The sequence below is a fragment of the Homo sapiens genome, chromosome 5 (assembly GCF_000001405.40).
Source record: "Homo sapiens chromosome 5, GRCh38.p14 Primary Assembly".
In the NCBI taxonomy this organism is placed as follows: Eukaryota; Metazoa; Chordata; class Mammalia; order Primates; family Hominidae; genus Homo; species Homo sapiens.
Genome location: NC_000005.10, coordinates 67872354 through 68016532, shown reverse-complemented (window position 1 = coordinate 68016532; position 144179 = coordinate 67872354). Strand labels below are relative to the sequence as shown.

The 144179-nt window shown below is 38.9% G+C and overlaps 2 long non-coding RNA genes across 3 annotated transcripts, besides 2 other annotated features; one reads left to right on the top strand and one right to left on the bottom strand.

Annotated features, from left to right (window-relative positions):
* Positions 1-34749: 34749 nt before the first annotated feature.
* Positions 34750-73815, top strand: LOC107986420 (uncharacterized). Its single transcript, XR_001742692.1, has 3 exons — positions 34750-34895; positions 72398-72449; positions 73690-73815. It is a non-coding gene; the product is annotated as an uncharacterized LOC107986420 (long non-coding RNA).
* On the bottom strand, positions 66722-105662 carry LOC105379007 (uncharacterized). 2 transcript variants are annotated; one of them, XR_948392.3, is made up of 4 exons: positions 105465-105662; positions 92551-92745; positions 90852-91178; positions 66722-67372 (listed from the first exon to the last, which is right to left on the bottom strand). It is a non-coding gene; the product is annotated as an uncharacterized LOC105379007 (long non-coding RNA). The 2 variants fall into 2 exon arrangements; XR_002956213.2 differs by lacking the exon at positions 92551-92745.
* Positions 126075-126645: an enhancer, noted in NCBI's record as "H3K27ac-H3K4me1 hESC enhancer chr5:67185716-67186286 (GRCh37/hg19 assembly coordinates)". NCBI's record gives its function as "activates a minimal SCP1, AML or CMV promoter by ChIP-STARR-seq in naive and primed H9 embryonic stem cells {active_cell/tissue: H9 hESC(naive and primed)}" and the evidence as "EXISTENCE:reporter gene assay evidence [ECO:0000049][PMID:30033119]".
* Positions 126646-127217: an enhancer, noted in NCBI's record as "H3K27ac-H3K4me1 hESC enhancer chr5:67185144-67185715 (GRCh37/hg19 assembly coordinates)". NCBI's record gives its function as "activates a minimal SCP1, AML or CMV promoter by ChIP-STARR-seq in naive H9 embryonic stem cells {active_cell/tissue: H9 hESC(naive)}" and the evidence as "EXISTENCE:reporter gene assay evidence [ECO:0000049][PMID:30033119]".

Sequence of the window (144179 nt, the reverse complement as noted above, 5' to 3'; positions counted from 1 at the left end):
CCAGTTTCCTGCATATACTTCTTGAAGTATTTTATGCATGTACAGGCATATATAGATATATATGTATCTGTATATGTATAAATTTAGCTAGTTTTCTATTTATGGACATTTAGTTTGCTTGTAATCTTTTGCTTTAATAGACAATGCAATGAACATCTGTATAATCGCAAGCAATTTGCTCCTACAGGATGTTTCTAAGATAAAATTGCTGGCTCGTGGGTTATGTGAATTTAAAATTTTAGGAAAAATTGCCAATTGTCTGCCTTGATTTACAGTTCCACTACCCATGTCCCTTATTACTTTTCATATCAATGAAAATTGATCAGTTGTTTCAGGGCCACTAGCTGGCATGCTGAGCATGCTCTGGGGTGAGAAGTGACTAGGGGAAGGGCAAACAATGATGCAGCTGCCTGGGCATGAGATAACAGCACCTGGGGCCAGAGTGGATGCAGACAGGGTACAGAGAAAGTAATGCATCTGAAACAAATGAGTCTACGGGACTAGGACTGGCTGTTTAATTTACAAAGCCCAGTGCAAAATGAAAACCTGGGTCTATTATTTAAAAATTAGTAACAATTTCACTGAGATGAGAGCGGGGTTTTAAACCAAATTTATGGCTGTTCTTAGCATGCGGCCCCATACAACTGCTCAGAGTGCATGCCCACAGAGCTGGCCCTGTTGAAGACTGGGTAACAGATTTATTGCAGGACACAAAGAAGAATGAAAATCCCAGGAATGTAAGGATGTAAAGTGAAGCAAATGTATCACATCACTATCTTCATCATCACCAATAACTCTATTGTAATCATATGCTGTGTCTTTGTCCTGCATGGACTTCTAATTCAATGAAGGACCCAGGCCATAGTCAGAAAATAATAACAAATAATGGGAGACAGCTAGCCTCAAATTTTTGTGTGAACCAGAAGCCTGTGGGGAAACTTGGTAAAATACAAAGACCTTATTCATGAAGCCTGGCCTCAATAGTTTCTATTAGCTCTGCACAGCATTCTGATACACGCTACTGTTTGAGAACCACTGAGAAGAAACCACTGCTATACGAGATCGTCAGGATATTGACTGACAGTATCTGCTACAAGGATACACAATGAGGCTGTGGGAGAGGTTCTCAAACTTTAGTGAGCATTGGCATCACCTGGGGAGCTTGTTAAAATGCAGGTCCTTGGCTCTTATAACAACAGAGTCTTACTCTGTGGGTCTAGGGTGGGAGCTCAGAAACTGGCATTTCATTCTGAACCAGATAGTTTGAGGAACATAGTTTTAAAAATATTGGTCTATGATTTACAGGGAAATTGTTTTGGAATGAAATGACACTGTAACTTGGATTGAGGGAGAACAAAACTTAAATGAGACGGTGGGAGAAGAGAGGCAGTTGGAGGGGAGAGAGAGAAAGATGAAAGAAAAAAAGGAAGGAAGCTTGTAGGGAGGAAGGGAGAGAAAACAGGAAGGAAGGAAGGAAAGAAGGAAGGAAGGAAGTGAGGGAGGGAGGGAAGGAAGGAGAGGTAGTAGGGCCTTCACTGTGAGAGAAAAAGGATAGATGTAGGAATGTAGATGACTGCTTTAGAGTAAAAAGAGTCATCATGTTGGCTGGTGTGCAGGGTAGTAGAGGGAGAAAAGATTGGAGAGGCAGGTCAGGACTGGACTAGGTAAGGCAAGTGCCAGTCCTCTCTCCCCAAGCAAGGCCCCTGGCATATTAACTTCTCCATACAGATCACAGTTGGGGTGACTTATGATGATGTTAGATGTAAATTCTGATGCATCCTGACTCTTAACAGACATAAAAGTCTTTGTATGTGCTTGCTCAGGAAAGCCCTGTGTCCCTTATCAACACCAGCCATTGAGAGGGATTTTAGAACCTTTGTTCCCGATCTGAGTTGGTTCAAACCTCCTTCAGTTCACCATGTGGCTACAACTTCATTGTTCCTTTTTAAAACATTTCAAGGCACAAAAAAACAAGGCCTCCATTACTGCTCACTGCTGCGTTCCTGTGCATTCAGCATGCAGATTCCCAGGCTGCTCAGCATGGTGGCCTTTTGCTGTTGTTCTTATATGGAGCCTCGTCAAAGCAGACTGAAGCCCAGAAGACACTCGGCTTGAATTCCGGGCCAAGGAGTGGTAGCTGGAAAGGGGTTATTTATATATTCCTCAGCTTGGAATAGGAAAACATTTTTAAAGATATGATGTTTAATCATGTCTGAGCCCAAGGAATGTGAAGCCCCTGTGAGGAATTCTACTCCAAGAGGATAAAAATAAGAAATGGGTGGCTTCTCCTGTCAAGCTTTCCAAGGTGGGCTTCTTGAGTCTCTTGCCCTCTCTTGTCACACTTTATTTTCCTACTGTCTAATTTGTGTCTGAAATAATGTACTTAAGACTAATGTACATTTCACCAATACTTTGAGTGATCTACCTCTGAATGGTCTTACCTTTCTTTACACGCAGTCCTCTTGCGCATTCATCCTATGCAAAGAGAATAAATGCACATTTACACTTTGAAATGAGTTATCAATAGTATTTATGTATCAGCTAATTACCATTGTCAAATATTTTAGATTTCCTTTTCATTAACTATGCTCAGTCTTTGGGATGTAGGCAGCTTTTTCGATTCTCATATTAAGGGGGTCTTATGAACAAAAGGTGCTGAAAATTAAAAAGTGCAGATCTCTTTCCAAGAGACCGAGCTTATCATTTCTGTAACATTCTTAGCCTCTCCTTAACCGGTGTCTGAGAATTTAAGACTTGAACCTTATCCTCTTCAACTTTCAGTGCAATATATGGCAATTACATCATCTGAAGATCTTTCTAATAGAGAACTACTATTATTAAACAAAAACAATCTGTACCTCAAAAAATATTATTTAGTATGCAAAGTTTTGTAATCAAATTTCAAGGCACCATAGGTCCACGTACCAACACAAACAGATTTAACCTCAGAAATGCAGGAACGTACAAGTCTTCTGAAAGGTTACACTCTAAATGACAGGCTTCCCTACTTGAGCTGGGTCTGACACTCAGAGTCAATGGAAGAAAATATTAGGATCGCTGTCATACATCATAATTTACACAATGTTTCATTTCTTTCTCAAATGCAGCAAAGTATCTAATTCCTTCTAAACAAAACATTGCCCTTTCATAGAAAACAAGGGAAAGGGATATTGTCAATTATTCAATTAATCTGCTTTGTGTAAAAATGAATATTTCTAGTTTTGGATTCATTGCAAACATTATTGGGTCCTCCACTGGTCTCTTCACGCTTTTATGTTGTATCATATTCAACCTTATTTTTGGTAACAAAATTCTCAGCCAGATTTCCATTGTGGGAAAAGAGAGACATGATACTGAGAAGTTATAAAAGAAGAATTATATCCAAGGCCAGGAATAATTGTTTTTTGCTATATTCAGCATTAGTTGAAGATTTATTAGAATGCAGTTTCCAGTTTTAGTCCCTGCACTTTATAGTAAAATGAAACACAAAAGTAATTGAAGTATTGGGCAATAGAGCCTGTAAGACTGTGTCAGGGAGGTTTAAAAAAATATTAAATAGACAATTGTGGATTATTAGAAATGCTTAAAGAATTGAAAGATATTTAGAGATTTTTTTAGTTCAACAGTCACCTACCACCATTTTACATACAAGGAAATGCAGATACAAAAAGGGTCGAATTCATCATGTCTATATCACTAAGTGATGGTCAACCTGGGACCAGAGCCCAGGTCTCCTGACTTCCAATCTGATGCAGTTTCCACTAAGACAAAAGAGGTGATTTGATGACAGATGTTTCTGGATGAATCAATCCATATGACTATTCTTATTCCCTCAATGATTGCCTTGGTTTCTTTAGGATAGGAAACATGGCTTTTCGTTCTGTATTATTTTCTACTGTGAGAATTAAGTGATGTGAATTCCTGTTGTGTGCATGATGTGTGAATCATTCTTGATGATTGTGGGGGATGAGAAGAGGAAAGATTTTTATTAGCATGAGGAAGTCCTGTACTTTAGAAAGGCCATCCACACTCAGGGATATTGAAAAGAGAATAGACAATCATCTCCTCTAGGTTTCCTGACCACTTACTTTCTGAAGCCAAATGATAAGAGATGACTTCTTGAAGTTCTCTCTAGGTTCAGGAGGTTATGATTCCAGTTCTACTTCTGGCCCATCCTTTATCTCTCTGTATACCTAAGCAAAGCTTTTAAATACACCCTTTGGGTCCTGATAAGGACTGGATTGTGTCCCTATGAAATCAATATGTTGAAGCCAACGTCTATTTTGACTATATTGCAAATAGGGCCTTTAAGGAGGGAATGAGGGAATTAATGTTAAATCAGCTGAAAGGATGGATCCTAATCCAACAGGACTGGTTTCCTTCTAAGAAGAGGAAGAGACACCAAAGATCCCTCTTCTTTCACACATGCACAGAGGAAAGGCCATGTAAGGACACAGTGAGAAGCCAACTGTCTGCAAGCCAGGAATAGAGGTCTCTCCAGAATCCAACTCTGGTGGCACCTTGGACTTACAGCCTCTAGATATCAGGAGAACACAAATTTTTGTTGTTTAAGTCACACAGTCTGTGGTATTTTGTTATGGCAACCCTAGCAAATTAATACAGATTTTGGTACTGTTAAATGAGATGTTGCTGCTGTAACAATTACTTACAAATGTGGGAATGGCTTTGGAACTGGGTAATAGGTAGAGTTGGAAGAGTTTTGAGGTGCATGGTAGAAAAAGCCTAGATTTCCTTGAAGGGACTGTTGGTAGAAAGAAATATGGAAATTAAAGGCAATTCTGGTGAGGGCTCAGAAGACAAAAAAAGGAGAGCTGTAGGGAAAGTTTCTATCATCTTAGAGAATACATACATCATCATGAACAGAGTGTTGGTAGAAATGTGAACATGAAAGGTGATTCTGATTAGATCTCAGACAGAAATTAGAAATGCGTCATTGGAAACTGGAGGAAAGACAATCCTTGTTATAAATTGGCAAAGAGTTTGGCGGAATTGTCATCTAGTGTTTTGTGGAAGGTTGAACTTGTGAGTGATGAAACTGAATATTTACCTGAGTGGATTTCTGAGCAGCTTCCAAGGTGTGGCCTGGTTTCTTTTTATTGCCTATAGTAAAATGCAAGAGAAGAGAGAGAAATTGAAGGAACTATTTTGCAAAAAGGAACCAGAACTTGAAGATTTGGAAAATTCTCAGCCTATCCATATTGCAAAAAGTGAGAAAGCATGTTCTAGAGAGAACACCAAGGATGGGCTGGACAATCACTCCATAAAGAGATTATTTTTTACTTTAATCAGTTATTTCAGCAGAAGCCAGGAAGAGAAATGAGATTATATCAGCAAAAACACTGTCAAATATGAACAAAAGGAGACAGAGACAGAAGGAAGGCTTCAGTTTTCTGATGTTCCAATAGAGCTACTTGGCTGCAAATATGCTTTATCCTTAAAGAAAATGGAAGACTGACTCTGAAGATGATTCCGAAATCATCAGGGCTGCAACTCTCACCCAGAGGGTACTGACCCTGGGGGCAAGGCTGTTTCCTCCTTGATTTCAGAAGGTGAGGCCACCTCCCTACTTCCTCAATTTCAGTGGGTGAGGCTGCTCAATGTGGTGGTGGTAGGGGGGTGCTGCACAGAGCTGAGGGGGTGCGGCTACCACCTTGTGCCATGGGAATGGCCACTGCCACCTCAGTGGACAGAAGGCAGAACATCTGCCCAAAGATTATTCCTGAGCCTTAAAGCCTAACAGAATTTATCTGGCCAGGTTTTGGTTTTATTTGGGACCCAGAGCCCTTATTTCTTTTCCATTTCTCCCTTTTGGAATGGGAATGTCTATCTTATATCTGTCCCACCATCGTATTTTGGAAGCATGTACCTTATCTGGTTTCACAGATGGACAGCTGGAGAGGAATTTTGTCTCAGGAGGAATAATACCCAAAGTTTCACCCATACCTCATGTCGATGACTTTTAGTGAGACTTTGGACTTGGAATTAATGCTGGATTGGAGTAAGAATTTGTGGGTGAAATGAGGTGAAAATTTTTTGCGTACAAGAAAGATGAGTTTTGGAAGCCTATAAGGCAGAATTTTATTGACTGAATCCTGTTCTTCAAAAATGCATATGTTGAAGTTCCAACCCCCAACGTGACTGTATTTGGAGAAAGGTCCTCTAAGGAGGTAACAAGTGTTAAATGAGGTTATAAGGGTAGGGCATTAATCTGAAAGGACTTCCTTATAAGAATAAATAGGGAGCCGGGTGTGGTGGCTCAGGCCTGTAATCCCAGCACCTTGGGAGGCTGAGGGGGGTGGATCATGAGGTCAGGAGTTTGAGAACAGCCTGGCCAGTATGGAGAAACCCCATCTCTACTAAAAAATACAAAAATTAGCCAGGCGTGGTGGTGGGTGCCTGTAGTCTCAGCTACTCAGGAGGCTGAGGCAGGAGAATTGCTTGAACCCAGGAGGCGGAGGTTGCAGTGAGCCGAGATCACGCCACTGCACTCCAACCTGGGTGACAGAGTGAGACTCCGTCTCAAAAAAACAACAACAAAAAAAGAATAAAAAGGGATACCAGAGATCTCTCTCTGCACACACACAGAAGCAAGGCCTTGTGAGGACATAATAAGAAGTTAGATGAAAACTGGCACAAGACAGGGATGCCCTCTCTCACCACTCCTATTCAACATAGTGTTGGAAGTTCTGGCCAGGGCAATTAGGCAGGAGAAGGAAATAAAGGGTATTCAATTAGGAAAAGAGGAAGTCAAATTGTCCCTGTTTGCAGACGACATGATTGTATATCTAGAAAACCCCATTGTGTCAGCCCAAAATCTCCTTAAGCTGATAAGCAACTTCAGCAAAGTCTCAGGATACAAAATCAATGTACAAAAATCACAAGCATTCTTATACACCACCCACAGACAAACAGAGAGCCAAATCATGAGTGAACTCCCATTCACAATTGCTTCAAAGAGAATAAAATACCTAGGAATGCAACTTACAAGGGATGTGAAGGACCTCTTCAAGGAGAACTACAAACCACTGCTCAAGGAAATAAAAGAGGATACAAACAAATGGAAGAACATTCCATGCTCATGGGTAGGAAGAATCAATATCGTGAAAATGGCCATACTGCCCAAGGTAATTTACAGATTCAATGCCATCCCCGTCAAGCTACCAATGCCTTTCTTCACAGAATTTGAAAAAACTACTTTAAAGTTCATATGGAACCAAAAAAGAGCCCGCATCACCAAGTCAATCCTAAGCCAAAAGAACAAAGCTGGAGGCATCACACTACCTGACTTCAAACTATACTACAAGGCTACAGTAACCAAAACAGCATGGTACTGGTACCAAAACAGAGATATAGACCAATGGAACAGAACAGAGCCCTCAGAAGTAACGCCGCATATGTACAACTACCTGATTTTTGACAAACCTGAGAAAAACAAGCAATGGGGAAAGGATTCCCTATTTAATAAATGGTGCTGGGAAAACTGGCTAGCCATATGTAGAAAGCTGAAACTGGATCCCTTCCTTACACCTTATACAAAAATCAATTCAAGATGGATTAAAGACTTAAACGTTAGACCTAAAACCATAAAAACCCTAGAAGAAAACCTAGGCATTACCATTCAGGACATAGGCATGGGCAAGGACTTCATGTCTAAAACACCAAAAGCAATGGCAACAAAAGCCAAAATTGACAAATGGGATCTAATTCAACTAAAGAGCTTCTGCACAGCAAAAGAAACTACCATCAGAGTGAACAGGCAACCTACAAAATGGGAGAAAATTTTCGCAACCTACTCATCTGACAAAGGGCTAATATCCAGAATCTACAATGAACTCAAACAAATTTACAAGAAAAAAACAAACAACCCCATCAAAAAGTGGGCGAAGGACATGAACAGACACTTCTCAAAAGAAGACATTTATGCAGCCAAAAAACACATGAAAAAATGCTCATCATCACTGGCCATCAGAGAAATGCAAATCAAAACCACAATGAGATACCATCTCACACCAGTTAGAATGGCAATCATTAAAAAGTCAGGAAACAACAGGTGCTGGAGAGGATGTGGAGAAATAGGAACACTTTTACACTGTTGGTGGGACTGTAAACTAGTTCAACCATTGTGGAAGTCAGTGTGGCGATTCCTCAGGGATCTAGAACTAGAAATACCATTTGACCCAGCCATCCCATTACTGGGTATATACCCAAAGGACTATAAATCATGCTGCTATAAAGACACATGCACACGTATGTTTATTGCGGCATTATTCACAATAGCAAAGACTTGGAACCAACCCAAATGTCCACCAATGATAGACTGGATTAAGAAAATGTGGCACATATACACCATGGAATACTATGCAGCCATAAAAAATGATGAGTTCATGTCCTTTGTAGGGACATGGATGAAATTGGAAATCATCATTCTCAGTAAACTATGGCAAGAACAAAAAACCAAACACCGCATATTCTCACTCATAGGTGGGAATTGAACAATGAGATCACATGGACACAGGAAGGGGAATATCACACTCTGGGGACTGTTGTGGGGTGGGGGTAGGGGGGAGGGATAGCATTGGGAGATATACCCAATGCTAGATGACGAGTTAGTGGGTGCAGCACACCAGCATGGCACATGTATACATATGTAACTAACCTGCACAATGTGCACATGTACCCTAAAACTTAAAGTATAATAAAAAAAAAAGAAGAAAAAAAAAATAAATAAAGAGAGTTAAAAAAAAAAAAAGAAGTTAGAAGACAGGCCTCATCAGAAACTAACCCTGACAGCACCTTGGTCTTGGACTTCTAGCTTTCAGAGCTGTGAGAAAACATCTGTTGCTCAAGCCAGCCAGTCTGTGGTATTTCGCAATGGCAGCTGCAGCCGACTAAGACCTATCCATTCTGACTTCTGCCTGCTCCCCTTTGCTCACTGCTACCTTTTATTCTGGAGGTTGATGACCCTCTCTTATGCCTTTCCAAACCACTTTACATGCTTTCTTTTTTGTGACAAAATCTACATATATTTATTTGGTTGTTCTCAAACACTAGTGACGAATTGCGTGTGTGTGTGTGTATTTTAAAATGCAAAATATTTATATATATAATATATATATTTTGCCCTTTTGACTCATTCTTTGTTATATATTGTCAGTATTGTGTACTTTGAAAAATTTTAAAATTGACATATTGTAAAATTGTGTTGGTGTATCAAATTTAAAATCCAAAGAGCTCCAAATACACAGATTTGAATACAATAAACAAACAAATAAGAACTCAAGAGTTCACGTCATTCACAACTTTAAGTATGTATATGGCATTTTTATAAGGTCACAATTCCCATTGTCTGTAACATACAAGACACACAAAAATAATTTAGACAAATTAAATGAAAAGCTAGAGTTAATCACCAAAAAGTCTACATTCAATTGTCATTATTTTGAAGTTTAAAAATAAGGTAAGAGCTAATAATCTTTTAAGTTAGAGTTGCTTTTCAAAATAAAAAGATATAAATTACCTATAATTAGAATTTTAAACATACATATTTGTAGAGAAACAAAACATTTAACAACAATTTGTTGTCAGTGGTAGGATGCTAATGTTCCAACTTTTATGGAGTTTTACAGTTTAGTTGGTTTTACAGTTTAGTAGGTTTTAGTTAGTTTTACAGTTTAGTATTAGTTTGCCAGGACTGCCATAATAAAGTACCACAGACTACGTGACTTAAACAACACAGATTCATTTCCTAACAATTCTGGATGCTAGAAGTCCAAGAACAAGGCATTGTCGGGGTTGGTTTCTTCTGGAGGCCTCTCTTCATAGCATGTAGATGGTTGCATTTTTTTATGCCTTCACATGGTCTCTTGTCATGTGTACGTGTCCTAATCGCCTCTTCATAAAATAATGTTAGATATATTGAATTAGGGTCTACCTATATGCCCTCATATTACCTTAATTACCTCTTCAAAGGCCCTATCTCTAAATACTCATACAGTTACATTCTGAGGTACTTGGAGTTAGGGCCGCAACACATGAATTTTGCATGTGTGGCGGGGGAACAGGGAGACACAATTCAGCTCATAACAATAGTCATTTCTTCATCATCTCCCGTCACCCTCAGCGCCACTCTTGGAAGTGAGATAGACAGTCCTCCCCATCTACAACAAACAGCAGAGGTGGGATTCAAACCAAGCCTGGTGACTATAAACCCTGTCTCTATTACAATACTACATTTTAATTGATATTATTAGTTGATTAAACATGTCCTTGTTTAGGTAGAAACATGCAAAAGTAAACTATGGCTCAGCCCACTAATCACAAATCCCAAAGGAACTTTTTTAAAACTTTGGGGGAAACTGAGTATATGCATTTGGTTTTTCCATCTTGTACATGCATGCAGGAGAGTGAATATGATGCTTGGAAATGCACACTCTTTTAAGTCACTAGGGTCACATTTAGTTTATCACTTCCTGAGAAGGTAATGTAACTGAGTTCCTAATTTGCTCTTAAGGAGGCCCTTAAGCACGGGAAAAGAGGATCAAAGATTTTCCCCTCAGTCAGCTTTGGAGAGGAGTCAGTGAGGTACTTTGATGAAGAGCAATAGGACAACTGTTGAAAGGGATAGTGTGTGTGCCATGGAGAATTGTATATACACACATATATGTACATGAATCTGTAAATACACAGATATTGTGTGAGCATGTGTGTGTGTGTGTGTGTGTGTGTATCCTCCAGGCAGCATCTCAGCCTTCAACTTACGTTTAAAAGTCTTAATAATTTATTTTACTCTTTTAGGCAGTTTGGCAGAGAGGAACTTATGCCATATATGCACACAACTCTCTCTCTCTTTCTTTCTCTCTCTCTCTCTCTCTCTCACACACACACACACATACACACACACCATTCTCAGTTCAAAAATTTTCTGCTTTATAACAGCAACTATTCTAAAAGATATATTTTCAACACTCCTAGCTAGGAAGTAGAGTCATTACAGATGTGGGAAACTAAAGAGGATTCTCCAAGAAGATGAAAATTGCCCACAAAGTCTCTACCACTTAGGATTTGTAAGAAATGAGTTTGCAAGACACTCAGAAATTGTAAGACACTTGTAATCTTGTTTAAAAATATCAGGTTGAACTTTGCTATTTCCCATTATTTTTGCAGATGATGTCAATGGGAAAACCAAGTACTGAATAACCTGAACAAACATTTAGAGAAAGACTACATAATGCAGATAGTAGGTATAAAGAAGGTATGACCATAAAGTTACTTTCTAAACCAAACCAGTGTTTCTCTCCTCATCGTACCCTCTGCCAAAAGTCTCGCCAAAAGTGCCAAAAGTGGTCATCAATAACAAACACAAATAAAATTCCTGCCTGTGATGGACAAGAGTCTACAAGAGACTACATGTGGAATGGTTAGTAAAAAACCCTTTAGTTTATTTTCCATCCTGGATTTTTGTGCAAGTACACTTCCCTCCGGTGCATAGATTTCTCACAAAAAAACAGAGAAAAGGGAGGTGTGAATGTATCACCTTGCTCATGAACATGTTGGACGGGATCGCCGTTTGCACTGCGACTCTTCTCCCCTCCACATGGAAACCGAAGACTGCTCTGTGGCTCTGACTCAATTAGCAGCATGTTTTTTCACAAGTGGGTGGGCCATCTCCATTAGAGTGACCTAATTCTATGGGGCTGCTTCTGTATTGATCTGGGTGCATTACCACAAGGTTACACATTCGTTAGTGTAACTGGGTAAAGAACACTTTCAGGGAAAGCGTGGAAAGAGATGGAAGGAACAATATATGCGCTCTCCTTGGAGCAGAAATTAGAATCCTTAGATTATTCTTGTCCAGATTAGTGAAAAGTTATGCCTTGATATTCTTCCCAAAGCTCCTTTCCAAACACCTCACTGCTTTTGTCTGTCTCTCATGATCTACCATGATGAAGATCATAAAAGGGAGACCTGATAAACTGGGCCACAACTAACTCTGCCAGCTGACTAGAACTCACTGAAAGAACTCAACACCACAATTAGATGACCATTTCCCACTGAAGATGGTGTATCTGTATGAAAAACAGTGAGAACAAAGATGAAGTAACGTCCTGACAAAGCAGATGAGGTTAACAGCACCCATGACCAGATCTTTCTCTCTCTTTCTTTCCTTCCTTTCTTTCTTTTCTTCATTTATTTATGTCTCCTTCCTTCCTTCCTTCCTTCCTCCCTCCCTCCCTCCTTTCCTTCCATCCTTCCTTCCTTCCTCCCTCCCTCCTTTCCTTCCTTCCTTCTTCTTTCTTTCTTTCTTTCTTTCTTTCTTTCTTTCTTTCTTTCTTTCTTTCTTTCTTTCTTTCTTTCTCTCTCTCTCTCTCTTTCTCTCTCTCTCTCTCTCTCTTTCTTTCTTTCTTCTTTCTTTGTTCCTTCCTTCCTTCCTTCCTTCTCTTTATTTCCTTTCTTTCTCTCACTCTTTCTCCCTTTATTTCAAGACAAGGTATCTCTTTGTCACTCAGGCTGGAGTATAGTGGTACAATCGTAGCTCACCACAACCTCCAACTCCTGGGCTCAGGTGATCCTCCTGCCTCAGCCTCCCAAGTAGCTGAGATTACAGGTGTGTGCCACCATACCCAGCTAATTTTTCAATCTATTTTTTTTTTATAGAGACAGGGATCTTGCTATGTTGCCCAGGATGGTTTTGAACTCCTGGTCTCAAGCCATCCTCCTGCCTTGGCTTCCCAAAGTACTGGGATTACAGGCGTGAGTCACCATGCATGGCCAGATGTTTTTTTCTCTGAGGAAGATGATATATCCCATTATAAACATGGAAGAAAAAAACCCAAAGAGTGGTGATAACTATTCTGTTCACTACACCTGACCCCCAGTTATTCAGCTGTCTGCTATGTTACTAAACAGGATTATCTTCCTTGGCAAAATTAAAATTAAATTTCTGCAATTACCTGAATCTTAACCACTAGCTACTAGCAGATATCAGTGGCTAGTCAGAATGATGATCCTATTTTGAAACTAGAATTAGGAGCTTTGTATATAAGGTAAAATCATGCTCCAGAATATGCTCATAAATTGTAAATCTTGAAAGTCTGTTGAAGTGATGGTCCCTTCTACTGAAAAACACACACATGCTTCATTGCTTCAGTGTCAGAGGACTCATGGATTCTCAGAAGCCATTGCGTGGGCCTTTACAGCCTAGATTAATATCCTAATGTCAAATATATTCCGACTCAACTCTCTCCTCTCCAGCCTTACCAAAGCTGTTCTGTTATAGCCTTTCTCATCTCCTAACTGACTCTTATCACCGCCTCCACACCCACCAAACCCTAGGTGGGCCTGAGCCCTCCCAGCCACACTGCAACCACAGTGAACCATCAAAAACCAAAACTGGGCACATTGTGCCTCTGCTTCCATCCCTTCCATGGTTCTCCACTCACAAGATAAAGCCCCGACACCCCCATGGCCTGGTCCTTAGCTTTACTTCCCCATCCTCACTTTTAATCAGGTCCTGACTGATACCCAGTGCCTCAGAAGTTCCAGACTTCTGCAATTTCCTGTATGTATTTTTTGAGTACATGCCTTTGTTTTTTTTTTTTTTTTTTTTTTTTTTTTTTTGAGATGGTGTCTCACTCTGTCGCCAGGCTGGAGTGCAGTGGCACAATCTCAGCTCACTGCATTCTCTGCGATTCTCCTGCCTCAGCCTCCCGAGTAGCTGGGACTACAGGCGTGCACCACCATGCCCAGCTAATTTTTGTATTTTTTAGTAGAGATGGAGTTTCACTCTGTTGGCCAGGATGGTCTCGATCTCTTGACCTCGTGATCCGCCTGCCTTGGCCTCCCAAAGTGCTGGGATTACAGGCGTGAGCCACCACGCCCAGCCTGTTTTTAGTAGTTACATCAGCTTGACTCCATACACTCACCTCTCTCTCATTCCCTTTATTTGGTTAGTTTTCATTGCCTATGAATGACTCATTTCAGTTGTCTCTTCCACCAGCAACCTGTTCTGGCATCTTCTCTTCTCTTCCTGACTCATTTAGGGGGCCTTGCTCCGGGGATCTATAATGCCTATAAATATCCTTATTGCTTACCACATTGCACTATAATTATCTGTTTAGATTTTTGTTTTTCGCTGTAGACCAGAATCTTCTTGTGGGTAAGGGCTTTATCTTATTTTCTTTATCTCTCTCCAGGTCTCAATAAGGGGCTTATAGAGAGTAGCTGTTCACCAAGTATTTAATTGCCAAATGAATAAGAAAAATGAATAAATTAAAGAATAGATGCTTTATAAATAATCACTAATTTTTTGGTTTATCATGTATCTTCAGGATCTAAGAGGGAATATACACAGAAATCTAAAGTAAATGAAATGAAACATATGTGAAAGAACCCAGTAGAATGCTTGGCACATAGTAACACACAGTGTAGATTTTGTTTTCCATTTATATTAAATTATATAATTAAATATAAAAAATAATTTATTCACATTTTTATAATAAATTTATTTTCTATAATGTAAATATACTGTATGTTAAAATATAAAGTATAATATTTTATAATATACATTTATTTATATCAAATCGCATCTCAAACTAGGACCAAAAAGAAATAAGATATGTTTTATTGAAGTTATTTAATCAACAAACATTTATTGAACTGAATATTATATGTAAAAGCCCACCACTGTACCAAGTGCTGGAGGTACTGAGAGTGGAAGGGTTTGATCGCTCCCTGCCTTCAGAGACCTTACGATCAAGCAGGCTTCACAATTCCCCAGTCCTCCTTCTGCTTCCTCATGAAACCCACCCAGGAGTGTCCTAACAAACCTGTAAGTGTATGTCTCTAGGTTCCAATTAATTGTGACTTCATTCTTATTTTTAAAAAAATCCAGAAGGAAGCTTTTTAAAAAATCTATAAGAATATTTAATAACATTTTTGTTAAATGGTGAATGCCAGGGACAAATATGTTCTGCAATTTTATATCTTATTTAAGAGTGATTCTTGTCCAGGTGTGGTGGCTCACGTCTGTAATCCCAGTACTTTGGGAGGCCGAGGGTGGAGGATCACTTGAGGCCAGGAGCTCAAGACTAGCCTGGCCAAGATGGTGAAACGTCATCTCTACTAAAAATACAAGTATACAAAAATTGCCAGGTGTGGTGATGCATGCCTGTAATCCCAGCTACTTGGGAGGCTGAGGCAAGAGAATTGCTTGAACATGGGAGGCAGAGGTTGCAGTGAGCCAAGATGGTACCAATGCACTCTGGTCTGGGCCACAGAGCAAGACTGTTTCAAGAAAAAAAAAAAATAATAAGTGATTCCTAAGGCACATTTGACAGGCCATCTTTCAAAGGAAGAATTTTCAACCTTAGCATGAGCTGACATTGCCCCTCTAGCACACTCACACAAAAGGAAAAGGTGACATTCCCTTTGACTTCCTGGTTCTAGTCTACTAGTATCATGCAAGGAGGAGGCTGCACTACTGCAGTCACATGGGATGGGAATTTAGAACTATAAACTGCAGGAAGGATGTGGATGATGGCAATTTGACCATGAATTCCAGCTAGCCCTAGTTAAATAAGCAGGCACTAACTATCCCAGGAGATTGTCTTGAGGGCTTTATAGACTTACAGCTGTTGGAATATTAAAGAAATTCTCCAAAGACACAAAATAGATTTGGGGAGCAAATTATGACCCTTGGGATCTGTCTTCCTCACTCTTAGGCCCTAGGGGCTGCATTTTAGTGTACTGAGCTTACTCAATCACTTTTTAATGCCTTGGGAAAATATGTCACACATAAAATTAAATTTGTGTTTGTTTCAATGTCAATATCACATGTGTGTATGAATTTAATGACATAGAAACAAGAAAGGAAGCTCAAGACATATCAGATATATTGTGAGCCAGTGGTTAGTGTTGTTCCTGTTCAACTCTTGAGGATGTTTGGCAATGTTTGGAGACATTTTTAGTTGTGACAGATGGGAAAAGAGTGTTTCTGGCATCTAATAGAAAGAGGCCGAGGGCACTTTGCTGAACATCCTATGATACATAGGACAGGCCCTCTCAACACAGAATTATTAGGTCCAAAATATCAATAGTATTGAGGTTGAGAAATCCTGGGTTAGGCCTTGGCTAGTGAAATAAGGAATGATAAGACCTCCATTCTTTCTTATTATCTTGTTACATATTTTCATTTTCACCATGCTCCCCAAGACAGCTATTAAATACAAAGAAAAATTTAAATGAGGTCTTTGTCCTCATAGATCTTGTAGAGTTCATTTAATAAGACCATGTAGATACCTATAAAGTGTTAAATAACAATACAATAGAACAATGAACAAAAATAAAGCAGAGTATTAATTGCCAAATATTGGTATGGGCAATTTTGCCATGAGTTAAGAGATGGAAGAGGACATACTCGAAATAGGAATTTGCGGCTGGACGCGGTGGCTCATGCTTGTAATCCCGGCACTTTGGGAGGCCAAGGCCGGTGGATCACCTGAGGTTAGGAGTTCGAGACCAGCCTGGCCAACATGGTGAAACCCCATCTCTACTAAAAATACAAAAAATTAGCTGGGCGTGGTGGCAGGCACCTGTAATCCTAGCTACTCAGGAGGCTGACGCAGAAGAATGGCTTGAACCCAGGAGGCATAGGTTTCAGTGAGCTGAGATCATGCTACTGCACTCCAACCTGGGCAACAAGAGTGAAACTCCATCTCAAAAAGAAAAAAAAAAAAGAAAAGAAATAGGAATTTGCATTAAGATAACAGACTCTGTGGGAACAGGGCTCTGGTGTCTTCTGCATATTGCTGTGTTCCTATCACTTAGTACAGTGCCTGGCATGTAACAGCTACTCACTATACTCAAAAAATACTTATTGCATGAATCCAGGAATAGATTTAGAGAGAGAGGCCAAATATTTTCTGGAAGATTGGGAGGAATGGAAAAAGTCAATGCAAGGAGAAAAGAATGGGATTGATATATTTCCAAATTCCATGTATCTTGGGGACCGTATTGAAATAGGAAAGTAGGTGTGGGTGTAGTAAAAGGAAGTTGGTGCTAGTTTAGGAAATTCGGGTTTGCTGCATAGATACTGGGAACACAAATTGGAATTATGTTTGTTCCAGAATAATTGCAATCCGTTTAATGCTTGCTTGTTTGAATCTGAGGGGGTGTGTCTTTAATTGCTCTTCACTGAGGACAGATGCCAAGTGCGTGTGTGAGTGTAAATCTCTGTGTGCGTGGGGTTGTGGGTGTTGTGTTAACTTCGTCATCCTCTTTATCTAAATGTCTTCCTGATCCTCTTGCCTGAGCCTCCACCTTTTCTGTCTAGCCTGCACTGAGTTCCCTTCTCATGCATGTGGCAGTGACTCAGGGGCGGAAGAAGGACTGCCCAGCCTGTGCCTGGTCACTTCCTGCTGTGCCTCCAGCAGGGTCTGCACATGACGCTCCGATTTTCCCAGCAGACCTGAGGAAGTGCCCACATGGCGTGTCTGCCATGGGGGAATGCAGCTTTGCTGTCATTGTCACTGAGCTGCCATTTAACTGAAGGTTTACAGCAGCCCCAAAGTGTCTGCTGGCCTCCTCATGGAAAGTGGAAAAGGCAAGGGCAGGGAAGGGCTCATCTGAGTGACACTCTGTGCTGCCTGCTCTTCCTCCACTGCTTGACTTGGCATCTGTCATGGGTTATGTAAACAAATAAGAGGAACAATCCACGCAGGGCCACTGGCTTTAACATGCCTTTCCTGTGTCCCAGGGTGTGCGTAAGCAGGGAACACAGTGGGTGATGACAGGGGTTTGTTCCTGCCTAGAAGGGAGATTCTTTTCTGGCCTGGAAAGTTCTTTTTTTTTTTTCTTTTGCTTTCTTTTTTTTCTTTTTCTTTTTTTTTTTTTTGAGACAGCGTCTCACTCTGTTGCACAGGCTGGAGTACGGTGGCACGATCTCGGCTCACTGCAACCTCTGCCTCCTGGGTTCAAGCGATTCTCCTGCCTCAGCCTCCCGAGTAGCTGGGATTACAGGTATGCACCACCATGCCTGGCTAATTTTTGCATTTTTAGTAGAGACAGGGTTTCACTCTGTTGGCCAGGCGGCTGGTCTCGAACTCCTGACCTCAAGTGCTCTGCCCACCTCTGCCTCCCAAAGTGTTGCGATTACAGATGTGAGCCACCGCACCCAGCGAAAGTTCTAAGAGCTTCCTTTTAGACTTTCCCCCTTTGCCCTTTGATACCCCTGTCTTTGTGATACAGAAGGTGAGCTAAGGCTGCAGGGTGCCAAGGATCACTAGACACAAGACACCCAGGAGGCCACTAGAGACAAGCCTGGTTCTGAGTAACCTCTGTTCCAAAATGATTGGCCTGCACCCAGAGGGAGGGCACCTGGATGCCAAGAAGTAGTAATGAATTGGGGAAAAGAGTGGAAAGACATGACATTGATGGCTTGTTTTCATAAACACTAGTCTTAATTGTGATGACATACAGAAGAGTGTTATTATAATATTCAATGCATAAAGTTAGCATGACAATAACCTCACATTCTCTAGCATGACCTCATGTTCTCTTTCAGTGACTGATTATTATTTTCATTATTATGTTTTGAAGCAATTCTGCTGAAGGATGATCAGTGTGGATTTTACACATTTTACAGTAGAGGAAACAAAGCCACCAGGAAAGTTCACTACCCAACGATTTGAAATGGTCACTGCATTTCCCACGGAAAGAGTTCACATTGTCCAAGGCTTGTAGGACATTTACTAAGATGGAATCCTGTGAAATTGCCAATATTGGGTGAATTTTTTATGTATAAAAATAGCAGTTTCATAGCTCCAACATAAAATTATCAACAAAGGAAACTATCTTTTCTACCTCTTATAGTGGAAGGTGTTTGGGGTCTTTATTTTTTAATTTTAGAATAGGCATACTTGGTTCGACCTCCACTGTAGAATAAATTTATTTCCCAATTCTGGGAAGGAAACCCAGGTTCCCCAAGCTTTGAAGATTCCTGATGGTCAGTACTTGCCTTCCCCAGCCGCTCAGGCTGCAGTCCTGAGAATCCTCACCCTGGAAGCTCAGCCCTGCCTAGTCTTGGAGCAATTCCTGACCCAGGTGGACAAATATCAGTTGGCTCAGTACCTACATGTTGGGGTCTAGAATTAGTCTGGCTTCCCTGAGCCCAGAGTCCACATGCCAGGGATGAACTCTTGGCATCTCACAGCCATCACTGTGCAATCACCTGCCCTTCCCAAGCCATGTCCCAGGCCATACACCTGAGCCTCTTCTGCCTTGGTTTCCTGAACTGCATTTTGTTTTCCTTCTTGGGGTTTAATTATGCTGTTAATGTAAGCCATCTTGGCATGTGACATAGCTATTCACTGTCATCCTCTGAGGGAATAGGCTTGTACCCAATATTCCAGCCCCTGACTGGTGTCCTGCTTCAAAATGGGTAGACCTTCCTGACTCATGGCCCTGCTCCCCCCATCTTTCAGCAGCTCCTCAAGGTGTCATCAGCCCTGATCACACCAGGGTTTGACATTCCTCTTTAAACACCTTTTAACCCAGGAGGCCTTTTAACCCAGGAGGCCTTGCCTCTTCTTGGCTTTCTTCCAAGACACAGCATGACCCGTAGCACGGGCGTCGTCCATGGCAGAGATGCGGAACCTTCCTAGTTGGCCTTCCAGGCTGCTCTCAGATGAGGCAGTGACTGCCCACCGTCGGCTCTTGAGTTCCCCATTCCACTTACAGTTTGGGACAGAATCCCATTTTGTGGTTGGTGATGAAGAGATAAGAACAGAAGTGGGTGGGAGAAACCAAACACCACCTGGCCTGAAGCAGCACAGGCTGAGGGGACAACAGAGCAGAATGGCCAGGAGGCCGGGGAGCCGGTCACTGCTGTCGGGCAATCTGGGGCAGTCTCTGGCTGGCTTGGTCAGGTGTGTGGTGGAGGAAACTGAATGTTGTCCTGAATCAGAGGCCCTCACATTTTGTGCGTGAAATTAACAGTGTGTGAGAGAAGTCATGAAAAGTGTCTGTTAGTGACCCAATAGCTTTACAAATCATTTGTCCTCCACAATCAGCTGGGAAGAGTCACAAAGGATAAGGTGATTTGGAGATTGGGATTTGTCATTCAGTTCAGAATTTCTTTCTACAAAATAACAATTTTTTCTCTTTTAGGGACAGGAATGATGGTTTTATGTCAACTTATTTCTCCCCCCCCCTTTTTTTTGCTATAAATGTTACAAAGCAATAAATAAACAGTAATGTATACCATTTAGCATGAGGCCATCATAAAAGGAAAAGAGAGTAACACCAGGAACACTCAGTAAACAAGCTCTAAGTGCTTTTCCTTCACCTGGTTTTGATTTTGAGGAGGGGCCCAGGATCACAGAAGAACATTGAAGACCTAGGCTGCTGCTCTGTCACTAACTAGCAGCCCAGCCACCTCTTGTGGTGGTTTGTTCCTTAACTACATGTGTGGCTAGACAAATCATCCAAGGGCTGACTCCACTGTTCTCATCAGTGAGTGTGGGATGCCTGAGCTCCTCTGGCATGCATTCGTTATGCATGCTATGATCCTGTTTTACAGCTATGAACACACATGTCCAGATAACATTTCCTACAGGGCTGGGCTCATGGATTAGGTTTTTTATGATCATTTTTTTATTTTGAAATTTGTTCAAAAATATTGAACATAACAGATATTCATATAACAACATTCCGGGTACTTATCATCCCAAAGGAACAAATATTAACCTTTTGTTTTATTTGTTTCAAATTAAAAAAAAAAAACCAAAACAATATAGTGATCTATCCCCTACTTAGAGAGAACTACTACCTGGAGATTGGTGAATATGAGTTCTGTCTATAGTATCATGAACTAACTACTTACAGATGTAGCCATTAGCAAAATAGTGTTGTTTCCTATCATAAATAATTTCAGACTGTTTATATGAGTCTGCTACTTGCTTTTTGCCCTTAAATTTATAATTTTGAGACCTCCATACTGATACTGTGTTGTAGCTCTAATGCATTCAAGTATTAAACAAAAGTTCATAATATAAATATCCTATTATTTGTTTAATTATGGAACTGTTGGTTATTTCCATTTTTAATAATAGCAAATGACGCTGCCATGAACATTTTGTGCGTGTCTCCTTTTGCACCTGTGCAAAGATTTCCCTAAAGCATGTACTAAAGGTGGAACTTCTAAGATTCAGTGGAGAAACACCTTCAACTTTACTATGTATTGCCAAATTTCTCTTCAAAGTAGATGTACCAACTAATACTCTCAACAAGAGTTGCCAACTTCCCTTCTCCCCAAATTCTTGTTAAGCTTGGAAATTTCTCCCAATTTAATAGGCATGACATGCTCTCCCACTGATTGTTTTAATGTGCATTTACATCTTCATATTTTTTTGTCCATTTAGATTTTTTCATCTGGGAATTATATGCTTTTATCTGTAACAGTCAGGACACTTGCAGGAAACAGATGACACATTTAAATTGGACTAACTTGAGGAGGGACTCTTTACAAAGTTGAAGGCAAGTTTTCACTTTTTTTAAATGGTTAGGGAACTCCTTTTCTAGTTATAATTTGCTATGAAGGTTTTTCCCTTGTTATTTGTTGAGAGAGGATGACAGTTGCAGAGAAAAGACAATGCTTTTAAAGGGCTTCTGTCTTGTCCTTTTTACTTTCTTCTTGGCAGTGTGATTATGCAAATGGTTTTGGGGCAACAGGCATGTTTGTTTTGAATTTTCCCACAAAAAGGGTACTACCAGTTAAGCCTCCAAGACAGATCCTCCATTCCTGCTATCTACATCTGCAAAATATGCTGTTCATGTTTTGATTGGGCAATTTAAGGAGTCCATTTGATATACAGTATTTCTATCAATTCATATCATTCATTTGAGATTATACACCTCTTCCTTCTACCTTCTTTCCTTCCTTTCTTGTTGAAGTCAGTCAAACTTGAGTTCAAATTCTGGCTTTGTCATTTTCTTGCTTCATGTCTTTAGACAACTTATATAACCTCTCTGAGCAACAATCAAGCTACAGTAGCTTCTGTGTCTTCAAGGGCGTACGTAATAAAACCTACCATGCACGTACATATACACATATACATATACATATACATGCATATACAAAGAGACACATGGACATATACACACATGATTAAAGAACATATGCAAACTGGGCACACAGCAGATGCTCAAAAAATGATAGCTCTTTATTGTTGCTATGATCAAACACCTACTATGTATTTTTGATAAGCACTAAGGATACAGAAATAAATAAGGCATGGGGCCTGCCTTAAAGAGGCGTTTAGACAGATTTATGGCCAAGAAATACAATGATGTGTTCTAGTCACCATTACAAAAGTCAGCACAAGGTAAAATAGCGGCCGAAGGAAGGAAGTTGGGGGAAAGTTTATAAAAGTCTTTAGGAGGAGATGGCTGTGAACCAAATGCTAGTGAATAGGTATCTCCCAAGAAGAACAAGAGAGAGGGTTCTCTAGGCAGAGACAGCAGTTTGAGCAAAGCAGGAGAAGTGCAGTAGCCCATCATATTTACATGTGAGCAGCTTGGCACATAAAGTGTAAGCCAGGAGAAGAACAGGTGGAAAAAGGTACGGTAAGAAAGACGGGAGGGCAGAGGGGGCTCCAAAATGCTACTCTAGGGAAAATATATTTTGAATAATCTCCTGTAGATATAAAAAGCTGTTGAAGTTTTCAGAGTAGAAGAGTAATATTATTTGCTTTACATGTTACAAAAAATGATTCTGGAATTATTTAGCAAATTGGAAGAGTTTGCATGGTATTCAAGACTGTGAACCCTGTTGGCTGACAAGTTGGGTTGGAATCCCTGGTTCCTCACTTATAATTAGTTTTGTGAGCTTAGGCAATTTTTTTAACCTTTCTAAACATTAATATCTCTCTCTGTAAAGTGGAGCTATTATAATTATGTGCTTATCTCATAGGGTCGTTGGAAGATTAAATGTGGTAATTCACACAGAGCCTGGCATATAGCAAGCAAAATTAGGGAGTAGAAACCCAGGGATCTAATTGAATTTGGAAGTCTTTAGGACCATCCATCTCCAGCTCAGAAGAGAGCTTACTCTCTTAAATTGCCCCAGAAATCTGAGTGCGAGTCGATACTAATCTAGGTTGGCTGGTGGCTGAATTGTTTCTGGTAAAGGGAGGGAAAGAAAAATATAAAGTAAAACAGAAATAAAAGACACTATCAACTGACAAAGAATTAATGATCTTTCTGTGTGATGGAACAGTATGTACATGAACAAGATTTCAGAATATTTAAAATGCAAAGATACCAACTTGACATAGTGTTGAGTGGAAGTATATTAAGGGAATGAATACAGTTAATCTGACCTCTCTGTGGGAACCATTGCCAAATGAGTCAGTCGTGGACAGTGTGTAATTTATTTTTATAGCTTGCATTCAAGGGAAATATTCAGTGCAAGTCCAAATGTTCCACCTCGAACATCTAAATTCAACACTAGCATATGGCATTCCTACTCATACCCACCTGGAGAGAAGGTGGAGGTAGAAGAAAGGAAATGTTGTCATCGGAGACTTCTGCTCCTGGCACTTCCTCTCTAACCTTTTGTATTCACCCCATTCCAACAGATGTTAACAGGGCTCACAGCTTTCTGGACAATTTATAAGTATTTCCACTACAAACAAAATAGCTCAACTAGTGCAAATGGCATTGGAAATCTTGTTTGAAATATTGGATTTTAAAATCATAGTCAAATTAATTCTAATCGTTCTAGAAGAGATAAATGGATGCCCCTGAACAGAGTAACACAAATCTGTTACTTCTGCACATGACAGGCAAGTCAACCTACTGCCAGAACAGGAACTTCAGGAATGGTCTCAGACTCCTGCTAATACTCATGTATTTCTGCTTGGCAAGTGGTACCTCTTTGACCATGGCCCCAAGATTAGATGTTTTGCTGACTGCTTTGGGCCGCTATCAGGGTGGACTTCTTTGACGCATTGTGGAAAGACTGTGTTTTGCTTTTCGAAATTAAGTAAAGGAACTGAAGGAAAAGAGAGCATGGATATATGAGTGTGGTTGCATAGGAGGAAAAAACTCCAAACATGGTGTCCACCAACCTGCGATGGGGCAATCTAAGCAGTCCATCTGATGCACAGTATTTCTATCAATTCATATCATTCATTTGAGATTATACACTGAACTGACTGCTTGACCTTGGGCAAGTTACTTCGCCTCTTTAGCTTCAGATTATCATGCCAGGAAAGGGGGTTGGGTCTCTAAAACCTTTCTCAATTTCTAATACTAAGACTTTCTATTATTTGCCACTGCTCACAGATGCTTTAAATCAAGTAAAACTTAACCTTTTTTTTTTAAAAGAAATGTAATGTTCATCAGCTTTGCAAAAAGGAAGCAAGGAATGAAATAACAAGAACAACTTACTGAGATACTGCATTTTAACTTGTTGGGGATGAGTAGGAATTAGCAAAACAAACATGTCCTATGGGAAAATTACAGAGAAAGTGATTTCTTATAGGATAGAAGGGTGGGGGCAGCAATGCCTCTAGGTGAAATCTGGCCCACTGCCTATTTGGTGACTGAAGTTTTATTGGAACACAGCCATGCTCATTCATTTACATTTTGTCTATGAAAACAGAATTGAATGGTTGCAACAGAAGTGGTATGGTCTTCAAAGCCTAAAATATTTATTCTCTGGCTCTTTACAGAAAACGCTTGCCTACCCCTGTGATAGGAAATCAAAGTGGGTTCTTTTAATTAGTATTTGTGTAGCTCCGTTCTCCAAATAAGAGTGTCCTGTTTTGGGAAAAGTTTGGAAGCTCTTTTCTACTTAAGTAATCAGTAGGGACCTGGGTCCTGACCCTACTTTTAAAAGGATGCAGCCACTGTATCTGTACTTCTGCTTTTTTACGACTTCTTCAGTAGCTTTGGGGTTTGAAATGACTCTACCCTACAAATAACTATTTTCTGGGATAATGCCAGGGGTGGCCATTTTAGGTAATAGAGGTTTTGGAGCATAGGAACTGTGTCTTTCTAGAAGGAACTGCCCAGCTCTCTGCTGCTGTGATGTAGAGGGCTAGCCTTATGCAGGGCGTGGCTGAGGGGAGGGCTGGTGTAGCACACAGTGGCGGCTGCCTTGCTCTAGGCCCTTCTCTTTCTTGTACTGTAGAGAATTCTCTAAAGCACAGATCGTAGTCCATGTCTTCTCTGCTTAAAATCCTCCAGTGGCGGCTGGGCGAGGTGGCTCACGCCTGTAATCCCAGCACTTTGGGAGGCCAAGGCGGGCGGATCACGAAGTCAGGAGATCGAGACCACCCTGGCTAACATGGTGAAACCCCGTCTCTACTAAAAATACAAAAAAATTAGCCAGGCGTGGTGGCGGGTGCCTGTAGTCCCAGCTACTCGGGAGGCTGAGGCAGGAGAATGGCGTGAATCCAGGAGGCAGAGCTTGCAGTGAGCCGAGGTTGCGCCACTGCACTCCAGACTGGGAGAGAGAGCAAGACTCCATTTCAAAAAAAAAATCCTCCAATGATTTCTTGTTATGGACAAAATGAAACCTACCCTCAAAAACAAGACAATTAAATCTCCTGGTATTTATTTTTAACCTCTTCCAAACCTTGAATTCTATTTCCTCTGTGTCCCTTCGTGTACCCTCTGATTGATCCTAAATTCCATGAGGGCTGACTCTGAGTGCAATGTGTGTATTTTTCCACCACCCCCCTTACTATCGTGAAAACGTTGAAGATGTCATCTGCTGGACAGGGCAGGGTCCATGTGTGTTCCATTGGTCACTGTATTGCAGGGTTGAAGCGGGATATACCTTAAAAATATTTGTAGGGAAAATGAATAAATAAGTTACTGCTGCTTAGTAATGAAACTAGTGTTTTTATTTAAAAAAGCATTGGAACAAAATTTATATTCAGCTTAAGGTATGTTGCTATATAGATAAGAGAAAACAGGTTCTGAGAGACTTGGGCTCTAATCTTAGATCTGACACTATGTGACACGGAGGAAGCTACTTAACTCTTTCAATTCCCACTTTCCGTACCTATGAAAAAAAGGAAACAAGTTTCCAGGACCCTTACATTTCTTTCAACTTTGACATTCTTACTTGGTTTTGAATCTTTAAGTCTTTTTTTGATGCCTTGTGCCAATTAGCTACACTATCAGTTACCTTACATATTACAATGAATATAATAGGAATTTGTTCTTTTTAGAGAAGTGTCTATGGAAAATATGAACTCTGAGCAAAAGTTTATAAGAGGGAGGGAAGGTGATTCTTAATTAATTAGAACTTGACAGTCATCACAGGAAAAAATATTAGAAAAGCATTCTAGATTGGGGGAGATGGTTCAGAAAAAGTGAAAATAAGAGATTGAGTGTAAAAATAATGGAGTAATGCATCAGTACTCCTAGGAAGCTAATTTTTTTCATATATGCATGTGACCTTACTCTGCCACATGTAAATTCAGAGACGTCATGATGGATGTATTTAAATATCGATGCTTTAAGACTTTGGAAAAGATATTCTCTTCCTCCCTCCCTCCCTCCATCCCAGCCTTTCTTTCTCTCTCCCCCTTCTCCCTCCCTCATTAATTTTTTTCCAGGGTGACCCCATGTAGCCCAGAATATTCTTCTCTCAGCTTCCACATCTCAGGTCCATTTAATACATCTTCCATTTAATGAGGGTTCAAAGATTAATAAGGTGAATACATTAAATTGCCCTTGGCTTAGTAGAAAGTCCCTTTCAGCTGTCTGGGAAGTTACTCATGATTTTGCACAACACAGGGACTCCCAGGAGAAGAGCAAGGGAGCTATTCAATCTGCCTTTCCCTGTCTGTGTTTATGCTCAAGGCCACAAGGGCGCTTCCCTCATGGGATTGTAGGGAGGAGCCATTCTGCTTCCATGAGTGTGAAATTTCCGGCAGATTTTATTTTAGAAAAGATCAGGGCTCTGAGGAAGAAAGAGGCTTGATTGGCAAACAGCCTCATAAATTCCATATTGCCTTTGCACTTAGTATGCAGTAGGAAGACTTCATGATTCCAATTTTTATCAAACAATCGTCAGTAGCATTTCCTGTTTGGAAAGAGGATCTAGACCCTCAGAAGTGCTCCATTTCTCACTATTAAAGGAAATCGATCAATAGGAGCTTTACAAGATTGTTAATTAATAGGCTTTTGTTTGTGGCACAATTTTAGGTTTTCAGAAAAATTGAGCAGAAAGTACAGACAGCTTCCATATATTCCCTCCCCTGCCCCAGCCCGTTTTCCCTATCATTAGCATCTTGCATTAGTGTATAACATTTGTTAAATTGACCAATGAATATTGATAGTTTATTATTAACCAAAGCCTGTAGTTTACTTTAGGGCTCAGTCCTTGCCTTTTACAGTTCTGTGGGTTTTGACAACTATGTAATGCCATGTATTCACCATTTAAAGTATCATGCAGAATCATTTCACTGCCCTAAAATTCCCCTGCACTCCACCTATTTATTCCTCTCTCCCTTTCCTCCCTAAGCCCTGGTAACCATGGATCATTTTACTGTCTCTATAGGTTTGCCTTTTCCAGAATGTCATACAACTGGGATCACACTGTATGTAGCCTTTTCAAACAGGCTTCTTTTGCTTAGAAGTATGCATTTAAGAGTACTCCAGTTTTTGTGTGGCTTGATAGCTCATTTGTTTTTATACCTGAATAATGTTTCATTGTATAAATGTATCACAATTTGTTTATCTATACTTTTTGAAAGACACCTTGGTTGCTTCCAAGTTTTGTCAATTATGAATAAAGCTACTATAAATACCTATGCACTGGTTTTTATGTGGACACGTTTTCAATTCATTTGAGTAAATACCAAGGAGTGTATTTGTTGGATGATATAGTAAGAATATGTTTAGTTTTTTAAGAAACTGCCAAACTGTCTTCCAAAGTGGCTGTACCATTTTCCCATAAGTGGTGAATAAGAGTTCCTGTTGCTTCATGTCCTTGTCAGCATTTGGTGTTGTCAGTGTTTTGGATTTTGGCCATCCTAGTAGGTGTATAATGTGTCTTATTGTTTAAATGTATAATTCCCTAATGTTGCATAATGTTTAACATCTTTTTTTTTTTTTGAGACAGAGTCTTGCTCTGTCTCGCAGGCTGGAGTGCAGTGGCGCGATCTCGACTCACTGCCACCTCTGCCTCCCAGCTCAGGCGATTCTCCTGCCTCAGCCTCCTAAGTAGCTGAGACTGACGTGCACCACTGCACCCGGCCTAACATCTTTTTATATGCTTATTTGCCCTCTGTATGTCTTTTCAGTAATTTTTTTGGTGATTTTTAATTAACTAGTCCCATTTTGGCCTATTTTTTAGTAGGGTTTTTTCTTTTAATTGTTGACTTTTAAAGATTTTTTTTGGTATATTTTGGATAGATACTTTTTGTTTTTTATTTATTTATTTTTTGAGATGGAGTCTTACTCTGTCACCCAGGCTGGAGTACAGTGGCATGATCTTGGCTCACTGCAATCTCTGCTTCCCGGGTTCAAGCAATTCTCCTGCCTCAGCCTCCTAAGTAGCTAAGATTACAGGGGACCGCCACCATACCCAGCTAACTTTTTGTATTTTTAGTACAGACGTGGTTTCACCATGTTGGCCAGGCTGGTCTCAAACTCCTGGTCTCAGGTGATCCACCTGCCTCAGCCTCCTAAAGTGCTGGGATTACAGGCCTGGGCCACCGTACCCGGCTGGATCAACAGGTTTTAATGAGCTGCTTCTGTGGTGACAAGAGCTGTAGGGGCCACAGAGTGTTCTAAGAGTACCCTGCCCTCACCAGGCTCATCATCTAGGTGAGAATCGGGACCAAAAATTAATACACATGAAACAAAACTTGGCAAGACCAGAGGTAACTGGTCACGTTAAGTGAATTTATTTTTGTTTGTGATGTTCAATGTGAAATCCCACTTTAAATGTGTTTTATAGTCCTTTAGGCAGAGAAGGGTGTCACAGATAGCTCATTTTCACACTTCTATGGTTTTCTAGACAGCCCTCCATCCCCACTTTCACACACAAATTGACAATGTTATTGGGTAGTATTCACTTTTAGGTCATTTTCTAAAATCTGCCTTGTAATAAAAGTTTATTTTAGTTTTTTAGGTGGAGAGTTTTATATTTAATATCCTGGGTTGAGCCAGTGGAAGTATATAAGATTTTTCAACTAGTGTTTTTTAATTGTTTATTTTGTTTTGTTTTATTTTTGTTTTTTGGGTTTTAGAAAGATGACCTTTGGAGAAGGAAAGTAAGGCTAGGACACGTCCACTCTGCTGATCTAAGTGGGGAGAAAATTGGAACTATCCACCATGCTGATACTAGTGATATTTAGGAGGGAGAGAATTCAGAGATCTGGAGATGTTCTCAGAAAACTTGCTCTTATTAGAGCACTCAAGTGTGCTTAATGGAAATTAAATGGCAACACTCTTAATCAACCTTACACTCCAGTCACAATGAACCATTCATTGTATTTACTCAGCACTTCCCAGTTCACAAAGCATTATCTCATTCATCCTCACAGTAACTCTAAATAGTAACAATTATGAACTTTGTTTTAAAGATTGGGAGACAGCCTAAGAAAGGCCGAGGGGGTTGTTAAAGAATGCACTACCGATTTAAACTTGAACTAGGGTATTTGACTACAAGTTCAGTGGTCTAGAGTGAAGTTGTCTGTTTTTGGTCTGGGTTTTCTGTGGAGAATCACTACTCCTAAGTGATGTTGCCTCAAAAAGAATAAGTTTATATCACCAAGAACATTAGATCACCATGTTTAAATTGTGCTTTATAATCATCTCTACTTCACCTACTTATTTATTTCATTTTGTCCATCATACTCACTGATTATGTTGAATTCATAGTTTTTTTGTGTGAAAGCCTTTTCAAGTTTAATACAGCCAGTTAAAGACCTAGGAAATGTTCGTTGAATATATTAAGCAAAAATAAAGTAACAAAATAGAATGACTACTGTGACTAATTTTGCTATGTAAACATGTACTATATATAAGAAATAGTATTTGAAGATTATAAACCAAAATGTTAACGGAGATTCTGTTATGGGTGGTGAGATAATTAAATTTTTTTTTTTACATTTAAAATTTTATTTTCCAAATTTTCTACAATAGCACATTACTTTTATAATTAGGGTAAAGAAAGGCACAATACATGCCGTAAAAATGTCACTGTAATCTTCTTTGCTATAATATTCTCCAAGCTTCTTAGGGCTCATGTTAGCTGGGAGCCAACATTTCTCTCATTCCTTCACCATGAGGAGAGGCTGTCATGAGTATATAATGTGGAGCACCTAATCACACAGCAGCAGAGGCACCTCAGTCAGAACCCCTCAAACCCTGCCTCCCCAGACCCCCTTGGGCAATATTGGAGCCAGTGATGTGGGGATTTCATCCAGAGCTCAAGAATCAACCCTGTTAGATGGTAAACTCAAGCCAGGTCTGAAATATAAGCAGATAAACAAAATCTACTTTGTTAGAAAACCTGGAGGACAAGAGTAGACACACAGCCAGAGGGTCAGGGCTGAGCCGAACTGAAAGACAGCAGGAACAAGAAGCAGAAGCAAGGCCTGGAGGGAAAAGAGGTTTGAGGCAATTGTTATGAACAGGTCTCTAATGCCTGAGGTGCCTTCAGCACAGTTGCTTATCTTAACCTTTGGCTGGAATGAGGCAGGATGGAAACAGCCGATTTAAGAGGAGACAGCAGGCTTACATGACTTGAAAACAACACACACACATACATACACACACACAAGTTTTAAAAATCAAATTGCAGGGTGGGTGCAGTGATTTACGCCTGTAAACCCAGCACTTTGGGAAGGCAAGGTGAGCAGATGGCTTGAGCCCAGAAGTTCTAGACCAGCTGGGAGAATATGGTGAAACCCCATCTCCACAAAATATACAAAAATTAGCTGTGCATGGTGGAGAGCGCCTATAGTCCCAGCTACCCTGTCACTAGAGCCTGGGAGGTCGAGGTTGCAGTAAGCCATGATCATGCCACTGCACTGTGGCCTGGGTGACAGAGTGAAACTGTATATATATATATATATATATATATAAAAAATCCAATTTCAGTTGCAGTTGACCCTTGAATGACATAGGTTCAAACTGTGCAGGTCCACTTATATGAAGATTTTTTTCAATAAAAGTTACAGAGTGTGCCTGCCTCTCCTGCCTCCCCTTCCACCTTCTCCACTTCATCTGCCTCTGTTATTCCTGAGACAGCAAGACCTGACACTCCTCTTCTTTCTCCTCCTCAGCCTACTCAATGTGAAGATGAGGATGAAGATTTTGTGATGACCCACCTTTTTTAAATAAATGGTAAATATATTTTCGCTGTCTTATGATTTTCTTAATCACATTTCCTTTTCTTTAGCTTACTTTATTCTAAGAATACAGTATATAAAACATATAACATACAAAATATGTATTAATTGACTACGTTATTGGTAAGGATTCTGATCAACAGAATCCTTAGGCTTTTAGTTAAGTTCTCAGAGTCAAAAGTTATACATGAAGCTGGGGCACAGTGGCTCACAGTTGTAATCTTAGCACTTTGGGAGGCCATGGTGGGTGGATTGCCTGAGCCCAGGAGTTTGAGACCAGCCTGGGCAACATACTGAGATCCCCATGTCTACAAAAAATTCAAAAATTAGCCAGACATGGTGGTGTGCAAGTCAGTAGGCTGAGGTGGGAGGATTGCTTAAGCCCAGGAGGGTGAGCCTGCAGTGAGCCATGACTGTGCCTCTGCACTCCAGCCGGGATGTCAGAGTGAGACCATGTCTTAAAACAAACAAACAAACACAAAAAGTTATACATAAATTTTTAACTGCATGGTGGGATTGGTACCCCTCACCCCCATGTTGTTCAAGGGTCATCTGTGCTCGGTCTTTGCTGGAGGAGACCTGAGTCTAGGTATTGTAATTGGAAGGATAGATGAAATCATATAATTAGAGATTTATTACTTTGTGTTAGAATTTTGGCTCTCCAGGAGTCCTCTTAAACTGATTCTAAATGCTCCTGGTTTTAACTCTTCCAAACCCCTTTCTGACACACAGGAAAATAATTTTTCTTTTTAAATGTATATCCTCTGATTTATTCTCTCACTGCCCAGGGAAGATAATGATTTGCAATTTCATCTGGTTGTTAATGTGTTAATGTCATGCCACTTTTCAGGGGTATTTGCATTTTATAAAAGAAAGAGTGGGTAACCAAAATCCTAACCCCAAATAATGTATCCCCGATGGCATGAATTTTATCCATATTGCTAGAAATGCGAAAGGTTTTTTTTTTTTTTTTTTTTTTTAGTCAGGTCTTCCTAATTCACGTGACCTAAGAACACCCATGAGAGGTTTCTGGTCCTAAGCAACACACACGCCTACTTTGTGTTGCCTTAAAGACACTACCCAGTTGCTAACCATGGTTAAAAGAAAAACTTCAGCCAAATTAAATTTAAAAGAGTTTAATTCCGCAAAGAACGTTTCACAAATCAGTTAGCCTCCTGAGCCAGAGTAGGCCCAGAGACCTCGGCGCAGCCTCATGGTGGAAGAAGATTTATGGACAGAAAAAAGAAAGTGATATACAGAAAACAGAAGTGAGGTACAGAAACAGCTGGATTTGTTACAACTTGGTGTTTGCCTTATTTAAAAACGGTTTGAGCAGTTGGCCACTTTCGATTGGCCAAAATTCATTGATTGGCACAAGGGTAGGCTATAGTCTGTTTACAGTTCCATTTAGGTTATAGTTCTTGATGTACAGAGAAACCTTTAGACTGAACTTAAAATATGTAAGGAGCCAGCTTTAGGCTAAACTTAATTTAACACCATGCTTGGTTAAGCACATTTCTAAGAAGCTTGCTCAAATGTACTCATCTTTTTATAGTTATCCTTAGAGTCTAGGAGCCAGTGCTCTTTTAATTGTCTGGGGCTGTATGATCCTTTGTGTGATTACTGTACACATGAGTTTTAAAAACTTTTTATTGATGGAAAGTATGACTCATGGTGGTTTGCTGCATACTGTGTCATTCTGAAGTCCTGCTGCCTCAGGATCTTAATTTTCTTAGGAGTACTTGGGTTTCAATGACTTTTTCTGTTATTGGTCCATAAATAGAAAGTGTGTTAACTTTTGCCAGAGATCATTTGTTTTTAAATATATCATAAGTTTCAATTCTAGAGAAAGAGGAAGAATTTCATGTTTGCCAGAAGATAGGCCCAGAATTGAAGAAATATTTGAATGTCTTTGGTTACAACTTCCCACCAGAACACAATGAAGATGTTTCTTGACCCAGGTGTTTCTTGGGAGCCAAGATAAATCATAACATTCCCATGGACTTGCCATTTCAGTTACCTTGAACAGAAAACAGGAATAGGACAAATGAAAATGAAGACTGTTTGACTCCTCTTGCTTAAAGCCTGGACTAGACCTATTCAACGGAACTTTTGTGCATGAAACTCAAAGCTGTTGCCAAAACATATATGGGTAAAAAGGGAAATCAGTGGGGACAGTCAAGTTTTGGCACTGGAGTACTGACTTTGTATTGTATGGACTAGTGGAATCTCAGTTCTTCCTCCTCCTCCGCGTGGCTGACTTTCAGCTACAGATTCTTGCAATTTCTGCAAAGTTTATTCTTTCTCCTTGGAGGATTTGGGAGGGGGAAGGAGAAACATTTCCTGGGACTATCATGGCCGAATCCATCCTTCTTTTAGGGCTTAATTAAATTCTCACTTCCTGAAGGAGGCTTTTCTTTATTTTATTTTATTTTATTTTTATTTTTATTTTTTTATTATACTTTAAGTTCTAGGGTACATGTGCACAACGTGCAGGTTTGTTACATATGTATACATGTGCCATGCTGGTGTACTGCACCCATTAACTCATCATTTACATTAGATATATCTCCTAATGCTATCCCTCCTCCCTCCCCTTACCACACGACAGGCCCCGGTGTGTGAGGTTCCCCACCCTGTGTCCAAGTGTTCATTGTTCAATTCCCACCTATGAGTGAGAACATGCGGTGTTTGGTTTTCTGTCCTTGCAATAGTTTGCTCAGAATGATGGTTTCCAGCTTCATCCATGTCCCTACAAAGGACATGAACTCATCCTTTTTTATGGCTGCATAGTATTCCATGGTGTATATGTGCCACATTTTCTTAATCCAGTCTATCATTGATGGACATTTGGATTGGCTCCAAGTCTTTGCTATTGTGAATAGTGCCACAATAAACATACAGGTGCACGTGTCTGTATGGCAGCATGCTTTATAATCCTTTGGGTATATGCCCAGTAATGGGATGGCTGGGTCAAATGGTATTTCTAGTTCTAGATCCTTGAGGAATCACCACACTGTCTTCCACAATGGTTGAACTAGTTTACAGTCCCACCAACAGTGGAAAAGTGTTCCTGAAGGAGGCTTTTCTATTCCTTAGCAGAAAGTTGAATGGTAAGTACTTAATTGCCAGAAGGAATTAAGTCTTACAAGTTTATTTTCTAATACAAAGAAGCCTTATATTATGATTGTTTGTTTGTACATTTATATTTCCTCTATAACAATGTAAACTTTTGCAGATTTCAAATGGGTTTGGGGAGAATGAAATCTGAGTGCTTATAAAAAGAGGGAGAATCCTGCTAATATCTTCAGAAAGTGACCTTTTATTTCAGAAACTACCTGGACCTTACTAAAGAGACTGCCTCCAAAGAATCTAGGCCACATTTTTGGGGTTTGGAGGATGCTTCGTCCCTCAAGTAGAGAAGAAGTGATCCCAGAAGTGTTTCTTCCACCTAAGACAACACTGGAGGATTTATTGAGATATTGCTGGCAGGTATGAAGATCAGGTTTGTGTATTCTATGTTGTTTTCTCACTCAATGAGAGCTGGTCCTGGTGCTTGTGTGTGTGTTTGAAGTCTGCACAGGAAGTTTGAATCATGAGAGCCTCACTTCTAGATGAATTCCAAGGCCCTGGGAGCATGGGCCAAACCTTGGGCCAAGAGCAATGCAGAATGCTGGCCATTGTGAGAGAAAGTGGGGCAGGAGGGGAGGATGTGTGCTGGCCCAGTGGCAAGGAAGCCAATGGTTTCGTGTCTGGGAGGGGGATGGCAAAGGACATTGGGACACAATTATCATTTAGGATTTTCTTAGCTGGCTGTATTTGTCTAACCTCCAAGGTACCTGGCCATGACCCAGTGTGGTAAGAACATTGCTGTGAGAACCTGGATCACAGTCACCTTGGAAAAAGATGTTGCCTCATTGTGGAAAGATTTTTATAATCTGCAATTTGCAATAGGCCCAGCAATCCTTCCACTGACAGCCTTGAAAAAATTAAAAATAAATTTAGAGTTTATGCATAATAAAAACTTTATGTACCATAAAAAAATTTCTGGGACTGTTCTAGGATCCTTGTCTGAGATACATCTTCTGGAGAGCTTGTGTTTGGTGATGTGTTGATTTAATTTTCCAATCCATGCCAAATGAAATAAATACCTCTATTTTTGATCTGGTAAAATAGAGTGACTGGCCAAAGGGATTTGTGATCAAAGGTTGCACTCCCTCAAAGACCAACAGTTGAATGATGTACTTTAGCATGTTATAGCCTCAGACTAGTTGACTAAAGACAGTTGGGCATATGCTTAACATGAAGACATATAGGAAGGTAACATTAAAATAAATAATTCTGACTATGCCCAGCTAGTCAAGCATTGGCTTTAACTGCATATACTTTTATCTGAAGTGGGTAAGCAGAATTCAGAATGTTCCATTTACAGCATCCCAGTTTGTTAGGATTATACTGACCAAAATTAATTGGATTTGGCTCATGCAACAAGGTCAGCTTAATATTTATTAAGTTTTTGAATTCTTTTGGAAAAACCATACTGAATCAATTCAGATCCAATAAGATGTGTACAGTGTCTGAAAATGAGCTATTCACATTGCTGGATGCCTGGTCCCAAACTCTGCCAACCTCTTATTCTGGAGAGACTTGAAGTTCTTTGTCCTTTAAGATGGCTGTGGCCCTCTCATGTGTATTCTCTATTAGGGACCTGGATCCTAGGTGCAGCAGTAGTCTCACCAGAATTATTGCCAACCATAACTTAATTAACTTAATTTACAGATTCTTCTTTGATGCCACTGTCTTCATAGGTAGGTATACACGTACTCTAGGTAATACAGAATCTCAGAAGTTTCTTAAACATTCTTAATACCAAAGAAACTCAAATGGTTAAAAAAAAAAGCTATCAAAGAAAGACAAGCCTTTTTAACAAAAAAGAAGGAACTGAATTTCAAGTAGAAATAAGTGTTGTTGTCTTAAGGAGTTTGGACCAGTTTCTTCAGATATTGTATATTTGAGAAAAAACTCCAAATGAAAAAGTTAAGAACAATCTTTGAATTTCTAAATTGATGAATTGCAATTCTAACTTGAATAATCTCTGCACGTTAAAGAAACTGGGGAACTGAGACACCAGAGAACTTCAGAAACGTGTGTAGTGGGAGCAAGTAGTGTGTATTTGAGTCACAGTCCTAGGCCAGTGTGTTCAGCCTCAATCTCAAGTTCTTCTAAAAATTACAAATACCAAAGAATTTTAGCCTAAGTTTACTTCATTTTCTTATGTAGGTTATATAAATTTTTAAAAATTCCAACATACTGAAGATGGATACTACCATGAAAAGCCATAGTCTGGTTTGTTTGAAATAGATATATTACCATAGATAAGGATATCCTAATGCCTTTAGTCAGTTAACACAATTGTATAATAGCAAAGTCTAATTGAAACAGAAGCCTGCTGTTTCTACATTTCTGAGCCATCAATGTTAATGGCTATAGCCAGCATTTTCTTATTTATCTTTAGTGGAAATATCTCTCAGTATAAATATTTGTCTACATCTATAGACAACATGCATACAGAAGTCATCTTATATGCTTTAAGTTTCTAGTCTATTTTCTCACTGGTACAATTTTCTATTTAAGTCCTCAGGAAACGTTAGCATTATTACCTAGATTCCGTCAGCATCTTAGAACTGATAGGTCACTGTGTGGTAAGACAAATGCCACATTCCACGAGAAAGAGAAAAAATAAATATTATTTCCAAAGGATCCATCGATCCATCCAGTTTTAAATTAAAATGGTTTCACTAGCTTTCTAACTAAACTACTTTTAAATCAGTGCTTCACTATGGCTGAAACAAATATCAATAGCTTCTTTTGCAATTATACCCAGAAGATTTGAGTAGATGCTTTAATACTATCACTTCCTTTAAAATCACTATTATCCTAATTAAACTGTAACATTTCAGGTAAGCAGATTTAAAAAGTTATTATGGAAATTTTCAAATGTATGCAAAAGTTTGGAAAATAATATAATAAATCGTTATATACCCATTACCAAGCTTTAGCAGTTAGCAACATTTTGGGACAGATTTTTGATGTAATGATTGGTCAGAGGACATCTTAAAGTATAAAGGAGTTTGTGACTTACATAATCTACCCACTGTCAGTTCAGAATTCTGTTTAATAATGAAATATACATTGGGAAAGAATTACTGGGTAAATTGGAGGAGGAGGGATGTTGTCTTCAAAGTCTGAGATAGAGAGATGGCCAAAATAGGGGAAAAATTTATGTATTCATTGTTTCATTCATTTAACTAGCAATTACTAAGCAAGCACCTGTTACATGCTAGATATTGTTAGGCACCCACAGGCAAATATGCTGTCATAAGTTTCAGCCTTCAGCAAGCTGACAGTCTATCAGGGAATGAAAACTAGCGTCACCTTAGAACTGACCACCTCCTTAAAAGGACAGAATGGGCTAGAATAGACAAAGATAGATCTGCTTATTGTTGGATGGAAAACACAAAAACAAAATCTCAGAAAACCATACCACAGTAATAAGAAAATTGTCACAGAAACAACTACAGTTCAGTAGTAAAATAAGGAAGCAGCAATGGCTCTAGCTCAGCGGGTTCCATGTGGGTTATAGAATTTCTGATGGATTGAGCCCAGCTGTAAACAAACCTATGGATTGAATTCAAGCTCTTAAAATGTTAAGGAGGACTGATAAAGACAAAATCTTAAGGGTGTTGTTGCAACCCAGAGAGTAAGAACGAAGTAGGGAGGTTTTTACTAACCCTCAGAAGAAAAATTCTTCTGAGACACACAAAGAGAAGGGAATGTTTATTTGCTGTGTGTGTGTTTTAAGTAAGCAAATCCTGTTTCTGTCTTTGAGCATTCACCAGTGGAAGTGTCCTCTATCTGCTGAGTGAATGAGGAACAGCTTGCCATATTATCTTAACTACAGCAAATGCATTTAAAAACGACTGGTTTCATTTTGGGGCAAATAGTGGGATACAGAATAAGAAAAAGGAAAAAAAAAGAGAAAAGAATGAAGGAAAGGGAAGAAAAGAAGAGAATAGAGAATGGATGAATAAGCAAATAAAGGCTATGATGGATGAATAAGTAAATAAAGTTTCACCAATTATTAGAAGGGCAGATCTCTATAGTGGTTAAAAGCTTAAACTAGGCAGCCTAAATGCCTGGGTTCAAATTTTCCTCTACCATTAATTAGCTGTGTGTTAAGCAAATTTTTTAACTTCTTTGTGCCTCAACTCTCTCATCTGTAAAATAGGGATAATAATAGTTCCTAGAACATAATGAGGTTGCTGGCAGGATTATTTAACACATGGGAGGGTATCTGTCATATAGTCAGAACCACACCAATGCTTGCTGTTTATCCTTTTGCTCTTTCCTCACAATTCCTGTTACAAACTGTAATTTATTCTTTATCTCATTGCCTTAGTTTGGTCTCATGCATGCTTAATTATACTTATAAACCTTCAGATCACAAAATATTATCAGATTTTCCTTAGAAGGCCTTTGTCAGATAAGGCCTCTGGCCTTTAGTTTTCGCAATCCTCTAATTGTCATCGAAAAATAAATCCCAACAAAAGAAATAAAATGTGGTGTGTATGTGTCGGGGGGTGAGAGAGACAGAGAGCATGAGAGAACCAGACATTCTGAAGTTTAGGAAGCAAAACTAGGGCAGAAATAGAAACCACAAGTATGGACATATTCAAACTAGAATTATACAGGAACTTAACAGGAAAGAATATTATGTCCTGTTGTGGCTTATCCACAAGTTGGAGTTCTGGGCCAATCCTGGAGATTCTAAGGCTGTTTTCAACCCATAAGTTCCTGTGTTTTAGAAGAGTCAAATGACAGACAGACCAACTTCCTAAAGTAATGACTCTATGTTCTCTATCGCAGAGATATTAGAGAAAGACTATTTTTTTTTTTTCAGTTTTGTAGGATGCTGTGATGACAGATGGCCACAAGTTTCTGAAATGGATCTCAGTTCTCCCTCAGGGCAAAGACCTTCCTTAGAACTATTTAAGGATATAGTTCCTCTTTTTTTCATGTATTCACCCCTTTACACTCTGGGGGCTAGAAGAGTATCTGTTTATAGTAAAATGGGCCTCATGATGAGTTGATTAAATGACGCAACAGAAAAACTTCCCTCTCCACTGCCAGCAGACCTCTTACCTGCTGCCATTCTCCAGCCACCCCCTCTGGGAAAGCTGGCACGGTGGGCTGTGACGATAATTCACGGATGTCTTTGTTGGCCAGCGCTCTAAGAAAGAACTGGCCTGGCATGTCTGAAGCTGTTCATTCAGTGTCATTTGAGGAGTACAGGAAAGGACATCTAATGTATTGCCCTAATTGATCTATGAGGAGCTGGAGATTCCACTAAAGACAATTCAGTTAACTGGATGAGCATTTCTCTAGCCTAGCAGTTCTCTGTTAGAAAGCAGCTACTCAATTGCCTAACCCCTTTAGAATCCTGACGTGTAAAGACAAACCATCAGCTTGTATTCCTCTATGAATCTAGGTAATGAGACACCACAGAGACTGGGCATCTGGAAAGGAGGTTCAGCCAAAAGAAGGAAAGTGGAAAAAGGAGAAAATGATGGGGACAGGAAAGATCATCTTGCCTCCCAGACAATGTAGTTTAGGGGAAATCTCCATTCTGTCCTAACAAGTTTGCAAGCTTTCATTCATAATTTCTCTGGGGCTCATTTTCTTCATATGCAAAACAAAAATGATGCTCATGTCACAAAGATGTGTGTCATGAAGTTGCTGAGAGGAAGGCAGGATATGATAAAGAGCTTTCTAAAATTTTCCACTTAAGTGTTCCTAATAGCTGAGCATCAACGTGTACTTTGGAGGATCAAAAGGGTGGATAGTGGGATGCTCACTGAAGAGATAGCCTCAAGACCTTCTGCAAAAGTAAAGTGTCTGAGAAAACTCAAGTTTTATTGTATAAATGTATGGCTAGTTTGTAGTCTACTCAAAAATATGTTTGTGTTTAAGATAAAAAGAATATGAAAATTCTTCTTTGCAAATCTTTAAGTAAAATTTTGTCTTGAGATGATTAATTGTATTTATCCTATAACTTTATAGATCCCTTGAGACTCCCTGATGCGAGAATCTTGAACATAATGCATATAAGGCCTCTGGTACAAAGTGGCTCCTTGACACAGCCTAGTGTTAGCTTTTATTACAATTATTGTTATTTTTGTAGATATTATTCATCTGCATCTCTGCTTAGGGATGGACCTAGTGAGAACCTACACACTTTCCTCATGAACCCTGGACAAATTGGTCTGTTTCCATTCATTTTCATTTCTGATGTTGTGTTTATCCTATTTCTCTGAGATTAACTATTCTTCTGTGTGGCTTTTTTTGCTAACACGTAAATCTATAGTAGGAGCTTAGAGCTGTTGGTTGTTTATTTCTTTCTCCAGTTTCTTCATTCACTCACTCACTCACTCACTCACCCTCTCAATCAATCAATTACTTATCCAGTCAACCAAGTACCTCTCTCAGTAAGGCAATGTAGAGGCATTATTAGAAATACAAAATATGAGATAAAATTCTCATTACTAACCTAAGAATTCATCATCCAAGGCCTTGCAGTGCCAGGTTGCAAAGCAAAGCAAGTTACCATAAGATATAAAACTAATAAATGGACCATTTATAAAATGAATTGATCCACCTGAGTATTCTTTGTTTAACTCTAATATCTACCTCCACTCATAATGTCAATGTGTATTTGTTAATAGTGTTTTGATGACCTACTGATATTATAAATAGCAGAAAATACATTGGAAAAACAGTGCAAAAAAAGAAACAAAATGACAAATTTAGAAAATATTTAGTATTTCATAAGAATAATGAAATTGATGTTGGAGACATTCAATCAGATATAATGCTATTGACAAATTAAAATCCGGCAGGCTTTTATCAATTATTGAAGAAAAGAAAATTGATAAAGTTGATAACATGTTGGGGCTTCTAAAGAGAAAGCAAATTTTCCTTGAGAAAATTGATGAATCATCTCATGCTTTTGCAAAAATTATTCCTTGTTATGAGCAAACTGAAAAAACCCAAATGCAAGGTAAATTAGTTGTATTGTGCTATGATCCAATTTTAATAGATAAATTATGTGAATTATTTGTCCTAAGATTTAGCACATGGCCATAATAATATTCTAAAGTTTATAAAGTGCAAGGTAAATAAATCATCTTCATAATTTTTAGTTTTAATATTCATATCCATATTTAAATCAAACATTTCATTTCCCCCTACTAGTTCCTATGTCCACACTGGTCTCTGTTTTAAATGGATTCAGTTTAAGCTGTCTTTTTCTGGTATTAACTAGAAACATGGGGTAATAAGAACCTCTTATATGGGCTCATATGTTACATTTAAATAACACTTTGCTGTTTACAAACACTTTCACAGGCCTTGTCTCACTTAATTCTCACAAGAACCCCATGATTAATTGCTTTTTCCATATTACATAAAATAATACTTATGATATGGTAAGCTGCCAGTTTTCTTAAACTTTTAACCCTTTTAATAACCACAAAAATCTCATGTCCCCTAGAAATTCTAATCTACTCCATTTCTGAGGGAAACAAGCCTTTCATCTCTAATTAAGCCTCAATACTTTAAAAAAAAGTCCATTTCTAAAGGCATTCTTTAGCCAAGACTTGGTCAAACCTTACTTTCTATAATTTTTGTTACAAAATAACTTCTGTTCTAAAACATAAAATTACAATATTTAATATCTGCTTAAAATAATCTGCAATCCCAGGTTTCTGGCACATGTTACTGAATAGTGTACCTGTCCCTTTCTACAACTGATTATAAATCACTTGTGCAATACCACAGAGTCATTAAATAGCCAAGTTGGCCCTGAGACTTAGACCTGTGAGTCTGTATCAGTGCTCTTCTCACTACAGGAGATCCCTTCAAGTTCCATGACATTTAGAAGCCATTGTGGCCTACATGTATGGAATTGACCCATAGTTCCAGCAAGGAAGAGAAAACTGAGCACATGAGCCTCCTTATTAAACCATTCCCTGGAACCTCCGAGGACTGAGATATTGCTATGGCATGGAGAAATTAGACAAAAGGTACCAGGCCTAGATGTTAAAAGATGGGCATGATTCAGAAAGGACCAGTGTTTCTAGACAATAGAGAAAATAAGGCAGAAGAGGAAGGTCTAGACCACAGTTTGAGGTGTTCTGATAGGCAAAGAGGTATAGACTTTCAGGAGGTTAGGGTAAGGTAGGGAGGACATTTTGGCATTTGAACAGGATTGTGAAATAGTGAAAGTAACCTGATGATTTTATATAGTGGGGAAGAGTCCTACGAGAAAAAAGTGCAGATTGAGACCAATGAGAAGGGTACAAAAATATATGTAAACTAAAGTGTCTGAGAGCTGGAAAGGTCTTAGTCATTCTCTAATTCAACATTTTTCCAGTGCATGAATCCTCCTTTACTCTCTTTAATAGATAAAAAGACCAGAAAAATGGAAGACCCAAATAAGGATGATGGAATGGAAACACCAAGAATGCAATGAGCGCAAATTTTATCACAAAGAGAGAAGTGTCTTTTTAAAGTTAGCAAGGATGATCCTGTCTTCTCATCCTGCTGCCTCTCAAACCCTTGGTCAGCTCTTTGGAATTTCTCTCTAGCTTCCCTTTCCTCCCACTGGAGTAGAATCTATCTATTGAGGATGGAGCTCCCTAGATTTTGGTAGAAGGTATTATCAACCTGAATCACACTGTCCAGTGACTGAGTATACCCTGAATCTGGGAATATCACTTGCTAAGTGGTTAATGGGCCATTCTTGAGGCATGTGGGATCTTTGCGCCCAGGCTTATCACAGTCCATACCTATCTCAGCTCTGGGCAGGGGTTATTATGGTATGGTAGCTGACATTTTCAGAGACGAATATGGTGGGCCATTGACATCTGAAACCCAAGAGATATTCTGTAGTTGTTACTAACGGCTTACAGAGACTTCTACCTTTGTCCGCTTCTGTCATCTGTGTATGAGTCTGTTCTCACATTGCTATGAAGAAATACCTGAGACTGGGTAATTTATAAAGAAAGGAGGTTTAATTAGCTCACAGTTCTGCAGGCTGTGTAAGAGGCATGATGCTGGCATCTGCTCCGCTTCTGGGGAGGCCTCAGGAAACTTACAACTGTGGTAGAAAGCAAAGTGGGAGGGAGACTGATACGGTTTGGATCTGTGTCCACACCCACATCTCATGTTCATTTGTAAATCTCAGTGTCAGAGATAGGGTCTGGTGGGAGGTGATTGGATTATAGGGCTGGAGTTCCCATGAATGGTTTAGCACCATTTCCCCTTGGTACTGTGTAGTGAGTGAGTTCTCATGAGATCTGGTTGTTTAAAAAGAGTGTAGCACCTCCCCCCACCTCTGTTTCCCTCCTGTTTCAGCTATGTAAGACATGCCTGCTTCCCCTTCACCTTCTGCCAAGATTGTGTTTCCTGAGGCCTTCCCAGAAGCCAAGCAGATGCTGCTGTGCTTCCTGTATAGCCTGTGTAACCATGAGCCAATTAAGCCTCTTTTCTTTATAAATTACCCAGTCCCAGGTATTTCTTTGTCGCAGTTCAAGAACAAACTAATACAGAGGCGTCTCACGTGATGGGCACAGGAGTAGGAGAGAGAGAGAGGGGAAGTGCTACACAGTTTTATACAACCAGATCTGTCAAGCTCTCAGTCACTCACTGTCATGAGACTGGAACCAACAGGATGGTGCTAAACCATTCATGAAGGATCCAACCTCATGATCCAATCACCTCCCACCAGGCCCCACCTCCAACACTGGGGATTATAATTTGACATGAGATGTGGGTGGGGCACAGATCAAATACCAATCTGACTTTGTCTAGCTTTTATTATCAGTCTTTTTGCAATCAGAGCCATGAGGAAAAAGGGAAAAATGGGTAAGAAAGTACATGTTTGGCTTTCATCAAGTGTCACTCTTACTTCCAAAGGTTGTCATTGCATCATGTCTAGGCTTCCGCAGATAGTCAGTCTAAACATATGGCTAAAGCCACATTTTCTATAATCCTTATTCGTGTATTATTTATTGGATCTTATTTTATGCCAGGAACTGGGAAGGCAAAGACAAAAAGAGAAGTTCCCTTTTTACAAACTGATTTCAACGCTTGTTAACTAAAAGACTAATAGGAGGAGAGACATTCAGAAGATAATGACATTAGAATATTGTGCTGGCCGTAAAGAACTACATTCTTTAATGTACTAGGTTCATTTTTTATTTTTAGGGAAAGTGCCCTAGAGTTAAGAGGAATTTGGTTTCAGCTTAAACCTATTTCAGTTACTTGCAACTTTATTTTGAAAAATGCTTGGGCATGCTAAATTTGAGTCCAACAACATTGCTCATGTTCTTCTTTACTCCCTCCAAGGTGAACTTTTTTTCTTTTCTTGGAAAGGTAGTAATGAGGGGCAGGAGGAGTGGGCAGATGATATTTCTATTGCATTTTGCATTGCCCATTCCATTCGAGGAGTTATGCAACCAAGGGAAAAAAAATGCATTTTCCACTCTTGAGGCTCTTTGATCACTTTTGCTCTTACATAACTCCCTAACAGCTGGAGCTGTAAACTTTAAAATTGGCAGGAACATAGTTCATATTGCGAAAGGAAATTCAACCCAATTGAAGAGAAACAGCTAGATATTTTTAAAGCGATCCCAGTATTTGTGTTCTTCAACATTTAGTGAGTGCTGGTGACGTTTGGGGGCATTAAGCTGGCTCCTTGCCCAGAGATGTCACCATCTTGACTGGGGGTCCTATCTGCAGGGCCTGGCTCAGGAGAATGGGGCTACTTTCTTTCTTTCTTTCTTTCTTTCTTTTTTTTTAAATTACTAAGCTATCTCATTCTGTAGCTTCTTTACCCACAGACAACCAAAGAAATACTTGTTCTAAGGTTTGGTGCTGCCAGAAGTAAATTCACACCAACCTGCCAAGGCCTCCTCCAGCTGGCTTGCTTGGAAAATATGTCTGTTCTTCTCAACAATATCATTCCCTTCACCTACCTTGCAAAAGGTAGCCTGCACTACCTTGTCCTCAAATATACCCCTTTCCTCCCTTTTACCTACCTCTTTCTCCTCCTCCTTATTTTATTTAGTTTTTTTTTTTTTTTGAGTTTTAGATTTGAGCTTCTTATCCACTATGGTGGAAGTAAATCTGTATGAAATCATATATCTGTTGCTACAACCTCTGCATCACATTGTAAAAAGAGTAAACTCATTAGAAACCCACTGCTTCAAAATCAACAGCTTCTTCAGTGCTGCATTAACACCTACATATAGTTAACAAATGTTGAAATCCGTTTGTAAAAAGGCTATTAAACTTCTAAGTGGCTAAAATAAAATTAAAGGCAAAATTGTCTTTTTCACAGTGAACAGTCTGCTGGCATCACTGATACTGGATGATCATTCAAATATTTGGATTTCTGAAGTCATGAGAAATCCAGGCACCTAACTTCTTTCAGTTATCCTTTCTTTCCCATCGAAGAACTAGATGTATGGAATTACACTTCTCGTAGCAATTGTTGCCTTAAGAGAGACTCCAACTCTGTATCTCAAGGAATGGTAGGCCACTGGTGAGAAAGGTGACATTTGTCATTTTGATATATTTTGGTGCAGTTGCTGCTGCCTAAAAAACCTCTTTTCTGAGGTACTCCAGGACGGCTACTCTGTATAGAGTGGGGGTCACCCCTGCAGGATGATGGTTTTCAGGGGTCAATGAGTCCTTCCTATGGGGAAGCACAGCATGGCTTCCTGCAGCAGGAAGCTGCCTTCGTCTTGGCTTTCTGGAGGCCTCCTCAGCCTTGCTCACTGCCATTTTGAATTTGGCTGATGTGCAAACACAAACAGAAAGGGCGAATTCAATAGCAGCGAGGGCTTGTCTCCTATTCTTGCTCCACCATGATTCAAACTTCTTCCACTCTGGTTTTAAGCAAAACCAGGTTCTTATTATTCTGAGGTACGCTACATTTTATTTTCTCTACTGCCTTTTCCAGTGCATACCCATCTTTTTTTTCTTCCTTTTATGGTCTTGAATTTTTATCTATGCCTGTTATAATAACTCTTCCTGATTCCAGAAAGGTGCAAGACCTGGCTTTCATCTATTTCTGAGCATGGAAACCATTTATTACAAGAAATGCCTGAGGCACTGAAGGCCATCAGGGAGAACTAGGTCTTCTGAGTACTGTGTTTGAGTCACTCTGGTATCCGTCCAGGGTCAGGTCAGTCTTCTGGAAACATCTTGAGTAGATTTGCAGGAAGAAACAGGTGTGGCTTCTCAGGTAGACAGTAAGAGGATAGTTATTTTTAGCTTTTGAAGAATTTTGATGTAATGGAAAGATACGTGAGAGAAGAGGTAGTTATCTTTTTATCCAAATGATATATATGTTGCTTATTCCAGTGGTCACAAACTGCTCATTTCTTTAATGGTTGAAGAGTTAATTATATTTTTGGCTTTTTTTTTTTTTGTCACAGAAATGTTGTTGAGCCAAGCACAGGTATGAGAATCAGATATACCTTGTAGTACAGAAATAGCTCATAGGTCAAGAAATAAATCCTTCATGAGGTTTCAACTGGCAGGTGCTTAATAACTGGTAAATATGACTAGTTGAGATGCAATGATGGGAACAAAGATGATGCTCCTTATCACATCGTGGCATTTGGCATGAATTTGGAAATGATGATTGGCATTGCTAAACAGCAGTTTGCATGCAAATGCAAGGCATCTTCTAGCCATTGTCTCGACAGCTCTCCTACTCAATCTAGCTATGACTCTGGCAGAAAGGAGCTGCAACATCAGAGAATTTGCTGGCATTGTTAGAAGATCATTTATGACCATGCAACTTTCTTTCAATGGGAGGATTTTTGGCTAAAATAATAAAAAGCTCATGTATTTAAAAAGAAAAAGGTGTGGGTCTAGTTCTTCTTACTTACTAGAGAGTTGGTGCTTATAGAAATCTTTACCAAACATAACTTCCTTGGGGCTTTCTTTTTTTTTGAGTTTTTTTTTGTCCTCACTTTAAAGAATCCAAGAAAGAACTTGATGTGAAGTGAGATTTTTAATGTTTTCAATGCCTTATCTTTATTTTCCTTCAGATAACTCTCTCTCCAATGATGATTATGATAATAACAGCTGATTTTGAGTTTTTCTGGTCACATTGTATGATTAATCCTCATAAAAGTTTATGCTGTTGCTAATGTTATTCCCATTTTATGGACAAATAAACTAAGGCACTGACCAATTTAGTAATGTGCCCAAGGTCATACAGCTAATAAAAGTGCTATGGAAAGATTCAGATCTAGGTTTTCTCACTTCAAACCAAACTTATAACTCAATCTGATGCTATTTCTCTTTTTAGAGACAACAATAATTATTGTTTAATCAATGAAAATTTATGAAACTCTTACTGTGTGACAGATTCCGAACTAGGCATTGAGGATATTGAAACAGGCAAAGCAAACATGGTTACTATCATCATGGAACTTAGAATCTAGCAAGAGGGATCAACATTGGGCTAATCATTAAATTATATAATTAAAAATATGATAAGTCATGATAATGTAACAGGGGACCTATTTGCTCTATGAATAAGTGGCATTTTAAGGTGAGATCAGAAATCACCTGAGATAGCAAGGTGAAGGCAGGGATAGGAAAAGAGGTCAGAGGGAACATTGGTCAAAGACAAAACCTGGTAATTTCCATTGTTCCAATGAATTTACAATGACCACATTTAAAGCATAATTTTTCTCAACACTTTCTTTAAAATGCGGAATAAAATTTGAATGTTTATATATACAAGATGGTCATAACTGGACCAATTCTAGTTAGGGAACTAGCTGCTTAGTCATAAGACTGAGAATAGGGTATCTTATGACAATGGAGGTACATAAAGTCAGAAATGCCCTTGGAAAGATTCCAAAGAGAAACTTCAAGAACCCGTAAGTGACTCTGTCCAATGGAAAAAGACACACATAATTGTTGGTTGGGGAGAGCCTTTATTAAGTATCAGGCCTTGTCTGTAACTTCTCTAGTTTTGCTCAGCTGTCATGTTCTGCTCAACGCTGAAGACAGCTCTCCAGGAAGACTGCCTCGTGCCCCATTCTCGCAGGCCTCAATGACTTCATTGGAGAGAAGCTCCTGAAGCTCCGTCACATCTTTACCCTTGCTTCCCTTGGAGCAAAAGCACCGGTCTACCAAAAAAGCAGTAGCATGGGAGAAAAATGGAAACTATGAAGTTAAAATTGGAATCTTTAAAAATGTAGAACATCTGTACAGCACAAAACTTTATAAGTACAAGTTTTAGGGCCTTCTCAAGGGAAACATTGAAGCAGAATTCTCCTCTGAACTAACACTACATGTTCTGCCTCTTATAAAAAGGCTCTTAACCTACCCCCCAGCATTCAGAATGTCCATAAACTTGGTTGGGAAAAAATTATATCTTATTTTCTTTAACCTCCAACAATTGTAAATAAAACTTAGCATTTCTTTCAATTATGGATGTAGGGAACAAACTATTTGGTTGGTGCAAAAGTAATTGTGATTTTTGGCAACACTTTTAATGGCAAAAACCTCAATTACTTTTGCCCCAACCTAATACATTAGTATTAGTGCTACCTATGACTTCACCACTAATAGAAAGTAGATATTTTTATACTATTTTATGGTTGTTTGTTGTTATCATTTACTCTCAGCACTAATTCTAAATTTATGATAGCTATTAAAGCCATTGCTAGGTCTTATTATTTAATGTGTTAGTAAGATATAGTCATCCATATATACACAATATTGGCATTAATTTGTCAATTTGTCCCATAAATTTGTGACAATAATATTCATATTATGTTATATAATACATATTATAATAATATTCATCCATATGTGGATTCATCCATATATTGTCACAAATTTATGTTCAGAAAATATTTTGATAAGCATTTTTAATGTAATTAGTTTCTTATGTAATCCTTTGTATTTTATTTTCTGCATTTAAAAACTGATTCGGAAAAGGGTTCATGGACTTCAAAAGACTGCCCAAGGGGTCTGTGTTCTGGAAAAGTTTAAGAATGCTGCCTTAAGGTAATGATTTACAGAGGAGACACTTGTCACACATATGCACTGTTTATTACCAGCACTCCCCACCCTAAACTCTAGACTTACTAAGTGAGTGTAGAGGGTTTTAGCACCATGTACAACACAGAACATTTTCCCTTCTGAAGGTGAGCAAAGCAGGTGGTGAGAAAGCCAGGTAGGGCCTGGGCTTCTGGATGACTGGAGTCTCCTTTGAGCTTGGCAGGTCCAGGTTCCATAGCTGAAAATTTTCACCAAATACAGGTATGACTGCTTTGTTGAAGTGACTGCCCCATTTTAGTTAAAGAGGAAGATGTCTGATTTTATGGAGTTTTAGAGGACTCTCTTATACTTTAGGGACCAGCATCAAATCATAGGCTAATAGCCTTAATATACCAAAAGTCATGCAAATCAATAACAAGAATACACCATCAGACAAACAATATATACATAGGTAATTAATATGACTAAATACTATATGGGAAAAAGTATTTGGCCTCACTGACAACTGAAGAAATGCAGACAAAAGCAAGATTTTAAAAATGCCTATCAATTTGGTAAAGTTTTAAAAAGCTTGACAATACTTGGTTTGATAAAGATCTTGGGAAATGAGCAATCATGCCTTGTTAACGGGAATGTAAATTACTATACTTGTTTTGAAAGTTCAGTTTAGCAATATTTATTAAAATGCTCCTTGTGCATACCCTCTGACCCAACAATCTCATTTCTAGGAATTTGCCCCAAGGAGTTCATCATAAATATGTAAACAAATGTATGTACTAGAATGTTCATTACCTTCTTATATAGTGGCCATCACCAACCAAATGAACAACTCAAACCTGGAGACAGCCTAAATTTCTTATATATTGTAGCAAGTTAATTCATTGAGATATTTTGCTCTATCTTCCTTGTGTGTTATCGCCTGTTCCAAGAAAGTGGGCAGGCTTCCTTGCCTTAGGGGAGGTATGTGTTGTACAACAGGAAACAGAAGTTGCCGCCTAAGAACTGTCTTCCTTGGCTTTTGTTTTCTGGAAATTGAGTTCATATTGAAGTGGTTAAGCCAGGGAGAAAAATGAGACAGAATGAGAGCAGCAAAATGGGGAGGCCTCCAGAGAGGACACAGGGCTCTGTGGGTCTCATGTGTTGAGGGGACCCATGGTCTGCTCCTGCACATTGCCCTGGGATGGGAAAGGAATGGGGTCACCTAGCAATGCTCAACCAGTTGGTGGAGTCAGAGGCTCCAGGCTACTGGATTTCAAAGAAACATGACGGCTTAATGAATTTGCATTTCTAAAGTGCCTAGAGTGGAGTAAAGATCAGAGGGATTTCTCTGAATATATAAGACTCTTTGGGGAGGTGGGTGTTGGGGGCGAAGGGAGCCTCAATGATGATTGCCTTTGAATTTTGCCCCAGTCTGGAGGGAGGTGGAGAATAGAATTTAATTTGATTTAAAGAAGTAACCAGGCTGGGTGCAGTGGCTCACACCTGTAATCCCAGCACTTTATGGGAGGCCCAGGCAGGTGAATCACTTGAGGGCAGGAGTTCAAGATCAGCCTGGCCAACATGGCAAAACCCTGTCTCTACAAAAATACAAAAATTAGCCAGATGTGGTGGCGGGCACCTGTAATCTCAGCTACTCGGGAGGCTGAGGCAAGAGAATCACTTGAACTTGGGAGGCAGAGGTTGCAGTGAGCCAAGACTGCATGACTGCACTCCAACCTGGGTGACAGAGTGAGACTCAGTCTCTAAAAAAGTAATAATAATAAAATAATTAAGAAAATAAAGAAGTAACGAAATGTGGCAATTCTTGCATACCTGTTTTCCAACTTGTGTTGAATCTGCTACAATATATTCCTGCTAGCTAAATCTCTTTCCTAATAACTCTGTGGCCAGAAGGCTCACAAGGGGCAAGAAGATCATGCCTGTCCCATGATACACACAGTCTCATGTCTGCTGAGGAGAATTTTCTTTCTATAAGGGCAATATCCAATGAAACTACAAATATACAGAGGTTACCAAAGGTGTACTGATGTGGCTGTTACAGAACCACGTGCAAACTGCAATGCAGTTTGTGAAAGGAAAGTAAAAACTTGGGACTCCAACTAGCTATGCCAAAAGGAAAAAATTAAGCTGAATCATGCAAGAAATTGCCTTTCCTTTTGTTCCTAAGCAGATAGCTACAGATAAAAGGCTAAATATATCCACAAGTGATAACTCTTATGTTCACCTTACTTTATGTAAGGTGCCGATTTACTGAGTGTGAGAGGAATACATAGTTGACTGTTCCCCTACCTGCTCCTTTTCTCTTACAACAAGTGGATTACAAACCCTCTGTCTTTCCTCTCCAGCCTGCTTTTCCCCTTTAAATACTGAAGCCCTCAAATTCATCTTTAGAGAAAGGCACAGACGACACATCGTTTCTATGATCCGTGTTCTTTTCTTCCAGGCTTGTCCTTAACCTTGGCAAAATAAGCTAAATGACTGAGACCTATCTCAGATAATTTTTGGTTTGTAAATTCCAAAGAACTAGCTCTAATGTTCAAAGAACAGAGTAAAACACCTTATGGGTGGAGGAAATGGGAGGTTCAAGGAACCTGTTTGTCCACTTTTCACTCAGAAGACAGAAATTGGATCAGAGCCTGTTCCAGCCCAGCCCCAGGTGAGGGATGAGGGCTGCCATGGGGTATGCATTGGACATTGCAAAGGAGCTGCACAACTGCAGAGCTTCTACTCCTTTCAAGCAAGTCAGGACAGAAGGGTTGTCCCTTGGGAGCCTGGTCAAGCATTGGTTCAAACAAGTTGAGTGTCATAAAGTATTTAAAGTCAGGAGAGAACAGTGTGCCATTGAAACAGTCTTTTGAGGCAGAGTTTGAGAACCTCAAACTAAAGCCACCCTCACATGGCTAACAGGAATTCTAGATAGAAATGTAGTTATAACTAAACAATAATCAGGCTGCACGTTGACCTACTTCCTTGTAACTGAAAGTCACATAACTCTAAATGCTGACCGTGTGTACCCTCACTGATCCTATAGATAGGATTTCTGACAAGAGAGTCATAAGGCTTTTGTTTAGGGTAGATAGGATTTCTGACATTAGAAGCATAAGGCTTTTATTTAAGAGTTGCTTAAGAGGTCTCACAGATTCTAAATTCTAGCGAAAGAGCCGAAACAGCTGATGCCAACCAGTTTGAAGACCCCTATAGAGAAACAGAATCAGCATGAGAATACAGTTTCTTCATCTTCCTGTCCCACGGCTTCAACCTGCACTCTTCAACCAATCAACAATCTCCACACATTGGCCCACTCCAAAACCCCTAAAACTCCAGCTTCAGACTCCTGAGGAGATGGATTTGAGGTTTCCTCCCATCTCCTCATTCAGCAGGGCCTACAATTAAACCTTTTTCTCTGCTGCAACCTGGTGTTTCCATGGATTTAATTTGCTGTGCACATTGGGCAACAAAACCAGAAAGCCCCCTTTGCCTCTAATTCTGGAACTAGACCTCTGGGGTTAGATTGAATGCAAATCTGATTTACCTTTACAAACTAAAACTGGTCACACATGTCTATGCCTAGAACTGAAATTCATGCATGGATCAGGAAAACAGAGTTAGAATATGAAGGACAACTAACGCCGTGCTTTCATTTCTTGGTTGGGGCTAAGGTGAGCAAAACCAGTGACTGGATTGTTTCTTTGCTTTCCATCTTCCTTGACCTATGCTTATCTTGGTGTAAAGCAAAAGCCCCATGCAATGATTATTTCAGAATGACACACGTAAGAAAAGCAGAACTCAATCAACTTTTATGCTGTGCTAAGTACTAGCATGCATTATCTTATTTAATTCTTTTAACATCTCTCTGAGGGGCATATGACTTTTTAAGGAAGAGGAAACTGAGGCTTAACAAGATCAGGTAATTTTCACAAGGGTCTCAAAGCTAATTGGTGTCATACATGATATGTGAATTCACATCTGAGTCCAGAGTCAAATCTTTTAACCATTATAGTACGCTTCTTTTCACTTATCTTTTAAACACCTGATGGAGGGAAAAAACCTGTTTTTCTTTGCTTGGGTTTTCTTGTTTATTTTTTAATATGCCCAAAAAGGACTCAGTTTTTTTTCTCCTGGGGTTATGCATAGATCCAGAGTAAATGGATTTAGTGTTAACCGAAAGCCCTGAGCTTTTCATCCAAGGTACCTCTTATTGGTTACAAATGTGCCAAAATTTTCAAGTTTGAGAAGCCCAGAGCTCCCAGGATGGCCACCTCACTCATGAGCAACCTCATCTCTCTGCCTCTGTGTTATATATTCAGTTTTGTCATTTTTCTATATTTTCTGTAAACTGAAAAATCTTGGAAACCACTCCCCAGGCAATCTGTTTGCACAAGAAGATGATGTGATGTGATTTGTACCTTGACTAATTCCCACAGTCATCTTTCTCTCTTATTCCAAGCAAAAGGCCAGTAGGATATCAGTCCCACTGCTTTGGCTATAATTTTCTCCAGGTACTTATGTGGTTAATACAAATCAAAGAACAGTGGGTTCCTCTGTCTCTTTCTACTGAACATTTTCAATACTCTGATGAAGTAGGTATCATGTCATATTGTGAGAAACCCCACTTATCCCATGAGCTATCAAGAGATGAACTTGGTAGAGGAGTATTTCATAAAGATTGACAGACCAATTATTTATTTACGGCATGTAACTATTTTTCTTAGGTGTCAACTAAAGATTCCTTTGATCTGAACCGAGTGGAAGAGCAAAAAGATTATAGACAGGAGTTCTTAGTCAATTGAGAGACCCTAGGTCACACATGAAAATATAGCTTTAAACTGAAAATGTTGCAAAGGCAATTTGTTCTGCCTCTTCTCTCAGAATATTTATCTGAACCATTGAGTCTGGAGGTCTCTGCAACAATCCTATTGGAAATCTGCATTATATCTTTAGCAGAGAGGAGGCATGTGATGATATGTAGTATTGGTTGGGTCATACTGAGGGGAATTGAGTGACAGTTGGGCCTCAAGTTTATCACCTCTGTGGTCTAATTGGCTATTGGTAAAGTGGTCCCTGTTTGCAGATGAGTTCAGAGGTGAACAGGACAAGCCATAGGCATCTGGCACCCTACCGTTCATTTTGCTATTCTTGATTATATCAGTCAGTATTTAGGATGAATTTGCCACGGAAACATTTGGGAGACTCTTTGGCTTTATAACTCAATAAAGGGATTATCAATGATGGTGGTAACTAATTCTAGTTTTTTAGTGCTTACCAGATACCAGGTATTCTCCTAAGTAGCATACATATGTTAAATCATTTAATTCTGTTATCAACCCTATAAAATAAGTATTTATTCTAATCTTATGAAAAATAAGCTTGCCCTGGGTCAAATGGCCAGTGAGTGTGGTAGAGATGGGAATCAAGTCCATGTCTGCTTGACACCAAAGCCCATTTTTAAAAACCCCTATGCTCTAGTATCTTCTATGTTAAGCACATTGAAATTGTTCATTTGATCACAGTACTCAGTCTCTGCAATTTCTCTCTCTAAGCTTTGTCTAATAGAAAAATGGAAACATCGCATTCAAAAGTCAGTGAGCCATAGCCACTGTTATGCATTTTCATTTTTTGCACTTGAAGCATTAAAAAAAAATAGGCCCTAACTGGGTGGAAATGGCTGTACAGAATGTCAGGGAGAATTCAAGGGTTTCATAGCATGGACCAAAAGGCCAGTCACATGCCTCTTACCAGAGGCATGCCTGCTAATCTGTGGCATGTCAGAGCCTGCACACCAGAGTGTGATGTGCCTATCACTTTATCCAAAGGAATCTAGCCCACATGCCCATCCCTCTAAGTGCTACAAGGCTCCCTGCAGCCAACTGAGCAGGGTGCCAGCCTCCACATATCAAGGCAATTCCTTCCAAGGGGAGTGGGTGACGGCAGGACAATGGTGTGACCAGGCACTGGCAGTCTGTGTGTGGTCTGAGATTGCCAGAGTTATGAACGGAATCTGCAAAATGTGGCCTCCTTCACATTCATTCTTGGTACTGTTTGGTGACATTTGCCGTAGAACAGAGGTCCTCAATAAATGCTGATGATTGTGATAAAGATTTACATAACAGCATGCTGCAAGTGTAAGCCTCCTGCTAAAAAAGCAGATATAATAATAATACATAATGCACTGGATAGGTTGTTTAGCATTAGCAATTTACAGCTTCAGAGAAATGGCTCGTAAAATGTTAGGGCTAGGAAGAATATTAAAGACAATAGACACTCTAGCTCCCTCATTTGCAGATACTAAAACAGGTTTTAAAAAAATATAATGCCTTCCCCAAAGTACTATATAGTTATTTCATATGAATGTTATATAAACTTAGATTTTTAAAAAATATATTGAGAAGGTTAGTACTTGTTTTTAGAACGATTCTTTTTTTTTTTTTGGAGGTAGGATTAAATATCTGATTTGAGGCTCATCAGTTCAATTTTTTTACACAAGTAATGGATGTTACAGGAAAAGTGTACAGTCTGGGCCTTGCTGACATTGCCTCACAGGGTAGCCGTTTACACCGAGCCTGGCACAGATAAGCATCAACACATTTTATCATTCTTGTTATTGTTCCTAAACATGCCTATTGACCATTGTTAACACAACTGTCTCCAAATACTTTTGATGTAATACACCTATTTGTAAAACATTTCGAGCATGTTTCTCAAATATATATAATATGTAAATCATCTAATGGATTACTCTATGTATTATTTATATTATAAAGAATGCATGAAGGAACAGAAAACCAAATACTGCATGCCTCACTTATAAGTGGGAGCCAAACACTGGGTGCTCATGGACATAAAGATAGAACAATAGACACTGGAGACGGCTAAGCAGGGAGAGAGGGAGGGGAGCAGAGGCTGAAAAACTATTGGGTCCTGTGATCACTAGATGACAGGATCATTTGTGTCCCAAACTTCAGTATCACACAATATGTCCATGTAACAAACCTGCATGTGTACCCCCACCGAATCAAAAATAAAAGTTAAAATTATTAAAATAAATAAACAGATAAATAAAGTGTGAAACAGAATAAAAAGGGTAAAATAAAAATAACTATATTTGAGTGCATGGAGTTTATTTTCCAAGCTGTTACTTTTTTATGTTTAAAATTTTCCATAATATAAAAAGCAATGAGAAAAAATTATTAAAAATGAGTTTTTTCCTTGTATACTTCTTACGACTTGTGGTGCATCCTTTGTTTTCTAACTTGAAAGTGGAGGATCAATTAATCAAACCAAATGACTTCTTTGGCTTCCTGAAGAGGGCACCTTCAGAAGCCTCCCAGTCAGCCTTGTTCTTTGCTGAGTGTTCCGCAGGAGTGTGTGTCCCACGCTTCTGAGAATAGAACTTGCAACAGGAGAGGAAAGTCACAATTTACCTGGCCTGAGAAACTGGCAGGACGTATGTTTTGAGCTGTTCCATCATTTCTATCCCTTCCTCCTCTTTATTCATACCCAACAAATCACTGAGTTCAACTGATTTTTCTAATCTCCACCGCATTTTCTTGAGGACAGGTGGATGCTAAATGATGTTGCAAAAAGCCTATTGTGGCATTTGTTTTAATGTCATCCTCTATACAGGAAGTGACATTTTCTCCAAGAAGAATTAAAAACAAAAAACCGAGAAACCTCCCACTAACACAGCAGACAGAATAATGATAATTCTTTGTAAAGTATCTGGCAGCCAGAAAAAAAGATGTAGCTTGGTGAAGAGGACACAGACGATGCTGTTGGACTTCAGTATCACACATTCACCACAGAGTTTGCAGAGTACCCTGGAAAGACAAAATCGACTGACTAGCAAGTGAGTGCATTAAAGAACAAGAAAAGAAAAAAAGGGCAAACTACCTCTTAGAAATGAGGCTTCTGAAGCAAGGAGGAAACATCCCCATTCAGATGTGATTAGAGCCAAGGGGATCCAGGGCAGAGGCAGGAGCAGGTTAGCTCAGAAAATGTTCTTTGAATTCCACTGGCTGAGGGTGGTTGCCTGCTTAGGTTAGCAGGAACTGGTAGCCGGCCATCAGCATCAATGTCTATCTTTTAGGCGTTGTTGTCCCCAGGTATAGATCAAGAACTATCTGATCTTTTAACAAAGTATGTTGTCAACCCATTTTCACCACACCCTCCTGTCATCTTTCATAAAGTTCTGAGTTAAAGTTCCCTTTGGGTTTTGTTTTTCTGTAGGTAGATTTTGGCAAACCCTACCTGGCTCTTAGAATGAAGCTTCTAGTGGCCAAAGTGGTAAAACCACTATAATGGGATACCGTTTCTCATTCATCTGTCTATCCCCAGTGCCTAACACAGTGCCTGGCATACGTAGGGTGCCCAGTTGTATGTGTTGAACTTTTGAGCTGATCCCACCCATTCTATGCAACTTCTTTACTCTCCTGAAACACTTCCACTCCAGGAACGTGGGTCCCCTTAGCAGCCCTTGAAGCTATCTGGTTTATTCTTATGACTTCATTGCTCTTTCTTCCATCTCTCTCTCTCTCTCTCTCTCTCTCTCTCTCTCTCTCTCTGTGTGTGTGTGTGTGTGTGTGTGTGTGTGTGTGTGTGTTTGTGTCTCCTTCCCAAATGCAATCTTCCTATAAATCCTTGCTCAGGACTTGCCTCTTCCCAGGATCTACCCTGATGTTTGCCATATTTTCCATCCCCTTTTCTTTTAGGTATAGTCAATATGCAACACCACAAGCCCCGGCTCCTGTTTTCCACGTGGTTCTCACTGCGGTTACACACAGCCTGTAGGATATTGTAGAATACCCATCATTCTGGAAGTCAGGAGACCTAGGGTTTAGTTTCAGCTCTTCCTCCAACAGTTAGCGAATCAGCTGGGAGATCATGTTTCCTTCAGTGGGACCATTTCCTCCTTTGCTAAATAACACAACTGTAGCTTTAAAGTTGCTTTCCTTATTGTGAGGTTTGCAAGAGCAGGAGCTATGTCATTTATTGATTTTTTAAAATAGCAGTATCCATGCATTTGACAGATGCTCCATAATATTTGTAAAATTGTGATTGTGACCAACTGAAATTAAACTTCTGATTCCCAATTTCAAGCAAGAGTTTGTACATTGAGTGCTGCAAAACTGGAGAACAGCTGCGGTAAGTATGTAGGTGGAGGAGGCAGGGCACTTGTGGCCAGAGCTGGGTGGCCGGGCTTCTGGCCCTGGGCCTGCCATTTTCCACCTTCCTCACTTATTTACTTTATCCCTCCGGCCTCAGCTTCTTGTCCTAAAGCCAGTCGGTTGAAGGTGATAATTACTCCCATTTCAGTTTCCCAAAAGCAGCACATTTTCTAGTCTTTGTTCTCCCATATCTCATCCAGCATCCATATCTTTCAGAAACCAGAAGCCACACAATCTTGAAGGCAAATGTTGCCTTGGAGATCATGGGATATGCTTAGAGATACCAGCACTGTTCAACCCAGTGCCCCTGGGGAAGTTGCAGAGTGACCGGAAATTCAAGGGAGCGACTGAAAGGGTAGTGGGGCCCAGCGGGGAAGAGACAGGAACAAAACCAGCTGCTCAGTTAGTTCGTCAGTAGTCAGGACTGAAAACACACTGTGCTGGTAGCTAAAAGGAAGGTGACAAGAAACCTGAGAACAGGGAACTTAATTATCACTAAAGCTTCCAGAGACACCTCCACCTTCTCAGGTTTTCCTCCAGCATTGATGACACAGCTTAACACTAACAGCACTAGTATTGTGTGCTTCATTTGTGTCTGGCCAGAAGATAATTCGGAAAACTGGATTCTTTGTTCTCCTATAAAACTTACGCTTCCTTATGGGTTGAACTGATATAGGATAAAAACAGAGAACTTGAATATTAAATATAAAAATTATTAAGAAAACAATGTGAGATGTAGATTGTGCTCAATTCTTTTCCTATTTGGTGCAAAGTGTAACCATTTCTCAATGAAGCCCCAATCTTATGCTAACTCATTGATCGACACAGACATTCTTATGTCCATTCAGCAGACCTTTTTCTCAGTACCCATCATGTATCACACACTCTCCTAAGTACGAGGAACAGCAAGATGAAAAAGTCTTAGTTGTGACCTTACAGGTTCTAACAGTCTAATGAAGAAAAAGAGGAACAGACAGATAATTAGGATATATTTTGATAAGAAATATAGTAAAATTTCTGTAGTCTCAGCTCAGCCCCTTGCATGTTTCTTTCATAGCAACCATCCCAGTTTGTAGTTATTTTATTTGTATAGCTACTTTGCTCTGTCTCTCCAATTAAACTGTAAACACTGTATGGGGAGGGATCTTGTCTGATATTCCCACTCTTATATATCTCGCACCTAGCCCAGTGCCTGGCAGTAGTAAATGCTCAACAGTTTTAAATATATGAATGAATTGGCTTGTTCTGGAATTCAGTTTTTGAGAAAGGAAGTCAAGAATTATGGCTATTTTAATGTACAGCACAAACTAGAAGGCTTTGAAAACTGGAATCATTATGAACTAAAATCTAAATTTAAAATTATTGGAGGCATGCATCTAGATTATAATTATAGAGGACATACATCAAAATGATATTATACATATATCTCTGGATAACAATTTTTTTTAAAAAAGAAGGCTCAAAATAAAAGCTTGGAGTAGAGATGCCTAAGGGAAGAGAGGGGAAGACCATGATACAGACTTTGAGAGTTTACTATAAGCCTGACACCTTGACCAGCTACCTGGCTAAATGCATTTCAGGGCAGTGGGTTATATGTTCTGAGAGAGGAAGGAAGTCTTTACAGTTCTTTGCCTTCCACCTGTAGAAAGTCTTAACTGGCACGATGTTCATTCACAGCAGGTATTCAGATTTTTCTAAAAGACCCTCTGCCTCATCCTGCCCTGCCCATGGGTCTGGGGTGCTGCATGGGAGTCTAACACTTTTCATGCTTTCCTGCTGGAGGGATGCTGAGCCAGCTGGGCCTGTGGCCATGGCCCCTCTGTCAACAGGTGCAATGAGCCTACAAAGCTTCATGGCTGGGAGCACGGTAGGGTGAGGACAAGTTGAGCTGCTGGCAGAGAGGCTTTAACAAATGTGTCAATTAGGAGCTATCCTGCTTACAATCTTCACAGAGCAAGAAAGAACAGAGCTTCTCGCTCACTCTAAGTACAGAAAGCTTGTGAATGAGGCAGAGTTTCTGCCCTGCAACCAGAAAGCTTGCAGCTGAGGGCCTGAGGGGGATGGACATCCTCCTCTCCAGAGGTTGCCCAGAAGAGAAGAGAGGCCAGAAGTCCAGTAAGCCATAGGGTGGGGAGATCACAGTCACCACTTACATGGGAGTCTGATGCTTCCATTTGACTCTGGCACAAACAAGAGAACAAGGCAGGGGAAGAAGGAGGGAGCAGAACAATCATGGTCAGAACTCCAAACCAGAGATTCTGTGGGTTCACGGAAAGCCTGTAGCTCTGCTGTTGTTGCTGGTGGTACTAGAAGCTCTCAGGGCTTGGGCAATTTGAGTACAGGCCCGAAGGGATTCACATGCATCCTCATTCCTCATGGCAGAAGGAGGATCCTGGGGTTACACACTTGAAGCATGTGTATTCTCTGGAGTGAACAGATAAAATCCAACTTATTACGGCACAGAAATTTCAGGATTCAAAAGTGTTCTTTGTCTTAAATAAAAATGGTTGACAGATTTGAAATTTGTGGCTACAGATAAACATAGGGCAGAAAGGTCAAAGGCAATTTTAGAAATCCAGGAATCCAAATATCAAATTTAATTCCTTTAAAATATCTCATGCTTTTCTTACTCACAGTTCCTCCCAGTTGAGACTTGAACACTTGCTGACAAAATATGAACACTGGCTAATCTACATTGAACAATTATATACATAATATCAAATGTTAATAAAGCTGGAATAGTACTCCTTCAAGATATCCTATATCATTGCACCAAAAACCTTTGGGTAGGTTATTATGTGCATTTTGGTACATAAAACTATTATAAGCATTATTGTAAGCATTATTATCTTTAAATAATTTCCAGTTGTTTCATGGCTCTCAACTCTATTACCACTTCAGTAATATTATGAGTAAGAAATTCTGAAAAGCCTTCTTATTGCATACACCTAGCTATGTTTCTTAATACTTAACTAATAATCTTTGAAATTCATATGTAGGGTCACACCCACCCACAACACAAATGCAAGAAATCTACTGGAGCCAAAAGATAGTGAACTAAACTAGAGTGATGTATGTGTAATAGAGACATGGGCTACACTGAAGGGATCTGCCAGTACGAGGAGCTTCAAAAGCTGCGTTGTAGTAGCCATGAGGGAGAATGACAGACAAAACTTTGGCTCACATAAAGTGTGTAGAAAGAACAAAGACCTCCAAATACCCTGCAGTTATGAAGGGTTATAGCTACAGTAAAAAGGGGGCTAAAAAAAATCTGTTTCCTGGAAAAAGAAGCTGGCAAGGAAATATGTCTAAGTTCTTGGCTTGAGGTGGGAAAATTTTTTTCTGGAAATTAGCAGCCATATGACTACCCATGTACAGAAAAAGGATTCAAATTAATATCACTTGCACAGTCCAGGGAAATGCAATTCAGTAAATTAAATTAAAATATTTTGGGGTCAGGGATGTTCCGGGATGCTTGGAAAGAGATAACACAAATTCCTTCTAAAAGAATGCATCTCAGCCTAGGCGTTTCAGAATTTGTGTATATAAAAACAGTCAAATATGGGTCCTAGTCACATTGTTCAGGAAGAAAAAATATATAAATATTATCAGAAACAACAAAAAGCAGAGCTAGACACCCCTCTGTTTGATATTGGAATTATTAAACACTAAGAAAAAGTGTGATTAAAGTGTTTTCAGAAATACAGAAATTGGAAACATGAGTGTAGAATGTGATACTTTCAGACATGACCAGGCAGATTTGAGAAAGAATAAAAAAGGACTCCTAGAAGTAAAAAAATATAATCTTCAACACATAAATCTAAACAGAAGATTAGATAAAGCTAAAGAGATAATAAGTGAACTGGGAGATAGAGCACAAGATATTGAAACAAATGTAGGAGAGACAAAGAGATGAAAAATATAATAGAAAAACAGAATGAGAAGCTCTAACGTATGCCTATTTGAATTTAAACCAACCAAAGATTAAAGATAATGAAAAAGATGCAATATTAGAAAATAAAATAGTTGAAAAATGTCTAAAATTGATGAAACCCACAAGATGCAAAGAATTAGATATAGAAATTAAAAAAAACACTTCTAAAATCATTGTAATATAACTACATAAGGTTAAAGACAAAGAGGAAACCTTAACAGCAGGCAGAGAAAAACAGAGTTGACCTATAATAAAACAAAAATTGTATTGGTAGCAGACCTCAACAGAAACAATATAAACCAAAAATTGGTTTATAATACCTTCAAAGGGATGAAAGAAAATAACTGCCCTCTGCAAATTATATATGGTGATAAACAAATACTCAAAAACAGAGGTAGAATAAAAGGTATACAGCTTGGGAAAGAAAATATAATACCATTTGTTCACAGGTGATATGATTGCCTATGTACAAAATCTTAAAGAATAGACAAGAAAAGTTCTAGAAGTAATAAGTGATTATAGTAAAGTTGGAGGATATATGGCTAACATACAAAAATCAATCACTTTCTTATATGCCAGCAATAAATAAGAGAAATTTGAAATTAAAATTATATTTATTATCATTTACAGTGGTTCTCACCAAAATAAAATATTTAGATAAATATCTAACAAAATACATATAATATCTATGTCAAAAAACCCACAGAACTCTGATGAAATAAAGAAATAAAAAGTGGGATGTCCCATGTTTATGGTTAGCAAGATTCAATTTTATCAAGATGTCTGGTTTTTCCAACGTGATTTATAGATTCCCAGCCAAAATCTCAGCAAGTTATTTTACGGCTATCAACAAACTGATCCTAAACATTACATGGAGAGACAAAAGACCCTAATAGCCAACTCGATATTGAAGGAGAAGAACAAAGTGAGAGAATTAAATTTACCTAACTTCAAGACTTACTAGAAGTCTACAATAATCAAGACAGTGTGGTATTGGCAAAAGAATAAACGAATAGATCAATGGAACAGAATAGATAACTCAGAAATAGACTCACATAAATATAGTCAACTGGTCTTTGACAAAGGAACAAAGGCAATGCAATGGAGAAAAGACAGTCTTTTCAACAAACGGTGTTGGAACAGCTGGACATCCATATGCAGAAAAAAATTAATCTAGATACAAACCTTATACCCTTCACAAAAATTAATTCAACATGTATCAGAGACCTGAATATCAAAGGCAAAACTATAGAACTCTTAGAAGATAACGTAGGAGAAAAACTAGATAATCTTGAGAATGGTGAAGACTTTTTAGATACAACATCAAAAACATGGTCCCTTAAAGTGAATGCTTCACATCTTGTCTGACAACATTCGTGAAGCAACTGACTGGATACTAGACCTTGGACAACACTGCTTTAGAGTAACCACATGCCTCCTGACCGTACCTGCCAGCCGAAACAGCCAAGGTATGATGTCTACCTCACTTCTGTACTCCAACTCTGATTGGTGGTGCTTCTGTTTGGTGGAAACGAAATCATATCCAGAACATTAGCCGCAAGAGGCTGGAAAACCATTTTAGCATTCTAGCCCTTGTCAGTTAAAAAAATTTGCAATAGACGCTGAACATCATTCCTCCATGTCTACCACAGAGGTGACCAGAGGTAAAATGTTCCAAGGTCATTGTATTGTCCAGAAACAAAGTAGAAATAATGAATAGTTTTACATTTTAATTTAAATGCATATATTAACATTTTAAGGTCAACTATTAAAAGTAGCAAAGTACATATCTTCTATAAACATAGGTTAAAAAAATGAAAAAAAAAATCACTGCTAAAAAAGTTTAGAAAGAAGAAATAAAAGAAACATAATAAAGGCAAGAAAATAGAAAGTTCAAACTAAAAATGTAGAAAAAACTTTAGTAATTTACTTTAAATATACAAAATCTAAATCCAGGTGTAAAAGAAAGAACTTAACATATTGTGTTAAAATTTTTAAAAAGAAACTTCTGGTTTTTATTTTCACTAGAAGTGAATCTAAAATATATGTTGACAGGAAGACTGAATATAAAAGTGGAGCTCATTGCCTGGAAAATGGATCAAGAAATTGTGGTATAATCAGGTAACATGGTATTGTACAGCACTGAAAATAATTAAGTGCAGAAAACAGGGTGGGTGATTCTCAGTAACACGAAATTGAGTAAAAATAGTAACTCCTTCAAAACAACATACAATATAATAATATATATATGTGTGTGTGTGTGTGTGTGTATATACATATATATATATATATTTTTTTTTTTTGAGACGGTATCTTGCTCTGCTGCCCAGGCTGGAATGCAATGGTGTGATCTTGGCTCACTGTAACCTCCACCTCCCATGTTCAAGCAATTCTCCTGCCTCAGCCTCCCGAGTAGCTGGGACTACAGGCGTGCACCACCACGGCCAGGTAATTTTTGTACTTTTAGTAGAGATGGGGTTTCACCATGCTGGCCAGGCTGGTTTCGAACTCCTGACCTTGTGATCCACCTGCCTCGGCCTCCCAAAGTGCTGGGATTACAGGCATGAGCCACCGTGCCCAGCCTCAATATAATGTATTTTTTATGAAACTAAAAGATATATACTGTTTGGGCATACAAATATATGAAGTGAACTTAAAAGTTGATAAAAAACAAACAAATATATGAAGTGAACCCGAAAGCAAAACAAATACAAACACACCAAACAAATGATAAACACAAAATTTAGGATAATTACTGCCTCTGAAGGGGAACCAGAAGTGTGAAATATAGAAGGAGCTCACATATAAATTATTGGCAATGCTCTATGTATTGGGAAGTTGGTTCCTGGGAGTTTATAATATAAACATACAAATGAACAAATAGACAAACAATGAAATAAAGAATGGTCATGGATAGATCAATAAATGCAGTGCATACTGCACCAAGGACTTTGATTAATCCAACTCTATGCAATTGACCTTCATAAAAAAACTGTTAAATATATTCAGGTAAAATTTAATGACATCTGGTATAGCTTACTGATAAAATTCCTGATATCTTCATGGCAAAGGCATTAGTAGGCATTATAATAAAAGGTTAAATCCAACAGGAAAGTATAATAATTCTTAACCTCTATCCACCCAATAATATAGCTTGAGAGGATACAAGGAAAAATTTGACACAATTATAAAGAGAGATTAATAACTTTACTAGCAAAATGGAAGAAGTTTAACATATTGGTTGAATAAGTAGGCAAAAACTTACTAAAGGATATAAGTTTCAGTAAAACAATTAACATGTTTGATCTGACGGAAATAATGTAGAACCCTGCAACCAGCAAATTTAGAATGAATCTTCCTTTAAAAGGCACATGGAGTATTTATAAAGACTGACCACATACTAAGCCCTTAAAGCAAGTCTCAGTCAGTGTCAAAGTATTTCTATTATAGAAATCATACTATCTAACCCTAATATAATTAAGTAAAAAATTTTAAAACACACAAGAAGTTTACTGCAAAAAAGTCCAAACGTGGAATTTTAATGGGAGACGGTTCTAATAATTAACTTAACTTGTCCATGTGATGGTTTGCATGTTTGTCCCCTCCAAAACTCATGGAATTTGATTACCATTGCAGTGGTGTTGGGAGGTGGGACATTTAAGAGATGATTGGGGCATAAAGACTCTACTCTCATGGGTAGGATTAATGCCATTATAAAAGGATGAGTTTGGCCCCTTTTGCCTCTTTGCCCTTCCACCATGTGATAAAGCAGCAAGAAGACACTTGCTAACTACTGGTGCTTTGATCTTGGACTTCCCAGTCTCCAGAATTGTGAGAAAATAAATTTCTCTTCTTTATAAATTACCCAATTTGAGGGATTCATTATAGCACCAGCAAACAAACTAAAACAATCCATGAAAGCAATCAGAGTGGAAGTTACAATATTTTTAAACTTACTAATTAAAATACTTCATATACAAATGTGTAGGAATCAGCTAAAGTGATAATCAAAAGGAAACTTAGAAGTGAAAATGCTTAATATTAGAAAAATGTTGTTACGATAATGCCAGAATTAGAGGAGTCACAATATATCAAACCCAAAATGTCAAAGGAAGGCAATAATAAAGACTTGAGAAGAAATTAATGAGATAGGAAATGATATTCAGGATTAATAAATACCAAAGCTGATTTTTTGATCGAGGAAAAAAGAGAAGTCACAAATAAATTAAGCATGAAAAGAGGACATAACAATTGACATGGCAAAGATTTTAAAATATGAGAGATTTCTCTGAAAATACTTATGCCAATAAATTTCAAAAACCTTAATGTAATTGATTTTTTAGTTAAACAATAGTTAAAATTTTTCCTAATAACAAAAAATTTGGTTTAGATGATTTTATCAGAAAGATTTATCAAACATTCAGATAAATGTTGATTCCAGTCTTACACAAACCAATCTACACAATTCAATATCCTTTGCTGTAGATGTGGTCATGTGACTTTGTTTTTGCCATTGAAACGTGGGTGGTTGTAATGTACAATGCCACTTCCAGGCCTGGACTTTTGAAACTTCCCATGGTATCTTCTACACGGTCTCTCTTGCCTTTTCTGAGAGCTGGATGCAGAGTAAGTGGCAGAGTACTTCAAGGACTTGGTGGATGGTACAGACATAAAAAGAAGTGTGTCCCAGAATGGCCATATAGAATGATGCCCTTAAACAAAGAAGAACTGATTAGCTTTTGCATCAGTGAGAGATAAACTTTTATGAGATTAAGCCACTAAGGTTTGAGGTTCCTATATTACAGAAGTTAATATTAGTTATTCTAGCTTATGCAATACCCAAACTAGACAAATATAAGAACAGAAAATTACATGCCAATTTCATTGAATATCATAAGTGCAAAAAATGAAATAAAATAAAAGCAACCAGTTCTCTTACATTTTATTTAATTCACTAGTTCAAGTCTCCTGAGTTTATACAGACACTTTAAATGCAGTATTATCTAAATCTATTTGGCATATTTCAAATAGAAGTTTAGATAGTGATATAATAAAATGGTTAAGCAAAAGTGTGCTTCTAATGTGGCTAATAAATAAAGCTTTATTATAAAAATGAAGGAAGCAGGCCAGGCACAGTGGCTTATGCCTGTAATCCCAGAACTTTGAGAGGCTGAGGCATGTGAGTTACTTGAGGCCAGGAGTTCGAGACCAGCCTGGCCAACATGGTGAAACCCCATCTCTACTAAAAATACAAAAATTAGCTGAGTGTGGTGGTGGGCACCTGTAGTCCCAGCTACTTGGGAAGCTGAGGAAGGAGAATCACTTGAACCTAGGAGGTAGAGGTTGCAGTGAGCGGAGATAGTGCCATTGCACTCCAGCCTAAGTGACAAGAGCGAAACTCCATCTCAAAAAAAAAAAAAAAAGAAGGAAGCAAATTTGCTAACTGTTTGACTCCCTTTGAACTGGTGTCCAAGAAGATGTAAAACAGGAGGAATACATAGAATGTTCCCTTATGTAACTTCTTCAGGTTATCCACGAAAAGTTATGGTCATCTTTGTATGAAATGCAAAAGGAAAAACATGAAATTATAGTTGAAGACATGGGACATGTAGGGAATTGATTTTATCCAGAAGGACCCAGACTAATATACTCTGTAGGTCAAGATTAGAGTCCTATTCTTGGTAGTGTCCAGAAACCAGCGTATGCGGTGGCAAGCCAGGTTAAAGGACCAGCACTATCTTACTTAGTACTTTGGTTCTAAGAAGTGTGTTATTCCAAGTCTGAGATTTCTAATGGATGTATCACAAGGGGTTACAAATTTGCCACAGGAAATCATTGTTGTTATTGCTTTTATTTTTATCTGTTTTGTTGCAAAATAAAATAAAGAGACAGCAAATCACATACATGATAAACATTCATCTTAAGTTATAAAGCAAACACCTTTTTAAGCACCCACACAGGTCAAAAAAGTAGAGTTTTGCCAGCCACCCCAGAAGCCTTGTTGTGGTCATGCTACAGAGATCAAATTGATTCTTTACCCAAAATTTGGCCTGGATACTGAGATTAATGTTGGGTATGAAACACATAAAGAGGGTATGAAAAGATGTATTACTCATATAATGAGGCTTTCTGGCAAGAGCAAGGTAGGTATCCTAGCAGGTCTGAAAATGGCATGCATAGTTGGAACTTCCTGCTGGTGGCAAAGGAAGAGCTTGTGGGCTCTCTTACTGGCTTGTCCAAATGTGGGGCAGAATGGGGAGCAGGGGCCAGGGAGACTTGAAAGTCGTCAGCAGGCAAACATCAAAAATAGAGTCAGCCTATTTATTTATTTATTTATTTTTGAGACGAGGTTTGCTCCGTTGCCCAGGCTGGAGTGCAACGGTGCGATCTCGGCTCACTGCAACCGGCTTCCCGGGTTCAAGCGATTCTCCTGCCTCAGCTTCCCGAGTAGCTGGGATTACAGGCACGCACCACCACACTTGGCTAATTTTGTATTTTTAGTAGAGACGGGGTTTCTCCATGTTTCTCAGGCTGGTCCCAAGCTCCTGACCTCAGGTGATCTGCCCGCCTCCGCCTCTCAAAGTGCTGGGACTACAGGCGTTAGCCACCGCGCCCCGCCGAGCCTCTCTATTAGACCTTTCTGTGTATTCTAGCTCAATGGCAGCTTCTTCCTTACCCTTCGAAAGTAAATCACATCCTTGCTTTTTTTTTAAATCTTTTTTTTATCACGCGAGTGTGCATTCCTAAACATTATCGTGTAGACTCACCCATTTAAAAAAATTTCATGTGTATTTTAAATCTTTTTAAATCTACACTTTCTCCCTCTCTTTCTTTTCTTTCAGTATTTCTGTGGAGGAACTAGAGCGTTTGACTTTTACAGTTTCCCACAGTCAGGATTTTGTTGACTGCGTATTTATGGTTTCATACAACATGTTTCTCTATTCTCCACTTTTCCTGCAAACTGGCAACTGGATCATGAGGACTGATCAGACTCAAGTCTGTCTCTTTGGTAACATTTGAGGGAGGTAGGTTAAATCTATGACAGAGGCTTGGAAAGATTCAGCAAATGCAGCATGAAGCAACAAGTTATGAGAGGGAGTGTCATGATAAAAAGAACATTTGAAATTCTCATGTTCTCAAGTCTGTCCATCACCCCCGGTCCCTTCTGCCATCTCCTGCATGGATTTTGAGATCATGCAGGTCTTATGACTATTAGCGTGTATTGTGTCTTCCAATTGCATTTTATAGCTTTTGGGGATGCCTTGTTGCATAGTTGTGTTGTGAGAGTCCGCCGCAGGTTTCTGTGATTTTGCTCTCTAGCTGCTCTGTTTTTATGTATTTAGAGAGATTTAAAACCTTCGTAGCCACTGCCATCCTCTTTCTAGAGTTTCCCCCAAGATAGTTTTCAATAAACTCTTGATGTTAAAAGTCCTAAGACCAATTTTTAAAAACATCTAAAAACGTACAATGTTGGAATTATAATGAATAATATTTATCCAGCTTCCCCTGAAAACTTCCTGAATTCAGTAGTTTGAAAAAATTATTCAGAATATTTATGCAATCATTATTTAATACCTTCCTTAACATTTTGTATTTTATCGCTTGCCATTTTTATATAGTACACAAAATGTGATATGTCTTTCCACCAAGTTGCAAATAAGTTTCCTCATGTCCCCTTCTTCTTCCGATTTACTGCATTATGCTTTATAATGCTCATTTTCTTAATGCGTGTTGATTTGAAGAAGGGCTGAGTAACACTTCTCAAAGGGACCCTCAGTGTTTATAAGAGGCATAGGCTCACAGTCCTGGTTTTGGTCAGGGAAAATAATACAGTTCTATTTTGTTTTGAGTGGACTGTCAATATGATGAAGAAGAAATACTAAATGCACTCTTAGTTAGGTAATGGTGGAAGGGCAGACCATTTGCAAACCTTCCATATTATATACCTGACTTCACAGACCTAGAATATATGAGACACACTGATGATGCTATTGTGTTTGTAGATTTGTAGAGGCTCAGAGACCTTGAAGTGCTGATAAAACTTCACTTTGCTTCATTTCCTTTGATTTTGCTTTCTCTTCTTTTGAAAATAAAGAAGCCAATGAAGCCACAAAATATAAACAACTAAGCTTTCAACAAAAGACATAATTGAATGGTCTTTCCAACTTGGCAGGCAGAATAAAGGCTTTCAAATAAATAAAGATCCTGCAAAAATATTTGCTTGTCAATAGCATCCATTGGTCGGGATCTGAGGAGTTGAAAAATAAGCACTGGAATGTTCTGGGTGACCTGGGATCCAGTGATATCTTTTGAACATGTATATAATGCCTTGCTTTCAGAGGCAAGGGGCATTGGGTGATGTATTAGTTTCCTAGGGGCCGTAACAAAAGTACCACAAACTGGGTAGCTTACTATAACAGAAATTAATTTTCTCACAGCTCTAGAGGCTAGAGGTCCAAAATCAATGTGTCAGCAGAGTTGGTTTCTTCTGGAGGCTCTGAGGAAGACTCTGGTCTAAACCTCTCTCCTAGTTTCTGCTGGTTGCCAGCAGTCCTTGGCATTCCTTGGCATGTAGCTGCATCACTCTCATCTCTGACTGTGTTGCCATGTAGCCTTCTTTCTGCATGGTCTTTCTGCATGTCCTCTCCTCTTCTTATAAACACAGTAATCATTGAATTTGGGGCCCATCTAATGCAGTATGCCTTCAACACTAATTTCATTTGCAAAGAACCTATTTCCAAATAGGTTGAATTCTGCATTTTGGGGAGATACTAATCAATCCCGTTTAGATAACTTCCACATTCTAACCAGATTCTGAAATTTTTAGCCTTTGCAAAAATCTACTAGTGGTGGTTGTGTCTTTATTATGACAAAACTAATCGTGTTTAGCCTTTTTCATATCTTATCTTTGCCTTAGTTTTACTTTTATTTGTTACATTTGAAGGTTGTATTTTTTTTTCTGTTCATCTGCTTTCTATATATTTCTGTCCCCTTAAGGAATTAAAAATAGATCTCCTAATCAGGATTCTGAATGACATGTTAATGAAAATGTACAGACTCCTGTTCTCACAGTCCCACTGTTTAACACTATTTTTGCTTTCCTACCTCCATAGAATGCCTGCCAGTGGCAACATTTTTCATGGTACCAAGAAAAATGTTGAAGTTGGCAAATCTTAAGCACTGAAAAAAAAAATCAACATTGCATTTTTGGAACAGAATTTTATATATAAGTATTCTGACCTGGGAAAATTTCAAGGGATGATATATTGATCTATTCCTTTTTATACAAGGTAACATGTTATTAGGAATTCATTTTTACATTTTTTTCTCCAAAGCCAAAGATGCTCCAAAGTATTAAATTACTGTAATCTAGGACCTTAATTCCTGCCACCTGACAGCGCACTGAAAAAGTATCCACAAATTATTTGTGTTGAAAATGGCCACGCCACCCAACCTCTTCAATGAAACTGTTAAACCCAATTTAGCTTTATGCTCCAGTCCTCTAAGGATGGCCCTTGGGTTTTTTGTTTGTTTGTTTGCTTGTTTTGTTTCTTTTTCTGAATTACTAGAGTTAACTTTTGAGCACTGTCAGGAAGAAGACGGGGCAGGAAATTAGAAGACCCAGGGCTTTAGAAAAGTAGGGAAATCTGAATGTGTGTGAGAGACAGTCAGCGAGACTATGAGAATCTACGTAACTGTGAATGTTCACACTGTTTCACATGTTCTACTTTCCACAGACCTCCCTGTTCACAGATCTTGGTTTTGCTGTGTTCACAAATCCCTAAGAAGGTAAGCCTCTATAAGTTAGAATTGGACTCAACTGAATGTAACAGAAGAAATGGTGATTATTTAAATAAAGCAGGAGTTTATATAGCTCTCAAGGGAATTTGCAGGGAGGCAGCTCAGTGCTGCTACGTCAGCAACACAATGTTGCCAGGGACCCCACTTCTTTCTGTCTCTATCAGAGCCTTGTTCATGACTGAGCTCTGGTAGACCTCCTTTCTGGTTAGGAGACCTCCTGGGAACACCACTCAACATAAGCTTCCACCTCATTGACAGGAGCTTGGTCACATTGTCACACCATGGTCTGAGCCTTGGAAATGTAGTCTAAGTTGGGTAGCAACTTAGTTAAGGGGATTGAGCAGTTAAGGGGGTTGCATGATAAAATAATAAATGCCCAGTTAAACTTGGTTTTCAGATAAATACTTTTTTGCTTAAGTATGAAATATTTGGGAAATATGTAGACTAAAAATTATTTGTTGCTTATCTGAAATTCAAATTTAACTAGGCATACTTGGGACATACTTATACTATACAATACTTATACAATACTTGGGACATACTTATACATACTTATAAAATACTTGGGACATACTTATGCTAAAAATTGATTTGTTGTTTTACAGAAAGTTAAATTTAATTTAGCAATCTGTATTTTTATTTGCTAAATATGGGAATCCTAGTTAGAAATCAGGGTTCTACTGCTAAAAAATAAGGGGGGGGGGTGGTGAATGGATACTGGGGGGTAGGCAAACAATGGTCTTTGGTACAGCTACTTAAAAGGACCTGAAGCAATTAAATGTTATCCAGTTTGTGAAATGAAAATATGGACTTTGAGTTAGGGACTAGGGAAATTAGGAATAACCAGACCTTTTGAGATCGCCTTTACTAACAAATCTTTACTAATGAAGTGTACGAGTGGGAACATCCCATAAAATACTTAGCCTCTCAAATCTAGTATTTGTTAATGAGGCTGTAGAGTTCTTTGCATGTTTCTGCATACACAATAGAAAGACACTGAGCACACACACACACACACACACACACACACACACACACACAAAGACCTTTATAAGTCACCGTCACAGTATTGTAAGTAAAAAGACACAAACTCTTGCTTATACTGGGTCAGAATCTCTGCTTTGAATCTGATACAAAGTGTGACCATGTTTCTTTCTGAATGATTCCTTTTTACCTGTCACAAATTTTGAATGTTAATGCTGACTTACCATTTATTTAATTTATTTAGTTTACCTTGGAATATGAGGGGAGCCCCCAGAGACCACTGCTTTTATTTTTGGCTTAGCCCGAGCCTCTCAAATACAGAAGCACCTTTCTGTCAGATCGTCAGGTCACCTCTGCATGGACCAGCCTTCATTCCTGAACGGGCCTTTAGACATCTGACTCACAGCAGAAAAAGATCACTTTGACTTTCTATTTACATTTCATTTGGCAGAAAGCAGCAAACTACACTTTGAAGGTAAAGCGACGTATCCAAACTTCCTTGTCTTGACATCCTGACTCATCCATTGGGCACAAAAATCGTACATAATGAAGATGCATTTAACACACTTGCTTGTTGGTCTCTCTCACGTTTTTACTCTTACATCTTCTTTCCAGAATATCCATGTCTCTGACTTCAACAAGAAAAATTTGTAGCAAGTTTTCAAATTATAACATTTTTCTTGCAAAAAGTGAAGTAAAGAAGAATGACTGGTATATTTGGGATTATGACTTTTCTTATCCCTTTGGATTTTGAAACTACTGAGTGATTCATAATTCATTTCTAGGCACTGATACTATTCTTCTGGCTGCCTCTAAGTCATGATAAGAAAAAAAATATCCGAGGGCAAAACGAGAAGCAACATATTTGTGGCTCAAGCTAGATGAATGGAAAAGAACAGAACACTCAGTGGGTTAAATAGGATACTGCAAAGCAAGGCTTAGTGATTGAATGGTCGCCCAGTTTATATTAAAGGACTTATTTCCATTTACAAAATGATTCCCTTTGTATGGTTCAAGGATTAATGTGCTGGGCATCTTCCCAGCTCTAAGCATTTATTTAAAAAAAGCTTTCCATGTCAGGAAAATTCAGGTTCTGCAGTGATAAATTTAATGATGAGATGTATAACTTGAAGATCTGGTTAATTTCAGGTGTTGAACATCCTCCAATCATTTTTACTGGAATGGGAGGGATGCATCCAGTGCCATAACTCAATTCCAGTTGTGTTATCACCTCCAATCAAATGAAAATGTCCTTGAAGCTGAGGATATGCATTCCTGAACATGCTTACACTCAACATATGGCTCCATGAGGCCAAACTTCAAGATGAAAGCAAAGGAAATCAGACAGTTGCCAAGAAATTTCATAATATTAGCAATAGATCTGGACGAGTGACTGAATTTTTCACTTTTCGTCCACCTTTGTGTATAACTACCCAAAGTGTTGAAATTTCTTGGTGGGTACTCTGACTTGGCAATAACAAGCATAATAAGATTCCTAAGATCATGGCTTGCAGTACTGTGAACACTATTAACATATATGCATTTTTAAACATTCCTGCTCAGGTGCCCTGGAGCATACTCCAGTACCATCACTTGCTTTCCATGCAAGCTCTGATCATGGATTATAGGTTCCTGTCAGTCTTAGCACTGAGCCTGACATATGGTTGGCACTCAATATGGGTCTGGTGAATAAAATGAAACAACTCAATGCAGTGGCAACTTAACCACAATAGCTGCTGCAATCAGAATAAATGTTTCAAAAGCTAAGCCAAGAAAGGTGTTTTGTTTTTTTTTTTTAAATGCAGCTCTGAGAAAAAGCAGCTAATACAAACATGAAAAATAAGATATGAGGCCAATAAATCAGCAATGGGCTACCTTCACTTACTTGGTTAATATCTCATTGAACTTGGGCTTCATTTGGAGGAGAGTAGTATAACCCCCAGAAACACAAATATTCACAGAGCAATTAAGAACAGTTCAAAGACCAACATTAATTAAAAAGACATTTCTTTACAATTTCCCATAAAGAACATTAAAGGGGAGTCCACTCCTCAGTCCACAGCGATGTTGACATCTTTCCCTCTTCTCCATTTCCTTCACATATCCCAGCAGTCAGATCCTCTCTGTTATCTCCTTACCCCCAACTCCCAAAACAATACTTTTCTTCCTCTCCTACCCTACAGGGCTTTCTTCCCTCCTTTCCTTCCTCCACAGGATTTCTCTTAGCCCTTTATTATGTAGATAAACTTAGCTTCTCTTCACTATAAATTATCTATTCCCTTCAGGAAGGGTGTAGACGAGGAATTGGTTAGAAATTGCGGAATGATCTTTGGGATGCTAGAAGAATGGCCAAGTCCATTCACATTTCCAGATTAATCATTTTTGTCCCAGTGCAGTAATATTTTTATTCAGCCACTCAACAAGAATCAGACTTTGATATGTAAAGAAAATAAGATCCCATAATGTGTGCAGCATTCATAAACACAATTACTTTTATAACCATCACAGACATTTCGAGGCACAGTAAAACTCACTCTTACAGATGACTTATCTGGTATAGTATGGTGACCAGGCAGATACATAGGACCATAAACTTTTTACTATGCAGAATTGGTAAAAGGTATGTTGCGGAACATAGCATCCTTGAACTGAACATTTTCAGACTAAAGTATGTCATGCTTTAGACAGCAGCATGTAACTAGTGGAGGGTGGATAAACAGCCTAGCTTTATGACAACTGGAAGTACTCAGGCAGTAGTACTCAGGCAGATGCTCAAAACTAAGCTAGGTATTTCACATTGATTCTCTGGTAGCAGCACACATTGAAGGACCATTTCTAAGGAAGGCTCTCAAGGGAACTTTTACATCACTTAGTGGCATTGGTTTGACGTATCACTTCTTTCTAAGGTCTTTTCCAGCTCTGATTAAACAATTTCACAAAATTATATCAACTATAAGTGGCAGAAATATATTGCTTATTAAGTACATATGATGTCTAGGAATTGATTGGTTATTGTCCATATTGTGAAAACCTGATTAATTCCAGAAAGATAAAATAATATAATAAAGATAAGCACATGAAAACCAGAACATTACATATTCTGATTGGTATTTCAAATATTGTTGATTGTATTTGAAGAGTTACGTGGCTTTAAAAAACAGTAGCATATACGGGAGTTTAGCTGGAGTAATATTTTCAGTACAGTCTCTTCCTGCCTCTTCTGATGCTGCCTTCTTTTATAAAACAAATTTTAAAAAAATTAAAAATAGAGACAGGCAGGGTTTTGCTATGTTGCCCAGGCTGGTTACGAACTGCTGGGCTCAAGTGATCTTCCCATTTGGGCCTCCCAAAGTGCTGGGATTATAGGTGTGAGCCACCATGCATGGCTTTTTAATGCCTCCTTAACCACGTTCCCCATCCCCCATCACGGCCATCCTATCTCTGTAGAAATGGTTTCCATCTAACATATATTTACTTTCAAGTTGCAAGTGCATCCTCATGAACACCAGAAACCTCTCGGCCTTACTTTTTAATTCTAGCCACTGCTGCAGTGGGTGGTCTGTGCCCTGCAGGCTTTGCTCACAACAGCACAGCTAGAACAGGTCAGCAGCACACCCCCTTCCTCTCCTTCCGCCCGCACTTTTTCTCTGGCCCAGTCAGATACCTCTTGCTTCCTCTCTTGGGCTTTTCCATTCCACAGAACTGTTGGACACTCACTCACACATTTACTTCTAGAAACATGAGGGCTATAATACCCAAGAGGCCATCTTCTGGCACTGGGAGGTGGGAGCCATTGTAGACAAGCTTTACTGTTTGCCCGCAGGTGACCAGAAGGCCCCAGTAGAATAAATCACAGTATCCTGTAGCAGAGGCCAACTCTACAACATAATTTTGAACAAGTTTTCGCTCCTTTCATGTTTTACTCTCCTGCCACCTGCCACGTACTCCTGTTCTGAAAGATCATATTCCCAAATAAACTATGGGCACACGAGCGTGTCTCAATATTTGGGGATGCACAGGCCAAAACATGCATATGTCATACTGTTGGGAATCTTCTTATCACTTTGTAAGAAAGAGTTACATAAAAATTGTTCCTATGCTACTTTGTTTTTTGATTACTAAAAACTTAGGCCTTGGAGAGGGAACCTACAATTCATACTATCCAATAGGTAGCCACTAGGTACATGAGCACCTGAAATACAGCTAGTATGAATTGAGATATACTGTAAGTACAAAGTATATACCAACTTTCAAGACAATACAAAAAAAGTGATAATTTTTATATAGGTTTCATGTTGAAATAATATTTTTCATATATTGGGTTAAATAAAATATATTATTAAAATGAATTTTGCCATTTTTAACACTTAAAATGTGGCTATTAGACAATTTAGTATTACATGGGTGGCTCACATTATATCCTTATTGGCTGCTTCTACTGCAGTTGAAAAGGGACTTCAGAGACATATCAGTCAACTGCCAAGCACTTACTTAAAGCTAATTGGAATAAAAATCATGTAAAAATTATAAGACAATGTGGAAAATTTGAAAACTGCCTGGATATTTGATGTGAGGAATTACTGTTAACTCATTTTTTAAGTGTGATAATGGTCTCAGGGTTTTTTTTTTAAAGATTTATTATCTTTTAGAGATATACACCAAAATATTTAAGAATGAAATGATGTAATGTTATAGTTTGCTCCAAAAGAAAGTAGGTAGGCATATAAATGAAATAAATGTGGCTTTTGGTTGATAATTGGTGAAGTTAGATAATGGTATTGGGAGTTTATTATCTTATTGTCTCTACCTTTGTATGCATTTGAAATTTTCTACAAGAAGAAATGTTTTATTAAAATAAATAAACTTTTGTCAATGGCTAGTGATAAAAAGACACTGACCTATGGGCTGTGTATACAATTTTATATATATATATATATATACACATAGATACTGATATATATATCACTATATACTCTACTTCCCAGAATTCATTACTTAGCAAGAGGATGGTACTTGCAATTGTATTATGGTAGGTGTGCACAAACACTAGGTAGGACTTCTCATAGCCTGGAGGAGTTAACCTGGTTATGTGAATAACTTTATGTATGTTCAGCTTCAAAGTGATCTCTGTGCCAACCAAAGAAAGATATTTAAAGAGCTTCTTCTATATTACGATTATATAAAAATATAAATAATATATACATATATTATATTATTACATGTAGTATATATAACATTATATAATGCAAATATATTATTATAAAAAAGAATATATAATGCTTATACATAGATTGATTTATTTATATTTAAAAGTGTGTATATAAATATACAATTTAATACATACATATATTTAAAAAATACATATAACAAACATAAATATATATAACAGTATACTTATAAAAAGAGCTTCCTTTCATATTATGCATTGTTATCTATTCTCTGAAGATCATTTTCATTGCAATGCTTCAAAAATGTACATATTCATTTTTCTTCTTGTTATAAGTGTTAGAATTTGATGTTTGATCTTGTAAGATTCTCATTGAGTCAACAGCCATATTTCCCTAGTCCTGAGACATAGCAAGATTTAATTTAACCATTAACGAACAAGAGGTTTTGGGTTCTACAGGCAAGAACCCTCATAAAACATGTCCGAACTCCTGGTCCTCCAGGCGATGGCTATTTTGTGGCCCATTTTTTAATCTTCCAGTAGATTAACATGCAGGAGTAACAAGTGGATTTGGGAGTGGTTAGGGTGGTAGCAACAGAGTGTTTTCCTTGTTGAGCCATGTTTCAGGATAAAATAACCAGCGAAGCTTGTTCATATAGAGCATTTTCCATCTGCCTTCTGTCTCTAAATGATGAAGTACACATAATGCGTCCCAGGCGTGGAGGCAGGACTCCACCAGTCTCTCCATGCTGGGACAGATTGAACAGATCTTCCTTAGGCTGTGTTGTACATGTTCAATCCATCCAGAGTAGTTCCATTTAGATAAAATAAATAACCCATGGCTTAAAAGCTGTCATTGAGAACACTCTGCCTTCTTTGGGGCTTCTCAAAATAAAGAACATTTTCTGGTCTAAAACCTATTAGATTGAGTACTCCTCCAGGGATTTAAATCCCAGCACCCAGTATATATATAATGCTTGGCATGTAGAAGATGCTCAGTAAATGTTTATGAATATTATAAATCTGGGTTAAGAATGACCCAGATTGCTTGTCTAATGGGTTATTGATCTCACATCTTCTACAGTAGAAAGATATAATGTCTCTACTTCTACTATAGTACTATTGATTTATAAATTGAGTTGAATTCAAATCTCGAAAGAACTAAAATCTGTTTCCTACATTAAGCTGCCCATGCTCTGGGATTCACAGAATCATCACATATTAATGTAAGAAAGTATCTTAGAGATACTTTCATGCACAGCCTAAGGGACTTCTGAGGGGAAATAGAGGGCGCCTTAATTCAAACTTTTATTATGGTTCATCTAGGAGGAGAAAAAATAGTGGTTTTCAGCTTTGCAGAGTTTGAAAAATCACTCGTCTTGACCAACTGCTTCATTTTACAGAGAAGAAGTGGAATTCCAGAAATATTCAGTGGCAAGCTCAAGTTCACAGTGTCAGAGCAAAACAAAGACTAGAACTCCTGGTGCAGACTGAATGCCCACAGCAGTCTCCTGCAGTCAGCTGTGCTGTCCCATGGTAAAAGTTACATGACATTTCTCCTTTTGTGGTCACATTGACCCACATGCATTTGAATATGTTTGCACATTGCTTAAAGTGATCTTACATTTCCATCATGAGTGTATCTTCCACTTCCCGAAATTGATTGTAATGTTCTCAGGGATGGGAGCTGAAGCCTCTATTTTCTTTGTGCCCTATCTCCAACACCCAGTGGAGTTTCAGTAAGTGTTATTCACAGGTTGACTGACTGACTGAACATGGAAGCTAAGATAGAGAGGCTTGGGAAAAGTTTGGGGTTTAGCCACAGAGGGCAAAGGTACGGTTTCTAATCTATCAGACAACCTTTTTCTGCTGTGTAATTTGGAGACGGGGTTTTGATAAACAGCTGTAGGGCTCCATCAGTCTCCTAAAGCTTTAGAAAAATTTCCTGCATTGTGAGTGCTTAGAACATAGATTGTTACTGTGTTTTGTATATTTTAGAAAAAAATGAGGATAAGTACTCATAATTTCTCACCCACAGTGGAGAAAATAGATACATGAGAGCTGAGTTGGTGAATTAATGTAACAATTAATGGTGACTGTGTCTCAGCTAGGATCAAGTTGACCTCACTGAGGTTTAAATGGCCACTTAGATTGTTGCTGTTTTTTTCTGGGTTTTCAAACTTCCACAAAGGAAGGGAGAATAGGGAGGAGTGGCTTTGTGCATGTGCTTTGGAATCAGTCTATTTTTTCAATTTCAGTTTCACCATTTACTAGTCGTATAACCTTGAACAAGTTACATAACCTGGCTAAGGCTCAGTTTCTCCATCTGCAAACTGCAGATAATATTTCCTCAATAGGATTTACATAAAGATTAAGCAAGAAGTTGTATATGAAGTGAGAAGTGCTCATCAGTGGTTGTGAATATTATGGTGTATTCCTAGCAGTCCAGGATGAAAGCAAACTTTTAGATTACTGTTCTGCTATTACTGTTTTTTAGTTTACAAATGAGAGAACCTGAGGTGGCAAAATAATGAACTGCCATCTTACTTGTGTCAGTTGACATTTTAGTTTGTTACCGATGTGTACTTTATGTATTTAGCAATGTTGCTGCTGGTTGTAGTATTTGAGGTAGCCGTGAGGATGTGCCTCTCAGATCTCTCACTGCAGGAGCAGAATTGACTGAAGGTCTCAGCTGCTGAGCCTGGAAATCCATACTGGAATTGGTGCTGAAGCCATACTTGCCATAGGCTGCTGCCAACCAATGACTGAGCCCAGCAGGGATCCCGAGGATGGCTCATTCCAGCGGGGGAGGACTCCTCTGGTGGACAGCTTGAGCTGAGTAATTCCCTAGCTGTGTTGCTGAACTTCCTTGACCCTGCACTGCCATTTAAGATTCTCCCACCCAACTTGCCTTCTTCCTTCTGTCCTTCACAAGGGTCAGACCTACATAAAGATATGATAACTCTCATAGCCTCTCCTGGCTCCCTTCCCATGTTCCCTCACAGGGGTTTGCCTTAATAAAATACTTGCATATTTAACCCTCTCATGATACCTGCTTCTCAGAGGACCCAGACTAACATACTGTGACCAGGCAGAGAGCAGGGCTGAAGCAAGTAACCTTCCTTTTTCAATAGGCAGTGCACCTTTGATAGCTAATGGTGATGATCAAAGAATCTCAGAACCATAAAGACACCCACAGAGATATGGTTTACTCATCCTGGTGATCTTCAGATGGTAAACACTTAAAGAGTGCACAACACATGTCTACTGCCTTGTTAACACATCTCAGATTTGTCTCATGTTCTTAAGTGGATGAAACTTCTGGTGCTGATAATCAAGTCGTCAGCTGGTGAATGCCGAGCTGAAGTTAGAAAACAGTTCTGTTAAAAGCAATTTCTTTGCTGACTGGCCAGAGTGAAGAGTACTTAAGAACTGTTTTTCTTATTACCATAACAATCATCATTGAAAGAATTTTTAAACCTTGGATGAAGGAGTAGAAGGCAGAAGAAAGAAGTGACATTTGCATGGATTAGATAACTTACCAGTTCATTTAAAGAGGCCTATGAGGAAGATGTTATTATTTCCTTTCTGTGTGCAAGGAAATTGAGACTCAGAATGGTAACTTGCTCTAGGTCACTGTCTTAGTCTATTTTCCAGATGTTGTAATAAGATATCATAAGGTGAGTAGCTTATAAACAACATAAATTTATTTCTCATACTTCTTAAGGCGGGACAATTCAAGATCAAGGTGCCAGCAGATTTCGTGTCTGGTGAGGGCACACTTTCTGGTTCATAGTGTCTTCTCACTGTGTCCTCACATGGTAAAATGGGTGGCGGGGGTGGGGAGGGTTTCTCTAAGGCCTCTTATATAAGGACACTAAGCCCATTCATGAGGGCTCTGCCCCTATGACCTAATCACCTCACAAAGGCCCCACCTCCTAATACCATCACCTTGGGAATGAAGACTTCAACATATGAATTTGGGGGCGGGGGGTGCATAAACAATCAGACAATAGCAGTCATATAACAAAGAAAGAAAGAAAGAAAGAAAGAAAGAAAGAAAGAAAGAAAGAAAGAAAGAAAGAAAGAGAGAGAGAAAAAAGTCCCTGAGCACACGTTTTTCAGATTCAATAATTCAGACAGATGCTTCTGTGTTTATGGAGCTGGCTATTGGTTGTTTTCTAGTATGGACCTAAGAAACTGGACCAGAGATCTCTAACCCATACATTGATTTTCTTCCTCAAATAGAGAATGTGCCTGCTCATGGCATGATAAGCTGAGCATTACAGTGATAGTAGGTAAAGAGAGTTGGAGAACGTCTGGAAGAAATGGTGAGGCATACTGGGTTCCCTAAGGGGAAATTATTTGCTTGCTATTCATTTCCACAGGGATTTATGATTAGAGAGTGTTTGAATATATTACTCTCTAGATGGTCAGCTTCCATATGTGGCTATGCCTGGGTAGCATTTACTCTCTATTATTCAGACAATTTAGGTCAACCCATACTTTTTCCTCACTTATTTTAATATTTGACAAGGCAGGTGGTGGCAGATATCAAACAATTATAGGAAAGAATACCGTGTTGTAGGAAGAGCGTTTGACCAGGGGTCAGAAGAGCTGAGTTCTTAGCTTGATTCCTTTGATAATCAGCTGGGAGAGCTTGGATAAGTCTGTTTACTTCAGGCCTCAGTATCTTCAGCAATGAAATGAAAGGGTTGGAATAAATGAACCTCTAAAGACCCTCATAATTTAAATATCCTATAACTTGATGATCTTGGCCCAGATTGACTGAGGACTCCTGTGGTAGTCCCTGGGTCATTGCCAGCTTCACTCTGAGCAGGGATCATTTGGTTTGAGCACACTTCATACCATTTGTCTTGTCTGGGCCAATCATAAGCCTTCTCCTCCAGCCCGGGCCTCAGCCAGGTGTCTCAGTTGTGGTGTGCTCTAACCAGAGCCAGCACCACCAAGATCTGTTCAAAACTCATCTAATCCTGCATTCAAAGGTGATGAAAAATTATTTGAGCCACCTATTAAACCATAGGAGCCTCTTAGAACATTTAGTTCAGGTTCCTTCTGAGTGCAGTCTGATAAAGGTATTTCGAGTAATCACAATAACAATATTATTATGAATCCCAAATTTCCATTCTGATATGAAGTCACCTTCATAAGTGCCCCCATGAAAACTCAGATGTGGCAGGTGGTGTGTGTGTACACGCATGTTTACACACATTTTTTTTTAGATGCCCAGAGCAAAGTTACTCAAATCTCTAGAAGTGGCATTTCTCATTACAGTTCCTGGTAGTGCTGTAATGCAAAGAACAGGAAGTTGGAAGCTACTGAGGTACAATGTTTGTTCCCATTGACCTCTCCTCTTCCTGACATTTGTCTGAGTGACATTTCATGGACAGATGTGATGATTCCAATATCCATACTGGTTTCTTCTTTTCAAATATCTCACACATATACATCTTACTAAGGATCTTCCTTAGAAACTCCACTAAATCGAAAGTAGAGAAATCTAAAATAAGCTTCAATATTTCATGTAGCATTTTACCCAATAGGATTTATATTTGAATGCCTTAGTTAATCACAATAGTTTAAAATTCAGATCCTTTTGAATTTAGATTCTTGGATGGTTCTTCTCTTGCCGCCTCCCTGAAAATGCTTAAGATCAGGAACATGACAATAATATCTACTTTAATATTTGTTTGTTTATTGAAAAAACTCCTCTCCACTTTGAATATTGCACTGGTATCCTCTCCAGTACAATAAGGCAGGAAAAAGAGACACACAACACCTGACTCTAAAGGAAGAAGTATCGCTGCTTTATCCCCAGAAAACATGACTATCTATGCAGAAAATCTGATGAAATCTACCCCAAAACTGCTAGAATAAGTAAGTTCAGAAAGACTGAGAATACAAGGTCAATATACAAAACAATTATATTTCTATATGCTAGCAACAATCAGAAATAGAAATTAAAAAAAATTTACACTAGCCTCTAAAATATGAACTATTTAGATATAAATCTGGGAAAAGATATGAAATACCTGTATAGTAAAATCTCTAAAACCCTCCTGAGAAACATTGAATAAGACTGATATGGTTTGGCTGTGTCCCCACCCAAATATCATCTTGAATTGTAGCTCCCATAATTCCCATGTGTCTTGAGAGAGATCTGGTGGGAGGTAATGGAATCATGGCAGGGGCGGGGGTGGGTCTTTCCTGTGCTGTTCTCGTGATACATGAGATCTGATGGTTTTGTAAAGTGGAGTTCCCATGTACACACTCCCTTTCCAGCTGCCATGTAAGACATGACTTTGCTCCTCATTCACCTTCTGCCATGATTGTGAGGTCTCCATAGCCATGTGGAACTATGAGTCAATTAAACTTCTTTTCCTTTGTAAATTACCCAATCTCAGGTATGTCTTTATTAGCAGCATGACCTAATTTATTAATACAATGACCTAATTTAAAGATATCTTGTGTTCTTGTGTCAGAAGACTCAATATTGTCAAGATATCAGTTCTATCCAAGTTCATCTATGCATCCAATGCAATTCCAATTAAAATTCAAGTAGGCATTTTAAAGGCTATGGGTTGGGTGTGGGTAGAATCGACACACTAATTCTAAAATTCACATGGAAATACAGAGGACCTACAATAGCCAAACAACCTTGAAAAAGGACAAGATTGGAAGGCTAAAGTTACCTGATTTCAAGACTTATTATAAAACGACACCAATCAAGACAATATGGTATTGGCATAATGACAGACAAATAGATTAATAGAATTAAATGTAGATCCCAGTAATAAACCCACACATATATGAAAAACTGGTGTTATACAAAGGTGTAAAGACAATTCAGTTGGGGAAAGTTAGTCTTTAAAATAAATGGTGTTGAAACAATTGGATATTCATATGAAAAAAAATAAATTTTTATCCATATCTCATACATTACACAAAAATTAACTCAAAATAAATCATGGACCTAATTGTAAGACTTCCACAATATTTCTAGAATACTGATATGGTTTGGCTCTGTGTTCCCATCCAAATCTCATCCGAAATTGTAATCCCCACATGTCAAGCGAGGGAGGTGATTGGATCATGGGGGCTGTTTCCCTCATGCTATTCTCGTGATAGTGAGTGATTTCTCATGTGATCTGATGTTTTTATAAGCATCTGGCATTTCCTCTGCTTGCTTCTGTCTCCTGCCGCCATGAGAAGGTCCTTGCTTCCTCTTTGCCTTCTGCTATGATTGTAAGTTCCTGAGGCCTCCCCAGCCGTGTGGAACTGTAAGTCAATTAAACCTCTTTCCTTTATAAATTACCCTGTCTCAGTTATTTCTTTTTTTTTCTTTTTTTAAATTTTATTATTATACTTTAAGTTTTAGGGTACATGTGCACAATGTGCAGGTTTGTTACATATGTATACATGTGCCATGTTGGTGTGCTGCACCCATTAACTCATCATTTACCATTAGGTATATCTCCTAATGCTATCCCTCCCCCCTCCCCCACCCCACAATAGTACCCGGAGTGTGATGTTCCCCTTCCTGTGTCCATGTGTTCTCATTGTTCAATTCCCACCTATGAGTGAGAAGATGTGGTGTTTGGTTTTTTGTCCTTGTGATAGTTTGCTGAGAATGATGGTTTCCAGTTTCATCCATGTCCCTACAAAGGACATGAACTCATCATTTTTTATGGCTGCATAGTATTCCCTGGTGTATATGTGCCACATTTTCTTAATCCAGTCTATCATTGTTGGACATTTGGGTTGGTTCCAAGTCTTTGCTATTGTGAATAGTGATGCAATAAACATACGTGAGCATGTGTCTTTATAGCAGCATGATTTATAGTCCTTTGGGTGTATACCCAGTAATGGGATGGCTGGGTCAAATGGTATTTCTAGTTCTAGATCCCTGAGGAATTGCCACACTGACTTCCACAATGGTTGAACTAGTTTACAGTCCCACCAACTGTGTAAAAGTGTTCCTATTTCTCCACATCCTCTCCAGCACCTGTTGTTTCCTGACTTTTAATGATCGCCATTCTAACTGATGTGAGATGGTATCTCATTGTGGTTTTGATTTGCATTTCTCTGATGGCCAGTGATGATGATCATGTGTTTTTTGGCTGCATAAATGTCTTCTTTTGAGAAGTGTCTGTTCATATCCTTCGCCCACTTTTTGATGGTGTTGTTTTTTTCTTGTAAATTTGTTTGAGTTCATTGTAGATTCTGGATATTAGCCCTTTGTCAGATGAGTAGGTTGTGAAAATTTTCTCCCATTTTGTAGGTTGCCTGTTCACTCTGATGGTAGTTTCATTTGCAGTGCAGAAGCTCTTTAGTTGAATTAGATCCCATTTGTCAATTTTGGCTTTTGTTGCCATTGCTTTTGGTGTTTTAGACGTGAAGTCCTTGCCCATGCCTATGTCCTGAATGGTATTGCCTAGGTTTTCTTCTAGGGTTTTTATGGTTTTAGGTCTAACATGTAAGTCTTTAATCTATCTTGAATTAATTTTTGTCTAAGGTGTAAGGAAGGGATCCAGTTTCAGCTTTCTACATATGGCTAGCCAGTTTTCCCAGCACCATTTATTAAATAGGGAATCCTTTTCCCATTGCTTGTTTTTGTCAGGTTTGTCAAAGATCAGATGGTTGTAGATAAGCGGCATTATTTCTGAGGGCTCTGTTCTGTTCCATTGATCTATATCTCTGTTTTGGTACCAGTATCATGCTGTTTTGGTTACTGTAGCCTTGTAATATAGTTTGAAGTCAGGTAGCGTGATGCCTCCGGCTTTGTTCTTTTGGCTTAGGATTGACTTGGTGATGCAGGCTCTTTTTTGGTTCCATATGAAATTTAAAGTAGTTTTTTCCAATTCTGTGAAGAAAGTCATTGGTAGCCTGATGGGGATGGCATTGAATCTATAAATTACCTTGGGCAGTATGGCCATTTTCACGATATTGATTCTTCCTACCCATGAGCATGGAATGTTCTTCCATTTGTTTGTATCCTCTTTTATTTCATTGAGCAGTTGTTTGTAGTTCTCCTTGAAGAGGTCCTTCATGTCCCTTGTAAGTTGGATTCCTAGGTATTTTATTCTCTTTGAAGCAATTGTGAATGGGAGTTCACTCATGATTTGGCTCTCTGTTTGTCTGTTATTGGTGTATAAGAATGCTTGTGATTTTTGTACATTGATTTTGTATCCTGAGACTTTGCTGAAGTTGCTTATCAGCTTAAGGAGATTTTGGGCTGAGACAATGGGGTTTTCTAGATATACAATCATGTCATCTGCAAACAGGGACAGTATTTCTTTATAATAGTGTGAAAACGGACTAATACAGATACATTAGGAGAAAACTTTTGTGACCTTAGATTAGGTAAATATCTTTTATATACAACAGAAACATAGCAATCCATAAAAGAACAAATTGTTAAATTGGCTTTCATCCAAATTAAAAATGTCTACTCTTCAAAATACATTGTTAAGAGAATGAAAAGACAAGACAAAGTCTGGGGAAATGTATTTGCAAATATTTATAGTAGATTTATCTAGAATATTTTTTTGAAAAAAATCTTAAATCTCAAAAATAAGAAAACAACCCAAGTAAAAAATGGGCAAAATATTTAAAAATATGCCTTACTAAAGAAAACATGCAGAGGACAAATATGCACATGAAGCAATGTTCAACATTGTTAGTAATTAGGAAAATATAAATAAAAACCACAATGAGATACAACTACATATCAATTAGAATGGCCAAAATTCCAAAGACTGACCATATTGTGTGTTGGTAGGGATGTGGAGGAAATGGAACTCTCATATGCTGCAAATGGAAATGTAAAATTATACAACCAATTTGCAATTCATTTTGGCAGTTTTCTAAAAACTTAAACATATACCTACCATATGATCCAGCTACTTCACTTCTAAGTATTTACCCAAAAGAAAGGAAAGCATATGTCCATACAAAGACTTGGACATGAATGTTCATAGCAACCTTACTTGTAACAGCTCATATCAAAAAAAACCCCACATGTCAATCAACAAGTGAACGAATAAACAAACCATAATATATCCATACAATGGAATACTCTTCAGCAAAAAAAGGAATGAACTATTGATGCACATTATAGCATGGATAAAACTCAAAATAATTTTGTGTGAGTGAAAAAAATGATACAAAATGATTATTTGCTAAATGAGTCAACTTATATAAAATTCTAGGAAATGCAAACAGATCAATCCTAACAGAAAGCAGATCAGTGGTTGTTTGAGAGTAGATAGGAGGTGAGGAGGAGTGGAAGGAAAAAATTGCAAAAGTAATACAAATATCTATTAACCTGTATTTATTTCCTAGTAATGTTTGCAGGTAATTTGGTGATGGTTTTTTGGATGTATGCATATGATTAAATTTATCAAATTTTATACTTTAAATATGTGCAGTTTTTTATAGGTCAATTAAAAAACACTGCAAACAAAAACTGGTTAAAGATATGAAAATGATAATAAAATAAATAAACCTCTGGCAAACTGCATGAAATGAAGAGAATCAAGCAAACAATATGTTAGAAAAAAATTAATATGTATAAAGATAGGAAGCATTAAAAATGGTTAAAATGGTAAATGAATAGTTTGTAATATAATAATAAGCCTGAAAATACGTCAAATAGATAGCTTTGTAGAAAAACATATATATTATAAAATTTACTTAATATTAATAGAGAACTTCACTAGATCAATAATTATTAAATACATGGAGTTAATAAGAAAATCTCCACATCCAATCCAAGAAGAACCAGGCCCAGATTGTTTTAAGGACAACTTCTTTTGCCTAAACTTCAAGGAAGAAATTATCATTCTCTTTAGTTATTTTTTCCAGAGGACAGAAAAACAGAGAAAGCTCATTTTGTATGACTTTTATTAACTCAAGTGGTAAAGTAAGAAAAAAATACATAAGCAAATCAAAATTCCACGTAATAGAAAAATAAAAATTTTTAAAAGATATTTCACTGTGACCAAGTAGGGTATATCTTAGGAATGGAACAATATTTTAAATATTAAAATTCAAATGACCACATTAAAATATTATTAGAATAAATAAGTCTTTAATAAAATTCAGTATATTTATAATTAAAAATTTTAAGCAACTTACGAAAAGGAGGGAGTATCCTTAAGCTAAACCATAAATCTATGGTTAACATCATACTTAATAGTAAAATGGGAAACATTTCTTTTCAAGTAGGAATAGGATAAGGATGTTTGCTGTCATTCTTATTGCTGAATATTGTGCGGGAGGTCCTAGTAAATTCAATAAGACAATAAAAAATGAAGTATAAAGATTTAAAAGAATGGAAACTGTCCAATTTGCAGATAACATATGCACACAAAAAATCAGAGTGAATGAACAAATAATACAACTAATAAGAGGCCTTGAAATGTTTGTAGGATACAAAGATCAACATGCAAAAACAAAATAGCTTTCTGGTGCTCTTAAAATAACCAGATGGAAAATACAATAGAAAAGAAGAACACAATCATAATAGTAAGAAATAGTGAAAGGCACCAAGAAATAAACTTATTAAACATTTTTGTAAGATTGTTATGTAGAAAACTATACAACTTTAAGGATGAAAGAAAAACTTGTATTATGGAAGAGATGTGCCATACTAAGGTTTGAAAGACTCAATACCATAGAGATGTCACTTCTTCCTAAATTCATCTGTAGATTTCATGCAATTTCAATAAAATTACAAAATGGCTTCTCATGAAATTAAGTTTAACAAATATGGAAGGATAGCCTACACACTTCTGACAATGAGTAAGAAGAAAGAGGGTCTTGCCCTTTCATTATTAAGATTTATTATAGAGCAATAATAACTAAATCGGTGTTATACCAGCACAGCCATTAGACAAATAAACCAAGGGACTGGACTAAAGAAGCAAAAAAAAAAAAAAGGAACCAAGAGCCATATATTTCCAGTCAATGAGTTCAGTTCAGTTCTACCACTGATGGTAATGGTTTGCAGGAATGAGATCCTATAAATATTTAATGCCTGAGTGACTGCTGAGGAGTGGAAGGGACAACGAGTTTGCCTGGGATGCAGATGGGGAGTTTTTGACTGAGCTCCCTTCAGTCAGGACAACTTCCAGCAAAAGATAGGATTTTCCGAGTGCTTTAAAGAAAACCAGAAGGCTTAAAATCCGAGAACAGGAAAAGTTTTTGATACTTACCCATGTGAGAAAAAGCATGCACAGAGAAGAGGAAATTCAGATGAAGGGAGCAATGACTGTGACCATCTGGGAGGCAGCACGGCTCAGTTAACAGCAAGGACTTTGGAGGCGGAAAGTATTTAATTCAAATCTTCTTCTACCACACACAGGCTGGATGACTTTGCCAGGTTCTCTATTGTCTGTAAACCTTGATTGCTTCTTCTGTGAAATGGAGCTAATGATATCTCCATTTGGTGTTGTGAGGATTATGTGAGCTCATGCATGCAATGCTCTTAGCTCAGTGGCTGTCCCATGGTAAGGGTTCAATGAAGGCTCCATGGCAGCTTTCTAGGGGAAGACAAGAGGGAAGGTTGGCAGAGAGGAAAGAGAGGTCTGTCCTGGCCAGTGTTGCTCAGGGCCCGAATCAGAGAATACTGAAATTCATGGCGGCATTTCCAAGAGGGTAGAGATGATTTTGAAGTACCTAACATATGTTGCCTTTATTATTTCCCATTCAAAAACTTTAATTCTATTTCCCATTGAATTTCAAGTTCCTCTATAGCGGAGACAGGGTTGTATAATCTTGGTAGTTTCTTTACCTGACAGGCACACAGTGCGTTCTCATTGTTAAAAAGGGTGAGGTGGGCAGGGTGCGGTAGCTCATGCCTATAATCCCAGCACTTTGGGAGGTTGAGGTGGGCAGATCATGAGGTCAGGAGTTTGAGACCAGCCTGGCCAATATGGTGAAACCCCATCTCTAATAAAAATTAGTGGGGCATGGTGGCGGGCACCTGTAGTCCCAGCTACTTGGGAGGCTGAGGCAGAAGAATTGCTTGAACTTGGGAGGTGGAGGTTGCAGTGAGCCAAGATCATGCCGCTGCACTCCAGCCTGGGTGACAGAGCAAGACTCTGTCTCAAAAAAAAAAAAAAAAAAGGGTGAAATGGGGACAAAGGGCAAAAGCACCAGGGTCAACATTAGCATTCAAGATTCCCTGTAGAAAAATGAAAAATGATGGTTTAAGTGAAGGCTCATAGTTCTTTGTTGGCAGTAATGGGTAAGAAATTGAATGAGACTTGTGTGACTACCAAGGGCAGGAGACAGATAGAGGGAAAAGTGTCAGAATCCTGTAATGCTTAGATCGAAGGAGAGATGGAAAGAGAAACCACCTTAATCAGGTTTTCCTTCTTGAAAAAAAAGGGCAAGATAGCGGCACCAACCTACAGCTAAAATGGAGATTGGAGAAGTGGTGCACTTTAGAACGGCCATGAACAGTTTTGTCTCCACTCTATTTAATTTGATCTGGTTGCAATTTATCCACTTTTAGATGCTCAGGGTCTGCACTTTCTAACTACGAAAACATTTGTGGAATGTAGTAAGCACAGGTGCAGTGTTGCTTTTCACGGAAGTTTATGGTTTCAGTGAAATCCAAGTAATATAAATCTATTTACAGCCTATTTAGTCTCTGGCAAAATGTTCAATACTTATAATCATAATAGTTATCATTTACTCAGCATTCTTATATTCTAGGCTCTGGGCTAAGTACTTCATAAACATTATTTGTAATCCTTGAACTACATGAAAAATGGGTATTATGTCCCTTTTAAAAAGGAGAGACCCAAGATTAAGGAATTTGCCCAGGACCACCCAGCCAATAAGGAAAAGAGCAGGAAATTGAACTGGATCTGTCTGAGACTAAAGCTTGTATCCTCTCAAGCACACCTGGCTGGCGATGCCTGGGACGTCATGGTCTTTGACCTTTTGATATAGACCCTGCGTGGTGATTCTCTTATTAGTTGTATTTTACGCCATCGACCCATGATCTTCCTGACTTCTCTGTAAGTATCTTTTCCACTTATTTTGGATCTCCTCTTTGAGTAAATGAGCTTTGTGAATCCAGAAGTCTTTCTTTTGCATCTGAGCAGAAAAACCAAATGGAACAGAACAAATGTTGTTAGTGTGATCTCTGTACACATCTTTCTGGGTCCTGGCTTGTGCTGGCCTTTTCCAGAGGCAGAGAAAGGGGTTTCTAGGATTTGGCAGTGTCGGGCAAAAAGACCATGCTGGGAAAAAAAAAAAAAATCTCTCTTTGGTAGTTCTGTCTTCTGTAATAATTTATTAAATTTGACTGTAATTTTTTATAATTTGTAATATCACTTTGTCTTATGATGCTAATGATTCATAAATCCAAAGCTCATCTAAGAGGGGTAATTCAATAATGCATTGGCAGAAATTTAAAAAAGACTTAGCTGGAACGAATTTTCTGGATAAAAGGAAGGTGCTGAGAAATGCGACACGATGTCCACAAGGTTTATTAGGAGAGGGCTGAGAGAAAGACCCTAGGTGGGCAGAGCTCCTGGGAGGGGCAAGCCGTGCAGGCCACCTCAGTACCACACTGCTGGTCACTGTGGCAACAGGAAGCACTGGGCTTCCAGGGGAGAGAGAGAGAGAGACAGAGGTGCGCAGAGTGGGCAGCTCCCCATGGGCCAGCTCTACTCTAACACTCCTTTCTCCTCTCCCATTGAGAACTACTTTTCTTCCATAAGTTTCATCCAAGTTAAGCAAAAAATTGAGCCCAGGAAATGTTAAAAGCCAGAGGAATGGAAAGATCAAGAAGGAGAATCTGCAGTACCTATTAAAGCCTCCCTCTCTCCATACCTTCTTAACAGTTCTCTGCGATTGCAAGAGCACATCAAACATGTACATTTTAATACACAAATCCTGTTTCACATATTTGTGAAAAATCTCAGTGCCAAGGAGACAGGGAAATGATTTTGCGGAGTGGGCATGAATAAGAATTAAAGCCACCAGGGCAAGGTCCCAGACCTGTGAGACTTGTGTGACTACCAAGGGCAGGAGACAGATAGAGGGAAAAGTGTCAGAACCCTGTAATGCTTAGATTGAAGCATACAAATATACAAATAAATCTGTAATAATAATAATAACAAGGAGGCTATGGATATAATGTCAACTGAGTTCAGGGGAACCACAGGATTTACTGAGTGTGAGTCTACTTGAATAATAAGAGAAGCCTGTAAAAATATTAAAAACTTAGAGCATAGACAATGTGGGGCTGCAGACAAGGATCTTTTTCATCTTTCTGGAACTGTGTAGACACATCAGCTGGATGGTCTACATAAGCAGAGAAAACAGGTAAATGAAAGGCCCAGGCCAGACCCTCCATCACAGAATCCTAACCGGGAGAACCTGTGAATCACCACTGCTATAAAGGACATTTTTTTAGCCTTTGAGTGAACCAGACCTGAAGTGCCCAAACCAAAGACATGAAACAAGCTTAATTTTTATAAAGATACCCAGGAAGGCTAAAACCACAGATAACTGAAGGGATTCATTTCATTGGAGATGATTTATATTATTAAGAAAGTCTTTCCTATTATTATCTCAAATCCTTCCCAATGCAGATTGAATTCACATGGAATTAGGCAGTAGTAATTTAAGAAAAGCAGTTATGACCCTGTCTTTGAAATAATCTTCCTATTATGAAGAGAAGAAAAATAGCATCAGTGTTTTTTTGCAGTCTTGTTTTTGAGCCGGTACATTCTTAAATTCTTGTATTTCTAGTTACATGAAGGCTTTAAGTGAGAAAAAGTTCTCATAGCCTCATGAGATTTGTTTACCTTGTTTTCTCTCCATCAACTCCATGAGAAAAGGGATTTTCTTTCTGTTTTGTTTAATGCTATATTTCCAGAGCCTAGAAATAGTGCCTGACATGTAACAGACATTCAGTAAATATTTGTTAGAATAATGAATTCGACTTTTATGATATCATCTAATCACTCTCCCTGTCTCTTATTTTACTCTATCCAATCTACCCTCATCTCTCCCAAGACCAGAGTAGTGTTTCTAAAACATGAATCTTGATGAAAGCACTCTTCTTTCTCAAACTTTTCAAAAGATGCACCCAGTGTAGGATAAGGCCATTATTTTATTATTATTATTATTATTTTGACAGAGCTTCGCTCTTGTTGCCCAGTCTGGAGTGCAATAGTGCGATCTCGGCTCACTGCAACCTCCACCTCCCGGGTTCAAGCAATTCTCCTGCCTCAGCTTCTGGAGTAGCTGTGATTACAGGTACCCGCCACCACATCCAGTTAATTTTTGTATTTTTAGTAGAGACGGGATTTCACCATGTTGGCCAGGCTGGTCTCAAACTCCTGACCTCAGGTGATCCACCCGCCTTGGCCTCCCAAAGTGCTGGGATTACAGCCATGAGCCACTGCGCCCGGCCCATTATTCTTTAATAAGCTATTAAAGTGCCTCTGTGATCTGGTGCCAGCTTATGACTTTAGGCTCACCTGCCACAGCCTGGCACCTTCTGCACCAAGACTGACGCTGTCCTCACTGATGAACCTTCTCTGCCAGGGCATTGTTCTTCTCCAGTTTTCTTCTTCCCTTGGCAAACTTTCATTCATCCTTAAAAACTCAGAAAGAATGTCTCTCCTTCTGGGAAGCCTTCTCAGACTAACCGCTGCACAAGATTATTTACTTTGGCACATCATATGCTTCTTAAGTGCTTCTACCAACATACTTATGATGTATTAGGATGCTGGATTTGTACGTCAGTGTTCCCAACGATTGTGTTCCTTGCTATTACCTCCATGTTAGTATCTTGGGATTCTGTAACATATTACCTCCATGTTAGCATCTTGGCCTACTTGGGATTCTATAATAAAACACCATAGGCTGTGTGGCTTATGAACAACAGAATGCATTTTTCACAGTTGTAGAGGCTGGGAAGGCCAAGATTAAGGTGCCAGCACAGTTGGATTCTGGTGAGGGCCTTCATTCAGGTTGCAGACTGCTGATTTCTTGCTGTGTCCTCACATGGTGGAAGGGTAAAGGCAGTTCTCTGGAACATGTTGGAAGGGTAAAGGCAGTTCTTTGGGGTCATGTTTATAAGGAAACTAATCACAATCATGAGGATCCCACCCATAATCTAATCACTTCCCAAATAACCCATCTCCTAGTTTCATCACATTGGTTACTACATTTCAATACATGAATTTTAGGGTTGAGTGACACACACATTCAGACTGTAGAAGTTAGGTACTGTGGCTTAGTCACTTTTGTAACGCTAGTGCCAGTGTGTTTGCTACAAAATTAATACTTGATAAGTATTTGGGGATAGAAACACCAAAAAGGGATTGTGCAATTACTGGCATTTAATTTTTTGAATAAAATGTTAATTTTGTTTGTAAATCTTAGTATTATTAAAACTAAGTTGATGATATTTGTAAGTTTTATCTATTAAGTACATGGTACACAGTCTACCTTCACAAGTCATTAGTCTTCATTATTTTTATTGTAGTAAAATATACATAACATAAAATTTGATCTTCAACAAAATTGACAAGAACAAACAGTAGGAAAAGGACTCCCTATTCAATAAATAGTGCTGGGATAACTGGCTAGCCATCTGCTGAAGACTGAAACTGGACCTCTTCCTTACACCATGTACAAAAATCAACTCACGATGGATTAAAGACTTAAATGTAAAATCCAAAACTATAAAAACCTTAGAAGACAACCTAAGAAATGCCATTCTGGAGATAGGACCTGGCAAAGATTTCGTGAAGATGCCAAAAGCAATTGCCACAAAAACAAAAGTTGACAAAAGGGACTTAATTATGTTAAAGTGCTTCTGCATAGCAAAATAAACTATCAAGAGTGAACAGACAATCTACAGAATGGGAGAAAATATTTGCAAACTATGCATCCAACAAAGGTCTAATATCCAGAATCTATAAGGAACTTAAATTTACAAGCAAAAAACAACACCATTAAAAAGTGGGCAAAGGACATGAACAGATACTTTTCAAAAGGAGACATACATGAGTCAACAAGCATATGAAAAAAAGCTCAACATCACTAATCATTAGAGAAATGCAAATCAAAACCATGATGAGATACCATTTCACACCAGTCAGAAATGGCTATTACTAAAAAGTCAAAAAATAACAAGTGCTGGTGAGGTTGTAGAGAAAAGGGAACATTTATGCACCACTAGTGGGAATGTAAATTAGTTCAACTATTGTGGAAAGCAGTTTGGTGATTTCTCAAAGAATGTAAAACAGAACTCCCAATCTACCCAGCAATTTCATTACTGGGTTATATACTCAAAGGAATAGAAATCATTCTATCATAAAGACACATGCACATGTATGTTCATCACAACACATTCACAATAGCAAAGACATAGAATCAACTTAAATGACCATCAACATTAGACTCGATAAAGAAAATGTGATACATATCCATCATGGAATACTACGCAGCCATAAAAAAAACGAAATCATGTCCTTTGCAGGAACATGAATGGAGCTGGAGGCTGTTATCCTAAACAAACTGAGACAGGAACAGAAAACCAAACACAGCATGTTCTCACTTATAAGTGGGAGCTAAATACTGAGTACACATGGACACAAAGAAGGGAAGAACAGACACAGGGGCCTACTTTATGTGGGAGGTAGGAGGAGGGTGAGGACAAAAAAACTACCTATCAGGTACTATGCTGATTACCTGGGTGATGAAATAATTCACCTAACCCCTGTGACATACAATTTATCTATGTAACAAATCTACACGTGTACCTCTGAACCTAAAATAAAAGTTAAAAAATAAAAGTAAATAAATACATACAAATTTACCACTTTAACCATTTTAAAATATACGTTTCAGTGGCATGAAGTACATTCAAAATGCCGTGTGATAGTCGACATTACTCGTTCCCAGGAATTTTTTATCATCCCAAACAGAAATGCTATACTTATTAAAAAATAATTCCTACTCTTTCTGCCCCCAGCCCCTGGCAACCACCACTCTACTCTCTGTCTGTCAGGGCTGAACTAGTCTAAGTATCTCATAAAAATGGAATAATATGCTATTTGTCCTTTTGTGTCTGGCTTATTTCACTTTGTGTGATATTTTGAAGATTCACCCATGTTGTAGGATTATCAGAATTTTACTCCTTTCTAAGGCTGAATTTTACTCCTTTCTAAGGCTGAATATTGCATTGCACATATAACACATTTTGTTTATTCATCTGTTGATGGACATTTGGGTTGTTTCCACCTTTTAGCTATCATGAATAATGCTGCTATGAAGATTGATATATGAGTATCTGTTTGAGTCCTTGTTTTCAATTCTTTTGGATATATAACTAAGAGTAGAATGGCTGGATTACATGGTAATTCTGTTTAACTTTTTGAGAAACCATCAAACTATTTTCTACAGCAGCTGCAACATTTTATATTCACACCAGCAATGCATAAATGTTCTAATTTCTCCATATTCTTGCCGACACTTGTTATTTTCCATTTTTAATAATAGCCACCCTAATGAGTACGAATCAGTGGCTTTTGGATGGCATGGACATCTAGGTGTGGGCTATATTTATATTTTCAACTTTAAGCATAAAATTTGAGCAAAAAATTGTTATGCTTAAATTGTGGAAATATTAGAAATTCACTGTTATTTATAAAACCATCCCGAGCTTGGGTATAGTTTTGAAACAATAAAGATACAATATAGGAGTAGAAAAAGAGGGGAAGGATGATAATATTCTCATGACCTGCATACAGCCATTTCTTTTGAGTTAATAACCTTCACAATGTAGTCCACAGGCACTTCCAAAAACATATTTAATTGACAAATGTATGAAGCAGGATCATGCCAGTAATGATCTCCAGTGAAATTGGTTTCTTTTTTTTTTTCATTAGTTTGAGCATTTTTATGATTTCAAGGATGGAAAAAAGCTTACAGAAAACCACATATACGCAAATACCGTGGATGTGAAAATATGCATAGAAACTGTGGCTTATTTTTATAAAACTTTTTTTTTACAGCATATTAAGGCAAAACCAATGTTATTGCAATATTAAAGTTCAGAATTTCAGCAATCTATTAAGGCCTCTGGAGGAACGTTAGTTGCAGCAGGGAACTCCAGCACTTTAGAGGGCTGCCAATGAAGAAAGATGGTTCTCTCGCAGATTTAACTCAGGGAAGCATTTAATAGGAGGAATTTTTAAAAAGTGACTTTACAGCATTCTTTAAGGAAAATCAAATGCTCAGAATTGATTCATTCATAGTAGCTTAGCCTTGTTGTCCTAAAATTAATCAGCTGCAGACAGTATTTCTCGGGAGAAGGAGTATTTCATGGAACAAGGAGTAGGAGGATGACCATCCCTTACATTATATGCTAGTACCATATCAGTACCATCATCCACAGTTGTAAGATTTCTGTGAACATTTTACTATACAGTTATTAAATAAAATCGTCCTTATTACAACCTTGCGATGTAGGCATTGCTGAGACTGTCATCTCTATTTGGGCAAAGCGACTCCAAGACCTGGAGATGGTTAGTCTCTTCCCCGAGCTCACACAGCTAGTCACTAGATAGGCAGTGTAGAATAGCACAGGATGTATGGGAGGGAGGCAGACTGAAGTTCAAATCTCAGCTCTAGCACTCTCCAGTTGTTTCCTTGGAAAATCTTCCTAAGATCTTTAAGCCTCAGTTTCACTTTCTATGAAATAGGTTCATAGCATCTACCTCATAGTGTTGTTTGAGAATAGATATTTAATAAGAGGAGCTATTCTCTTCCCTTTCTCCCAGCCATGACCATGTCAGACATCATTAACCAATACCGCACACTTTCCCACTGAGCATGGAGCAGTCTTAGAAGCCTTCTCAAGCTGACATTCTGGACAGCTGTGCTATAGCAACTGATCAGAGTAGGCAGTAGATGTGGGACTTACTTGTCATCCCGGTCCTTAGGGTTATGCTCACTGCTGCCTATATTGATCCTTTCATCTGTCCTTCCAGAACACTCTTCATCAGCTTTTATTAACATCTTACATGAAAATCCAAGACATTTTTTAGCTGGGTCCATTTTCTCAGAATTCTCTCCTTCTCCTTCCTCCCCTCTGTTGCTACTAAGCCAACATGTTCCTATCCGACTGACTCTATCCCTGAGCCTGCAAAAGGCCAGCAGAGGAGAATAAATTAAATAGCTAAATGGAAGAGAAGAGTGAGATGGGAAAAAATATCCAGACCATCTTGTGTCTTTTGTCATGTGCTTTCTAATTTTCTGATTTTATTGGCATTTTTCATTTGAGGAGTTTGGTCTAGTGACAGTATTCATTGAAATAGCCAAATCCCTTAGTCTGAAGGTTAGCAGTTATACATGTACTTATAAATATATATAAAAGAGGTGCTAATAATATGTTCAGGGTCACCTAATGAGGCATAAATGAAAGTGGTAGACAGCAAAAGTTTGAACCCTTGATAAATCTGTGGTTATAAAAGTGAATTCTTGAATTTAACATTTACACAATTTTTTTGAAGTAGTCATCTCTTCTTTTAGATTTCAATCTTGTGATCAAAGAATGTACCTTTAAAAAAATATTTCAAGTTCGAAGTTTCATTTTTCTTGAATGAAAACTTCAAGTAATTGAATTTTCTTTCAATAGAATTGAAAATTCTTACACTGGAAAGAAAGCATGAGTTCTTATTTGCTCTAATGCTAAACAAAGAAAATGTTATCACCTCCATCTCTCAGGCTCAAATGTGGCTGAAAAAAACTTCACACAAACTCTGAAACAAAGCAAAAACAGCTCTCCCACTGGATTTATCAAATATTTGTGAGCAACTGACTTAAAAGCTTCAATTGAAGTCCTTCCTGACTTAGAATTCTCCTTGACTTGGTGTCAGTGTTCAGTTTATGAACAGTCTATTTAACCCCCACATAGTGCTTGGTCATCTTCAACCTTAAAACCATGCCTTGTGTTTCAGATTGTCTCCTAGATTCACTTGTTACCAAAATTTGTCCTGGGCTGCATTTCCTTCAGTGGCTCCACATAAAACAGATGGAAAATGGATAGAATATTGTCTGAAGGTCTAGACATAATTAATAAGATTTGCTTCCCAAAACCTGTGTAGTAGGGTGTGGAACAGTGGAGACAGTGTACTGTATCAAAAGTTCCCCATAAATGACTATAAATGTGGACTACCTGGGCTAGTCATGAGGCTAACATATTTCATTCAAGCATCTCAGTGGATTCATGCCAATCAATGGAAGACCCTAAGAAGTCCCTTCCAATTCTGAGACCACATGTTAGGCTGCAGAACCCAGTCCAAGCAGCACTCTTTACTATTTGACCATTTGGCTTTTGCTCTACAGAGGACAGATCACCCCAGGGATAAGTAGGAAGATTTAAAAGCCTTGTTCTTTTTTTCTTAAATGTCTTCACGAGCTGAAGGAACATTTAAAAATAAAAACAGACATTTGTTTCTCAACAGTCACAGTTCAAAATTGCATGTACAAGTCTCCCTGCGGTCATTTTTGAAACTTCAAAAGCTTTTTATGTTGCTTTTTAAACAGAAAAGCAATTTGGAAATAAAGGAAAGCATTTAGCATCCCCAAACAGTGACCCAGAGTATTGGCCCCCGTAGAGCACTATCAGATAACCTCGTTCCACCAGGACAGAAGAGTCAAGAGTGTGAACAAGACATATGTTAAAAGACCCACTTTGCAGATGTACATTGATTCCGGCTATCACTGGGGAGGACTCTGGGGAAAATTAGGAAAGACATATTTATCTTTGGCATTTCCTGCACTGTGCCACAGTGAAAAAGAACATGGGCTTTATAGTCGGAAATGTGGATTTTAATTTTAGCTCCACCATCAAGCAGCTGGGGGACCTTGGACAATTATTTTAACCCCGTGATCCTCAATTTCTTCAGAGCTAACATAGGAATGATGGTATCTCCTTTCAATTTTTGTGTTAAATGAGATATAGGCTATATAACATAACTAGCACATGAAAGACACATAATGAGTGGTAATTTCTTTCCCCTGCCTTCTCCCCACATCCCCAGCTACTTAGATCTCCACTCAGGGCAGCCTTCCTGGGCCTCACTTGGCTGCATTATAGGGTGGCATTTCCTATTAAAATTTACCCACACCATGGTGTAATTGTGTTCTCAGATCCCAGCTTGTGCCAGGTGGTCTAACCAAAATGTTCAACTCTCATATCCTTACGCTCAGCTCACAGATCATCGAAACGGTGCTGTTGGATTAACTTCTTATTCCTCCTAAGTAAGAGTAACATTTTACTTTTAACCTTTAGAAAAACAGTGTCTTAATGTAAAGGAATACCTATAATGGGGGGTGCGACTTCAGGCAAAGCAGGAATATGTGTGTATAAGGGGGATCATCTTTCAGTATTCACCCTTCAAATCACATAAACAAGTGCCTCCCTTCTACTTCAACACACAGAGCTGAAACTTGCTTTTGGTCCTCTGATATTAATGGTGACCTAATGGTGGAACAATAGGACTAGTGACCAAGTGCCTGTAATGTGTATCTAGAGGTTTCCCAAACTCCAGGCCTCTGCCTACCCTACACCCTTGCAGCTGGAATCCTTAGGCGTTACCTGGAGTTTCAGCCCCACACAGAACCTAGAAACAATTGCAGGCATTCTGCCTGAGGAGCTCTCAGACTCTGCAACCTCTGGTTCAGGAGTTGGCCATGCTCTGGCTTGATATCAACTTTCAGTGCTGACCTTTTCTTTTTTTGCTCCTCTATCACCAAGCTCCACACTACTTCTCCCTTTTAGTAACCAAATCCTTGTTTGGAGTCTCAATGAGGAGCTCAGATTCTCCCTGCTTGGATATTCCAAGGCTATCCTCTCACTTCCCTTCCACCCAGTACAACCCTTCCTCCTTCCTGTTCTCTTAGAAGCTAAGGTTCTGTGCCTGAATTCCATCTCTTCAATAAAGGGTACACTTGTTTTGGGATTTGTTGAGCTGCCAATGTCAGTGATACTACAGATTTGGTAGATACAAACAAGGAGTACCTTGTCCTTGCAGGAAAGTGTACATTGAAATGGAAAATGCAGCATAGCTAATGATGAAAAGTATTAATGTCAATATCAGGCAGACCTAAGGCTACACTTCCTACAGCTGTACTAGTGTTGGCAATTTATTTACCTTTCTCATGCTTTGGTTTCCTCATCTCAAAAACTGAACTAACAGTGCTTATCTCATAGGGTTGTTGCAAGGATTAGATCAGAAAATGAATATAAAGAAATTAGCACAATGCCAGAGACAGAGTAAATGCTCAAGAAAAATCAGATATTTTCATTAGTGTTAGCATGATGATTATTTAATAAGAGACATATATGAACACAAAAGAGAACGGTGGAACAGGAGGATTAGTGACCAAGTGCTTGTAATGTGTATCTAGAGATTTCCCAAACTCTCAGCCTCTGCCTACTCTACACCTTCGCAGCTGGAATCCTTAGGCCTTACCTGGAGGTTCAGCTCCACACAGAACCTGGAAACATTCCTGACTTCTGCCTATGAACCTCAATGCATCAAATAATGTAGAAGGCAAAGATAAGTATAGCTTATATTCTTAAATAATATTTTCTCAAATAAAGTTTGAGAAAAAAATTGGGAGTTCAGTTGACATGTAGTTTCTATAGTGACCACATTAATAGGCAGCTGTAGTACATGCAAAGAGGTTGCCTCTAAGTCAGGGAAGATATTTCCTTAGCAATGGAAAAGACAGCAAGACCAGACTCAGGAATAAAAGTTTTGCTTGGGGGTGAACCCAAAACACAGAAAGAACAAGAATGGACATTGGAAGTATTTGAAAAGGTTTATCTGCCATTTCAGGTTAGTTTTTTACTGCGTTTTGGAAAATGACATCCTAAACTTCCAGAAATTCAGTAATTCATCACTGTAGAGATAGAAACTATAAATTCTGCTCATGTATTAATCATGGTTTTTTATTTTCTATATTTCATGATGTTTTGACATCTTGGGGCCTTGTGGATCTAGTGAAAAACTGACTGCCCCTCTCAGGGTTAGTTAATTCCTAGGGAAAACAAAAAACTTACCTGTGAACACAGCTTTCATATGTAAACCAACCAATCCTGGATCCCCATGTGTCTTCTGTTATTGGATTTTTACAGTCCAGATCACACCAGGGCTAGGTACAAAACAATCAGAGACCACTCCTACAGCCCAGAGCTCGCCCAAATTGTTCAAACCTTGCTATCCTAAGCCTGCTCAGCTGCTTAATCTGCCTCACCCATTTCTTCATGCAAAAGACACAATAAAGACTGTGCCCCCTCCCTCCTTCTTCCTCCTGATTGACCATGGTACTTCCCTGTGGCCCTGCACAGTATTTGAGCTCACTCCTCTTGGACACTATGACAAACTATCGTTTCGGTGGCAACCATCTTATCTGTTGGCCTCACCATACCTGAATAAAAACAAAATCCTAGGTACACTTGAAGCAACCCAAAGCAAGAGAAATCTACATTCAGAAGCCTGCAGCTTCTGGCTGGATTATCTTGGCAAGGCTCAACCGTTTAGAGCCTCAGTTTCCTCATCTATAAAACTGAAATAATAATTATTATCTAGCAGAGCCATGGGGAGAATTTATACGTGTGAAAGCACTCATCATAGTTTATGCTTACCTAATGTTTGTTCCTACATTTGTTTAATTACCCATTCATTCATTGCTATCCACCTGTAGTCTATAAACACAATTCAATTATTACCTTGTCCATCCTTATTAATTCTATAGTAAATTCTGATGCTCTTTCCAAGTGTATCTATGGCTTCTGAGCACTGTCATGAAATCTCACTCTTTTTTCACTCTGTGTGTGGCTTCACCGAGAGCTCTCCCCTTGAGTCCCTTGGTTGATTTCTGCCACAGCTATTATAAAGTCATGCAATTTTGGAAAAGGCCAGTCTCACTGTTTATGCTGACATCTGTCAATCTTATCAAGCAATTTTGTCTACAAAAGGGGAGTCAAAAACCTTCTGTTGGGCAGAAAAAGAAATCACATTTTTGGCAGATAATTAGTAAAATAAACATCTGAAAGCTGTAGATAATTTGTATTGCACTACAGGCTTTGTGGATGTTTTACCGCCTACGCTCCTCTAATTAGGGAATAGGGCTGATAAATGCTGAAGTGGAGAGAGATCCCTGAGACACAGAGCCAAATGCTCCAGCTGGACTAAAATTACCAAGAAGATCAATTAAAAGAAGGAAGATGACCAGTGTAGCAAAGAGCATCAGGGTGGGGTCAAATTTGAGACAGATGGCAAATGAGGCAACTTCAAGAGAGACAGGCTGTCCCAGAGTTTTTTTATTGTATTCCTGATGAACAAGACTAAGGAGAAATCTGAACACTTAACAAGAACTGTGCAAAAAGATCTGGCACCAAATGCAGGGTGGGATAAAGAGAGACACTGGCCTTGGACAGCCCAGACCTGGTTCACTGGCTCAGGCAGTTCTGCCAATGAGGTTTCCCTTTTTAGGGATGGCAGACAAGAGACCACTGCAGTGGTAAAGGAAGTAATATTTTTAAAAATGTATAAATTATGAAGAGCTATATAAGAAGGGCTATTATCAATGACAGAATTGCTGTGCTTCAGTCTCTTGTTTGAAAGAATAAGTACAAATGTTTAAAAGCCCAGTCTCTGGAGTCAGATTAAGTAGGCTCAAATTCTAGCTTTGCTACTTGTTCTTTGTGGCTTGACGTTTTGAACCCTCAGCCTCCTTACTGCAGAAATAAATAAAATCATAGTGCCTACCTCATGGGCTGCTGGAAAGGTTAGAGGAGGTCTGCACATAAATCTCTTCTCAGAGGTCCTAGTTCATAGGAAGCACTCAGTAAGTATTATATATTAATATTTGCCCAGCCTCCTCAGGTGCCTGTTGCAGGTACAACTGCAGGATTTTCCAAGCACAACGGCGAATTATCTCCTGCCCAAGCCTCTGACACTCCAGCGAGGCTTTCTCTGTGTGAGTGGGTCTGTTAACGTTAATGGGGGTGCAGGGGGCATGGAGGGGAGGAGGCTGACTAGGAAATTCCTATCATGGCTACAAGTTCCTGTGGAAGTGTTACAGTGTTTAATGTCATTGTTCTAATATCACCCATATTTGATATCATTGTTTGAGATTTTGGCTCAGAGTCCACAATTTACTATTCTGTGGAGTTGTTGGACTCTTGGACTGACCTAAACATTTCTAGAGTGAGATATGAATTCTACACCTTGCCTTGGATAATTATTACCTAATTAGCAACTTAGTGAAATACTGTTTTTGTTTGTTTGTTTGTTTGTTTGCTTTTTTTGCTAGTATTTCCCCAGCACAGAATTTCTCCACACAAATTCACTTAAGCCTTTTGATGGCAAGCTTGAGGAGCAAGTGCCTTTTTGTTGTTCTTTGTTAAAATAATTCCCCTGTTGTACGTGTCTTGCATGAGGCTGCTGTCAGTAAGAAATGCCTCTAGTCACCATTCAGCCATCTAAATATAAGACATTCCTTTGTACCAACTTTCACGTATGTATCTCCAGGCTGTGCAAATATTAAGAGTAACCTGGTTAAATTATCTCTGACTTTAAAGGAGTTCTGTACACCATAGGATTTCATAGTCCTGTGACTTAACCCTTGAATTTCTCTAATAACCAAAAGAAAAAGGTTCTAAAAAGTGCTTATTACCTTTTTGTAAAGTTCTACTCTTTTCCTGCCCTTTCAAGTGCCTGAAGATCAACAGTTGTGCAATTAATGCAGTGCTCACTGCATTTTTTTTTCCAGATGGAAAACATACCCACTGTTAAGTAGTTTGGGACAGCGTCTCATTTGAGCAGCTAAAGAGCCAAAGTCCCTGCTACCCCACTAGATAGAATCCATTGTATATCTATGAATAAGAAACCCTGGCATCTGGGGAGCTGGGCAAAGTAAGGGGGCTGGGACATACACTGTGCCAGGACCAAGTTCCTGTGCTGGATGGCCGATTGTAGAAGAAAACCAGGCATCAACAGGGACGGGTGCAGTGGCTCACGTCTGTAATCCCAGCACTTTGGGAGGCCGAGACAGGCAGATCATGAGGTCAGGAGTTCGAGACCAGCCTGGCCAATACGGTGAAACCCCGTTTCTACTAAAAATACAAAAATTAGCCAGGCGTAGTGGCGGGCGCCTGTAGTCCCAGCTACTCAGGAGGCTGAGGCAGAAGAATGACTTGAACCAGGGAGGCGGAGCTCACAGTGAGCCGAGATCACACTATTGCACTCCAACCTGGGTGACAGAGCAAGACTACATCTCAAACAAACAAACAAACAAACAAACAAAAAACAAACCAGACATCATCAATTCAAAATTAAGAGATGGGAAGAGAAGACTGATTTGCTGGGCAACTGGTTTCATCTGTAATGAAGATTATAGTGCTCAGTGACCAAGTCATATCTAATGAGATAAATGTGTTAACGTATTTTGGACACCAGAACACTAGACAGCTGTGTAATTTTAGGAACTCTCAGGGTTATTTTAATTGTTGATATTATTATCTTATTGTAACTGGTAGACACGGAAATTCATGTCTAGGTGCATTCAACATGAAGGAGTAAATTACTACAGTGCTCTGAATATTTCTGATAATTGGAAAACATTTAAATCCCCCAATTATTTATTTTAAAAATAGAACACTATAGAAAAGTTGAAAATAGTACGAGTCCCCTTTTTTCCTTTACTAAGATTGTGCAATTTTACCATATTTGTGACACTTCTCTCCCTGTCTTATTTATATTTATTTATTTAAAGTACGTGGAAGTACTCACCCAAGATATTGACACTTATTCCATATTATCTAATGTGCTGTCTATATTTAAATTCCCCCAATCATCCCCAATATATATTTTATAGAATTTTTTTAAATCAAAGATCCAGCCAAGTTAGCATGCTGTATTTTGTTGTTACGCTTCTTTAACTTAGAAAATTCTCCTCCACTTTTGTCTTTTTTGCTTTTTATGATATTGGCTTTTTTGAAGAGTCCAGGAACTGTCACAGAGTGTCCCACATTCTAGATTTATTTCATTTACTCCTTAAGTTTACATTACTTTGAAACGTTTCTGGCAAAACTACTACATAGGTGATATTGTGTGTTTTGCTGCTTCTCATGAGGGGGCACAAAATGTCAGTTTGTCCCTCCATTCCTAACAGTAACGCCTTTAAGGTTGGATTTGGCTGGGCTCTCTTAGGGAGCATTAGCATCAAGACTTGTGGCCACACCCCTTGGCACACTGCCCTTCTACAGCTTTCCATGAGGGCATGCCTGCTGATGACCCTGGGGACCACGTTGGGCCATCAAGAAATAACCAATAAGAGTGATTCTGGAGAAGCTTCCCTTTGGAGCCTCCAGTTTCATATGACAGTCTCTGAGCCAATCTATCCAGAGGAAAGCTTAATTGGCAATTGGCATGCTGCTGAGACTGACACCCGGTAAGCCTCACCTTTATAACTCCAGATTCCTTTCATAATGATGGCTAGCCATGTACTGGCTAGTTTCCAGTTCTAGGCATGACTAGGTGGGCAGTGATATACTTTCGGTTTTCTTATCTGCTCAGTATACATGTGCATGGGCAAAAGACTTCACACACGACATTCATGAAATTTAGTGAGACTTGGCTAAAGATTACCAAACATTCTTAGGGACCTGTCTACCTGAACAAAGGAGATGAAGCAGGGAAATGAGAAAAAAAAAATAAAACCTCAGATTCCAAAAACATTTATTGAGTATCTGTTATGCACTGGGTGCTTTCAAATGCACTGGCTCATATTACATTGCATAACATTGATTCTTCAGAAATATTGCTCCAGGATTATAGAATGGAACTATAATGTTTTATTATCACATCTAGTTCTTTAGTGGGTCAGACACAATTTAGTAGGACTCAGTGAGATAAACCAAGTCTTCAGGGGTTGTCGAGCCTTACAGTTTACAAAGCACTGCCACAAACAGGAGCTCATTCAATCCTCACAAAAGCCCCTATATAGCAGGCTTTATTATTCCCATTTGCCAGTCAAGAAGTTGAGATCCAGGTAAAGTACCTTAGGGAGGTGACAGAGCTGGGGTGCTGATTCGTCTCTTCTGGTCCCAAGTCTGCCGTGCCTTCTCATGCTTTGGGGAACGACGTAGATCTCATGGCTGGTTGTACTGTGGAACCATGGCCCTCAGTGCTCCTTTACATGTTGACTGTATTAATTTTGGTCCAGCACATAGCCACACCCATAATAACAGCAGCAGCAATAATAATGACTACAGCCACATTAATAATAACAATTACTTACTTTTTTGAAATTTGACATTGTCCTGTCTTCAGGTCAATTTCTCCAGCAAGATTAACTTTCCAGAAAGTTAACTTTCCAAAAGAGTTGATGTAAGTACCTACTATAGCATTACTAATATTTAGTTTCTTTTTCTTTTCTTTCCCCAGTCTAATCGAGATATAATTGACAAATAAAAATTTTATATCCTTACAGTGTACAATGTGATGTTGTGATATAATATGTATATATTGTAAAATCAATCAAGCCAATTAACATATCCATCACCTCACATAGTTATCTTTTTGTTACGTGATGAGAACATTTGAGATCTATTCTCTTAGCAAATTTAAGTATAAAATACAGTGTTTTAAACTATAGTCACTATGGTGTACATTAGATCTCCAGAACTTATTTATCCTGCCTAATTGAGTTTTGCACCCTTTGATCAACATTTACCATTTTCTCCACCTCCACCTTCACCCCCTCCACAGGCCCTGGCAACCACTATTCTACTCTGCTTTCATCTATGAGTTTGACTTTCTTTTTTTTTAAATTTTATTATTATTATACTTTAAGTTTTAGGGTACATGTGCACAATGTGCAAGTTTGTTACATATGTATACATGTGCTATGTTGGTGTGCTGCACCCATTAACTCGTCATTTAGCATTAGGTATATCTCCTAATGCTATCCTTCCCCCCTCCCCCAACCCCACAACAGTCCCCGAAGTGTGATATTCCCCTTCCTGTGTCCATGTGTTCTCATTGTTCAATTCCCACTTATGAGTGAGAACATGCAGTGTTTGGTTTTTTGTCCTTGCTGAGAATGATGGTTTCCAGTTTCTTAGATTCCACATAAAAGTGAGAACATGCGTTATGTCTTTCTGTCCTTGGCTTATTTCTCTTAGAATAATATCCTCTAGATTCATCTGTGTTGTCATAAATGACAGAATTTTCTTCTTATTTAAGGTTAAACAATATTCCATTACATGTATGTTTCTGTCTGTCTATCTATCTATGTAATCTATCACATTTTCTTTATCCATTCATCTGTCAATGGCACTTAGGTTTTTTGAGTAGCCTTCCTATTGTTTTCCATACTGACTATACCAATTTACATTCCCACCAACAGTGTGCAAGAGTTTCCTTTTCTCTACACCCTCACCAACACTTGTTATCTCTTGTCTTTTTGATAATGACAGTCTCAACAGGTGTAAGGTGATATCTCGTTGTGGTTTTGATTTGAATTTTTCAGATCATTAATGATCATCTATTGGCCATTTTTATGTATTCTTTGAATAAATGTTTATTCAGCTCATTTGTCCATTTTTTAATACTGTTATTTTTCTTGCTATTGAATTGATTGAGCTCCTTATATATTTTGAGTGTTAACCCCTTACCAGATGTATGGTTTGCAAATATATTCTTTCATTCTGTAGATTATCTCTTTCCCTATTGGTTTCTTCCTTTGCTGAGCAGAAGCTTTTCAGTTTGAGGCAGTCTCATTTGTCTATTTTTGCTTTTGTTGCCTGAGCTTTTGGGGTCATATCCACAAAATCATTGCCCAGACCAATGTCAAGAAGCTTTTTTCCTATGTTTCTTTTGACAGTTTTATAGTTTTAGGTCTTACATACAAGTCTTTCTTCCACTTCAAGTTGATTTTTGTATATGATGTGAGAAAATGGTCAAATTTCATTCTTCTGCATTGGATATCCAGTTTTCCTAACACTATTTTTTTTATTTTTATTTTTTATAAGATGGACCTCATGCAAGAAATAATTTGGGGTGAGTCTATAGAGCAAAGTGACGGCAATTTTATTAGGAAAATAAAAGAATAAATTATGGTTACTCCATAGGCAGAGCAGCCATAACACCATTTATTGAAGAAAATGTTCTTTCCCTTTTATGTGATCTTGGCATTTTTGACAAAGACCAAGTAACCATAATGTGTGGATTTGTTTCTGAGTTCTCTATTGTGTTCCATTGGTCTGTATGTCAGTTTTTTATGCCAGTACCATGATGCTTTTATTACTATAATTTTGTAGTATATTTTAAAATCAGGTAGCATGATGTTTTCAGCTTTGTTCTTTTTGCTCAAGATTCCTTTGGCTTTGTGGGGCCTTTTGTGGTTCCATATGAATTTTATGATTGCTTTTTCTATTTCTGTGAAAAATGCCATTGGGATTTTGATAAAGATTACATCAAACCTGTAGATCACTTTAGGTAGTATGGACATTTTGACAATATTAATTCTTCCAATCCATGAACACAAGATATCTTGCCATTTATTGAGTCTTCTTCTATTTCTCTCATCATTGTCTTATCATTTTCATAGTAGAGATCTTTTGCCTTATTGGTTAAATTTAGCAAAAGGTGTACAAGAAGAAAAAACATTCCACCCCACTGGGAAGAATTCATCAGGATAGATTTCGATGAAGCACGATCTTCAAGTCACATGAATGTGTGCAACAGAAGATGGGGTTTTGCCCTCGTTGGTTCTACTTGACAAATGAGGAACAAGCACAGCTGACTGTATTCATCCAAATTAGTACTCACAGTGCTTCCTAAAGGTCTTAACTCCAATTAGGAAGGATCCCACAGAAGGACTAAGTGGGAATGAGCTGCGTTCACAGTTTCACCAAGTGTGGTATTAATATAATAATAAAATCTGCAATTTGTACCTGCATTAGTTCCTGTTGCTACTGTAACAAATTATCACAAATTTAGTTGCTGAAATCAAAATAAATTTATTTTCTGATAGGCCTGGAAGTCAGAATTCCAAAGTCAGTTTTACTGAGATAAAGTCAAGGTTTTGGCTGGGCTTGTTCTTTCTGAAGGCTATTAGGGGAGAATCCATTTCCTTGCCTTTTTTAGTTTCTCGTGACTACTTTCTTCATCTTCAAAGCACATGGCTCCAGTCTCAGCTTCCCTCATAACATTACCCTCTTGGTTTCTGGAGTCAAATATCCTGCTACTTCCCTCTTATAGGGACAGTTGTCACTTTATTTAGGACCCGCCCACATAATCCAGGACAATTTCCCCATCTCAATATGCTTAATTACATTTTGTTGCCTTTTTGCTGTGTGTTAATAAGAAAGAGCAGTGAATGAAGAGGCAGAAGAATTCAGTTCAAATTCTATTAGTTTCCTGAACATAGTTATTTCTTCATGTAAAAATGCAATTGATAATAAAATCAGCTACCATAAAGGTTGTTGTGAGAACCCAATGACACATACATGTGAAAGTGATCAGTAATTTAATCACAGCCATGAAGCCTCTTCTGCTATATGAGGTACTGCTCACAGGTTCTGAAGATTAGGATGTGGATATCTTTGGAGATCATTATTCAGCCTACCCCGGTACCTCACTAAGCACTTTCACATATATGTGTCATCGAGTTCTCTTGATTTTTATGGTAGCCGATTTTATTGTCAACTTCATTTTTACTTGAGGAAATAACTATTTTCAGCAAACAAATAGAGCTTGAATTTGAACTGAAGTCTTCTGCCTCTTCATTCATGGCTCTTTCTCACTAACCCACAGCAAAAGGGCAGGGAAATGTAATGAGAGGTAAGGCTTTCCAACAGGTTGAGCTTTTGGGGTCATATCAGGTCAGTCAGGGGTCAGAATCTACATCTTCAGTAGAGAAAATTACTACAAAGAATTGTTAACCAGATACAGGCAGTCTGCTTGGCACAGTAGTATGGGACTATAAAAATGATTTTGCAAGCTGTACTCACACAAAGCAATCTTAATCATCAAGGAGAAAATTATGATTGTTCTGTGACCCTTAATAATTTTTGTCAAAATATTAAAAATCTCTTATTATTGGTTGTAAATGTGTAGGGAAACGAAACGCATAATAAAACAAACATTTATTTGGAACACTATGAAGCCTTAGAAACATGGAGATTTAAAATATTTTCTATCTTTCTAAAAACCTTTTCAAGAATAATTTGAACAGTGCTGACCTTCTTCTTGTCTTATAATGAACACTACTGAGCAAACATGTTTTCTGCGCCTTGGCAAATTGTCATACTCCTTTCTAAGTTTGGATCAGCTTTTAACATTTATCTTTCTTGCCTTCAAAGTCATAAAATATCTCTTAGAGTTTCTTTAAAGTGAAGTTTTGGTTTTTTTTTTTTCCAATGTTCCTTTCTTTGGGATATTATCATCCTTTATGCCAAAACCATGTTTCTGATTTATGTTACATTTCCTTTCCCTGGCTTCCTCACACCACATATCCTGACTCTCTCAAATGACAGCAGTGTCAATGGTCTCACGGTCACCTATTTTTTTTTTTAATAACTTCATTTATGTTGGGTTTGAATTTCACTTCCAGTGGTATCACTTGTCAGTTCTTTGCTGCATTTCCAACTTTGCTGGCCGATCCCCTCTTTTGATTTTCTGTTTCTATAAAATGTTATGTGGGTTTATCACTGGGAGGCAGGGAGGCAACACATCCATATGCTCTGCTATCTGTGTATGAACTGAATAACAGATGCACAGTAAACAACAAATGGATTGAGGAAAAAAATGACGTGATTGGTCACTTATCATGATACACATGTTATGTATGCAGATTTGTGGACTTAAGAGAACAATAAAGCTTGTACTTTACAATTACTCACAGTTAACATACCATGGTAACTGAAATTTGACTGTGTTATTGGGGGTACTGACATTATTTAACCAAACTCTTAAATTCATGCACCTCAGAACTGTGCAAAGTGAGGACTGCCTATATTAAAGAAGTGAAGAGGCAAGAAAAGGATACCAAATTATCATACAGGCAGTAACTGCAGGAGGCAGCTATTACACATAGGGCTGGGGAAATAAAATGAAACTTGGGTGTTTTTAAAGTTTAGAGACTTGGAGGAGGGGCCCATGGGAGCTGGACTTAGGCTTCTGAAGAGCTGCCTGCCATGAGGCTGCTGTAACAGCTGCTACCGGTTAAAGAAGAGATGGATGCTGCAGTGACACAGACAAGAGCAAGTAGCAAAGTGAAAAGGGTAGGTCTCTTTCCTCTCCCTCTCCAAGCCTTGCAGCCTTCCCTAGAACCTGATTAGCAGAGCCTAACGTGGAGCCAGGTGATGAAGGAAGACTGGTTGGCAGACTGGCAACATCACAAAGCAGAGAGGAGAAGGGTAGGCCTGAAGTTGAGATATGAAGCTGAATAACCAGGACAGTCTTACAGTCTCGGTCTGGGTCAGGATCCTTTCCCTGTTCTCCCTCCTGTAAGTGCTCCTCCTCATTAGCTCTGCAGACACAGGGCACCATGGAGAAGCTGCAATGGGAGCAAAGTTAGGATCAGGTTCAGCAGTGGCAGGTGAGGTCTGCTGACCCTACTACCTGCACAGGTGGCAACTGTGACATTTTAGTTCTGCTTGCAGTCTTGAGCCCAGGAGAGGCAGGAGCGAAGAAGAGAAGTGAAAACAATGTATATGGTGACCTTCTAGGGAATAGGATTGCTGGAAACAGTGAATAGGAAGCGCCGGCACTTGGCTAATCAGAATCATATGGTGCTGCGCCCTGAATACTGAAGTGTCACCGCTGAGCACTCATACTAAGTAGCCAAATGCCCAGGGCAGATTCTGGACTCTTCTGCTGCAATGCTCCAGCAAGACTTAGTCCCAGAGTAACACTGATGTCCTTTCCCTGGGTCTTCAAGCTTTTACTTTACTCAGTTCTAATAGCCAACTATTCCACAGCCTTTCCTATTTACCTTAATAAGAATGCTATATATTTGGATAGCACTCCATGTCTTTCAAAGTATCAAAGTTCTTGAGCTTGCTTATTTCATACAGCAGTTCTGAGAGACCTGTGTAAACAGGAATGTTATTAGCCCCAACCTACAGATGAGAAAAATGTAACTTCGAGGTTTTAAGTAAACTGGAGCCAGAACTTCTTAATCTTCATCTCATGTTCCTACCTCTCTGCTGAGCTGATCTCCAAACCTAATCCAGACCACTCCCTCTGAAAACTGCAAGGATGAGCCCAGAAGGAGTCAATTTCTGTAAGCCAGTGTCTCTTTCCTCATTTTTCTCTGGGTACCTTACCTAGATAAGATTTTCCCTGCCAGAGATTCTACGTGAAACCTAATGGAGTTTATTGCAAATGTGGCCAATTTATTTACATTGGTAAGGGATAAAGGTAAAGATAGGGAGAAAGATAGCTATAGCTTGATCCCAACTGTATTGCTTTCTAAAAATATATAAGCTGATCAGAGTTCTTTATTTTGGCCTTCCTAAAAGGGATACCTCTAACATTTAACATTTTTCCTCATGCTGGAATTTTCTTCTGTGTATTCACACATCTTGAATGACTGGTACTGGGCACATTAGCTATGAATCATCTACATTTCTAGAACCCTATTAATTCTCTATAGAATTAAATTAGGCCTAGCTCTTAATGAGTATTGCCAGTGAAGAGAATGTTTGTTCTTAATGGGAACATTTTCCATTAGACCAATATCCGTACCCCAAATAGAAACTATTGACGGGATCTCTAGTGTTAGCATGTTGCTTTATGTCCCTTGGCCTAACCTCATTTTGAGCACAGAGGAAAGATTGTGGGGTCCTAAAGTCAAAGTGATAGTCTTCTAAGCTCTAGATTCTCTTGAAAGCACTTGGTCAAATTTTACAAGAAGAGAAGATGATGACAATTTCAGAAAGAGGGGAAAAAAGAAGAAAAATTATCTCTCTGTTCCCACAGGCAAAGAAAGCCACAAACCTAACATTTCCCAACAATTTAAAACCCACAGCTTTACAGTTTCTGGAAAAATTGCCAGAGTGTCTGCGGCAGAGTCAGAAATAGAAGCCAGGTGTTGGCCTCTCGTGTTCGTGCTGCCTTCCCTCTGTTCCTAGATGACACGAGGTCAGTTCTTTCCATCACGAGGTCCTCAGGGTTCTGCAGCTGTCATGTCTGGGAGCTATGTGTTAATGTGCACTGACTGCTGTATCTGATTCCTTTGGATAATGGGAAAACTTTGCAATATGTTCGACATGTCTCCCCACCTCACTCTGTGTGTGATATGAATTCTGCATGTGTTCTGCATTGACCACCCATTCCAGGATCGTTTTTATCAATGTAGATGCCCTACCATCCGAATAATTGTAGACCAAACCTTGTTTCCCGACTACCAGATCAGGCCTTTGCTGACTTAGACCTGAAGAGAAGGAAAATATCACCTCCTGGACATTTGAATCCTAAATAGACACAGTTGGTGTACATTTCTTTACGTCAAGTGTAAAGAGCAGAGAATCAGTCTGCTAATTAGGGCTTTAAGAAGGAGAATTCTCACATCTGCTGTCAGGCAGTGATAATTCCTAGAGAGGGTATAGTGAGAGAATCCCAGTTTCCTGCTTTTTGTCCTGCAGTGATGATCATTGTTGAACATTTTGCAGAATTTTGTATTTTCTGTGTGCTTTTCTGCTTTCACACTAAATGCTTCTGGACACTGCTACATATTATTCCCATCAAGATCTCACTCTTTATAGTAAAGATGCTTGATTTTTAGAACAGGCAAGAATCTGAGGCAATTTGATCTGGCTGTAAATAAAGTAATCTCTTAGGTAGCAGTAGCCAGAGCAAAACCTAGCTCCTTGCTTCCTACTATAATACTTTCCCAAACATACTTTCTGTAGGAAACCTTCATTGACACTGATGACCTTTTTTTTCCTTTTTAATTTTATGCTAGTTTGAGTTGTCTACTAATTTTTCTGTCTGTGTAATAATGCATCCTCACTTCAACCTTGGGTCCCATAGGGTAGAAATTAAACTTGACACTTCTTCGCCTGCCTCTAACACAGTCTTGGGCAAGTGGCAGGTGTCCCTGAAGTTCTTGTTGACAAGTGATGGATTGTTGGCTTCCTTGAAATTCCTATAATTTTCTCTCAATTCCTTCCCCTAAGTTCTCTGCTTCTATTTTTACAGTTACTGTATATATTTAACTATTTACTTAGCATATGGTCTTCAGGAAAATTTTTCTCCCCAGTTTTTTTCCATTCAGTGCTTACAGTTTTGTAAAGTATGGCCTTAATATCTCTGCTCCTATTCTCCATGACAATACATAAGCTTCTTGAAGGCAAAAACATTTTTTGACACCATAAAAATGACTGATGCAGTAGTACCTTAAAAACTTCTTTTGAGTGAATGATTGGATAGTTTCCAAGTCATCCCAAAGTGTAGATTCTTGACTTGTAATGGAGACGGGGCAGCTTACCTATTGTCTCTTTTTTCCTGTGGGTATCTAACAGCTTTCTATGAGTTACTCAGTTAGAGGAGGAGTGTTCAGGTTCTCAGAGCCATCTCTTCCTGGAGAATCCAGCTATGTCTATTAAAATGCAACATACAACTAAACATACATACACATGAAGAATATTTGCATTACCAGGATAAACCTTAGATTTTCTTCTGAGGACTAAAAACTAACCAATCTACAATGTTCTCTCTGTATTTCTAAACCATTTAATTGTTATTGGTAAATAATATTGACACTAATAAAAATGCATGTATTTATTTTTATAGTTTTTTTAAGCATTCCTTTATATCCGACAATGATGATGCTTTCATGAGCACTTTGTTTAAAATGAGTAGATTCTAAGTGTCTGGACAGTACTCCAAATTTCTGTAAGACATCTGTCAACCCATTTCAAATCAAGGGCAATTTTCAAGCTATATTTTTTCCCCACTTTGTTTTTTGTATGGAATTTATTTTGAAGTGGTTTTTGTGTTTTTTTTGTTTGTTTGTTTTTTTGTTTTGTTTTTTTTTTTTTTTGCTTTTGTTTGTGTGGAGGAAAGAGCCTGCTGTTATTAAACTTAAAAGGGAGTTGGGCTGTTTTCTCTGGTAAAATTTCATTTGGGTAAGGTCAGTGAATAGCACCTGCTTTTCTTGAGAATTTGCATGAACACTGTAGTTATGGATTTCTTCCATACCTAATGTCAACACGTTGTCTCACAAAATGCCCATAGGGAAGGCCCCTCATCATTTGTCATCTGGGGCCTGTCTGCTCTTCTGGCTACTCTGGAAGGCCATCTGGCTACTTAATAAAACCAGTACATCTCTTGGGTCTGTTCAGTGATGCCTACATGCAATTTAGATTTTTCATAGACTTTTCCAAGATCTGTCCTGGATGAGCATACTGCATGCCTCACAGAAAATGTCTCTGCTCTTTTATGCTTTCTTTGTTCTGAGTCTTGGAAAGTGTATAGAAAGGTCTCAGTGTTATGAGCACACACGGAGAGTAATTAATGGATACTAATTAAGCAAGGGGTGGGAGGTATAATGCTGTGTTATTGACCATTTTCAAGTATGTTGCAAGCAGAGTCTGTACTTTGTGTTCCTCTGTTCTTAGTATGAACACGACTTGGCATGAGAGGAGCTTGGCCATGGAGTGAGTAACCGGTGAGCAACTGTGCAGTTGATGCCCCAGGACATGGTACTAAACCTGGCTAGTTGGGTCTCTTACAGTTCCCTGCAGACTCCCTTCCTCTAAATCTGGACTGCAACCTGTCTCTAAGGTCCAGCTCAAGGCCCATATTATTTAACAATATTCATAAAATATTTATTGAGTGCCTACGACATGCTGGACAATTGTTGGGGAGACAGTGAAATCTAAGACAGACATGTTCTGGCCCTCAGGTAACTTGCATTCTGGTGGGAAAGGTGGAACAGACAAAACATCAAATCAACAAATAATAAACAAGACAAGTGTAGCAGACAATACTAGTGCCTAATCTTCTTTTACTCTCTCCCTGTCCCCCTTGGCATTCACCTCTGTGCACAGAGGGCTGCTTATTGCCAGCCCTTGTGACTTTGCCCGAGGATTTTTTTTATAATCTTGGCCAATGTACAACGCTAGGTGGAAAGGCCAGTCAATCAATGCTGACTGGAATCAATGAATAAATATCCTAGCTTCCTTTCTCTCAGGCGGGACAACTCTGAGGCATGTTCTATACTGTTGTGAAAAAAAATTGTGAAAGACTTGGAAGTGGGTAAAAGAGATTACTGGATGTTCTTTCAAAGGAATGTTGGGTATGATTTAGTGACCCTCAGGCATTGTCTATTCCATAAGAGCATACAGCTTTGATTGTCTGACTAAGTATTTTATTTTCTGTCTGTAGAGGCAGAAGTTTGTGGGGCACTGATGGCAAAGCTGATGGACTGCAGATGGATGTTTTCTGTCCATAGCAAAGCAAATGTTTACCACTCATGACAAAGTCAGTGGATTTTGTACAGTAGATAAGTCAAATTTTTATTTGAACTCTTTGTAATATCATACTAGTTCCCTTCATAATTGATAAGTTGAATGAAATCCTTGATATGTGTTCATTTCATGTTTGCATGAAATAAACGATTTTACCATTTGAAAATTTTTCCTCAATAGAAGCTCCCCAGCAGGACTAAGCTTCAACTGGCTTCCTTCCCTTTCCTGCCTCACTTCCCCATTCTTTATCCATGTTCCTCGGGAGGAACTCCTTAATAAAAAAGCTGATTTACCTCAGGGTCTGCTTCAGGGGGGATCAAGACAACAAATAAATCCCACTCCCTGCATTCCTGAAGTGACAGACCCATTGTCTCCCTGACCTTCTCTCCTACAATACCTACAGTGGTGTAAGAACTGTTTTATGTGAAAAAGGGGAAGAATATGCTTGTTTTACTCAAGAGTCTGAGGAAAAGAGACATAAAAAGGTGAGGTAAGGAGGAGGTATCAGTGGAGGGTACAACACAGTACCTTGTGATGCAATCCTTCCTTTATGACTCCTGTCTGTGAAGTTATTAAGTTCAAGAAACACTTAGGTGTGGGTCAATTTCTGACTTTGAAAGGGCAAAGTTTATATCTGATGACAGTACAAGGATAGAACCAAAAGTGTGGAAATGCAGTTGATATGGTTTTTCTGTGCCCCCAGCCAAATCTCATCTTGAATTGTAGTTCCTATAATCCCTACGTGTTGTGGGACCAAGTGGAGGTCATTTAATCATGGGGGAGGTTTCACCCATCCTGTTCTCGTGATAGTGAGTTAACTCTCACAAGATCTGATGGTTTTGCAAGGGACTTCCCCTTTCACTGAGCACTCAGTGTCTCTCCTGCCACCATGTGAGAAAGGGTGTGTTTGCTTCACCATCTGCCATGATTATAAGTTTCCTGAGGCCCCCCCAGCCATGCTGAACTCTGAGTTAATCAAGCCTCTTTCCTTATAAATTACCCAGTCTTAGTTAGGTATGTATTTATTAGCAGCGTGAGAACGAACTAAAACAGCAAATTATTACTGGGAGTGGGGCATTGCTATAAAGATACCCAAAACTGTGGAAGTGACTTTGGAACTGAGTAACACACAGAGATTGGAACAGTTTGGAGGGCTCAGAAGAACACAGGAAAATGTGGGAAATTTTACACTTTGGGGGACTGTTGGAAGGGCATGATTGTGTTTTGAATTGTGAGGACATGAGATTTGGGAGGGGCCAGGAGTGGAATGATATGGTTTAGCTGTGTCCCCACCCAAATTCATCTTGAATTGTTGTTCCCATAATGCCATATGTCATGGGAGGGACCAGGTGGAGATAACTGAGTCATGGGGGCAGTTTCTCCCATCCCGTTCTCATGATAGTGCGTGAGTTCTCATAAAATCTCATGGTTTTACAAGGGGCTTCCTCTTTTGCTGGGCACTCATTCTCTCTCCTGCTGCCAGGTAAAGAAGGATATGTTTGCTTCCCTCTCCACCTTTATTGTAACTTTCCTGAGGCCTCCCCAGCCATGCTGAACTGTGAGTCATTCAACCTCTTTCCTTTATAAACTACCCAGTCACAGGTATGTCTTTTTTTTTTTTTTTTTTACATTTGGGTATTCTTTATTTATAAAGTACCTTTTCAAGTCTCTTGCCTGTTTATCCTTTGTACTGTCTTTCATTTTCTTTTTTTTATTTTTTTTATTTTTTATTATTATACTTTAAGTTTTAGGGTACATGTGCACATTGTGCAGGTTAGTTACATATGTATACATGTGCCATGCTGGTGCGCTGCACCCACTAACTCGTCATCTAGCATTAGGTATATCTCCCAATGCTATCCCTCCCCCCTCCCTCCACCCCACCACAGTCCCCAGAGTGTGATATACCCCTTCCTGTGTCCATGTGATCTCATTGTTCAATTCCCACCTATGAGTGAGAATATGCGGTGTTTGGTTTTTTGTTCTTGCCATAGTTTACTGAGAATGATGATTTCCAATTTCATCCATGTCCCTACAAAAAACATGAACTCATCATTTTTTATGGCTGCATAGTATTCCATGGTGTATATGTGCCACGTTTTCTTAATCCAGTCTATCACTGTTGGACATTTGGGTTGGTTCCAACTCTTTGCTACTGTGAATAATGCCGCAATAAACATATGTGTGCATGTGTCTTTATAGCAGCATGATTTATAGTCCTTTGGGTATATACCCAGTAATGGGATGGCTGGGTCAAATGGTATTTCTAGTTCTAGATCCCTGAGGAATCGCCACACTGACTTCCACAATGGTTAAACTAGTTTACAGTTCCACCAACAGTGTAAAAGTGTTCCTATTTCTCCACATCCTCTCCAGCACCTGTTGTTTCCTGACTTTTTAATGATTGCCATTCTAACTGGTGTGAGATGGTATCTCATTGTGATTTTGATTTGCATTTCTCTGATGGCCAGTGATGATGAGCATTTTTTCATGTGTTTTTTGGCTGCATAAATGTCTTCTTTTGAGAAGTGTCTGTTCATGTCCTTCGCCCACTTTTTGATGGGGTTGTTTGTTTTTTTCTTGTAAATTTGTTTGAGTTCATTGTAGATTCTGGATATTAGCCCTTTGTCAGATGAGTAGGTTGCGAAAATTTTCTCCCATTTTGTAGGTTTCCTGTTCACTCTGATGGTAGTTTCTTTTGCTGTGCAGAAGCTCTTTAGTTGAATTAGATCCCATTTGTCAATTTTGGCTTTTGTTGCCATTGCTTTTGGTGTTTTAGACATGAAGTCCTTGCCCATGCCTATGTCCTGAATGGTATTGCCTAGGTTTTCTTCTAGGGTTTTTATGGTTTTAGGTCTAACGTTTAAGTCTTTAATCCATCTTGAATTGATTTTTGTATAAGGTGTAAGGAAGGCATCCAGTTTCAGCTTTCTACATATGGCTAGCCAGTTTTCCCAGCACCATTTATTAAATAGGGAATCCTTTCCCCATTGCTTGTTTTTCTCAGGTTTGTCAAAGATCAGATAGTTGTAGATATGCGGCATTATTTCTGAGGGCTCTGTTCTGTTCCATTGATCTATATCTCTGTTTTGCTACCAGTACCATGCTGTTTTGGTTACTGTAGGCTTGTAGTACAGTTTGAAGTCAGGTAGTGTGATGCCTCCAGCTTTGTTCTTTTGGCTTAGGATTGACTTGGCAATGCGGGCTCTTTTTTGGTTCCATATGAACTTTAAAGTAGTTTTTTCCAATTCTGTGAAGAAAGTCATTGGTAGCTTGATGGGGATGGCATTGAATCTGAAATTACCTTGGGCAGTATGGTCATTTTCACGATATTGATTCTTCCTACCCATGAGCATGGAATGTTCTTCCATTTGTTTGTATCCTCTTTTATTTCCTTGAGCAGTGGTTTGTAGTTCTCCTTGAAGAGGTCCTTCACATCCCTTGTAAATTGGATTCCTAGGTATTTTATTCTCTTTGAAGCAATTGTGAATGGGAGTTCACTCATGATTTGGCTCTCTGTTTGTCTGTTGTTGGTGTATAAGAATGCTTGTGATTTTTGTACATTGATTTTGTATCCTGAGACTTTGCTGAAGTTGCTTATCAGCTTAAGGAGATTTTGGGCTGAGACAATGGGGTTTTCTAGATATACAATCACGTCGTCTGCAAAGAGGGACAATTTGACTTCCTCTTTTCCTAATTGAGTACCCTTTATCTCCTTCTCCTGCCTAAATGCCCTGGCCAGAACTTCCAACACTATTTTGAATAGGAGTGGTGAGAGAGGGCATCCATGTCTTGTGCCAGTTTTCAAAGGGAATTCTTCCGGTTTTTGCCCATTCAGTATGATATTGGCTGTGGGTTTGTCATAGATAGCTCTTATTATTTTGAAATACGTCCCATCAATACCTAATTTATTGAGAGTTTTTAGCATGAAGGGTTGTTGAATTTTGTCAAAGGCTTTTTCTGCATCTATTGAGATAATCATGTGTTTTTTGTCTTTGGCTCTGTTTATATGCTGGATTACATTTATTGATTTGCGTATATTGAACCAGCCTTGCATCCCAGGGATGAAGCCCACTTGATCATGGTGGAAAAGCTTTTTGATGCGCTGCTGGAATCGTTTTGCCAGTATTTTATTGAGGATTTTTGCATCAATGTTCATCAAGGATATTGGTCTAAAATTCTCTTTTTTGGCTGTGTCTCTGCCCGGCTTTGGTATCAGAATGATGCTGGCCTCATAAAATGAGTTAGGGAGGATTCCCTCTTTTTCTATTGATTGGAATAGTTTCAGAAGGAATGGTACCAGTTCCTCCTTGTACCTCTGGTAGAATTCGGCTGTGAATCCATCTGGTGCTGGACTCTTTTTGGTTGGTAAACTATTGATTATTGCCACAATTTCAGCTCCTGTTATTGGTCTATTCAGAGATTCAACTTCTTCCTGGTTTAGTCTTGGGAGAGTGTATGTGTCCAGGAATTTATCCATTTCTTCTAGATTTTCAAGTTTATTTGAGTAGAGGTGTTTGTAGTATTCTCTGATGGTAGTTTGTATTTCTGTGGGATCGGTGGTGATATCCCCTTTATCATTTTTTATTGTGTCTATTTGATTCTTCTCTCTTTTTTTCTTTATTAGTCTTGCTAGCAGTCTATCAATTTTGTTGATCCTTTCAAAAAACCAGCTCCTGGATTCATTAATTTTTTGAAGGGTTTTTTGTGTCTCTATTTCCTTCAGTTCTGCTCTGATTTTAGTTATTTCTTGCCTTCTGCTAGCTTTTGAATGTGTTTGCTCTTGCTTTTCTAGTTCTTTTAATTGTGATGTTAGGGTGTCAATTTTGGATCTTTCCTGCTTTCTCTTGTGGGCATTTAGTGCTATAAATTTCCCTCTACACACTGCTTTGAATGCATCCCAGAGATTCTGGTATGTTGTGTCTTTGTTCTCGTTGGTTTCAAAGAACATCTTTATTTCTGCCTTCATTTCGTTATGTATCCAGTAGTCATTCAGGAGCAGGTTGTTCAGTTTCCATGTAGTTGAGCTGTTTTGAATGAGATTCTTAATCCTGAGATGTAGTTTGATTTCACTGTGGTCTGAGAGATAGTTTGTTATAATCTCTGTTCTTTTACATTTGCTGAGGAGAGCTTTACTTCCAAGTATGTGGTCAATTTTGGAATAGGTGTGGTGTGGTGCTGAAAAAAATGTATATTCTGTTGATTTGGGGTGGAGAGTTCTGTAGATGTCTATTAGGTCTGCTTGGTGCAGAGCTGAGTTCAATTCCTGGGTATCCTTGTTGATTTTCTGTCTCGTTTATCTGTCTAATGTTGACAGTGGGGTGTTAAAGTCTCCCATTATTAATGTGTGGGAGTCTAAGTCTCTTTGTAGGTCGCTCAGGACTTGCTTTATGAATCTGCAGGCTCCTGCATTGGGTGCATATATATTTAGGATAGTTAGCTCTTCTTGTTGAATTGATCCCTTTACCTTTATGAAATGGCCTTTTTTGTCTCTTTTGATCTTTGTTGGTTTAAAGTCTGTTTTATCAGAGACTATGATTACAACCCCTGCCTTTTTTTGTGTTCCATTTGCTTGGTAGATCTTCCTCCATCCCTTTATTTTGAGCCTATGTGTGTCTCTGCACGTGAGATGGGTTTCCTGAATACAGCACACTGATGGGTCTTGACTCTTTATCCAATTTGCCAGTCTGTGTCCTTTAATTGGAGCATTTAATCCATTTACATTTAAAGTTAATATTGTTATGTGTGAATTTGATCCTGTCATTATGATGTTAGCTGGTGATTTTGCTCGTTAGTTGATGCAGTTTCTTCCGAGTCTTGATGGTCTTTACATTTTGGCATGATTTTGCAGCGGCTGGTACCGGTTGTTCCTTTCCATGTTTAGCGCTTCCTTCAGGAGCTCTTTTAGGGCAGGCCTGGTGGTGACAAAATCTCTCAGCATTTGCTTGTCTGTAAAGTATTTTATTTCTCCTTCACTTATGAAGCTTAGTTTGGCTGGATATGAAATTCTGGGTTGAAAATTCTTTTCTTTAAGAATGTTGAATATTGGTCCCCACTGTCTTCTGGCTTGTAGGGTTTCTGCCGAGAGATCCGCTGTTAGTCTGATGGGCTTCCCTTTGAGGGTAACCCAACCTTTCTCTCTGGCTGCCCTTAACATTTTTTCCTTCATTTCAACTTTGGTGAATCTGACAATTATGTGTCTTGGAGTTGCTCTTCTCGAGGAGTATCTTTGTGGCGTTCTCTGTATTTCCTGAATCTGAACGTTGGCCTGCCTTGCTAGATTGGGGAAGTTCTCCTGGATAATATCCTGCAGAGTGTTTTCCAACTTGGTTCCATTCTCCCCATCACTTTCAGGTACACCAATCAGACGTAGATTTGGTCTTTTCACATAGTCCCATATTTCTTGGAGGCTTTGCTCATTTCTTTTTACTCTTTTTTCTCTAAACTTCCTTTCTCGCTTCATTTCATCTTCCATTGCTGATACCCTTTCTTCCAGTTGATCGCATCAGCTTCTGAGGCTTCTGCATTCTTCACGTAGTTCTCGAGCCTTGGTTTTCAGCTCCATCAGCTCCTTTAAGCACTTCTCTGTATTGGTTATTCTAGTTATACATTCTTCTAAATTTTTTTCAAAGTTTTCAACTTCTTTGCCTTTGGTTTGAATGTCCTCCCGTAGCTCAGAGTAATTTGATCGTCTGAAGCCTTCTTCTCTCAGCTCGTCAAAGTCATGCTCCATCCACCTTTGTTCCGTTGCTGGTGAGGAACTGCGTTTCTTTGGAGGAGGAGAGGTGCTCTGCGTTTTAGAGTTTCCAGTTTTTCTGTTCTGTTTTTTTCCCCATCTTTGTGATTTTATCTACTTTTGGTCTTTGATGATGGTGATGTACAGATGGGTTTTTGGTGTGGATGTCCTTTCTGTTTGTTAGTTTTCCTTCTAACAGACAGGACCCTCAGCCGCAGGTCTGTTGGAGTACCCTGCCGTGTGAGGTGTCAGTGTGCCCCTGCTGGGGGGTGCCTCCCAGTTAGGCTGCTCGGGGGTCAGGGGTCAGGGACCCACTTGAGGAGGCAGTCTGCCCGTTCTCAGATCTCCAGCTGTGTGCTGGGAGAACCACTGCTCTCTTCAAAGCTGTCAGACAGGGACATTTAAGTCTGCAGAGGTTACTGCTGTCTTTTTGTTTGCCTGTGCCCTGCCCCCAGAGGTGGAGCCTACAGAGGCAGGCAGGCCTCCCTGAGCTGTGGTGGGCTCCACCCAGTTGGAGCTTCCCAGCAGCTTTGTTTACCTAAGCAAGCCTGGGCAATGGCGGGCGCCCCTCCCCCAGCCTCGCTGCTGCCTTGCAGTTTGATCTCAGACTGCTGTGCTAGCAATCAGCGAGACTCCGTGGGCGTAGGACCCTCCGAGCCAGGTGTGGGATGTAATTTCGTGGTGCGCCGTTTTTTAAGCCCGTCGGAAAAGCGCAGTATTCGGGTGGGAGTGACCCGATTTTCCAGGTGCCGTCTGTCACCCCTTTCTTTGACTCAGAAAGGGAACTCGCTGACCCCTTGCGCTTCCCAAATGAGGCAATGCCTCGCCCTGCTTCGGCTCGCGCATGGTGCGTGCACCCACTGACCTGCGCCCACTGTCTGGCACTCCCTAGTGAGATGAACCCGGTACCTCAGATGGAAATGCAGAAATCACCCATCTTCTGCGTCGCTCACGCTGGGAGCTGTAGACCTGAGCTGTTCCTATTCGGCCATCTTGGCTCCTCCCCCCAGGTATGTCTTTTTTTAGCCATGTGAGAAGGGGCTAATACAGCAGTAGAAAAAAAGGGGAAATATAGGAATGTGGATACAGAGAGAAGAATAAGGGAGAATCTTCCTTTGGGAACCTCAAGGCAAGCACAGTGAAATCTCTAAGAACAGTAAGGTCCTAACCAACACAAGGGTAACCCTGTACTTGGTTTGTGTGCATTAATTTTTCTTCCCCAGTGGACTTTAAAATGCTAGAACAGGGGCCATTTTGCACCCTGTTCTAGTCTTTACAGTGAAAGGGACAAATAGAAACAAAGAGGTAGTTGTATTAATATGCCAGATTAATGCAGACAAATTAACAGGGAAGCACCATTAAAATATAATACAATCTCAGGCAATAATTTGATAAAGTATAACCCAAGATAAAGATGGAAGAAAAATGGACTAAATTTGCCATGTAAACCAGGTAACTTTTAAGTTCTAAGGGCTATGGAATTTTCTGAAAACTCTATGTCAACATTCCATGGATGTAAGCAAACTGGGAAAAACTGGCAGACAGAAATGTGATAACTGCACAGCAAAGCCAAACCACCTAAATGATACTGATCTTCTTATTTGCTAAAGCAGGTTGCAGCACCCACCCAATTTATCTAAGAAATTAATCAATTATAAGTCAAAATAGAAACAGGGCACAGTCATGGTTTACCAATTTGGAATTAGAATTACATCTGTCATAAATCTGTTTTACTCACTCTGGTTCTCATTGTGATATTGATAAACCATTACCAAGTTGAAATTCTTCCAGGACTGAACATTTTGGGGCCAGACTATTTCTGCCTTGAGTAAAAGGCTGAATAGAGAGCAACAAAGCCATCGAAGGATCTTATTCTGAATAATATTCTCAGTAGGATACAATAGAGTTGGACTCTCATCAGTAGAGAATACTTTGGCTTAAAAATCTAGTCATTCCTACTGTGGATTCTAGATTTTAAAGTCCAGTGGCAACATCTTTGGAAAAATAAGCCTGGCTTGAGAGTTGAGGAAGTGCCCCACAGACTATTGGATGGGTTATATAAGGAAGAAATGATGGTTTCTCTTTTAAGGTCGGGTTATATTTGACTGTGAATCCATGTTGAGGAATCTCAAGGAACTGGAGAAAACATCTTGGCAAAGTCGAATCCCATAACTCATAACATCCAATACTTCTGTTCTTAAGAAAGCTTCCTTTTTCTGGTGGATCTTGTCTCAAAATTAAGTGATTGATCAGAGTATATAAGCAGATGATACACTTTACTAACATGGGCCCAACAAAAATCAACTATGTGACCTAAAGAAATATAAGTAACTTAAAACTCCAGCTCTTAGCTCAAAGCCTAGTAATAGTCAACTAATTTTTGTTGAACAATTAACAAACACATTCTCAAATTTTGTTATCTGTGGACTGTGGGCTTCCTAACCTAGTATACAGTTAGTATAATACAATCCTTGGATTAGCTTATAGGGAGGAAATGTTTGGAATACAGCCAGTTTCATTGCCAAATAAAGAATCATTGCTCTTAGTAAAGACTAGCTTATCTTATGGCAGGCCCTCTTGCACTGTGGTCTTTTTTTCTGTCCCTTGAATAAATCCTGGTATTTTCACCTCTGGACTTTTGCATATATTATTCTGGCTGACTTGAATTTTGCCCCACCTCTACTTCAAGACTCAGCTTGAATGTCACTTTCTTGAGAAACCTTCTCTGACGTTGTGTAAGATAAATATCTCCACTGTACTCCCCATAGCACTGAGCACTTCCCCTTTGTAGCACTTAGCTGAGGTGTGATTTTGACATTTGGGCTGTGAATGAGCATATGTCCATCTCCTCTCACAACTCTATCAAGGCTGGAATTGTGTCTGCTTCTTCTCACCATTGTATCTTTAGCTCCTAGCATGGTGGCTAACACTTAGAAGATGCTCAAATATTTGTGGAATGAATGGCTTAAGCATGTTTCTCATAAACCCATGTACTCTGGTGTGGCATTGATCCCTTTAAGGATGCCCTCCAGGCTTTGTCTTCCAACTTCCACTTCTTTTCTTTGCAATTGTTTATTGCCGTGGACCTTTCACTTGGGATTTCTTCCAAGGTCTTTGCTCAAATGCTCTCTGGTTCCCTGAACTCCTTAGTTCTAAGAAGAGCATAATTTCTCCTTTACTCAAGGAAATATTGCTATTGGCCAGTAGTGATTAACCAGGTCAAATATCAATCAGATGATGAATTTAATTCAGAGTGCTGTAAATATCAGCCATTTCTACCCACTTACCCATCCAGCCCTTTGGTCTGAGATCCTAGTGATGGATCTGAAAAGAGCCCTCCTCCCAGGGAAGGTAGTTTTAAATCCATCCCCTTCTTTGTCTGGTAGTGAGTTGCTCCTTAGGTCACCATTGTCCTTTATTTTGGCCAAGAAAATTACTACAAAGAAGGCCACTCATTGCCTTTTTCTCAGGGACTCTGAGGACCCTTTCCTAGCATTTAAGTAAGAATGTGTCACTTCTATCTGATAAATTAAAAATTAAATATTTGCCATGTGCAAGAAGTAGGAAAACAAAAGGTTGGGTCTATCTAATTCCTTTAATGTATGCACAGAAGCAGAGGCACTAAACATTGCCATTCAGAGCACGTCCCCTGGGAGAAGGCAGGGACACAGACTTCTGCTCTGTAGGTGAATTTTCCCTTTGCAGCTTGCCTGAATTCTACATTTGGACAATCTGCCTGCTTAAGGGCCTGCTTACTGATTGTTGTTTAATGCCAGTAAGCAGCAAAAGGAAAGCAGATCTACCAGGCCTTTTTGCTTCAAGACTAGTTGAGGCCAACCTGAACTGCTATGGAGAGCACCTATGGGCCCTTTTGAGAAACCGAAACTTAAGCATCAATATCCAAACCCTATGCCCTCTGATATTCTCCTGAGGCATCTGGCATGAGATTTCTCATGCTCCTTTATTTTGTGCCTGTCTTTCAGAATTGGGTTCTTAGGCAGTGGTGAACTGGGTAAGGGGAGGAAGAGGAATGTGTCTACTGTATTTAGGCAAAAAGCCATTCTTCATTCAGTAGTACAGTGCTAGAGCTGAGTTATATAAACAAGACTTTGAGACAGTATGGAAGATGGGAAAACCACATTCTTATTGATTAGCAACCCTCTTTCACAAATGGCAGAATAATATCAGTATCTGACTATAGTTGGAATAATTTTTCTTCCATTACAATTACAAGGCATAATATCTAATCACTTGTTTAAAAAGTATTTGATTAATTTATTTCATTTTTAAATAGGTAATAAGTCACATGGATCTATGCAAAGGTAGAGAGGAAGTCTCCATTCTATCTCTGCCCCCCATCAGCCAGTTGTCATTCCTTCTCCATGATTCTTCTGATCACTTTCTGAGGATATCATGTAGCTTGTCCCACTAGCCCCTACATTTCCTTAAAACAGAAGGACTTTATTAGATCACAGTTAAACCTTTTGAGATGCAAAACATTCCACATGACATGGTTTACTTCATATTCCATCTCAAATGGGCTCCCCCACCATTAAAGATGTTAAATTGAGCATTGATGTGATCCTCCCATTGCTAAGTTCTCCCCTTTGAATAGTGTGGAACGTTGTTTTTGGCACTGTACTGAAGTCGAATACATTAACCATTCACCTGATGATTTTATCATCAAGATTTGGGGACACTGATGGCAGATGGAGAAAACCCATCCTTATTTATTAGCAATTATTGTTGATGTGTCTGAATCAATACTTCCATTTGTAGTTGCACAATGATTTTCTAAATCTATTATTATTTTCCTATACATTAGTTGCCATTCTCCTGTAAAGTAGAGCTTTCTCTTTCCAACTGGGACTATTTAGTAAACTTTAAGTAAAATTCTTCGTAAGACAGAAGGAATGTTTAATTTTCTCCTTTAAATTACTGATTGTCAAAGCTGATTTGGTTCAATAGTCTCAAATGGTGACCACTTTTTCTTTTCTTTTCTTTTTGTTTTTTGCTTTCTCTTTGAGTGCTGTTGTAGACTGATAGATTTCCATAGATTTCATGTCAGTTACAAACAGTATTCTTTTTGACACTCAAATTGTTATGTTTTTGGTTAGTTTGAGCCCCTTTCATCTGGATTCTATACTATTTGATATGAACTTATTAATCTGTGAATGCTTCTTTGCCCATCATCCTGTGCTCACCCTGCCCCAAAGCAGAAATCAGATATTTCTTAAAGGATTTGATTTTCTTTAGGGGACAATGATATTAAAACTCAAACTCTGGGCATGAGGTGTGTGGAAGCCTCAAGGTGACCTTCTTTCTAGGTAACTTCAGTGCTAGATAACAAATAACATATTTTTTAAACTAAAAGTTCATATTGATATTTTCAGTTTACTTTTAATATTATATTGTTTTTACTTAGCGTCTTTGATTTTATAACTGGAATTTGCTAAAAAAAAAACCTTTAATCTTAAAATTTACATAGTTTCTTTGTTTCATGTAAGAAATATAAAGAAAATAATTTCAAAATAGCAGTGCCAGTATTACTACTAAAATTTATTTGTAATTTTTGTGTACAAAATATCCCACTAAAAGTATACCCTTTACCTCATTTTTCTTTATCCTCTCTAGGTAACAAATTTTGCTAAATATTTGTTTATGTTGCCAAATAAAGAAATCACAACCAGGAAGTTATGTTCCAAAATATTTCTTTTTGTAATTATAAGCCAATACATGTATGTGTTCCTATCACCTTATTTTCCCACGCAAGCAGTAGCATACTACATAACCCTCTATCTCTTGTATTTTTAAAGTACTGTGTCCTAGAGATCTCTCCACTTTTCATCGTAGGGCCTAGCAATCTGTTTCATTCTTTATTTTTAATTTTTAAATTTTTTATGGCTGCATGTTACTATGTTCTGAAGATGTACAATACTTTACTCAACCAAACACCCTATTGCTGTCACTTGGGTGGTTTCCAAACTTCAGCTATTAACAATGTCACAAGGAATAACTTTCCCTATATATCATTTTGTACTTGTACAGGAGTATCTGTAGGCAGTGAGACTTCTGAGTTAGGGGTAAAGTCATCTGTAATTTTGATAAATCTTATTAAATCCCCCTTCTTCAAGGTTATTCTGGTTATATCAGTTTCATATTTTCACCTGCGATGTAAGACAGTGTCTGTTTCCCAACATACTGTTTTGGGTGTTTTACCCCAAACTGGTAAGTATAAAATGCTATGTCAGTGTTAATTTGCATTCTTTTATTATGAATGAGGTTGAGCATCTTTTCATTTGTTTGGGGGCAACCAATATCTTCTTTTGTCTGTGCATAAACTGTTCAGGCCCATACCTTTTTATTATTACTGGCATTTTTCACAATGATTTCTAGATGCTCTTTGTGTGTAAGGGAGAGTAGTCCTTCATCTCTGATACGAACTGCAAATACCTTTCTGAGTTTTGGTTTTACTTATGGTGATCACTTTCATGCTGAATTTTTTTTATATATGTAGAAATTAAAATTTACAATCTCTCTCTTTTAGTGATTCTGGATTTCTAATTACTCTTAAAGTCACATAAACATACTTGATTATAATTCAAATATATGTTAATAAAATGTACGAAAAAGAAGTTATTTCATGTTTAATTTTTGCCTGACTTTTCAATATTACTCCATACCTTCTGTGTTGTTTTTAAAGAAAATCACGTGCAAAATAATCCTGTAGTGGGAAGAGTGAAAAGTTGCAGGATAGAGTTAATGTTTGTTCCACAAATGGCTGTACGAGTCCAGGCACCTTATGGGAGGACTTAGAGATGGTCTACAGAAGGGATGGCAAAATAAAAAAGGCGGTTTAAAATGAGTCAAAAAATGATTCCAAAGTTAATCAGAATCTTCTCTTCTCCCTCGATTTCTGCAATCTCATGTCTTCCTGGCTCCCTCACACTTCTCTTTCTAGTCTTTCTCAGACTAACATCCTAGCCTTTTTCCACAAATAATCTCACCCAATCCAAAGGCTCCTAAAATTCTATTTTTAGTCTGAGACTAAATTTGTATTGTGGTCTAGTCTAGTCTTCAGACTTCTTTTCAGATATCCTGGCCTGATTCTGGTTGCCAGAAAATGGCTGATCTGAATGTTCCTGGATACCTCAAACTTCACATGTGAATAAACGGAATTTATTACTTTCCCACTATACTTCCTGTTTCTTCTACATTTTCATACTCAGGTTAATGTTATCATTGCCTGTCCCAGTCACCCAAGTCCCAAAACTGGGAGATGGCTGAAATCTCTCCTATAACATCTCCATCTCCGTCACTGAATTCTATAAATTCTTCTCTTTAGTTATTATTTATTTATTTATTTATTTATTTATTTGAGATGGAATCTTGCTCTGTCACCCAGGCTGGAGTGCAGTGGCATGACTTTGGCTCACTGCAACCTCCGCCTCCCGGGTTCAAACGATTCTCCTGCCTCAGCCTCCCAAGTAGCTGGGATTACAGGTGAATGCTGCCATGCCCGGCTAATTTTTTCTATTTTAGTAGAGATGGGGTTTCACCGTCTTGCCCAAGCTGGTCTTGAACTCCTGAGCTCAGGCAATCCTCCTGCCTCGGCTTCCCAAAGTGCTGGGATTACAGGCGTGAGTCACCATGCCCGGCCCAGCTATTTTTTTTTTATTTTTAAATTTTTTTATTTAAAAATTTTTTTTTGAGACAGAGTCTTGCTCTGTCTCCAGGCTGGAGTGCAGCATCTTGGCTCACTGCAACCTCCGCCTCCCGGGTTCAAGCAATTCTCCTGCCTCAGCCTCCCGAGTAGCTGGGATTACTGGCACCCACCACCATGCCCGGCTAATGTTTGTATTTTTAGTAGAGATGGGATTTTGTCATGTTGGCCAGGCTGGTCTCGAACTCCTGACCTCAGGTGATCCTCCCACTTCAGCCTCCCTGAATACTGAGATTACAGGCGTAAGCCACTGTGCCCGGCCCTTTTTAGCTATTCTTAAATCCTCCCTTCCTCAGTACACTCCCTACCTTAACCTATTTCCTCTTCATTCTCCATGCAACTCTTATCGTAGCATACCCTTTCTTAAGATACTTTTACGGCTGCTCTCTGCCTATAGACTTAAAGACAAATGTCATCAATTAATATATGAGTAAGAATAAATGCACATTCACTGAGAAGTTATTTTATGCCAGTCTCTGTTCTAATTGCTTCACCTATACTAATCGCATGTTATCTCAATTGGTCCTCACAATAACCTTCAACAATTGGTCCTCACAATAACCTTCAACGTAGGTATGATTATTAGTCCCATTTTACTTAGGAACTGAGGAACCTGCCCTAGTATGCAACGCAGTAAGCAGAAAAACACGAGCTGATTGCAGAGTTATTCTCCCTCCTTGATGGCCTCCTGCTGACTTTTCTGGCTTCCTCTTCTGCCATCTTTTTTCTCCCAGCATTAAGTCTCAACTCCATGGAGCTGCTCTATGAACTTATCACACTATTTGATGCCTCTATACTTTTGTACATGCAGATCCCTCTGCTTATTCCTCCGCTCATCTTTGCTGCATCTCCGCTGATTCCAAGTAAACTCTTACTCATCTCTTTGTCTAAGAAGCACATCATGATCCTTTCATCATCTCCCTACGTAGAGTCAGTCCTGACTACCAAAGACTTTTTGAATATGTCTTTCATTTCTCTCTATAAGCATAGAACCATAATGTGTTTTTACTATGACACTCATCATAGGACCTTGCAGTAATTTGTTAATGCATGTAACTTTTCTAATAAACTCTAAGTTCTTTGAGGGCAGGAACTCTGTCTTGGTGGAGGTGCTCAGTGCATCTTTGTTGGATGAATAAATGAATAATCAGTGCAGGCTATCCTCCCACAAGATTAGATATGAGGTTGCCTCTTCCCTGTCAACTTTCAGTGCTGTAAATACAAATTTTAATAGCGCTTGGAAAATTCCAATATTCTCTTCAATTTCTAGCCATTTTTCAATCTCGATGTTTTATCTTTTCCACAACACTGATTATATCTTTGAGAAAATGGTATTTTTTTTTCTCTTTCCTTCATTCCAAATGAAGTAAATTAGTCTGGTGACCCCTAGATTTTACCACTTATGAAACAATGGGGCCAACCCATTGGTAAGAGTAAAAGAAAACACCAAACTATTCAAACCTGAGGGCAGTTTCCTCCCACAACAAAGTTATTCTTAAATAGCATTCCTTCATTTACTTTTTGCAGAACCACTTTTGGACACATTGTTCTGTCCTTTAATCATGCCAAATCAATCAACCAATTCTTTAGCTTTTCTATTTCTGGGCATTCCTTCAGTCTGCTATCACCAGAAACATATCCTTCAAATCTAATAAAATAAACCTAACACTCTTTTTAAACAACAAAAAAAATAGCTTCCAACTTGTCTGTACAATGTCCCAGTGAGGTCAGCACAAATGGCATCATCCTTGTCATTTTAGCAGTGGGCAGACCAAGCACAGAGACCAAGCGGCTTTGCCCAAGGCCATAAGACAAGTCAGTACCAGAGCTGGAATTAGATAGGAGGAACCCTGGCCCTTTGCCCTGGATTCAGACACTGGTTCATGTTAACCTTAGAATTCTTTTTCCTTAGTTTTATGCCCTCCAAAAGATTAGCGGATAGGGAAACAATGCAGCTATTAAAGACAGGATCTCTTCCCTTACTCTTAAATCCAGCACAATTAAGTTGACTTAAGCTGCAATGAAAGGAGATGCATGTGCTTCCCCCTCTGTTTTTTTTTTCCCCCAAGTGGTGGAAGTGGCCATCTCTGAGGTCACCACAGGATTGACACCTCATATTTGGTCTTCCAAAAACCCATCTCTAAACTCAAGCTTTCCAGTTTGCCATTGGGAATGTTTGCCTTTGAAAAGTCTTAAAGGGAGTCTCATGGGTTCTGTGGTTTTACCCTCTGTGAGAGAAATTGTCCTTGGCCACACCCTAGGCCAGTGTTCCACCTCGCAGCTGTTTGCACCTTCTCTCTGATATGAGAAAGGTGCTGGCGGCTCCCCTCTGTAGCCACTCTGGGAATAGGGGCCCCAGCAGTCTACTGGGAAAGAAAGTGTTCTTAAGAAACATTTCTTGGCAGCAAGCAAAATTTCCACAAAACTCTTAAATATAATAAAATGTAATTAAAGTGCCACATTGAGTTAGCTCCCTTTGAAGTTTCACACTTGCATAATAAACCAAGTCATAAACCAAGATTCAAATAGGACATTATATTTCTTTTTACAGATTAATTCTCATTAATTATCTACTTGACCCCTGCTGTTATAGAGAAGTAAGTACCTGCTGCACCATAATTCGTGCTGATAAAAGGCAGTAAAAGATGAACTCACCGCTGGAAATGGAATCTCACACCTGAATGTCACTTTGTAGTCAGAGAAAATTAGAGCCCATGTTTAGAAATCACCTTATCAAAACTTCAAATGATCTCAGAAATGAGGTATATTCTGCATTTCTGTCTTTTTTATCACTGAGGATTTCAAATTTTATGTTAAGTGGCTGGTCCTCTGATGAAAAATGTGGTCCTTTACAAAGCAGGTTTTTTTGCTAACCTGTGGTGCACAGATCTTAAAACTGTAGATCTGGCCATGAGAGATGGTATGGGACAGCTGTTTTGCAGTGGGGTAAACATGTAAGGTTTTAGGGCTTCATTTTATCTTATCATGCAGTTTTACAGTCCCATTAATAACCACATAGACAAAGAAGGCTTTTCATTGAGACCAGTAAGAATTCACTAACTCACAGGTTACGCCACAAAGACTGATTACTTGTGACTCACACTCAGTGAAAGCTCTTAGGGTGAACTCTCATGAGTCTCAATGCTGAAAATTAATTTGCTTTGTGTGAAGAAACATTTATCTGTGTATACCTGCGCACCTGTGTGTGTTTAGGCTGTCTACAAGTTGTTGATGTGTTCTTTCCTCTTGAGCTATGGACACTGAGAAGACTTCAGGAAGAGAAACACTGCAATATAGTGAAAGGATTAGCAGGGGACTGGTCAGAGAACCAGCAGTGAATTATTGGTATAAAGAAGCAGTCTAGGAAAAGGCTTGAATTGAGCTAAACTGATGTTTAAAAAAGAGGACAAAAGAAAGTATGATAGATATGAAAGCCACATGTTCTTTATATAGATAATTATTCACCTTGGGAAAGGTAACTTGATGTTTTCAAGGATTTCAGCCACTGAAACTTGGTTTGTTCATCTTGTCAAGGGAAGCGGGGAGAGGTAGTAGTAAGAAACAAAAGGATGGAGGACGCCCTTCTACCCCTATGTTCAGCAACTGCAGAGCAATATCTCAAAATGTCATGAGAGCTAAAGCAAAGTGTTATGAATACAGCAGTGTTTACTAAGAAAATGAGTCTTTTTTTTTTTCTCACTGTGTATGCAGCCTGACTGAGTCAAGTATTTCACAGTGCTGCATGGTGATATAAACTATTTCCTCACTAAGAACACCAGCTTCCCCTAGGGTAAAAGCCTACAAAGCCAAATTTCTTATAAAGAGTTGTAAAAAAATAGTCAAAGAACAAATTTATGAGGTCACCTCCCCTTCCCTCTATCAACAAAGAAAGAAATCTGCCCAGAATGTTCCCTGGTCAATCTTGTCTAGTCATTCTTCAAATAGTAATAAAAATAACATTTTAGGGCTTTTTCAGATTGTATTCAAGGCTATGCACAAGATTGCTTGTTTTATGGTCTTGAATCTAACCATTTGCCAGGCTAAATTGAATTTCATTTTTTCGTTTTTTTCATAGTAATTGAATTTGTCATTGGCCATGAACCTAATGTACAACTGGAGAATGAGGTGAGGGGCTGGGGTGAGGGCGAAAGAAGTTGCCACAGTAGTAACAACAGAAAATGGCAGGAAATAACAAGGAAATGCAGGTTATGTGAATGTCCTCCGAAAATCTTTAGAGACCTTGGAAAGCTTAGGAGTACATGGTAACAGAGGTAACAGAGGCAGACTCTGGACATATTTTGTGTGTGTGACAGAATTTTACTCCTGGAAATCTCAGCCTGCTTTGCTAGCAGGAATCAGGTTATGTTAATAATAAATGTTTCTTCGTTAATTCTTTTCTCCAATGTACTTGTATTAGATAGAGAGTGTATTAGTCATGGTTCTCCAGAGAAATATAATGAATAGATCAGATATAGATGATATAGATATAGATACACACACACACACATACACACACACACACACACCGAGAGAGAGAGAGAGAGAGAGAGAGAGAGAGATGCAATTATGAAAGCTGAAGTTCATGATCTGCTGTCTGCAAGTTGGAGACCCAGGAAAACCAGTGGTGAGGTTCTGGTCTGAGTCTGAAGATCTGTGAACTAGAACTGATGGTGTAAGTTTTAGTCCAAGTCTGAAGGCCTGAGACCTGGGAGCACTGATAATGAACCAGGTGTCCAGGGGAAGGAGAAGGCCAAAGTCCTGGCTCAAGCTGTCAGGCAGAGAGTGAATTCTTTCTTCCTTCACCTTTTTTGATCTATTCATGTTCTCAAAGGATTGGATGATGCCTACCCACACTGGGGAGGACAAACTGACTTACTCAGTCTACTGATTCAAATGTGAGGAAACCCCTTATAGTTATACCCAGAAATAGTGTTTTACCAATGATCTGGGCACCCTATGACCCAGTCAAGTTGACACATAAAGTTAGCCACCATAGACAGAGCTTCCCTTTACTCCCATCATGCAAATCCCTCTTTTATTTGCTGACCAAAGACTGAAGCTGAGACAAGGAAGCTCCAGGAAACCCAGTTAAGTCAACATCTTCTGCTTTTTAAATATATTCGAGATCCCTTTTATAGTTATCTATGACATAATTGGAGCATGGGTCTGATCTTACTAGCTGGTCAGGACCCCAGGACCAAAATGTCATTCTTGACTTCCCCTGAGTGACAACTGTCCTCTTGTTCACCAGAACTGGCATTTTATCCTTTGTCTCACACCTTGACACACTTTCCTTTTTGCTTAGTCTTCTTGATTCAAGTAAAATTTTAATACATTTCTGAAAATAAGCCGCAAAACATTAGGAAAAAAGAAATAGTCGAGCAGAAGGATAAAAGATTAAATCAAGGGAAAAAAAACTATAGAAATCAAAGACATTTTTCTCACATCAGATGACTGACCCATCCTCATAAGCAAAACGAATTGTATAAGAATGTTCAAATGTACATTGACTACCTCTAGGTATTCACTTCAGTTAGGTAAGGGAAGACCCTCTGCTTGTTTTGGTTTGTTCACCTGGGAAAAAGCAAAGCCAGTGAACCTTTACCAAAAGGCTTCTCCAGGGACCACATTATACACAGACCTCTTGGTTCCTTGGTGTCTTAGTACGTTTAGTGTTGCTATAAAGGAATACCTGAGGCTAGATGATTTATGAAGAAAAGAGGTTTATTTGGCTCATGGTTTTGCAGGCTGTACGTGAACTATGGCACAAGCATTGGCTTCTGGCAAGGGCTTCAGGCTACTTCCACTCGTGGCAGAAGGTGAAGAAGAACTAACATGTGCAGAGGTCACATGTCAAGAGAGGAAGCGAGAGAGAAAGGTGGGGTGCTAGGCTCTTTTTAACAACCAGCTCTTGCGGGGAACTAGTTGAGTGAGAACCTGCTCATTACCAGAAGGACAGCATCAAGTCATTCATGAGGGACCTGCCCCTGTGACCAAAACACCTCCCATTAGTCCCCACCTTCAAAACTTGTGATTAAATTTCAACATGGGATTTGGAGGGGACAAACATCCAAACTATAGCACTCAGTCTAGGCTAAGGTAGAGTTGCTTGCTGGAGTTGTGAGAAACTGAAAAGTCATGAGGAAACAGATACTTTGCAGCCTCTATAGATTCCCATATGTCTATTTTACCCCTTTAAAAGAAGGGACTATGGTTTGTTTGAAGCTTTTTGGGGTTAGTACTTTTTATAGCCTACAGAATGTGGCCAAAAGATTCTCTGATGAGTGTCTGAGACAAAGGCAGCAGAACTGTTTTTGTGTTGTCATGGTAAATATATTACATGCTACAGGAAAATAAAGCCCAGGCTCATGCAAAAAGTAAAAAAAGAAGAGCAAGACTAGAGGCAAAATGATAGTCTACCTGCTTCTCCCACCCAAGAAGCTTCTGGTCCAGTGGATAATTATAGAAGGAAGCCCTTTTCTCATGTACAAGTATGGGTACTGGAAAGGCAAGGGACAGCCAAGGAGAGGCTCCTGTGACAGCAGTGTGCATGCTTGGCTTCAAGAGTCTAAAGTTAAAGAATACTCAAAAGTCTGTACTGTGGCCTGAAGGAATCGGCACTGTCAACCCAGTGCAAGTTTTTGAGACTGGCAGGCTTGTGTTGGAGCTGAGCTCCACCTAGGATGCCAGCTGATCACCCCTCTGGTGCTGAAGAGAGAAGAGGCAAGACTCTAGAAGAGAATATAGGACAGGGATTGGGATGGAGAGAAGAGGAAGTACCTCTTCCCACTTTGCTTGGGGAACACATGTTTCCTGAGGCTGAGGGGGCATGGAACTTGTTCACATCTGCATATACTAATGACAGTGAGCTGGGCCCCATCTTAGGAAAAGAGCTATTTGCTTCGAGAGTACAAGGGAAGAGTAGGCATACTTGTCATTGGCCACACATGAGGGAGTGGGTGAAGCCAGTTGCATTTTAGTCTTGATGAGCGTTTTGGAGAGCTTTCCAACATCTTTGGTTCAGCAAACCTTAAAACACATGTCACCATGGAACTTCCTTATTTGCCTTTATTTTAAAGCCCTGTGTATTTTTAGGACAATTGAATCCATATGTTTCTGTTTCATTTACACTGAACTCATTAAAGTGATGTTCAGTAAGAGCTGTTTGATGTACACAGAATCTTCTGTTACCATTTTACGAGCATTTTGAGTCATTTGAATTCAGTATTAGGGAGTCAACTAAACCAGATCTGAACAGGACACAGTTTAGCTTGAAGCTTAAAACTCCTGAGACCTTGCTGGATACCATTCTTGGCGAAATATCTTCTCCCATCCCAGATTCACAGCCAAGAAGGCTATTGTATCAAGCCCAGCCCCAGAAGAAGGGTTAAGAGAAGTGTGTCAGAACACTTAATTGAAACAACAAACCCAAGAAATATATCTCAAACAAGTGAAGTGCCCAAAGGAAAAAAATTCATTTAATGTTAGTCCCTATTAGCTTTCTAATAGTGAGCATGAAACAACAACTAAAAGAGCAACCATCAGATTGAATCAAGGCAAAGAGGTCTTGATAACAAATCATGGTCTGTTATGGTGTGAAACTCAAGTTTCATTGCGTATATAGATTTCCATCACATACTTTGTAATGTTTATTGAAATAATAAAATAAAAATATAAAGTGTTTTTTGGGATTTATAAAAGCAATGAAAAACAGAGTGTCATTGTAAGCCAAAGCAATCGAGAATTTTTTAAAGATCTAGTGTGTATTATACTGGATACAGGAAAATAGGGACTCACTGGACATTCGATGCATGCGGAGGAAGGAAGTGGGTCCTTCCCTTCCAGTGTTCTTCTAAAAGTGAAAGAGACAGTGGTCACCAAGATAGGTATGGTTCCTACTCACAGGGAGCTCACAGTTTAGTGGAAGTGACAGACAAATGGAATCAACCATCATAAGAATAAATATCTAATGATAAATTATGATTGATGCATTAAAGAAAAAGAAAATATGATAGTGACTAAAAGGGAAGTTAGTTTACTAAGAGGGAGTGGGTTTTGAGAAGGCCTATTGGAAGAAGAGACGTTTTTAAATGAGACATAAAGAATGAGTAAGAAGCAGGTGAAAAATGCACCAGTTCTAGGCAAAGGACATAGAAAGCACAAAGGCCTTAATTGGAAGTTGGTTAAGAAAGGCAGCTGGGAGCTGGAGAGGAGGGGTATGACCAGATGATGCCAGCCATATCCCATCCATTTAAAGCTGTGCATTACATTAATCTACTCAGTTTGCCCAGGGTACATTGTCTGCTAGGATCTGTTATTCTTATTTTGTTTTAGTCTTGAAGTTCTGTTCCCTTGCTTTTCAAGATTGTATTTACTTGTATATTTTTTCTTTTGCACCTGTTCCAAACAGTAGTTCTCAGGTCACTTCATCCTCTTAGGCAGTGGTTCTCGAAGTGTGGTAGTCTCTGTATTAGCAGTATTAGCATCATGGGGAACAGGCAGGATAGGAAATGGGAAGAGGAGGGCAGTTCCTGACATTTTAAAGCACCCACAGTAGGCCATGCCATTCTCCTACTAAACAGTCTCACAGAACACCAACCCTAAACAAGGTTGCAGACCATGAGAAATGAGACAAAGCAAGTCTACTTCATAATTTTATCTAAACACAGATAAAAATAAGGTCATTGTGCAGCCTACAAACTGCCAAACATCCTCTCTTGGCCACAATGAGTGGCTGCCACTTGTTTACCAAGTACAGCTTATCCTCTTGCTAGTCTCTGCTCTTTATAGATAAAACTTATTTAGACAGCCAATCATAGAATGGTATCCACTTTCCAGCAGCACCCAATCTAGAGCAAACACTTGCTTTCTTAAAGTTTCAAATCACTCAACCAAAGCCCAAATCCTATTGTAGGATCTTATTCACACCTTACTGGGACACTCATATTTCCCATGGTGTGCTGTCCCTGGCTACAACAAATAATAAGACCAACTTGGTTAACTACAGCTGTGTTTCTGGTGGTCTTGGGCTGAAGGGCATTGCCACTTGGGCCCCACTGCATATCTACTGAATCTAAAACCCCAGGGGTGGGGTCCAGCCATCTGTGTTTACAGAGGCTCTCTGTGTGATTCTGATGCATGCTCCAGTTTGAGAACCATTGCTCCAAGGCAATGATTCTTAGTCCTGGCTGTCCATTCGATATGAGTGTCTGAATCTCCCAAAGATTCTGAATCGACTGGTCTGGAGTGGGATTTAGAAATCTGTACATTTTTAAAAGCTCCCCAGATGATTCTGTTGTGCAAACAAAGTTGAAAATCACTTCTTTAAAACAGTGATGTTGGCAGGTGCACCATTGAAGGATAACGTCCACATTTGAAATGCATTCCTATCAGGTTATAAGCAATTGCTGGGGAGCCAGTTGTAATTCTGCCTCTTGCTATCCATGACATCCCAGTGTGTACTGCCACAATTTGTTTTAGGGAAATTTGCCTTTGCTTCTTGCTCACATGTCAACATATTTCTAGTAATATTTTCTCTTGAGCTTAGCTACCTTCCTTCCTTTCTTGATTATATAAACCATTTCTCAGCCATGAACACAGGATTATATCTATATCTATGTCTATATCTATATCTATCTATATCTGTATTTATGGCATAATAATAATTTTTAAGTCTCATAATAACCATAGCTAATTTTTATGAGCACTTAACTAATGTGCCAATCACTAGGTTAACAATCTTTACAACAATGACAGCAAGATAAATAATATTATCATCCACATTTCACAGATGAGAAAACTGAGGCTTGGAGATGCTAAGTACCTAGCCCAAGTTACCAGCTGGTAATGAATGAAGCCAGGTTTCACACACAAGCTATTAAGTTCCAGAATCCACACTTCTAACCACCCTGCTCAGATTCCTTATCCAGATGGCTACATCTCCCTAGTCTGCTTTCCCTCTTAAGCCTCCGTGATCTTTTCTTTCTTGGCCACCCCCATCGTCATGTTCTCATGATTACATAGGGTGGGAATAGAGGTGAGGATGCTAAGGTGTCTGTTCTTTCAGGAATAGTAAACTTTTTCTGTGTTCTCTCCTATTCTCCCACCCTTCCTATAGAAATATCCCTCTTTCCATAGCTGTACAGCAAAGGGAACATAGCCTTGCTTAGTATTCAAAGAGTACAGCAGATATTCAAACTGTTGTCCTGGGACAAGAAGAACTTTTAAACAATCTAAAGTGTTTCCTGCCCCACACTTTGTTGGTTATATTAACATCATGGAATAAATTTGAACAGGATATCCATTTATTCATTTCTAGAACATGCACTTTTAGGCTTACCACTGGTTATCCTTTCTTAAATCCTTTTGACGAGCTTCTGTCCTTACATCTTTTCAGAAACAGTTTTTCATTAGAAAACCAAGAGCCGTATCATCATATCTGGAAAATTTGGCTTTCCAGGTACATCATAAACTGGGATAAAACAAGGACTAGAACTTAGTGGGCCTTCTGCCATCTAATGATAAGGGCCCTCATG